Raw genomic sequence first — 144,179 nt, forward strand, 5'->3', positions numbered from 1 at the left:
CAATCAATGAACAATAGTTAAATTTTATGGAATCACATACGCTTCGATTGATGCTAAGTCAGGTCGGACGTATTTAGGATCATTATGCGGATGAAACTGGTGATTATTGTTTAATAATTGTGGTTCACTCTCGTGGTAGTTGGCATGATCATCATGAGGCCCTTGACCCCGACCAACGTTATAGATGGTTCTAGGTTTAGTCCTCACAGTGCAAGCCCAATCTGGGTTTCTTTCATCTTCGACGTAAAAAACTTGTTCCACTTAGGAAATTAGCATATACGGCTCATCACTAATCAGCTCCCCCCTATGGACAAGGTTTTTGAAATTTACAAGCGTTAGTCCATACTTGTCCACCTTGTATCCACTGTTTCTTGTGTTGTCCACCCAATCACATTTGAACATAACGTACTTCGTCCTGTCGTAATACTTCACCTCAAGTATTTGAAGTAGCTTCTCGTAGTATGTTTCACCATCAACAGCCGGCATACACATGCTACTGTTCTGAGACCTCTTTCCCACATCATGTGCAGGGGTCCGAAAGAATTTGTCGTTGACCACATATCTGTTATATTGGACTGCTGAGATCATCGCCCCTCTATAATGTATTACTAGTTTGTTACCTATTTCCTTCATATGTCGATTGTTCGAACAATCGAGTTGCGAGTCATATACAATGATGAAGTGTAGTTAGTGCGGTGATGGAATAGGAATTATAAGAAAATATTTTGGAATTTACTAGGTAAATATGATATTAGTTTTATGTATTCACGGTACCAAACACAAAATTGCTCAAAATATTGGGCTTCCAACTAATCGTCCATCACGGGCCCCCTATTGGATGTTTGCCTAATCGTATCCCTGTGCATCCTACAATTTGAAATTAATTCCATTGATTATAATTCACAACTAATTGTGTAAGATGATGATATGAACATGCATATCTTTATTACACGATACTCACGTCCGCAATTGGAGGAACTCGTTCAAGTTAAACATAATATAACGGTGAATCTGTGTCAATGTGAGTTGGTCGAGAACAACTCATGTTCCCGCTCCTTTAGACCCATTCGGGTTCCTTTGTGGCCTATTGTGAAATGTCGATGCGTTTTCTAAATACATCGAGCAGAACGTCACCAACTCAGTTGCTTTGTAGCTTTATGCAATGCAGCCCCCAGGAGCGGCTTTATTACGCACATTAAATTTGAACCCCCAAGGCTCCTACATATAAAAAACAGTCAAGTTTTGAATTTAGTAATTGTTTTTAAATAAATATAGGGTGAAAAAATTTATATGTTAATTTTTTTACACGAAATTTTACCTCTCCCGGATATATCCACCTATAATATATCGGTCCACTGAGTCGGCATTCACAGACAAGATGTACGACAATATAAACCATGCTAGTGAAAAAACTGGGGGGAGTACCTGTTCTATCTTGCATAGAGTGATATAGACGTCATCCTCAAGTCAGTTCATATCATCATGTGTCAACGCCGTTGAACATATGCCCCTGAAGAATGCAGACATCTCAACCAGAGGTTTAACCACGTTACTTGGCAGTGATCCACGCAATGCAATCGGGAGAAGCTGTTGCATCAATACGTGACTGTCATGACTCTTCAAACCCGATATCGTTCGGTCCTTAAGTTGTACACATCGGGAAATGTTCGAGGCATATCCGTTTGGCACCCTTACATTTCGAAGCACTTTCAGGAAACTAGTTTTATCCTTATTTCACATCATGTGACAAGCTGGGGGCAAATAGATTTTCCCATCCTCGCCAGTGAACGAATGAAGTGTACGTCTCAAACCTATTGCTTGCAAAGCTTTACGTGCTTCAAGATTGTCCTTCGTTTTCCCTTTAATGTCCAGTATTGTGTCAAGTATGTTGTCCATCACATTTTTCTCTATATGCATAACATCAAGGTTGTGCCGCAATAAATTATCTTTCCAGTACCGCAACCTAAAGAAAATACTTTTCTTCTTCCACAATACAGTAGCAGTCGCTGGTTGTCGTTTCTTAGGAGTCATCTTCCGCTTCGTCTGTGATTTATCAGTGGACTTTGAATTACCAGCGCTCTCATCCCCAATGCCATCCCTTCTAATTGTCTTAGGATTTCATCTCTACTTGGCACATTGGGGGCACATTCTACTTCTTGGTTACCATCAAACGTTTTTTTGTTGCGCCTCCACAGATGATCCATGGGCAAGTATATGCCCCATAAAGCAAAATTTGTTCTCATATTTTAACCATCTAGACCTTGTTGCATGTATACAGCAAGGACATGCCTTTCCACCCCTGGTAGGCAACCCAAACAAGTCTATGTATTCTGTGAAGTCATTAATTGTTCACATCAACTACGCTCAGAACATAAAATTCTTTTTGGGAAAACTTCACTAAAGACCCCCGAACTTTCACCCGTTTTGAAATACCCCCCCTAAACTTCAAAATCTCTCAATTTAGTCACCTGAACTTTCAATTGCTCTCAATTTGGATCCTTCCGTCAATTTTAGCCATTAAAAATACAAAAAAGACCAAAATATCCCTGATTTTTGTTTTTTTTTTTAAATAAAAAAACTTTTCGGAAGTTGAAATTTTATACAAAAGTTAGGGGTATAAATGTCTTGTAACATTTAAAACCTGACAGAGGGATCCAAATTGAGAACAATTGAAAGTTCAAGGGACTAAATTGAGAGATTTTGAAGTTCAGAGGGGGTTTATCAAATCGGGTGGAAGTTCAGGAGTCTTTAGTGAAGTTTCCTCATTCTTTTAATGGAGACATCAAATATTTGTACCCCTACATTCCATAGTTGCTGTAATTCCTGAATTAAGGGTTGCAGGTAGACATCTATATCCATTCTAGGTAAACTTGGCCCTGGAATAATCAGGGATAATATGAAAGACGTTTGTTTCATGCACATCCAAGGCGGCAGGTTGTACGGTACAAGCATTACAGGCCAAGTACTGTGGGATGTGCTCATATTTTCAAAAGGATTAGATCCATCCGTGGTTAGGCCAAGTCTTACGTTCTTGCTGTCTGATGAAAAATCCGGATATAAATTATTGAATGACGTTCATGCTTTACTGTCGGCCGGATGCCTCAATACGCCGTCCTTTGTGCGGCCGACTGAATGCCACCTCAAATATGGCACGGTATGGTGCGACATAAACAGCTTCTATAGTCGTGGTATGACTGGAAGCCACCACAATACCTTCATCAGACGTCTCTTACTCGACGATATGGGGTGGTCATTCTCGTCTAAATGAATTTCGTCCTTCCACTTAGATTCTCCACATTTAACATATGAATCTAACACTTTATTGTCCTTTCAGAACAACATACAATCGTTACGACAAACCAAGATCTTCTCATACCCGAGTCCCATGTCCCTTAGAAACCGTTTGGCCCCATATGTATTAACTGGCAAAGCTCCATCATCTGCAGGCAGCAACTGATTGATGAACTTGAGGAAACACGAGAATATCGTGTTACTAACTCCACTCACACACTTAAAATTGTATAGAGTACAGTAGCACTTAGCTTGCTATGTTTGATCTTATCATAAAATGGCTTGTTTGCCTTTTTAAGCAATTCTTTGTACTTTCATACGTCACCTCCTTCGGCTTCGTCATACACAACGTGTTCTTCCTCACCATACACCTCAACCCGAAGCTTACTATTGTCATCCCTGACTTCGTGCATCCCGAATGCATCACACAACATGGCGTGCATATTTTCACACTATTCTGTGCTTGCACCCACATCTGCGGCCAGACGAGTCGAATTAGAGCCTTCAACGGGAGCTTGTACAGGCCTCTTGCCATGGTAAATTCAGTCTTTGTATTGGGGCCACATTCCTTTCCCCTTGTTAAGTGGTCGTATACCAAACCTGGGGGGTGTCTCCTGTTAAGGTTGCACGTCTTACAGAGGCATACAATAAGTCTGTCTGGAGTTTCACAGTTCCTAACTGTGAAGTCCACAAACAATTTATACCCGTCTATGTATTCCTTCGTACCCCTAGACTTCGTCATTCAACTATTATCCATAGCGTTACTATGTACATTAGAAACACAAATATGTTAGAATTACCCTCCACTTAAACATAAATACATTGATATTCTTTTACTTTTTATCTTAAAAAGGAATGCTCAAAACTAGGTTAATTACTTATTTTTTGTTATTCTTTTACTTTTTATATCAGAATATTTAAATAAAGTAAATTTGCAAGTAATTAACCACAACACAAGATTCATACCGAAAATTTAAACGCATTTGGTACGGGGACCCTAAATTAAATAAATTCATGTATGTTGTGGCCGGTTTTTATTTCGGCTTTGTTACGGGGACACTTAATGAAATAACTCTGGGTTAGTTGTTTATACGTTTTTTTTTTTTTTTTTTTGCTTATTAGCCCTAGATATTGTATATAATTTACGAAATAGAATTTACAAAAGTGATGAAAGTTTAATAGGGTTAAGTGAAGTTTCTCCTTAAAAATATTTCAATTACAATTTGGATCATAGGCTTAATTACAAACATAATTTGGATTTGATTTTTTTCTCCCACATATTTGATTCCTAACTTAAAGAACTTATCTAAGTCTTGTCTTGATACTCCATTTAATTAGTTGTGACCAAATTTTTTTATTTTTTATTTTTATTTTTTGATAGGATTTAGTCATGACCGTTGAATAATTTTTGCTTTCCACTTCTATTTTGTGTATGTCAAAATTGAAACCAAATACATAATTAGCAACCATCTCCATATTCTCCCATTGGTTACCAATAGCATAACATGATTAACTTAAATAATTTTGTTCATAATCTTTGATTAATCATGTTAATTATGCTACTGCTAGCCAATGGGAGAATATGGAGATGGTTGCTAAGTGTATAAAACAAATTGAAAAGCATTTGTTACGGGGACCGTAAATATCTAAATCTAAGTTATGTTTTTGTTGCATTTTTATTTTTATTTTTTTTAAAAAACATTTACATAATTTGAACTTTATATGGCATGGGGACCCTAAATAAAATTAATCTAGTTAGCTAGGTTTGTAGTATTTTTGCATACTATATTATTTATTTTGTTTTTGTTAACAAAAATTTATTTGTTGTAAATTCATTTATATACCCTAAACAAATTTGTAAAACCTACACAAAATAAAATATCTAGCTAATTTCAAAGTAATTACCTAATAAATAAATAGATATATTTTGCATGCATGCTCATATTTAACAATCCTACGTACGTACCTATCATACAAACAAAGGACCCTAAAAACCATATATTTCAAACAAATTAATAAGTTAATTAGCTAACAAAAAATGATAATCATATCATATATACACTACAGAAAAGCCCAAAATATACACTATATATATATAACAAAATATATGCAACATGAGAGAGTGTATACCTGAGGAGAGGAGATCGACGGAGATGTGGCTGATTGGAGTGTATGCTGGTCGGAGTTCTGCCAGAGGGAGAGAGAGTGACAGACGACGAACAACGGAGATGATTTTGGCTAAGAGAGAGCGAGTGAGAGACTGCTGGGCGACGGAGAAGAGAGTGAATGAGAGAGAAATCGACAAAGAGTGGGTCTGTAACGGGGTGAACGTTGCTAGCTGGAGAAGGAAAAAAAGAGAGGGAGAGGAAAAGAGACTGGGAGTGGGGAGGGGAAAAAAGAGGGGGAAGGGAAAAAAAGAAGAAGAAGAAAAAGGGGGAATTGCCGCGTGGCACACTTACCAAAGTAGTAACGTGCTTTGGTTGGTACGTTACTAATTTGTAACGTGCCTCAATGGCACGTTACGAATTTGTAATATGCCACAGTGACACGTTACTACTTTAGTGATATTCCTGTTAGTGCGATCGAGGGCAAGCCGAGCCCCTGTTATTGCGATCGAGTGCGAGCCACTTTTGGTAACTTGTAAACTTGAACGTTACAATTTCGACACGTTACGAAAATGGTAATGTGTCAGTTTCACACGTTACAATTTTGACACGTTACGAAAATGGTAATGTGTTAGTTTCACACGTTACAAAATTGTAATGTGTCATGTTACCACGTTACAATTTGGTAACGTGTGAACTTGACACATTACCAAATTGTAATGTGTTAATTTAACATGTTAAAAAATTATAACGTGTCAAAACGACATGTTACCAGTTGGTAACGTGTAAAGATAACACGTTATAATTTGCTAACGTGCGCACCTGACACGTTACCAAAAGATGACGTGTCAGCTTAACACGTCATCTTTTGGTAATGTGGCATGTTTAACATGTTACCAAATCGTGACGTGTTGAAACTAACATGTTACTATAATTCGTAGTAACGTGTTAGAAATTGCCACGTTACCAAATAGTGACGTGGCAATAATTAGTGAACAGTTGATACGTCACTAATACTACATTTTTTTTGTAGTGATATGGTTCACCATGCGGACCAAACTACCCTCAGGGCCCGCTACACCGAATCTCTTCACGCACGTCCTTGTCGATCGTTGGAAGCCGCCTAGCCCAGTCTGGCTCACATTAGCGCGCCACCTCTTGAATACTAGAGACCGTAAAAGAAGGCATTAAGACGAGCCATGCACTTCCCATCAAATCTCTAATTTAGACAGTAGTAATGATCACGTCGTATAGGATATCCAATTAGCACGTCTCATCTTGATGGAAGGTATGGGCGCCATGTCCACGTACACATAGGATGGCCCACCTTCTGTAGGAACTACATCAAACTTGCTCCCAGTGACCCACGTGTCATGGCATAAGCAAAGCGCATTCGACACTGATCCCAAGGAAATTGAACGTTGGCTAATGGAGATTGCTAGGGGTCGTCCGATTGTATGACCTTGCAGGTCTTTGACCATGTTATACGCGTATGTATAAAAGAAAAATCCATTTTAATGAGAACATTAGGCATATTCAGATTATACCCATCTTCTTCCTCTCTTCTCTGTGTTGGTTGATGACTTATATTTCACAAGTCTTATGGTGGGCCCCTTTTATTCTTTTGGTTGCAGCTTTGTGGTTTTTTTTATCCTTGAGCCATGTTTTACCTCTTTTAGTTTACTTCTTAGTGAAATATTTTGTTACTTTACTTCATGGTGAAGTACTTGGACCGACCTTCAATTACTTGGCCAATTTGGTCTTTAAAATGAGAGCAAAAAAGGGCAGCAAGACAAGTGATGAGAGAGCAGCAGCTTCGTGGTGTAGAGAAAAATAAGAGAGGCAATAACTTCATGTGTGAAGAGAGAGGCCAGCAAACTCATAGAGAATTAAGAGATTGATTTCTCTTTTGTATTTAATTCTCTTTAGTGTGAATGTGAGTTTGGGTGTATTGGGGCTTTTGGGTTTGAGTGGTTTATTTGTACTACTCTTTGTACTCCACCTTTTTGCTAATGAATTTCTTCTGAATCGTCTTCACCAGTAGATATAGGCTTTTTAAGCCGAACCCTTTAAATCTTGGTGTTTTGTATGACTAGTTGTTATTTTCTATTCTGCTGTTTTTTCTGCTTCATTGGTGATCCTAGAATTATTTTATCTCAACACTCTGTGTGAACCTTTATTTGTATTCTCATTAATATGTGTTACTTAGTTGTCCTGTGTGTTTTAGCCCAAATCTCTCCATGACCGGAAGCTGTGTTAACAATTTTCAACACAAGTTTTTGAAATTGAAGAAGAAGCCAAAAAAATCAAAAACAGATATAGAGATGTGAGAGAGAGATTACGATGGCTCCATTGTCTACCATTGTGATATGAAGCCAGGGGCATCCAGCTCTTTTGCAATATTTGGCCTCCCATGGCAGAATACGACGATGGCAGAGAGAGATGACGATGGCTCCAATGGAAGATTAAGACAATGGGAGAGAGAGATGATGATGGCTAGCTCCCATGGAAGATGATTATTGGCTTGCAGTGACGATCAAAACCCCTAGTACCAAGGTTTAGTTCTTGCTACCCATTCATGGATGGTGGACCTCAAGGCTTCGGTCTGATGCAGGAGAATAATAATAATAAAGTAGATTTATTATTTATGCTTTAGGTTTCCTTTTTCAATAAGGATTGGGTTTTCCTTTCCTATTAGGATTTGTTTTCCTTTTCCAATTAGGTGTGGTTTTTATTTTCCTTGTTAATTTAGGAGGTGCCTAGCCTATATAAAGGCATTTAGTCCTTGTTATTTTTCAATCCAGTTTATATTATCAATTAAATTTAAGTTTTTTAGAGTTATTTCTCTGTTTGCTTATTTGGGGCAATTATGGACTTTCTCTTCCCTATTTGTTATTTTCTCTCTTCCTGAATTCCCTTTTCAATCTTCAATTCTTAGTTTCTTATGTTATTATACGCTGTCAGAACAATCTTAGTTTTGTCCGGCGTCAGTCGGTATCAAAGCTCAGCGTCTTCTTGGGGTGAATTTTTCATCAGTTTTTATGGCTAGTGGTCATGGTCGTGGTCGGCGTGGGCAGGTTCCAAATGAGGAAGTCCCCTACCATGAACACCATGTACGAGACGTGACGATTGAAGATTTGGAGAGGTAGGTTGCAGAGATAACCTAGCGTCTAGTGCTGCAAAACTTGGAGAGGGATCACGAGATGGATGATCCCGATTGAGAATCCAATTTTGAGAACCCGTATCACAATCCTATTCTGGGTCGAGAACAACGTGTTTGGGATTGGCGGCATGGAGACTTAGGCTTCAAAGTTGAGCTTCTAGAATTTTTAGGCACTTTACAAGCCGAAGGCTTCATTGATTGGCTGCATGAGGTAGAGATGATCTTTGATTATAAGGAGGTTCCAAATTCGATGAAGGTGAAGCTTATCGCCATCAAACTAAAAGGTCGCGCATCTGCTTGGTGGGAGCAGCTAAAGCGATCGCGAGATAGACAAGGCAAGCCAAAGATTTGTGATTGGGAGAAGATGAAGGGACACTTTTTACCCTTCGGATACACACATACATTATTTCAGTGACTTCATATGCTGAGACAAGGTGCGAGATCTGTTGATGATTACACTGAAGAGTTATACCAGTTGGTTGCTCGGAACGACTTGTCAAAGACTGAGGAGCAGTTGGTGGCGTGGTACTTGGGCGGTTTGCTGCAGTCCAGACAAGATGTCCTTGGTCTCCACTTAATTTGGACGGTTTCTAAAGCCTACCAACGTGCCTTGACTATAGAAATGCAGCAGGCTAGGAATAATACCAGATCTACACCGAGAGGAGATCAAAATACACAAGGAACTCGTCCTAGATAGAGAGGGAGGGCAGGGCAGAGGCCTTTGGTATCAAGAGCCTCGTCCTAATCCTCAATCTAGGCAAGGTCAGAGTTCCAATTCCAACATTCGTTGTTTCAGATGTGGGGCGCTCGGTCATTGATCGATAGATTGCCGAAAATCTTCTAGCAGAACAGGTTAGAATCTCTTGATTGAGGATGAGATAGTAGAAGAGCAAGTCGACATCGAAGATCCTATTTTTGATGAAGGTAATGACAGGGATATTTTGTATGGAGATGGGAACGAAACTCTTGTTGTCAAAAAAAGCTTACTTACTCCAAAGATAATTCTGAAGAATACTGGTTAAAAACCAATATCTTTCATACCACATGCACAATTGCAGAGCAGGTTTGCAAGCTTATTATTGACAATGGTAGTTGTGAGAATGTGGTGTCAGAGGAAGCAATTAAGAAGCTTCAGCTGAAGATTGATCACCATCCAAAACCATACAAATTGTCATGGTTAAAAAAAGGGATTGAGGTAATAGTAGATAAGAGGTGTTTGGTCTCTTTTTCAATTGGTAGAAAATATTTTGATAATGCATGGTGCGATGTAGTGTTTATGGATGCATGTCATTTATTATTAGGCAGGCCTTGGCAGTATGATCGAAGTGTTATTTATGATGGGTGACAAAATACCTATACCTTGAGCATCAAGGGAAAGAAGGTGGTATTAGCACCTCAACGAGAAAAAGTCTTTCATGGACCAGTGATTGAACAGGGCACTAATCTCCTATTAATGTCTCGATTCCTGGAGGAAGTAGAAGAAGAGGGAGTTGTATACGCCTTGATGCCATGTGAAGAAGGTGACAATGTAGATGATGAAGTTTCCATAGAGTTACAAGAGGTGCTTACAGAGTTTGCTGATTTGATGCCAGAGAATCCACCCCCTAGTTTACCACCCATGAGAGAAGAGATATACAGCACCACATTGACCTCGTGTCGGGGTCAAGCTTGCCCAATCGACCAGCTTATCGCCTTAGCCCGAAGGAATCTGAAGAATTGCAACCCCAAGTGACAAATTTGCTAGAAAGAGGTTACATCTGAGAGAGCATGAGTCCATGTGCAGTTCCTGCTCCTTTAGTTTCGAAGAAGGATGGGTCGTGGTGTATGTGTGTCGATAGCCGAGCCATCAATCGAATCATGGTGAAGTATAGATTCCCGATTCCTTGTTTAGATGACATGCTAGATCAGTTAGCAGGTTCTAAGGTTTTTTTCAAAATTGACCTTAAAAGCGGGTATCACCAGATCAGAATCAGGCCTAGAGATGAGTGGAAAACAGCGTTCAAAACGCATCATAGGTTGTACGAGTGGATGGTCATGCCTTTTGGGCTATCAAACGCTCCCAATACATTCATGAGGTTCATGCATCAGGTGTTGCGGCCTTACGTGGGGAAGTTCGTTATTGTGTACTTTAACGATATTCTCATCTATAGCTCATTGCAGGAGACACACTTAAAACACCTCAGGGAGGTTCTTGACACGCTACGAAAAGAGTGTATGTGTCAATCGGTGAATCGGAAGAAGTGTTCCTTTCTTACTACTACTGTCACTTTCCTTGGATATGTTGTGTCTATTGATGGTGTTCATACAGATCAGTCTAAGGTGACAACAATTCTAGAATGGCCAACACCCAAGAGTCTGCACGATGTCCGAAGTTTTGACGGATTGGCATCATTCTATTGATGATTCATCCAAAATTTCAGTACATTGATTGCACCAATCACGGAGTGCTTAAAGGGTTAGACTTTCCAGTGGACTGAAGAAGCTGATGCAAGCTTTCAATTGGTGAAGAAGAAAATGACGGAAGCACATGTTCTTACTCTTCCAGACTTTGAGAAGATTTTTGAAGTTAATTGTGATGCATCTGGCGTTGGCATTGGAGGTGTCCTAAGCCAAGAGGGACTTCCGATTGCATTTTTCAGTGAAAAGTTGTTGGGGTCCAAGAAGAACTATTCCACTTATGACTTGGAGTTTTATGCCATTGTACAATCTTTGAAACATTGGCGTCATTACCTGGTGCAAAAGGAGTTCATCCCTATCACTGACCATGAGGCCCTCAAGTATATCAATGGCCAACAGAAGCTTAGTCGCAGACATGCCAAATGGGTTGCTTACCTTCAAGAGTTCACTTTTTCTTTACGACACCAATCAGGGAATTTGAATCGAGTTGCTGATGTCTGAGTAGGAGGGTTGCACTCCTTACTACTATACATACCAAAGTTGTGAGTTTTGACACTTTCTAAGAGTTGTATATGGAAGATCCTTCATTCGGGAAGATATTTGCTGAGGTATCTGTAGGTAAGCATAGTGATTATGTTACTCTTAATGGTTATCTATTTCGAGGTTAACAGTTATGCATTCCGGATAGTTCATTGAGGGAGCAAATAATACGAGAGTTGCATGGAGAAGGTCACTTTGGGTGAGACAAAACCTTGGCATTGGTCTCATCAGACTATTATTGGCCCAAGCTAACTAGTGATGTGACCCGTTACGTGGAACGGTGTTTTATTTGTCAAAGGTCTAAGGAGACCCTCACAAATGCGGGTCTATACACCCCATTACCAGTGCCCGATGGCCCATGGCTTGACGTCAATATGGATTTTGTTTTGGGGTTACCTCGCACTCAAAGGAGCATGGATTCTATTCTTGTGGTGGTTGATCGATTTTCCAAGATGGCCCATTTTGTTGCTTGCCGAAAGACGATGGATGCCGCCCGAATTGCTCACCTATATTTTCGGGAGATTGTTCGCTTGCATGGGGTTCCAAGATCTATTACATCGGATCGAGATACAAAATTTATGAGCCATTTTTCGAATAGCCTATGGGAAAAGATGGGGACCAAGCTTAATTTTAGCAGTGCCTACCACCCCCAAACAGATGGTCAAACTGAGGTACTAAATCGAAGCTTGGGGAATCTTTTAAGAAGTTTAGCTGAAAATAAGCCAAAGTAGTGGGACCTGGCTTTGTCACAAGCAGAGTTTGCTTACAACCGGTCCAAGAATAAAACGACTTAGTTGAGCCCTTTTGAGATCATGTATGGGCAAAACCCATCGGGAGTGCTTGACCTCGCACCTATTCCCCGTATTGGTCGATTGAGTATTAAGGCTGATGAAATGACAGATTATCTCCAAGGAGTTCATAACCAGGTCAAGAAAGCGATAGAAGATAGCAATGTTAAGTACAAAGCACAATCTGACAACCATAGACGCAAGGTAACTTTTGAAGTTGGTGATTTAGTTTGGGCTGTACTCACACGTGATCGTTTTCTTGTTGGTGAGTATAACAAGCTACGAGAGAGGAAGATTGGGCCTTGTGAGATTCTACAGAAGATAAATGACAATGCATATCGACTATGTCTTCCAAGTCATTTAAAGACCTCTGATGTGTTCAATGTGAAGCATTTGGCTCTATGTTTTGTTGATGCAAACAAAGACGACTTGAACTCGAGGGCGAGTTCTTTCCAACCCAGGGAGACCGACGTAGGAGAATAATAATAAAGTAGATTTATTATTTATGCTTTAGGTTTCCTTTTTCAATAAGGGTTGGGTTTTTCCTTTCCTATTAGGATTGTTTTCCTATTAGGATTTGTTTTCCTTTCCAATTAGGTGTGGTTTCTATTTTCCTTCTTAATTTAGGAGGTGCCTAGCCTATATAAAGGCATATAGTCATTGTTATTTTTCAATCTAGTTTATATTACCAATTAAATTTAAGTCTTTCAGAGTTATTTCTCTGTTTGCTTATTTGGGGCAATTAGAAACTTTTTCTTCCCTATTTGTTATTTTCTCTCTTCCTGAATTCCCTTTTCAATCTTCAATTCTTAGTTTTTACTGCTATTATACGCCGTTACTGTCAAATCCATCTCTGATTCTTCGTCAATGATCCAAACTTTATTTGGAAACAAACAATCACTAGCTATGGATCATGAATGCAAACAGAGACATTTGTTAGGGTTATTTTTATCTTCGGTTAGGATTTAACTGAAAGTCCTAACGGATGGGTGACATTCCAAAAAATTGAAAGTTTGATGTACAAAATTGAGAATTTTTGTATTATTATTTTTATATGTACATATTAATAAAATAATTTATTAGTAATTAATTATTTTGTATTATTATTTTTATATGCCAGAGAGTGGAAAATTGTGGCACATTTTCATGTGCGTACCAAGACTTCCTGGCATGCATGTCTGATTGGCTATTGCTAGGACTTCTTGGTGCAGTATTTGCCAGGAATTTTGTATACCAACATATAATTTTATGGACACTCCCCTACCGTTATTTACTAACTACCAGAACGAAATATCAATATATGTATTTTCTAATATTTCATCCGTACTTTCTGTCATTTAATTAATTAAATGACGCCCTCAATCAAAGAACCTTCCTTTCTGTAGTGTAAGTGGCCAAAGGAGAATTTATTGTACCAATAGTTGACAAATCAAGTTTGATCAGTTTGTTGAACAATTTTTATTGAATCTCTTGTGGGTAGTCTTTATTAATGAAGAATAACAATTACAAGCAGCAAATCAAGAAACCCAAAAACAAAAAAATCAAAAAATAGTTCATCCTTAGTTCTTTACCACAGTTCCCATAAATATCAATTTCTTCACATGCCTATATATGTCAACCCTACCTTCAACCAAAATTAACAAACCAACTTGAAAACGATGACTAAATCTCTTTGTTGCCTTTGAAACTACTCCCTCTAGATCTACAGTAACTTAGCTCCAAAGAAACCTCCCTTTCAAAACGAAGCTGGCGACGAAAATTTGCAATGAAAATCTCCGCCCTCTTATCAATGTCATCATCCGAAGCAAAACTGGTGGCTCGTTGAATACTCCGAGTCGCCAAATGATCTCCTCCATCGTCGGATTTATCATCCTCAATGCATCCATGCAATCCCAGACGGTCATCAAAGCTTAAGCGGCGCCTATAGGAAAAGCTACCAATATTCGAACCACCCAAGCACCATCTCCTTGCGTTAAAACTAAGCAAAAGTTTTAATTTCTTCACCGCCTTCGTCAGGCGGACGCCTACCTCTCGCCACCTTTCGCCACCCATTTCTTGGTTTCTCCTGCAGCTGGTTTTGTTGAAGTGAAATTTTTGGATCGGAAAGGCGTGGATGTTAAGGTTGTTTTTATAGACAGAGTGAATTGTTGGGCAAGCTACCGACAGAAGTGTTTTTGAAATGATTAGTGAATTACCCTTGACTTTCATGGAAGGTGGCTTCTGTCACACGATTGTCATGCATCATGGTGCTGCGTCATATATAGTCGAATTCTCATTGCCTAAAGCCTAAAATAAATAAATTAGTTAAGATGTTAAAATGAGACCAAAATTAACTACTACATTCTACTCGGTAAATTGTTGAAACATTTGGCCGTGTTCACCAATTACGTACTTACCAAATGTGAAAAAAAAAAAAAAAAAAATGAATTTAATATTCTCTCCTCTAAAAGAAATAATATAAATTATTGAAAATGAATATTTAAGTTGAATAGTAAAATTGGATAGTTCAAATAAAGAGCCAAACTTCAGTCCTTTAAATTAAAAAAAAATAATAATAATTTTTTTTTTTTTAATGAAATAGTAAATTTACTTAGGCATATGTGAATATTCCTACTGTAATAATATCATAAAAAGTAATTCTATGTTATGTTTAAGTAATGGCTGAGCATTCAATACTTGCTTGCTAAGTTCTGCTTCATAAGGATTTGTAAAATTATGTTGCTTTATGTCATGACATATATAGATGCCCGAACCGCAAACCCCACCTCCCCCAACACACACACATATAGATATAAACTAGGAGGAGATAATAAGCATGTGATTCTTGACCACATTCGGGACCAAACCTATGACACTCAATAAATAGGAGGAGATAATAAGCATTAACACCAAGTGAGAAGAAGACAATACAAACTAGTGATAATGCCAATGGAAGATTATTTAGAGTAATAAATTGATGCAGATCGCATATCTAGCTTGTAGGTACCTTTTTAATCAAGTTACTCAGCTAGGCACAACACTCACTACGTCTAGGTGGATGTACATCTACATGGTTAATTATTAGTTGGTTTTTTGTAGTGTGTGTATATATATATATATATATATATATTGGGAACAAGGGCGGAGGGACGGGGGCTCAACCCCAATTTTTTCTTTTTCCCCATTGAAGTTTCCCTATGCCGCTTGTTGCTCACCCTCAATCACTTCTCAGGGGACAAAAAATTTTCACAGCACTAAGATTCAGTACGTGACATCTCAGAATTTTGTTTTCTGGTTTCATCACTGTTTGTGTAACTATGTCTGTGTTTCACATTTTCAGATGTTTTGGGCTGAAGGACGAAGGTAGAAGACGTACAACTCAAGTCTTCTACCAAAACGCTGCGTCTTTTAATTCATGTCTCAATAAAAGTAAAAAAAAAAAAAAAAAAAAAAAAAACGCTGGTAGTTGGTTAAACTAATTATCATAAAGAGACCAAAAAAATAAAAAGAAAAACATGGGTTTTTTAATACTGTAGAACCACGAGTCCACCAAATGTTCAACTTTTTTTAATTTTTTTTTTTAAATTTAATTTTTTTTTTTTTTTAATCTTTTCAGAAATCAACTAAACCGATCTAAAATGGAATCAAATTTTAATAAGAAATAATATAAATAATTTATTTGTTATTTGGACACTTTCAAAAATAAAAAATAAAAAGAATATTAATTCATTAAGACATAAATAATACCTTAATACTTTTAAAATAGCGAAATGCTAGAAAATACCTTTTTTTTAAAAAAATTTTATTTTAACTGCCACATCAGTATAATGAGATAGTTGTAGGATAAAAATATGATGTACAACATTATTTCTATGAAAATATTTTCTACTATTTTTTTTAAAAATAAAATAAAATCTCCGAAAAGTTTGATATATGTAATCAAATTGTACACTAATTTATTTTTAAATAATAAAAATGAGAGCTCCTACTATCAGGTCCATCCTGATAACACCTCTTTTACAGCCTCCAATTACTATGTGACACAGCATCAATTTAAGAAAAATGCAAAAAATAAAAGTGAGAACAATCACACCAAATCAGAGAAAAAAAATTCGTAGCCGGCAAGACCGTGGGTCTGGCCAGCGGTGAACACCTCAAACCCTGCCAGTCGTGACCCGCCTCAAAACCCATTTCTAATGCACATAAACATGTTTCTAATGCCTCAAAATTCGTTTATAATGCCTCAAAACTCGTTTTTGGATTAAAAAATAAAACCTAGAGATGGAAGGTTAACCCTTTAGAAATTTTATCACCCTAAAATCTAGTGTATTTTGGTCCAACTTATTTTTGCGCACTTTTTATGTTTTTGCTTATGTGTCGATTATTGATTGAGGGCTGTAAAAAGGGTATTATCAAGATGGTCCTAATAAAAGGTTTTCTCAATAAAAAGTCTATGCAACCTCTTATATTTAGATTGCTCAATTAAATTTTTGTTTATAAATATTTATTGTTTTTGTAACGTATTTTAATTATATAAAATATATAATTGTAGTTAGGTTAGATTATGAAGAACAACAATGATTTCAATGTGCTCTAGTCAAATTCTAAATGATGTCGAGATAAATTTAACAAATTTGCATAAGCTTAAGAACAAAAGTTTCTGATTACGATCTTAATAATAGATACCAAAGCCTAAAAGCATATTTACAAAAAGGATCTTATCAATACCATGATGAAAAACACAATTTGTAAAAACATGATTCATTTTGAAGTATGAGGAAATCATGCAAGTGTAGCGATTTTAAAATATAAAGACTCGTCCATGACAACCGAATAAATTAATGTTAGGCGTGACAAAATAAATTGTAAATTATATTTGTTATTTTTTTTTGTTACTCATATTTTTTTAATATTTTTAATCAATATTTGTTTAATTTTTTAATTTTTTTTTTTTTTTTTTTTTTTGACTCTTCTAAGTCAAAATTCTGACTTTGCCACTGATTGGGAATTCTTGATCTATATATTCAATTACGACACAAAGATCAAGATTTAAGGAATTCTTGATCTATATATTCTAGCATCATTTATACTCTCTACATGGGAATTCTTGATCTATATATTCTAGCATCATTTATACTCTCTACATGGGAATTCTTGATCTATATATTCGACTTCTCTTAGTTTCTCTTAGATCAAAACTTCCATGGATTCCAAGCAGAATTATTGCCATCACTACATGAAGGGTTTTTTTTTTAACTATGGGAGGCCTCCAAAGTCACAATAAGGTATGCCACGGTGACTTTCGCATCCCGCCCACAATGCGCAAATTTCTTCAAAGATCACTATTGAGATAATATTTACAATAACTCGAAAGACAAAGATCTCAAGTGACAAGAACTTAAGAGACAAAGAACTCAAGAGTTAAAAATTATAAGAACTCAAAAGACAAGAGTTACAAATGATAAATTAATTTTATTGTTGTTAATGTAAAGTAGAAAGAACTTGTAACGGTCATACTCTTTCTCTATAAATAGAGTATTGTATACAATCAAATATATCAAGGAAAAATGTAGCCATGTAAAGGCTTTGATATGTGACATAGGCGATAGGCCGAACCACCTTAACTTTCTTAGTCTCTTTTCCTTGTTATAATTTCTCTTCTCTACATTATAAGTTCTAACAATCACAATAGTATGGAGCGGCATTCAATGGCATGCCACCCAATTAGGTAACTATTTATTTTTAGTTTTTAAATTGAATTTCTTTATCTGTTTCTCGATGTAGCAATAAGCAAGAAAAATAAAGACTAAAAGAACAACATTTTAATCATTTCTTGTAAAAATTGCCTTTTCATCTTGTCTTCATCTACTTCTATATATATTATCATATTCTAGTTCATCATGTTCATATTATCATATATATATTGAACTATTTCTACCAAAACAGAAGCCACAAAAAGATTTTCCTATCCTTATTCATCTTGTCTTCTTCTACTTGAATGCAAGATAATAAGCTTGCATGCATGCTTTTACATAATTTGTCCAATGAAAGTTTCACTACATTATGCACACACAGGTCACTTTCCCTACCCGGCGGAAAAGGTTTTTTTGGCCCTTCTCTCTCTTGTTTAGAGAGAGAAACTTTGGGAAACCCTTAGGGTTTTTTTCTGCAGCCGCCTCCTAGTGAGGTCTTTCTCTCCGCCTTGTGCGGCCTTCCCGGGGTGGAGGAAAAGGTTTTCTGCCATTTCCTTTCCCCCTCCCCTTCTTTTTTCCCTCTTTGCTGTGTTTTTCGTTTGGGTTTCTTGTGTTTTGTTCTTTTTTTCTTGTGCAGATTCGAAGCCCGTCCAGCCACTGTCGTCGTTCACGCCCGTCGCCCAACCCGACGCCCAGCCTGTCGCCACCCAATCTGTCGCCGCCCAGCCTGTCGCCGTTCAGTCTATCGTCGTCGCCTAGCCCGTCGCCCAGCCTGTCGCCGTTCAGTCCATTGTCGTCATCGTCGTCGTCGTTCACTGCTTTGCCGAAGTTCCTGGTTGTGGATCTGGTTTGTGGGGGTTTAGATTGGGTTTTTTCAAAACCCGATCTACTCTTCCATGCCGACCCATCCACCAATCGAGGCCTTCGGCTAGTTATCACCGTCCCTGCCCTTGTTTTGTTGTAATTTTCTGTTTGTTTTATTGTAATTTTAGTTTTATTTTGCTGTTAGTATTGTTTTTTGTGGTTTTTTATCTCCCTGCCATGACTTGGTTTGATTTTGAGGAGGAGATTGATGTTGGTGGTCGTCCTACACCGGCTTCCTTTTGGTTCTCTGCAGTGCCTACTCTGCAACAACTATTTAACAGTAGTTGTTGTTTTACCAGCAATGATCTCTTCACGGAGTTTATTTGCAATTTACACCGCCTTGTGTGGTCCTGGAATAGGCCCGGCTTGCTTATGATTCTTTTGGGATCATTGGTAATTACCATTGCCTGCTGTTTGGTCCTTTTGGACTGGATCCAGAGTTTGTTCTTGTATTTGCACTGTTTTTTACCATTTGGGCTTTGTTGTTGGGGTGGCCTTCCCTTTAGTTTTTATTTCTGTGTTGTTTTAGTTTATTTTGGGTTTATTGTTGGGGAGCCAACCGCTTTTTCGTTTTCAGGATCTCCTACTTTCTCTTCTGTTTGGATCAAAAGTGGGAAAGATCCTTCCCTATAGCCCTTTCCTTATTCAATTAGGAAAAAAAAAAAAAAACAAAAGTCACTTTCCCTACTACATGCATGAAGGAACTTCGATTTGCAAGGATATTATTAACTACAATGTTACAATGTCAACAATTGATGATGTTCATTGTTTTTTAATTTAGGGATATCTTGTTAAATCACCATTTATTTTAAAGCTGAAGTTAAATTAATAATTTAATTAATATTCTAACATATCTCCAGGTTGTGATATGATTTCTCGGTAACTTAAACAAGAAAAAGGTTAAATTTCATCCCTTAGCTAGCTAGATCATGTAACACTGTATTTAGAAACCAGGAAAAAATAATTGCTCAGTATGCTTTTGGAGTGTAACATGTATATATATATATATATATATATAGACGGGTGAGGCACCGTAAAACCAAGAAGATTCCTGGCTCCAAAAAACCTGCCATTTGAGAAGAAGAAGAACATGTATTTGCGTACATTTAAGTTTTTAGTCGTCCCTTCTGGATTCTTTTAATCAAGTTTGCTTGAGTTGGTGTCCCTTGTTTGGTTCTCTTGTACCCAATATCAAAAACAATTAGGTACATAACAAAATTTTGTGGGAAAAACTAGATCGAGCTACTATTTTAAATGGCAATATTGCTGGTAGAACAGTAAACTTTTATTGATGGTGTTCAATTATGATTTTACCCTTTGTTATTATGATGACCCAGTTTAATTGGTGAGGAAATAATGAATTTTATTTCGGGTTATTTTGTGTTTTTGGTTTTTATTTGATGGTATTCAATTACAATTTTACCCTTTGTTATTATGCTGACTCTCAATTTAATTAGTAAGAAAATAATAAATTTTAATTGGGGCTTATTTCGTCTTTTTGGTCTTTAAATTTAAAAATACCTTACTACCCTTTTGTTTATTAAAGAGCTTTTTTTCGAAGGGGCTTTTCTGTCCTATTGCACGAGGTTTCCAATTTGTCCTCATTAGTCTTCAGATGGATTAAATATTTGATTGTGTTTTTAGGTATTTCACCCCTTTGTCATCCTCAAATCCTGGATTTTGTTTCTCTTTCTCCTTAAATCCTGATCTTTGTTCCGTAGTTTATCTTTGATAGCAGCGCCAAATGAAATACTTGAACAAAGATAGCTATCAACGAGTCTGAGAATCGAGTTTTCGGTTTTGGGTCTACTGTGGATTTTCAACCAAAAAATTTGGTGTCTTCAGTTGAGCGAGACAGAAATAACCTCTTAAGTCTCTCTCCATAAGTCTCTTTGGATCTGATCAACTTATGACCTCTCTGTTTTTGCTTGTTTGTAAGAAAAAAAGGAGTAGCCAAGTGTTATTTAAGGAAAATTAGTCTGTGGATCCACCCTTGTCAAAAACATATATATAAATCACCGAGTTTTCCCCTCAAAAAAAAAAAAAAAAAACAAAAAACAAAAAAAATACAACTATGTTGTTTTTTTTTGTTTTTTTGTTTTTTTTGTTTTTTTTAAGTTAAACTAATAAAGGTGTGGAAACTCTTAATCCATTATTCACCATCTGGAACAAAAAGGATCAATGTATCGTTAGTTGGATCAATCTGACACTCTCTAAGAAAGTTTTGTCCACAGTTTATGGACTTGATACTTCCAGACAAGTCTGGTACACTTTAGCAGCTAAGTTTGCTAATGATTCTAGGTCTTGAATTGCCAATCTCAAAAGACAATTGTTGAGTCTCCACCAAGGCTCCTAGACCTGTTTAGAGTATATTCAATCAACCAAGGTATGGTCTGATCAATTAGCAGCAGTAGGGAAACCTGTCCCCGATGAGGATTTGATTTCTTTTCTCCTTAATGGCCTTAATCCTTCCTTCAACACCTTTGTCACTACTGTCTCTCTGCTAACTAGATAAAAATAGCTCTCATTGGATGATTTTTAAGAGGAGCTTGACAATCATGAAACACTGCTGAATTAGTAGCAAGCATCATCTGCAGACACCTCAATTTTTGCCTTGTTTACTCAAAGACAAGGACAAAAATCCTTCAGAGGCCGTGGGCAATACCCTGCCATGTTTCCAGCAAGAAACTTCAGCCTTAGACCACCTCCTGCTGTTGCCAGGTTTTCCAACAACAATTCTAGTGTAGCACCAAGGTACAATATCTCTCATGTTCCAAGGTACGATACCTGTTCTGGATACAACACCTCTCCTGCCCCAAGGTATAATACCTCTTTTGGATACAATACTTATGATGGTCCACTACCACAACCATAATAGGTCAGACATCCTTCAACTTTGCTCTTCGAGTTCCATGCCAAATATGTGGGGAGGTAAACCACATAGCCTTGGACTGCTACTATAGGATGGACTATTCCTTCCAAGGGAAACATCCTCCTCCTAAACTAGCTGCAATGGTGGCTCTATCCAACATTGCCTATGAAGATCCACAGTGGTATGCAGACAGTGCAGCCAATCCACACATCACTCAAGACTTAGAAAACCTCAACATCCAGCAACCCTTCCAACACAATGAAACTATTGCTGTGGGGAATGGAACAGCTCTTGCTATAGCCAATTTTGGTTCTACAACTATCCACTCCTCTAACTCTACTTTTAAACTCAATAATGTCTTGCATTGTCGACAATGTGCTGCAAACCTTGTTTCCATTCAAAGATGTTTTCATGATAATGCTTGTTTCTTTATTTTGACATCCTCTAATTTTTATATCATTGATTTTCAGACCAGAACAATCCTCTTGGAGGGGAAGAGTGAGAATGGCATGTATCCTCTATGGTTGGGCAAGAAGGATCACAAAGGCAACAAGTCATTTATAGCTTTGTTAGGAATAAGAACATCTTCTTTAGTATGGCACTTTAGGTTAGGCCAACCTGCTAATGATGTAGTTACTCGAGTTGTTAAAGATAACAATCCCCTTGTTTTATTTTCAAATTCTGTTTTAGATTCAAATTTCAATAAAAGTGTCATTTATGAGTCATGTCAATTGGGCAAAAGTAAGAAACAACATTTCTCTGCATCTAACCGTGTATCTTTATCCCCTTTATAAATCATTCACACTGATATCTAGACTTCTCCAGTAATGTCAATCACTAGTCATAAATATTACATTATTTTTGTGGATGATTACTCAAGATTTACATGGATTTATCCCTTACACACCAAGTCTGAAACCTACGAAACATTTTTGAAATTCAAACTGCTTGTGGAAAATCAATTCTCCAGAACAATCAAAGAACTCCAATTTGATGGTGGAGGTGAATATACCTCTCTTCAATTCAAATCCTTTCTCAAAACCAATGTCATTGTTCATAGGAAAAGTTGTCCATACACTTCTCCACAAAATGGCCTTGCAGAAAGAAAACTAAGGCATATCCTTGAAACTGGATTAACATTGTTAGCTCACTCTCATCTTTCTAATAGGTATTGGGTAGATTCTTTCTTCACTGCTGTGTATGTCATAAACAGATTGCCTACACCTGTTCTCCAAAACATGTCTCCATACTCTAAACTTTACACCAAAGCCCCTAACTACCAGAAACTTAGAGTTTTTGGATGCTTGTGCTATCCCCTATTGCGGCCTTACAATGCTCACAAACTAGATTATGGGTCTAAACCTTGTATCTTTTTAGGTTATAACTTTGTACATTACAAATGTCTTGATCCAGTAACCAATAAGGCCTACCTTTCAAGACATGTTGTATTTGATGAGAATTCTTTTCCAGCCAAGGATCTTACTACATCACTCTTTCCATCCTGGTTACAGTCCACAGGTGATTCTTCTTTCCATTTGCCAACTATTTCTTCTTTTACTAATGAATCACCAAATTGTACTCACTCTACAATTTAGCAATCATCCACTGTGGATTGTTTACACAGTGCAGAACAACCAACCTTACCTCTTGTAGACCAAAACCCTACTTTACCTACTGCACCAATGCCATCCCAACCTATGATTACACGATCTAGAACTCAACTGTTAAGCACAACCCGTACTGCATTTACTGCAACACCTTCCTCAAATGCAGATCATCTTTCCCAAACTATCACCAAACCTATTGCTCAACCTATAGCTGAACCACCCTCTCCTCTCCCATCTCACCCCATGACCACTAGGTCCAGAACAGGAAACCAAAAACCCAAAAACTTCTTAAACTTCAAAATGCTTCACTCTAGGTATCCCCTTCTAGGCTACAACACTTTCCTACCTGAATCTGAACCTTCATGCTATAGTAAAGCTGCTACTGACCCACGGTGACAGGCTGCAATATCTCTGAAATTTGAGGCCCTCTTCTCCAACAAAACATGGACACTTTGTCCTAGGACTTCACACCAACATGTGATTCATAACAAGTGGGTGTACAAGATTAAGAGAAAGTCAGATGGTGCAGTGGACAGGTTTAAGGCCAGACTAGTTGCTAAAGGGTTTGAGCAAACATCTGGGGTGGATTATACTGACACATTCAGTCCAGTAATTAAGCCATCTACTATTCAGGTTATTCTAACATTAGCAGTGCACTTCAATTGGATGATTAATCAGTTTGACATCTCTAATGCTTTTCTTCATGGTTCTTTATTTGAGGAAGTTTACATGAAACAACCAAAGGGTTTTGTTGACAAAAACCATACACACTCAGTGTGCAGACAGCAGAAAGCCATTTATGGCCTTAAACAAGCCCTAAGAGCTTGGTTCAATAGACTTTATACCTATCTATTAGATATTGGTTTCACTACATCTCTTGTGGATAACTCTCTATTCATATTTATATCTGGAAGTATTCAAATATTTATGCTAATCTATGTAGATGTCATAATCATTACGGGTACACACCCTGATATGATTAACTTTTTAGTCCAACTCATGCAGCAGGAATTTCCTGTAAAGGACTTAAGGACCACTGGGCCTCTTTCTTGGCATTCAGGTCCTTGTGGTCCTGCAGGTATTCGTTATTGTGCAAATTTATATTAACTCGCAAGTGCACGAATCGATTGTAGTTAATGGATTGCAAGTGCGAGGTCGATCCCACAGAGAATTGTATTTTTGAAAGAGCAATTTAAATCTAAAATAATTTAATCCTAACCTAATTCCAAAAGAGATTTAATTTTGGGGTTTTTGAAAATAAAAACATAAACATAAACAAAATACAATAAAAAAAAAAAAAAAAGATAAATACTAAGATTTGAGAATCCACACTCACCGAATCACAACATACCCCATGTTTACCAATGTTAATCCGAAGTTCTCACAAATAAAATTTTATATATATTTTACTATGCTTCAACAGTTAATCAAAATCATCCCATGCATCCATTCATTGCACAAATCACAAAAGAAATTCAATATCAATTAAATCATCAGATGTATCCATAAATCATAAAAGATATCAAATTTTAATTGAAACACCAAATGTATCCGTAGAACAAATCACAAGGAATATTCAATTTTAGGCAAATAAAGTCAAGCAATCAATTATGTGAAATTATCTCAAATCATCAAGTGTATCTTTGAATCATTCAACACAATTGAAAATAAGTAAAACTATTGAAATATAAAACCCAATAAAATCGGAAAAATAAAGACTTACATAAAAGTGATGTTGTTCTTCATCGGTGAGGCTTCATCCCCAACCTTAGTTGGAAATTTAGCTCTACATAAAAATAAAACCTAAATCTAAACCTAAACTAAACTAAAGAGAAAAACTGTGAAATTTTGTTATCTGGAATTGTATATTTTCTTGAATGTAAAGAGGTCTATTTATAGGCTTAGGAAAGTCCTAGAAGCCCTAGTAAACCTAGATAATTTGGAGGTCTGTCTCCCAATCTAATTAAATAGAAGTTTGAAATCGAAATAGGATTTGTCCAAATTTGTGTCTTTTTATTGCGGGGCAATTTTAGCATAGTAACCATCCGAATTAGGGAAATCCTATTTCACAACTAATTCTAGTATTTTTAGTTAGCTTTTCAATGCCGCTAAAATCATTGCAATACAATATTTGAGCAAAAGGTTATGGTCAAAATAATGAGACATGTACAGAATCTGATTTTGAATCAAATCCGATTTTGACTCCGATTAGAGAAATTTCGATTTAATCATCTCTTTGATTGGGTTAAACTTAACCACATCATCTAGGTCTTCTCAAAGTATGATTTCTTCCAAACTTTGCATTTTTCCCTTTAAAGCTGCAGTTTTTCTTCAACAACTTATAAAACACTAAAAATACGAAACTAACACAAAACATTAAATAACGACACAGCTAAATGATTAACTAATGTAAATAAAAGGGTCCAAATATAAAATATTTGGCACTTATCATTCATCTCTGTCGATCAAAATACATCTCTGAGCTTCTCAACAAAACTCACATGACTGGAGCAAAGCCTGCAAAGTCCCCTTATTCCTCTGGTTCCCAACTTTCCAGATTGGATGGTGAAGCATTACTTGATCCCTCTAAATACAGAAGTGTAGTAGGAGCCCTACAATATTGTACATTGACAAGACTTGATGTAGCTTTCTCAGTGAACTAGCTTTGCCAGCATATGCACCATCCCGTTGCCACCCACTAGGCAACAGTCAAGAGAGTCTTAAGGTTCCTCAAGAACTCATCTGATCATGGCTTGTTTTACTCCAAGACTACTCTCCAGCTAAATGCTTTCTGTGACTTAGATTTGGCAGGATGCCCTGATGATAGAAGATCCACATCTGGTTTTGCTATGTTTCTTGGTGATTGCTTGGTATCTTGGAGTGCCAAGAAACAACCAGTGGTCTCTTGATCAAGCACTGAGGCTGAGTAATGATCTCTGGCTATGGCTACCACTAAATTGTATTGGTTAAGAATGTTGTTTCACGAAATTCATATCTCTCTCCCAATTGCTTCAGTTGTATAGTGTGACAATGTGAGTGCCCTATCTTTGGTTGCCAATCCAGTTTACCATACTAGAACAAAGCACATAGAAGTTGACTACCATTATGTCAGAGAAAAAGTCCTCTACAGAGATATCACAGTCTCCTTTATCTCTATAGCAGATCAAATTGCAGGTGTTTTTACCAAAAGATTATCTTAAGCTCGTTTCCTTTATCTCAAGTCCAAGCTCAAAGTGATTCCATCCCCTTTTTGTTTGAGGGGGCATGTTAAGCACACTACATCTTCTGATAATCCTACTTCTGGTGATCCTACTGTTCCTATAGCAGCTCCTGATGATCCTGCTGTTCCTACAACAGATGTTCCAACAACACAACCTGTATGCGCTCAAGCGCATAGTCCAGAGAGATTGAGCGCACTCGTAAAGGCTACTTACCAACTTGGGTTAGCTCGAGCGCAGTCACTGGTGCGCTCGAGCCCAGTCACGATCCGCCATGAGACATCTAGTTCTACTTAACTTATCTTCTATCATTGAATGCAAATGTCTTCTATTTGCATTCAATCACATCCCTTGTAATTATTTCTTTTAATTAGATCTCTCATGTGTATTAGGACTTCTATTATAATTGTAATTAGTTTATATAGATAGTTTTCTCATCACATCAAACTTACTTTGTTAAGTTTTGGTGTTCCTTTGTAATTGTAACACTTGTCTTATTTAAGCTTCATGAGAAGGCTGATGAAAGTATTCTGCCAAATTCTATTTCTCTAAACCTCCAAAACTCTAAGCAGAAAACAGTAAAGGTAAAAGCGGCCGGTGGTGAGAGGGGAGAGACCAAAAGTTTGTGAAACTGCCGCGTAATGGATGGAAAACGTATGCATATCCAAGGTGTGTAGAAGAAAGCTGTAATCAGATGACGCAAACAAAGTAATTAAAGCTTACGGTGCTTCATTTACGTAATGAGTAAATATTGCATCATAAGACTTTTGCAGCATCAGATTTCCGTACTGCCTCAATTGAGTATATATATAAAAGTAGACTTTTAAACAATTATGCACACTATGCATGCTTCCAAGATCCATAATACTATAGCATTAGCGGGTCCAAACCGACAAAAGTATGAACCAAGGGATAAATTTATTTTTATTGAAATATTTAAGCCTAATTTTTAAGTTTATATATATACAACTTTATTAAAATAAATAAATAAATAAATAAATAAAAAAAAAAAAAACCTTAAAATAAAAATTAATAAATGGAGAGCCATGACCCTCTTTGGTCTATTAATAGTTTCGTCACTAGATGTATTTGTCAATTATTGAAGAACAAATATAACAATTTTTCATTATGATCAAATCAAGTCAACTCTATTAAGGATCCAATGCCTTGATTCAACAAAATCTGCTGCAATGATATATATATATAACCTCATTGAATCAATTCTATCAAACTTCTACAACCATCCAACTCATTCTTAACACGTATTTCCAATCCATATATATTGCTTCATCTCTTTTAATATAATAATGAAAAAAAAAAAAAAAAAAGAAAAGGAAAAATTTCTTGGAGGAAAAAGCTAGGATTTCACCCCCACATGGCGAAAGGAGGTCCCACAGGGCTAATGACGTGAGTCGGGACAGGGATACTCTCGATTTCAAATGAAATAGATTCCATTCATTTATGGCAAGAATTTAAAATTGGTATATCTTACTGTGTACATAATGCTACATCATTTTAACATTTTTAAAAGAGAAGTCAACATTGTCAAAAGTCGCAATATAAAAGCAAAACGTCCCTAATGGATGCCCAACGAAGGATAGCACTACAGGCCTCTCTTCTTCTTCTTTTTTTTTTTTTTTTTGACATATCCGCACAAGAGAGGGGGGGGGGGGGGATTCAAACTAGTGACCTCCACTTCATTAGACGTGGTCCCTAACCGATTGAGCTACCTCTTGGGGACTACAGGCCTCTCTTCTATTTTTTCTTTTTTGGTAAGATCTTCTGTTTGTTTTTTATTCTGTTTGTATTTGTATGGCTTTATTAGCATCCAAAAAAAAAAAAAAAGATTTTATGTGAATGGATAAAATAATTAATTGGATAATTCAAGATTTATTTGAACATATTAAAATATTTTATATGAATTCTCTGTTCAAATTACTAATAATTTATATAAGAAATTGATGGACATAGAGATTCCGTGTGGGGACTTTTAGTAGAACCTTTAGATCAAAGCTAGAATGGAGTGATTGCTTTAATAAGTGGTTGACCAAAGTGATCATTGCCTTGTCCATCAAGACTGAAAAAGAGATTCCTTGTCGGCAATTTTAGAATCAAAGCCAGAAACTTAGAGCAGTCACATTAGTCTCAACAAATTATAATTAGGTTTGTGGCTATTTTAACTAGCAATGTAACAAAAAAATGTTCAACATCCGGCTCAATAAAATAATAAGGATTTGTTGAACTGTTACAGTGCTCAACAAATTTGTATTTCAACAAATTCTTATTTATATTAATAATAAAAGTAATCTTGCTACAAATTTGCTGAGCACTGTAACACTTCAACAAATCCTTATTATTTTATCTACTCTTCCTTGGGAATAAAAAAGGTAGATAAAAAAAATAATAGTAAAAGTGAATAGTTAAAATGTTAAGCCGGATGTGGGTAATTTGAAAAAGTGAATAACTAAAATAGAAAAAAAAAAAAATATATATATATATATATATATATATATATATATGTTTTTAGCTAAATTTTAGGTAAATATTTGTTGAGCTGGATGTGAGTACATAGAAATTAAAACATATATTGTTATGAATTTACGGAGTTGGAAATGTACGTGGAAGTCATCTTTTTCTGATAAGGGATGGACAAATCTACCATTGAATCTCTAAAACTCACATGTCGGTCTTACATATTCAACAATAAATTAAAAAAGAAAAAAAAAATATATATATATATATATATATATGAATAAAAAATGTGTAGGAGAATGACAACACACTCATTTCAATATTTTAATATTTTAAAAAATTTTAAAAGATTATTCTGTTTGGTTCCACTCAAGTACAGAAAATTTAAATACCAAAGACAATGTGAATTTGCTCCCAAGTGCATGTTGAGCGTTTATTTGACAGGAAAATAAAAGGTATTCAAACAAATTGGAGGGACGAAAAGGTAGCTAGGGTGAGTTCATAGGTCTGCAAGTAAAAACACATAAAATCAATTTTTTTTCTAAACATATTGCTCCAATGGCTTAAAAGCGTCAATTTTTTCACATTTTCAAACCGCCAATATTTGAAAAAAAATGAACTTCTAAATGAGATCATTTCTGCAATTTGTTTAGAAATGCACTTTTAATCTGCAAAATCACAAGGCTAAATGAACTCTTAATTTGGTTAGGAAACTTGGGTTTTGATTTTGAGCGCTTGTGAATACTTAGGAACTCAATACAAAATTTAATTAGAATTTTTTGCTATAAATATCTCTCTGTAGGGAAAAGGATCTAAAAATTTAAAAGCACAAACTCAAAAAAATAGTCCAACCTTAATTCCCTTTACACGACTTATTAACCAATAATAATAATAATAATAATAATAAACACCCAACTTCAAGGCGACCAATTCTCTTCTTCTTCTTCTTTGGATTAATCCCTTTCTAAACGAAGCTGATGATAAAAATTTGCAATAAAAATGTCTGCTTTCCTATCAATATCGTCATCTAAAGCATAACTGCTCGGTCGTTGAATCTCTGCCACTAAACAATTTCCATCGAATTTTTCATCTTCCGTGTAACAATGCCAGCCCGGTGGGGCATCAAACCTCAGCCGGCGCCGCTGCCTCAGAAGTTTTAATTTCTTCAGAGTCTCCTTCAGGCGATCGCCTAGAAGTAGCCAATTCTCTCTGCCCATTTGTAGACTTGTAGTTGAAGTGAAACGACTTAGTTTAATATGGTGCAAAACATTGTGGATTTCGTAGAGGATTTTATAGATGATAGAGCTGTAACAGTACTGTAAGGTGAAGAACATCTTTCAAATGATTAGAGAACGAAGGGTGGAGCTACTTACATTGGAGTTTCATGGAAGAAGAGGTCGGTGTGTTTTGTGGAGACCAAGGGTCCCAACGTACGGCAGTAAAACATGGCAACGATTGCTACTTTTTTGGCGGCATCATGAATTCATGAGTCATCATGGCCGATATGTTTTGTTGTTGAAGCTAGCTTGTTCGTAATACTTGATTAATAATAATAATTATGCTCTTTAATTACTAAGCTAAGTTGATAAGATTGATTCAATTTTAAAACGTTTACATTAATGCTGAAGTGTGTGTTGTTTTACAAAGGAGTAACGTTAACGTGGCTTTTTTAATGATAATTTTAAAAACCACGTCAGAGAGTATGAGAATAAAAATATGTAAGTGAAAGTGGAAGTATGTATAACATTCTCTTTACAAAATAGATATGGACTCAAATTTAGTGGTAGAATTATTTTTGTAGGACTGGACGTAATATACGTTCATTCTTTTGATTGTGCATTTACAATATTTTGCAACAAGATAGACATTAATTTTTTTTGCGAATAGTTTTTCTCTAAGTTGGGTTGGAAATTTTTTTTCAAGCCCGTCTATAAACTGCTTTTATTATCATATGAGAAGTACATGATTTTTTTAATTAATTAATATGTGAGAAGCAATTTTCATGTGCTCAAATAATACATGCCAGTTTTATAGCTGGGGTTGGAGGAAATTTCAGTCAAACAAAAAACATAAAAATTGCTTAAAATTTTAACAGAACATTGATAAATAATTTCTATTCTTTAAATATAGTCAGAAGGAAATTTGTAATATTATATATATTTTTTCTTTTCTGAATATTTCTATATAGTTAATGTGTCGGTTAACCATATTCTAAACATGGAAAAAATCATTAGCTTATCAAATTATCTATGAAAACCATTCAACATAGACAAACAAATCCTCTAGTAATTTCTGAAATAGCAGTAAAAGCAAGACGTGTACATGGATCGACATGAATAGTCACTCTTCTGCTTATTCTAGCTAGCTTTTCTTTCCTAGATTAATTGGTATAATCAAATCGAGAAGAAATACTTTTAGATACTCCTTTATTAGTTCCAAAACATTATTAATGAAAAATATCGCTTGAATTTTCTTTTTTATTAGTACAACCCCCGCAAGAGAAAAATTATGTCTTACGCAAATACAATAGAATGGTTACATATTCGTGAGAAGTCATTGGAGCAAAAACATCATTTGTTACCTTTTTACTCTGATCACTTCTGAATCGTTAGGCTTTGAATGAAAAGCTGATTTCCCATCAGATTTCAGGACTCAGCGAAAGACCTGATCTATGACTACTCCCAAAAATAAACATCAACGACAAAAAAAATTTCAAGTAGACATTAACCAACAAATATGAGAACAACACTTCAAGATGCCCAATAGCTAGAAACTTAAGAGTTTGCAACTAACTGCTCATGAAAACCAACATGTGAGCTTCCATCGTCAGTCACCTGGTCTTCCGGTTGTCCTTCCATCTGTCTCCTAGCATCCCGACAAGCCGTCCTCTCAGCTAGTTTCAGTTCTTTAAAACCATCTTCAAACTTGGCTTCATCCTTGCGTGGAAAGAAAACAACTTCCATCTTCCCCTGCTCTTCGTACAGCTTCTCCATCTTTGCTTTCCAGAAGACGCCCATTTCTGTGTCCATCTTGTGGTATGGAGTTTTCAGCAGGTACTCGTCAATCCCACCTGCCTTGTCTATGCAGCGGAGGGCATGAGTGGTGACTTTCACTCGAATATGGCGGTCTAAAACGTAACTGAATAGCCGCTTCTCCTGGACGTTTGGCTTCCAATTCCTCCTTGACCTATCACCAGCATTGCAGAAAAAGTTTTGAATATCATGCTTCTTCTAAATTGACAAAAGACAAAAGAACCTCATAATGCCAAAATGAAGCAACCACAAGACTCAATTTAAGATGCAGAATAAAATAGCCAACTTCATACTGCAATCCTTCTTAGTGAAAAGTTACTCTGCAGACTATGTAGGGGAGTGCACTATGTGCATAAATGAAATCAATACTGGATTAAATATCATCTATGTAGAGTGCATTGACTGATTGACTAAATGCCAAATTCTAAAGTCCCCATCCAAACCCCTCCACAACAAGCAAATCTATGAACCAATAAGCACCTCTAATGCTTGAACGGCAGTTGTCCAGACCATATAGAACTTTCATCAGAAAGTAATAGAAGTAGATGTATTTATGTTTTATCCAAGCACAATAGGACATTTTTCATCGTCAAGTCAACTCTAATAAGGATCCAATGGCTTGAAAGATGAAATCTGCCGCAATGATGGTTAGATACATAATCTCATTGAATCAGTTCTATCACATGGGAACTCCAATGATCAGCAGCCAATGCAAATACTTAATAATCCATTTACTAATTTAAAGTGGATCCTGCTTCACCATATGTTATTCCTACAGATCAAAGGATTTGTAGGACTACAAGGCCAACTTATTCTTAACAGTATCACCATCCCATATTGCTTCATCCCTTTTAATGATGGGGAAAAATAAATAAATAAATCAACACAAAAAGACCATGCACCATGTATGGCTAAGAACATTCTCCCCGCTTATTCGGGTGATGCTGCTTCGGTTGATTAGGCTATGGAGAAACTGTTAAAGAGTCATGTAATAGACTTTATTGCCACTAGGACCAAGGACCTTGGGCTCAATTTCAAACTTTCAATCAGGTGATGCTGAGTTTTTAATTCGAGATTGTCGGAGAAAGGTACTCCTCATGCATCTAAGATGCCGATTGTTTTGTCGACATTATCCAAGATTGCTGAGGATAGGGATGGGTTGTTACAACCCCAATATTGGCCGGTAGGTTTAGGTCCTTCAGTGGAGATTGAGGTTTATTATCCTCGTCTGGGGAGATTGAAGAGTGGGATTTTCCCGAGCCCTCGATTAGGATTATGAAGAAGGGGAGGATCCGGCCTTGGTGATGTTGGACACCATTGAAGAGGATTTTCATAAGGAAGTAAAAGTTGCTCAGGCGAAGTATAAAAGCACTAGGGAGCTGCTCAACCTGAAGAGTTCAGTTAACTATGGCGACAGTATTACTTCCAATTGATGAGGGAAAGGCAAGGTGCAAGGGAGGCATCGCTAAGCCTCTTTTTGGGTCTCGAATGGGGGGGTTTTAGTCTTAGGGTTTATGGTGTCGTGAGGGCTTTGTCTTGGGGTTTTTCTTGGGCTTTCTTTCTTTCGTTAATCTATCGTCTTTGCTCTCTTTTCCTCTCCTTCTTTTCTTCTCCTTTTTTAGGCGTTCTCTTGTATACTTTCTGTGCACTAGGGTTGTGCCTCTCTACGCTTTTGATTTATGAAACCTTTTACCTATATAAAAAAAAAGGTGATGCTGAGCATAAAGTAAAAAATATGAACTCCGGAAGGACATACAGCAGTGGACATGTAGCCCATGGGGCTATAGGGAAGACAAGATGTAACATACTTAATAGGATGGGCTGCGTCTTAAGAAGTCAGGGATGGTAATAAGTCTAATCTCAAAATAAAGTTAGACTCATAAACAGCCTTTGGTCTTCTAATTTCGACCTCCAATCCACTTGCTACTACCACCGAGTATTTTCAAGAAGTTCATGGCAAGTAATTAGAGCATGACAAGTCAAGAATCCTGAGACAATCAATAGTTCTGGATATTTTCAAGCCAAAAAAGGACCTGATTCTCCTCAGGCCACTGTATTAACTGATGAACTACTCCAAGCATAGGGCTTATTTTAACTAGTAGACCTTTCTGCCATTCCATTTTTAGGCAGAAAAGGAACTGGAGGCTTGACAGAACACTACGGACCCTAAAGATGATGGCCTGATTTAAAAGGCATCACTGAAACAAAGATGTATTGACCGGTGCACGCATACACAAACATGCACGCACATCGACAAACATAAAAGATAAGGAGGGAAAGGATCTAAGCTCATGATGCAACCACATAAATTGTTCGTCAAGTCAGTCCAGGCTCTTGGAAAATCACATTTACACAAAGCATGGCATTTCAGCTGCTCAACAAGTGAAAATTCTCCTAATGAAAGAGCATGCTTGCAGCTTCTGCATAAATTGAAGTTCTGAGTTGTGAATAATGGCACCATTCCAAGATTCTATCCTCAAATAAAACTTGTGATGGAAATAATTGATAATGGACTCCACTTGACATAGTTTTATCCAGGGACAACCATCTACCTGTGTCCCAAATTTGTAATCAATCGCATTGAAGGGTTTGAAGTTTAAAGTTTTGGTGGACCAATACAAACCTTTACATCATTGATTCAAGAACAAAAAGAAGGAAGAACAGCATAGATTTACTCTTCAACAGCAGCAACAGTTACAACATTCATGAGTATGGTTTTAACCCTCACTTGGGTAATAACTAACCGAGGAAGAAACCTTTTGTCTCTGCATGTGTTTATTTGGGCTAGGTAAGTGATAAGAGTGGATAATGCTGGTCAGTGTGCCTATAGATTAGAACTCATTCGAGATAGTATTTGATTATACAAAGAAGAGACTAGCAAAATACAGTTCAGTCCTTGGTGAGAAACCAACATTAAAAGAGAAAAACACCACTAAATCCCCGCAAAAGAAAACCCTCTGATCCACATCTTTCTGTACAGGTCTTCCCAAAAACAAGCCATTAAATACAAATCAACAAGTCTAAGAGAGAGAAGCGCAAAGAGAGAGAAAGGCAGCTCAGTTCTTGCTAATGTTTTCACCATTATTAAACTCCACAACTCAATCCCATCGCCCATATCTATATCCATATATATATCACTACAAAATACAATCTTTTCAATTTATTCTTTCGCTCATAAACCTGAAATGAAAAGCCCAAACAGAACACAACAAAATTCCAGCAATAAACAACAGTAGAGAAACGATCACCCACAAAAACAGAACGAATACCCAATCTCTATATTTCTTTTCATTGATAATTCAAATTAAAAATAAAAAGTGGGCCAAATTTGAACAAAACATAAAGCGAGAGAGAGGGGATTAAGAGCACAGACTTGTTGCCGCCGTCTTCGCTAACACGATTGCCGAACTGGATGTGGCGGCCAGCGAAAAGGCCGCGCTTGGCCCGACCCATCACCACCTTGCTGTCCGGTATGCATTTCTTCAGCGATTCCTTCATTCCCGGAGCCAAGTTCTTCTCCCCGCCGACATTCTTCAGCACTTTCTTCATCATCTCCTTCCCTCTAAACGCCATTTCTCTCCCTTTTCTTGGCTAGGGTTTTTGTTTGGGTGGAAAAGAAAGGTTAAGATTCAATTTCAAGTAAAGCCTACCGGATTTGTATGAAACCGGAGCTCGATTTTCTGCATGTCAAACTGCTCAGGGTTTAGTTTCGGAGGAGAACGAAGTTTGGCTGGGGTTTCTGCTCTTCTCTGCGGTAGGGATCTATGCGGTTAGTTCAGTAGCCGCCTTGATTTTGCCATGTCAGCAAATGTCCGACCTTGATATCAACCATTTTATTCGTCCCTTTCTTTTTCTATTTTTAATTTATGGATAATCTTAAGATTTTTTATTTTTTTATTTATTTTTTTATTTTGCAAATACGTTTTCATATGATATAAAAATGAAAGTAATTTTCAATGGTTTGTGAGTTTTTTATATTTTGGGTTGTTTGTATTGTGCCCCGCCTGTGGAGTCGAGGTAGAGACCACATGACATGTTTTGTGGAGCTTCGGTTGTGAAGGATATATGGAGTAGGTGTGGTAGCAAAATTCAGAAAAGAAGCATCAAGAATCCAAAATTTGTCTTTATATTGGAGGAGTTCCTGCTATATTTGAGTAAGGAAGATATAGAACTCACGGCGGTTGTGGCTAAAATGTTATGGCTTCATAGAAATGCCCTTGTTTATGGAAAAAAAGGTTAGTCCATTTTCCATTGTAATCGAGTGTACCTCAGAGTCGCTAAAGTCTTTCCAATTAGCTAACTCTTGGAAAGATAGCTCGTTTGAGAGGGTGAATGCAGAAGACGTTCAATGGGAAGCCCCCAACAACGATTTTGTTAAAATAAATTGGGATGCAGCTGTAGATAATAGTAGAAGGAAGATGAGTATTGGTGTGATTGTTAGAGATGGTAAGGGAGAGGTGTTGGCGACTTTGGTAGCGCCAAAAGACTACATCATTGAGCTCGATATTGCGAAGGCAATAGCGGCTTTAAGGGCCATTAAGCTAAGTCGGGATTTGGGTTTTCACATGGTGGTTTTGGAGGGTGACGCCCTCCAAGTGGTGCAGGCTCTCAATAAAGATGGGAGAAATTTGAGCTGTTACGGTCATTTTATTGAGGAGGCTCGAGAATTACTTAATTGTCTGCAAAACTGGAAGATAAACCATGTTAGATGATATCTCAATGGTGCAACTCATTGCTTGGCGAATGAGGCATTATTCTGTAGTGTGGAACAAGTCCTTATTGACAAAGTTCCTAATTGCATTTTAGACATTATTTTTGTAGAGCGTTGTGCTTAAGTTTTTTTTATCTTTTTATTTTATTTTTTATTTTTTTATATCGCCCAATTCCATTCAAAAAAAAATAAAGGGGGAAAAGTGTTATGAACTAAAACCATTTTCACTGCTCATAAAATTATAGGACAGTTTATTGTACAAAAATATAGAGAAAAAAAATGGAGAAAATATATTTTAGCCCCTCGAACTATCACTCATTTTGCAATTATGCTTCCAAACTTTAAAAAGTGACATTAGGGTATCCCATATTACCTCGAGTGTCAAATTAGACACTTATTAAAATTGTTTAAAAAATTAAACAAAAAAGAAAAAAATAAAAAAAATAAATAACAAAACAAAAAGGAGTGGCCCTTTTCATATCAGTACCCCCAATTTTTTTTTCCAAGTGATTATTTGTATATATTTTTTAATTTTATTTATTAATAACGGTATTTTGGGGAGAAAAATGCAAAAGTGTCTAATTTAACACGCAACGTTAATATGTGGGACCCTAATTTTACTTTTTAAAGTTTTGAGGCGTAAGTGCAAAATTGATGATAATTCAATGGGCTAAAATGTATTTTTCCCAAAAAAAATAATAAAACCATTTTCGCGCATAATATTAAGGGTTAAATAAACTTTTGTCCCATGTGGTTTAATAACTTTATTTTTTGCCCCTAGAGTTAATTTTTATCACAAGAGGTACATTGGGTTTACATAAAAACGGAGATGGTACCTCTGTTTAAATTCCGTCCAACATTTGACGGAAGCCACGTCAACACCATTAAAAAAATTGACATGTATCCATATACCCAATTAAAAATAAAAAAATTTTAATAATTTTTTAAAAATTTTAATTAAATATAATTTTTTTTTAAATAAAATAAAATAAAATTGGGGGTGGCTGCAACAGCCCATGGGGGTGCCCGAGCCACCCATAAGGGTAGGGGTGGACAGATTAACCATTTGCCGCCTACCAATTGTTTATCGACCACCACTAAACCGTCATCGATCGACAACCGACTTCCGGCAGTCAATAGGTGTTGTGCCAAATACTACCTAATTTAATAGATAATAATTTGTACGTTTTAACTCACAAGTGTACAAGATCAAAACAATAGCAGATGGTGCAAGTATGAGATCATTCCCACTGGGATTGTTGATTTTGCTTAGAATTTATTTTCTAAATTAAAACATCAACTTTGTCACAAAATTGATATTATGAAAATAAATAAAGATACATGAACAGGTAGGGTTTTGATATCCACCACTAATCATGCTTAAATAATATAACAATATGCAAATGCTCTAATCATATTATGAATACCTAATGTTTGCCAACCTAAGGGTATAGGTATCTACTTCTTAAGCTATTGATTTTCCTAAGCAACGAATTAGGTATAAGTTTCTACTCTAATTCTTTTATTTCTTAAAGGATTTAGCATGGAGGTCTACTAAGTTGTTCTTTGAAAAAACATAAATTTATGGAAATCGACAAACACATGAGGCTTAGGGCATGAGTGTTTACTCCTGGTTCTCCTTGTTGATTAACCCAAGAACCCGTGAGGAGGTTTTTTTGTCAATCTATTAAGCCCAGGATTTGATCATCCAAATTAACTTAAATAACTAATCCATACCACATGCATATGTTGATCAGGCATATTCACATGAGGAATTCGATAAAATATGAATTAATCAAGTTAAGCATCACAATATGATTATCACAAATGCGCCAATATTGAAATATTAGAGAAACATAATTAGGACTTCAATCTAGCCTTACTAAAGTATTTAGTTACACATAATTAAATTAAAGGGAAAAGAAAAAATCGAAAACCGCTCATAGAAGTAGCCTCCAAATTCTCCTCACTAAAGTTGTCTATTGAATGATGATCTTTCTAAAAGGCTTAAAGGTCTATTTATTGGCTTACGAATACCCTAGAAAACCTAGAAAATTTATAGGGTTTAGTCCTAGTATAATCAGGACTTGAAAAACCCTAATTTGGAAGGAAAATGAAGTCTGGCACCGCATCTGTAATTCTTCTAGTGCACAAGTGCGTTCAATCGTAGCTAGTGTGCGCTCGATCACAGATGCGATCGAGTCTTCTTCTTATGCATGCGAGTGCATGCGTTGCACTTACTCCTCGGCTTTGGGCGCTCAATCATTGGTCTAGTGTGATTGATCGCACTATTTGAAGATCCAAAACTTCTAGCATTTTTCCAAATTTGCTCTTTAAGCCCGATACTTCGAGAAATGCTTTCTTTTATTCCAAAAACCTACAAAAAGACATAAAAAACAAAAAGAAAGTAAAATTGCACAAACTAACAAAACTAAGAGATTAACAAATGTAAATTAAGGGGTTAAAATATGAATAGTTTAGCACATAACAGTAGGCGGAGTAAAAATATTGTTTCGACATCAGTTCAGTAAGCAGTAGAAATTTTTTTCTATCGGTTAACTAAAAATTAACCGACTTAGCCGATTTTTTAAGTGAATTTTGAATTTTATCTTGTAAATTTTCTAATTGTGTTTGTCCAGCTGATTTGTGGTTGTCATTTTGGTACATGTTCCGTGAATTTACTTTTTCTTTTCATATATAAAACATATTTTTTACTGATTCTGTAGTTACAAAAAAATTGATAAATCTTAACATAAAAAATTATAACCGACTACCTATTAACTGACTAACCGATTAATCGAGAAAGTCGAAACTATTCCTTGTCAGTATGAAGTCGGTTAATTAATCGAATTAACCAACTTTTACAAATCGGTAGGTGAAAATGCCTATACCAACACCGACCGAACCGATACCCACCCCCACCCAAAGGGCCAAATGGGAGTGGCCGAAACCACCCCCATATGCCAAGGGGGTGACCATAGCCATCCCCAATTTTTATTTTTATTTTTATTATTATTTTTTTTAATTTAATTTAATTTTTTAAAGTTTTTAATTTAAAAAAAAAAATTTATTTTTTTTTATTTTTAATTAGATATATGGACACATGTCAATTTTTTAATGGTATAGATGTGGCTTTCAATGAAATTTTGGACGGAATTTAGAAGGAGGTACCATCTTCGTTTTTATGTATAAACGATGTACCTCCTGTGATAAAAACTAAACCCTAGAGAATAGAAAATAAAGTTGTTAAACCACATGGGGCAAAAAAGTATTTAACCATAATATTAAACCATAACTCACTTATGACCTAACATTTCTTATTTCACATTAGAGATTGATGTGAGTATAAAAATCAGAGCTCGTTGAGAAATACTATACTTCCCAAAACTTTTCTTCAAAATTTACTTTCCAAATAATGTGTTACAATCGTATGTAATTTATTATTTTGAAAAATGTGTTGCCATCTTATGGAATAGTGACACATCATTTGAGGAGCAAATTAGAAGAAATTTTTTGGAAGTGTTCAATTCCTTTTCTTTTCTTTTTTTTTTTTTTTTTTTTTTTTTTTTTTTCTTTTGCCTATTTCTTGTCCATCTTTTTTGTAAATCTACTATTAAATTTGTGAAATTTACGTATGGTCTCACATATTCAATGGTGGATTTGCCCATATCTTGTACAGAGATGGACAAAAGATAAAAACTAAACATTTTTAAGTTTGCCAACCACGAGATTACGAAGAAGAGAAGCCATCATTAGCAAGGAGGAAGGTTGAGTTTGAGATTCCTCAAAGTGAAAGTAAGTAGTGACGGAACTATGTAAAGACCATGGACCCCCATTGGTTTTTAATTTTTTTTATTAAGTAAAATAATATGTATTTTTAGGCTTAAAAACTTGGATTTGAAAGGAAATCCGGTCCCCTTGGAAGCTGAGAATTGGATGATACAGAGAGAGGAATTGCTTGGGGTTTTGGATTGTACTAATGAAAAGAATGTAAAAATATGTTACTTTCAAGCTGATGGGAGTAACCAAATGATGGTGGAGTTCAAGGAAAGATTTATTGCAGCAGGAATTGGGTAATGTAAATCTAATCACTTAGGCCTCGTTTGGTTTGAGGAATAAACCCTTTAAATGGATTAGCTAATTCTAGATATAACCATTCCTTTGTTTGGTAACACACTAGTCCTAAGAATAGTTTATTTCCATGGGACCATTAATCCCATAACACACATAATTAGCTAAGCCAGTAAAAAATGAGTGGCTTAATTAATCCTTAAGAAATGAAATACATTTATCAATATATATATTTTAATTTTAAACTTAAAACAAAATTAAAAAAAAAAAAATCTGAAAATAAAGTGGGTGGCTTGACTACCAATTGGGGTGGTCGGCCACGCACAGAAGAGGTCGGGACAACTAAAAAACAGGCAGCCATAAAGTGATTCCAATGTCTCAAACCCATATGCTAAATAGTATTAAAAAAACACTCAATTGGTGGGGGATTTAGTTCAGCAAACAAAGTATCCTCTATTTTATTCTAATTTTTTTGCAAAAGTACATGCCTTCACCTCTCTGATTTCTCCGAGGTCATCCTATTTTGCTCCTCCCGTGTACAAGGTCTCCGCCAACGTGCTCAAATTAGGTCCGACCACGCCGCAAGGTCGATTTCCTTCCCAAAATCGACTCAATCCAGCCACGGTACTCCACCAAACTCCAACCCAAACTACAAGTCCACACCAAAACTCAAACTCAAACACTCAAACTGTTGCTGGCAATACTTCCATTCATAAGCCAAATCGCAATCACAATCGAGAATCGACCCACCTAAATGGAAACCCTAGAACAAAAATTTGGGGAAAATATGGTTCTTATGAAGCCTAGGCCGACGACGAAAGGGAAGAATGGGAAAAAGGGGGGAAACGTCAAATTTTTTTTACTTTTTTGTTTAATTATCTAAACGACGTGGATTTACTTTTTTTTTTTATTTAATGGTGGACGTCCGTTAGTTGGGACTGACGGAAGCTAATGGAGATAGAGATTGTGTCTTTTCCTATAGGTTGGGTACTAGATTTGTCCTGTTTTAAAATTCAGAGGGGAAAAATAAAAAAGTGAAAACTCAGGTACCAAAAAAGTTATTAACCAAAACAAAAAATTAAATTGTTTTTCCTAGTGATCTACCAAGGTTGCCCCCGGATCTTGAGATTGAATTCTCCATTGATCTTTGGGTACTAGATTTGTCCCGTTTTAAAATTCAAGGGGGAAAAATAAAAAAGTGAAAACTCAGGTACCAAAAAAGTTATTAACCAAAAAAAAAAAAAATTAAATTGTTTTTCCTAGTGATCTACCAAGGTTGCCCCCGGATCTTGAGATTGAATTCTCCATTGATCTTTGTCTATTTCTAAGGCACCCGATAAAATGGCTTTAGCCAAATTGAAAGAACTAAACGATTACTTGTAAGAATTGTTAAAAAAAAATGAATTTATTCATCTTAGTGTGTCTTAATGGAAGTCATATGTATTATTTGTGAAGAAGAATGATAAGGTTATGAGGTTGTGCATCGACTACAAAGATTTACATTGGGTTACAATAAGAAATAAGTATCATCTTCCTCGTATCAATGATCTGTTTGATCAGTTACAGGGGCAAAAATTTCTCTAAAGTTTATCTTCACTCACGATATTTAGAAGACAATATTTAGAACTTGATATGGGTATTATATGTAACACCTCCAAATTTAATTAATTAGAATAATTAACCTAGAGAGTTATTGATAGTACTTCCCAAATTAATTAGCTTGTAATCAATTGAGAAAACTATTATAAACACCTATAAGAGTGAATAAAATAGCATAATGCAAAAAATAATTATTTGATCTACAATTAATACCTCAAAAAAAGTCTCTTAAATAAATTATAACTCAAAATCCATAGAAGATAACAATAACTAATTATCTGAGAATACATCACTGAAAGTCTATGAATACTGAAAGACAATAAAACTACCTACGGTTCTCGCTCCACATCCCAAGCCTGATGAAATACTCTAAGCTCCAACTCAATCTAGTATCTGTTAAACAAATACATTTTTTACATGTGGAAATGGTAGCAACTATGTATGTCCACAAATTATTAACTAAACATCACATAGAAATAAACCATGAAATAAGCCCTTATCAAAAACTCAAAATTACAGTGGAGGTTAGTATAACATATCATATTCCAATATAGCGTAATCCATAATATATTGATACCTCCGCCACGAGGCACCGTAAGCATATTGACTATGATGTCATACCGGCACCCAATTAAAAGGTACCATAGTTCATGTAGGAGACTCGTAATTATCAAGTAACTGTAATTCATATGGACACACTATTATAAGGTAGCCATGCTTATATCAAAAAACCTGCCACCTAGTAGTCCATAATGCATATAGTAACTCCCCTATTAGGGTAATCTTAATTCATAATGGAACCTTCACTCAGTAACCATAAATCTCATACCGACTCTTTATTTTGGGTAGTCATAGGTCTCATCTACATACCTTTTAACATGTACATAACTATTCATCCTCTTTCATTGTTAAAACATGCATAATAAATAAAACATAGTTCATGTTTAGAAATAACATCGTATAAATTAAAAACAGTTAGGGCTCAGCTCAATATTTATAAGTGGAATGCCCTGACTTTTATTCAAGTCGTAAAGCGGAACTATCACAATTCCATATGGCGCTATTGCAAAACTTTTACACATGCAGCAGAAGATTTGAGTATAACTTCTTTTTTTTTTTTTTTTTTTTTTTTTTTTTTTTTTTTGTGAAACTACAACTCACCCATAAAACATACTAAAGCTTCTATTACATAACAAAATGTCATTACATGAATTAAACTTTATTGCTTATACATTATCACCAAAATATGCCACATGCGGCATTAACAATAGTGACTTACTCAAGCACTACAAAAAAAATGACATTTTCTGACGTGGCTACAGTATAAGTTTTTTTGCCACGTCAGCAATTTTCTGACTGGTGAATTTTAAAACGTCAGAAAATAATTTTTTGACATGTGAACAGTGGCACGTCAGAATTTTCTGACGTGTCTGTTTTGACACGTCAGAAAATTCTGACGTGCTAAAAATTGGAACGTCTGGAAAATTTTAACGATTTTAAATATTTAAAAATTATTTATTTTCTGACATGGCAAAAGTTACCACGTCAGAAAAATTCTGACGTGTCGGACTGCCACGTCAGAAAATTCTGACGTGGTGAATTGCCACGTCAGAAAATATATTTAAATATATTATTATATATATATGTGCAGATAATTTTTTTTTCAAATAATTTTTTTTAGAGTGATTTCCTAACGTGCCAGGTGTAGCACGTCAGAAATTTCTGACGTGCAACACCTGGCACGTCAGGAAATTTTCAGAAATTTCCTCGAGCCATCCTGGCGGGCGTTTGAATTTTTTTGTTTTTTATCTTGTCTTTCCCCAGCGCGCCATGCCTCCTCATTTGTTTTTCCCACTCTCTCAATATATCTCCCTTCTATCCACATATTGAAGAAAGCCGAAGAAGGAGAAGAAAAAGAAAAGGCCGGAGAAGAGAAGAAGAAAAAGAAAAAGAAAAAGAAAGGGAGAAGATCAGAAGAAGAGAAGAAGAAAAAGAAAAAGAAAAAGAAAGGGAGAAGAGAAGAAGAGGAGAAGCTGCAAAAGAAAAAGAAAGGGATAAGAGAAGAAGAGGAGAAGCTGCAAAAGAAAAAGAAAGGGAGAAGAGAAGAAGAGGAGAAGCAGAAGAAAAAAAAACAAAAGGAGAAGATCAGAAGAAGAAGAGGAAGAAGAAGAGAAAATTAGAAGAGAGAGAAAGAAAAATGAGAGCTGGAGAAAATTTTCTCCAGCTCTCACCTTGTTGCAGATCAGATTTTTTAATTTTCTCCAGAATTCCTCGTGCAGATCAGATTGATCTGTGTTTCTCGAGAAACACAGATCTGCACGTACGGCAGCGTGAGGGAGCTGCCGTGCGTGCAGAGGAATTCAAAAAATAATAATTTAATTAATTAATAATTAAAAATTCCAGAAAAAAAAATTTAAAAAAAAATTAATTAATTTTTATTTAATTTTTTAATTTTCTGACGTGTGTCAGAACTACCACGTCAGAAAATTTTCTGACGTGGCAGAAATGACACGTCAGAAAATTTTCTGACGTGGCAAAAATGCAACGTCAGAAAAATTTTCTGACGTGTGAGTGGGTAACACGTCAGAATTTTCTGACGTGTTGCCTAGTCACACGTCAGGAAATTTTTTTTCCTGACACCTACGTTTCTGACACTCGACACGCGTCAGAAACGACCCGTCAGAAAAATTTTCTGACGTGTCGGACACTGGAACACGTCAGGAAACTCATGTCAGGAAAAAATGGTTTTTTTGTAGTGAAGTCAGCCTTTTCAACTAGAGTCCTCTTGAATGCCTTAATAGTAGAAATCTAAGCACACATACGGATCTACCACAACAACTTCTTCAATTAAACCTATAAAATTACCACTACTTTACTGGGGAAATGTGTGAGTCCACCACTCAGTAAGTATAAAATATGCTGCCCATACATTGTTAGGAAATTTATCCTATTTTCGAAGACTTGTGAGATACGAAAAATAACAAGAACACAAAATAACAAAGATTAGGCAATCAGACATGACACTAAGATTTAAGTGGTTTGGCTTAACAAGTCTACATCCACTGGCAGAGATGAACCGAAGAAAATCAACTATCAAAAGATGATGTTCAAAAATAGTACAAAAAGATCACACAAGGCCCAAAGTCTCAATACACCCAAATCTCTCAATCGCACAAGAAAGATAATTCCCAAAATAAAATACAAAAAATAGAATTACAAACTCTTCTTTTGTTGAAACAGATGGCGGCTGGTATCTATTTTCTCTCTCACTCTGCAGCACCCTTTTTTCTTCTTTTCTCTTGTTTTTTGGCTCCTCCAAAAACACCAAGAAGAAAACACCATATGACTCATCCTCAAGCTGTACAACTTGCTACCCTTGCACACACTTTTGATCTCTCTCAAATTCTCTTTCATGTTGTGTCTTTTGTACACATGTTTTTCTCCACTATGGTGCTCTCAATTTAGCACACATCGTAGGGCTATTGCATGTCCTTTTATACAAGTGTAAAGTCGGTCAAGCAAATCCTATTACAACTTGTATTGGAGAATTACTCCAAAGCCATAAAGAATAAGGAGCCGGCTAGCACAAGTCCAATTCAATCTATACTTTGACAAAAGTCTCCCAAACCCATGACGAATAGAGAAGTAGTGGAGCCCACAAGATGGGTGACAAGTCACCTACTGACGTTAATAATCTCCACATCGACTTGAAACATATCAAGTCTAACAATCAAAACATATCTCCTCTAAATGTCTCCGCCTCAGCCCCTAAGGGCAACCACACTCCACAAGTGTCACTTAAATCCAAGCGCCTCTTGAACTTTATGACCTGATTTAGATATAACACCATGCCTCCCTTTTAATCCCGTCGACCAATCAATTTTCTCTAATGACTCTTTCTTCCTATAAACCCATGTGCACCCTTTAGCTTTCTTTTCCTTGAGCATTTCTAATGATTCCCAAGCTTTGCATCGTTGTAATAACTCCACCTCTCTCAGCATACCATCTGAACAAACGATGGATCTCTAGTACAAGCTGTTAGAGCAAAATAAACCATATTCTCAAAGCCATACCTCTTTGGTGATTTTCAATCACATTTAACTCTGCTTCTTGCTAAAGAATAAGGCTTATCTTAGTGTTGTGAGTCTCTTGAAGATTCTTCGTCATAACATACGTCTGTGAGTGAACGTTTTTCAAAAAGCTTATCTAAGTTAATAAACTTAGACTTCTTTAGTTCTTGCTCTGTAACATCAAGTTTTGTACTTGACCCATCCTTGTTCATAGCACACTCATTAAAAATTACATCCCGACTTCTAATGATCTTCCAATTTTGATCATCCCAAAATTAATAACCAAAGGCATCATCTCCATATCCAATGAAGAGACACTTTCTAGATTTAGCATCTAGTTTACTCCGAGCATCAGGCTCAACATAGATATAAAAAGCAAAACTAAAAACTTTCAAATGTGAAAGATTTACCCATTTTCCATTACATACTTATTTCGTAGTCTATGGCTCAGGGGAACAGAAGACCCCTTATTTATCAAGTATGTAGTAGTACTCACTGCATATGCCCAGAAAGTCTTTGATAACCCATAATGCAACCTCATACTCCTAGCACGCTCATTGAGGGTCATGTTCATGTGCTCAGCCACGCCATTCTGCTGTGGTGTCCACATGATAGTTTTCTCCATCCTAATCCCATTCACTGTGCAAAATTGTTTAAGCCCTCCATCTTCGTATTCTCCTCCATTGTCTGATCTCAAAACACTTTAGCTTCAAACCCGTTTCATTCTCAACCATGGCCTTCTATTTCTTAAAAGTTTCAAATACATCATATTTACTTTTCAAGAAATAAACACATATATTTTTGCTTGAGTCATCAATAAACATGATGTAATATCGTGAGCCTCCAAGAGATGCCACTAATGCGGGACCTCACAAATCTGTGTGGACTAGCTCCAGCTTTCTAAGCTTTGGTGCTCTGCGAACTTTTTTGAAACTCATCTTCTGCTTCCCTAAGATGCAGCCTTCACACAAATCAGACTCAACTAACTTCAGCTCTAGTAGTTTCCCTTTTGACAAAAGTACCTTCATCCATTTCTCGCTCATGTGCCCAAGCCTTAGGTGCCATAGTTTTAAGTCAGCACCCGTATATGCAACAACAACAACTATATACCTGTTGTTTGTGGTCGTATAGAGAGTACCACCCGTCTTATAACCATGAGCCAAAATCCTGGCTCCTATGCTAACCTTCCACTTTCCATTGTGGAAATTAATTGAATGCCCTTCCTCATCAAGTTGTCCCACTAAAATCATATTCTCAAGCTCTAGAACATGTCTGAGCTTTTACAACTTCTATACCTAGTCACTGTGAACTCTAATGCAAACATCACCCATGTCCACAATATTCAGTGTTGATTCGTCAGCTAAATACACCTTCCCGAAATCTCCACCAATGTAATTCTCGAGAGTATCACGAATCGCTATAGTATAAAAAGATGCTCCTAAGTCCAAGACCCAAGGACTATCAAGAGAGACAAGTAGGGCATCATGCACTTCTTCTGTCACTACATTTGCAAAGTTGTTCTCAATATCCTTCCTCAGTTATATTCAATTCTTCTTATAATGGCCAATCTAGCCACAATTCCAACATTCGGGTTGTTGTCTGAATTTGGATTTGTTTCTTCCTATCTTGGATTTTGATCTGCCTTGACCAGAGTTTCTGCCTTGTCTTCTACCTCGAGTCTCGAGGTTTAAAGTAGCAGTAGAACAAGAGGCTTCATCCGCATCTCTTATGCGAACCTCTTCACTGAGAATCAAATCTCAAATATCCTTATACTTGAGTTTATTCTTCTCTACAGAATTGCTAACAAGTAACATCCATTCTCTTAGCTTTCCAATTGTTTGGCAAAGATGCCAAAACAATCAACGCATGAATCTCATCATCAAAGTCAATTTCTATTGAGGATAATTGACTTGTGATAGTGTTAAACTCATTGAAATGCCGTGCCACCGGAGTACCTTTTGCAATCTTCAAATTGAACAACTTCTTCATTAGATATACCTTGTTGTTAGTAGACGGTTTCTTATACATACTTGATAAAGCTGCTATTATACCAGCCTTAACAAAATAAAAAATTTCAGTTTTTTAAAACAATTCAAATATATATTATTATTTTTTTAAAAAAAATAAAAAAAATTATATTTTTTTTAAAATAAAAATTTCTGTTTAAAAAAAATATAAAAAAAATCAATTTTTTTTTTTTAAAAAAAATTAAAACTTTCGTTTTTTTAAAAAATAAAAAATTATTATTTTTTCTCAAATTTATAGGAATATTTTTGTCTTATTTAAAAATTTATAGGAGTATTTTTATCTTTTTGTTAGCATTGAGAGGTCATTGACAATATTTTGGTAGTTTGTAAGGGACATGTCACAATTAAAAGTTTGAGAAAAAGAAATATCATCAATTTAGTGGTAGTTTAAGGAAAGTAGATGGACTTTATCCTCTAAAAAATCTATTTCCTCGCTTGATATTCCATAATTTCATGTATAATGGTAACGCCTTTCTTGCTTGCATGTATATTACAGATGTCTTGATACCATAACTTCCACATTTTATTAAGCAATACAATGGAGAAGGAACTGGAGCTTGATTTCGCACCAAAACCTCTTCTACCATGGCGGCTCAGGGTTTAACTTGAAAAGGGTGTACGAGTGAGTTTTACTTCTCAATTAGATTAACAAATGGACAATTTTCTATCATGGGTAAAGATTTAAAATTAGCAATTTAATTTAATTTTGCTTTTTCGTTTTTGTTTTCGTACTTTGTCCACAAGCTCTGTTCATGGAGGAACAGAGAAATTCAGGCAAGGTGCGATGACATGGTGTTCTGCAGTTCAGCTCAAGTTGAGGAAGACAAAGCTTTCTGTAAGACATGAAATTACAATATAATTCAAAGTAAGAATTCACTCGCACCATTTGGGAGGTTGTGGAGACAATACCTGGTGGCGGCAATGGCTGGACAAGGCTTTATCTTGTTTATGAAAAGGTAATGATTACTGAAGTATCTTCTAATAGAATAAATTTCCTTCTTTTAAGGTTTCAACGAAAAGGATTGAGAGAAGATAACCAATTAAAAAAAGAGCATAAAGAAGAATTCAGACAAGATATCCGTTGATAAGTTCTTGAAAATTTGATATTTGAGTACAACTTGACATTCTAGGATGGTTATGATTCAGTACAATTAAAAAACAGAGCATAAAGAACAAGTTGAGATTCTAGGATGGCTGTTCTTTTTATGTTTCACAGCTCTTGAAAGTGTAGAAAATTGAGTAGTATATAATCATGGTGACCCGTCATTGTATTTTAATTTATGTGAACAAATATGAGTTTTTGAATGATTGAATGTTAATGAATTACTCAAATAATACTAGCTGGTTATGATCTGAAACTTCTGTAAAGGATTTTTTTACCCAAATTTCCGGTAAGTGGCCGGGTCAACCAGTCCGGTGAAGTTGTTAAGCGAAATGTTCAAGAACTTAAGGCCGCTGAGTAGAGGGAAATCGGAAGGAAAAGTACCGTTCATGGAGTTGTTGGACAAGTCTAAACGCTTCAATGATGGAAGAAACGAAATCGGTTTGAGAATTGTCGGAAATTTTGAAGCTTGAAATGTCGAGCTACTCCACCACTGACGCCGAAACCACCCCCATTTTGCAACTTGGGGGTGGCTCGCCCACCCCTTCAGGCGAAATGGGGTGGCCTGCGAAAAGGGGTGGCTGTCCCAAAAACAATTTTTTTTTTTTTAAAAAAAAAAAAAAAAATCATTAAGTATATGGACACATGTTGAGTTTCTAAAAGCGCTCGCGTGAATTTTTGTATTTTTTTGACGAAATTTTAACGAAGGTATTATTTCCGTCTATCCATAACTGAGATATAAAACAAAACTCATGAAGCAAAAAATAAAATCGTTAAACCATAGGAAGTAAAAAAGTATTTAACCCTAAATAAAAAATAGTTCAAGATTATAAAGAACATCACGCAAATTAAATACAATTAGGGCTCAATATTTATAAGTTTATTTTGAAACCCACATAGATGTATTTGTTACAAGGTCAAACCACATGGACCAATTTAATAATTTTGTTTTAAGATATGGTATAGGTTTTAAGTTTAATGTTTAGGATGATATTTTCTTTATGCAAAAATTACAGTTTACCCCCCCAAAGTTGACAGCGTTTTTCAATTCGAACATTAAAGTTTCAATTTTTACAATCCATTCCTCCAAAGTTCCAAATTTTTGCAATTTGACCAATTGTATCCAAAACTTCTCATATTGCCCATAATTTTTATTTTTTTTATTTTTTATAAAAAAATTTTAAAAAAATTCGGGGTGGCTCTTCGGCCATCTGGCCATTTTTGCACTCCCAAATTTATTTATTTTTTCATAAAAAATAAAAAAATAAAAATAAAAAATAAAAAATTAGGGGCAGTATTGGAATTTTGGGATAATATTGGTTGAATTGAAAAAAAAAAATGGGAACTTTGTGGGGGTGGATTGCAAAAATTGAAACTTTGATGTTCGAATTGAAAAACGCTGTCAACTTTAAAGGGTAAACTATAATTTTCCCTTTCTTTATTATTATTAAGGAATCTCTTACATTTCATAAGTGTCTGTTTAGGCGTTAATTGGGCCTAAACAATTGTGGAGTTTGAAGAAAAGAGATTTTCGTCTCGGTTACCTTGACCAAAGATAGATTTCTAGTTGGAGAAGATAACAAGCTAGCTACTTGCAATTGGGCCGGTAGAAATTATTGAGAATATAAATTCTCATGCGTTCCAGTTTAAGCTTCCAAGTCACATCAAGCATCCTTTTCCGTTCAGGAGAGATCTTCATTAATAGGGGGGAATGAACGAGTAAATGATCTCGTTCAAATGAATTACGTCAGTCTTTGTTAAATCAACTTATTTTAGTTTTCTATTAGTTTAAAGAGTTTGGTTGCTACAATGTTACGTTTTCGGGACTCCGAGCGCGTAACTGGTTTATGAACTGAAAAATTACCAGGATCGTCTCTCCTTAGCTTCCTTATTATTGAGAAAATAAGCAAAACAATTTTAGCGGTAGGATTTTTGAGGAATCCTTGACCTCCTTCGGTAGAGAAATTAGAGAAGCTTTTAAACTTCTACAAACACAAGGTTTGAATGAATTCTTGACTGACTTCTTATTCCATAGCAATGTAGTATTTAAAGAACAGAATTACAGCTAAAATATAGTCCCACACGTGTGTGACTTAAGACTCCTAAAGCAATAAAGATAAGAACACCTAAAACAATAAAGATAAGACTCTTAAAGCAATAAGGCTAAGATTTCCTCAAGCGATAAGAATAAGAACTCATAAAACAATAAAGATAAGACTCCTAAAGCAATCAAATAACTAAGCAATAACAAACCTAATGGAAATAAATTACTACACTGTCCACGTTGACACACCCACTAGCCCTTAGCCACTTGTACGTAACACTCCCTTCCCCTTGAAATTGTCCTTGTCCTCAAGGACAAAGGATGGAAACCGAAGGTGCATATCGTTGAAATTCTCCCATGTTGCATCAACAGGAGTGAGCCCCTCCCAATGGACTAAAACTTCAGTAATTCCCTTCCTGGTGTGTTACTCCAGTGCCACTTTAGGCCTTGGCAGCACCCTTCCCTCTACATTATCCACATACGGCAACATGTCTTGTACCACAACAGTTGTCCCCACTTGCTTCTTCAACAACGATATATGAAAAACAGGATGTATTTTGGAACCTGAGAGAAGATTGAGCTTGTAAGAAACAGCCCTCATTTTTTCCAGAATCTGATATGGCCCATAAAATCTAGGAGACAACTTCAAGTGTTTCCTCACTGCTACCGACATTTGTCTATAAGGTTGTAGGCGCAAATAGATCCAATCCCCCACATTAAACTCCCTCTCTTGGTGGTGTTGGTCATAGATTTTCTTCATTCTTGCTTGTGCATCTTTCAAATGCTCCTTGGCTTCTTTAATGATGTCATCGCGATCCACCAAGAGTTGTTCCACTGTTGCTACCTTTGAAGTGCCCGGCACATACAACAACAAAGTAGGTGGTTCTCTACCGTAGACGACCTGAAAAGGAGTGCACCCCAATGCTGAATGTAGACTTGTATTATAACAAAATTCCTTGTTATGCCATTTGGCCTCAAAACGCACAGTCAACATTCCAAGCACTCATGAATGACATCTTCTCCAAATTGCTCCGTAAGTTCGTTCTTGTTTTTTTGATGACATATTAATTTATAGTGCGAATTGGAAGGACCACCTTGTACATGTAAATAGAGTGTTAGAAATATTACGAGAAAACACGTGGTTTGTAAGAGGGAGAAATGTCAGTTTGGGTTGGCAGACGTGTAGTATCTCGGCCACCTTATTAGCCAAAAGGGGGTAGCCATGGACCCAGAAAAAATAGAAGCCATGATAAATTGGCCTGTCCCTAAAAACACAAAGGCTTTACGAGGTTTTCTAGGATTGACGGGGTATTACCGAAAATTTATTAGGAAGTATGGGGAAATAGCAAAGCGTCTTACTCAATTATTAAAAAAGGATGCCTTTGGGTGGTCACCATTAGCGGAGCATGCCTTTGAGGAATTGAAAAAAGCCATGAATTGAGCTCCTGTCTTAGCGTTGCCCGATTTCTCTAAGGAGTTTGTAGTGGAATGTGATGCATGTGGGAGTGGTATAGGGAATGTGTTAATGCAAGAAAGGCGCCACTTCAGCCAAGCTTTACAAGGACGGAACCGAGGAATCCTGAACCTCCTATAGGATTTTCGAGGAATCCTAAACCTCCTATGAGCAATTCAAGGTGCTCTCAACTCCTACAAACACAAGGTTTGAATAATTTACTTGATTTATTTTCTTATTCATAAATAATGCAGTATTTAAAGACAATAGAAAATAGAGTCTCATATGAGATAGGACTTTCATTTAAAATAAGGAAATCTAATCCTACCCAAATAACAAATAACAAGATAAAAGAGATAAACATAACATAAGAATCCTACCCACACAACAATATTAAAATAATAAAACAACTAAAAAACATTAATGAACTAAATAACCTAATTAATAATACTTCATAACAGACCAACTACCTAACAATGACTACACGTAACACATTCCATCCCTCTTTGAATCGACCTTGTCCTCAAGGTCGTAAAAATCTTGTGGTGAAAATCTTTTTTCTTCTCCTTGGACAAACCCATTTTTTTTTTTTTTTTTTTTTTTTTTTTTTGGTTTCTTTCTAAACCAAACAAAGAAGGCAATCTTCTTTTTCTTTTTTCTGGTGAACCACAAAACCAGGTTGCATAGATCACCAAATTTCTTGTCTCTATTGTGAAATGAGAACCTGATGGGGTTTGTCCCACTAAAGACCGGTTTGGTATAGTGAAATTGTGTTTGCTGGTGGACTGAATTGTGCAGATGAATTTTTGATGGTGGAACTTCGATGTGATGATGGTGGTGTGGTTGGATTTTTGAACATGATGACTGAGTTTTGGAATTTTTCCACTTTTCTTTGGAGTTCATGCACTAGACCAACACATTGACATAGACAATCCTCCATAACTTGAAGTGGTGGGTTACGGAAAGTTGGCCCTGATACCACTTTGTTACGTGCTTATGTAACGTGATGAGAACTTAGTAGAAAGATTGATATGGTAGGATTTTCGAGGAATCCTAAACCTCCTATGAGCAATTCGAGGTGCTCTCAACTCCTACAAACACAAGGTTTGAATAATTTACTCGATTGATTTCTTATTCATAAATAATGCAGTATTTAAAGACAATAGAAAATAGAGTCCCGCATGAGATTGGACTTCCGTTTAAAATAGGAAAATCTAATCCTACCCAAATAACAAATAACAAGATAAAAGAGATAAACATAACATAAGAGTCCTACCCACACAACAATATTAAAATAATAAAACAACTATAAGACATTAACGAACTAAATAACCTAATTGATAATACTTCATAACAGACCCACCTAAATTGTTAGGTGGGTCTGTTATGAACTAAATAACCTAATTGATAATACTTCATAACAGACCCACCTAAATTGTTAGGTGGGTCTGTTATGAAGTATTATCAATTAGGTTATTTAGTTCGTTAATGTCTTATAGTTGTTTTATTATTTTAATATTGTTGTGTGGGTAGGACTCTTATGTTATGTTTATCTCTTTTATCTTGTTATTTGTTATTTGGGTAGGATTAGATTTTCCTATTTTAAACGGAAGTCCAATCTCATGCGGGACTCTATTTTCTATTGTCTTTAAATATTGCATTATTTATGAATAAGAAATCAATCGAGTAAATTATTCAAACCCTGTGTTTGTAGGAGTTGAGAGCACCTCAAATTGCTCATAGGAGGTTTAGGATTCCTCGAAAATCCTATCATATCAATCTTTCTACTTAGTTCTCATCACGTTATGTAAGCACGTAACACAAAGTGGTATCAGAGCCAACTTTCTGTAATCCTACCATATCAATCTTTCTACTTAGTTTCCATCATGTTACGTAACCATGTAACAAAGTAATATCAGAGCCAACTTCACTGATATCAATGTGTTGGTCTAGTGCATGAACTTTAAAGAAAAGTGGAAAAATTCCAAAGAAAAATGGAAGTGCATGAACTCCAAAGAAAAGCGGAAGAATGCCAAAGAAAAATGGATGAGTCGTTTGGCAGATTCGAGAGCACTTTAGCGGAAATAAAAAATGAATGCCTACATAAGCAGCAACAAACAATGTTGCGGGTGCAAAAGTCACATGCCCCACACCGTCACTACCACCACGACAATGCCAAAACTCAGCCGCCATGTTCAAAAATCCAACCACACCACCATCATCACATTGAAGTTCCACCATCAAAAATTCATCTGCACAATTCAGTCCACCAGCAAACACAATTTCACCATACCAAACTGGTCTTTAGTGGGACAAACCCCATCAAGTTCTCATTTCTCAACAAAGACAAGAAATTTGGTGATCAATGCAACCTAATTTTGTGGTTCACCAGAAAAAAGAAAAAGAAGATTGCCTTCTTTGTTTGGTTTAGAAAGAAACGACAAAAAAAAAAAAAAAAAAAGAAGGTGAATCAAAGGTGAAGGAAAAAGATTTTCACCGCAAGATTTTTACGACCTTGAGGACAAGGTCGATTCAAAGAGGGATGGAAAATGTTACGTGTAGTCATTGTTAGGTAGTGGGTCTGTTATGAAGTATTATCAATTAGGTTATTTAGTTCATTAATGTTTTATAGTTGTTTTATTATTTAATATTGTTGTGTGGGTAGGACTCTTATATTATGTTTACTATTTTTATCTTGTTATTTGCTATTTGGGTAGGATTAGATTTCCTTAACCGATCCATGTGTGTGTCTGACATGACTAACTCTGATACCACTTTGTTACGTTTTTGGGACTCCGAGCGCGTAACTGGTTTATGAACTGAAAAATTATCAAGATCGTCTCTCCTTAGCTTTCCTATTATTGAGAAAATAAACAAAACAATTCTAGCGGTAGGATTTTCCAGCCCTTAGCCACTTATAAGTAACATACAAATACTTGTTTTGAACAACTTAAAACGTAACTTTAGAATATTTTATCAGTTTTCTAATAACGATTATTTAGAGGTTGACTTTTTATTTATTGATTTATTTTTCTATTTTGCCCCAATTTCTTAATTGAATTATTGATTTTGAAAACATTTGTTGTCTTTTGATTCCACTACGTGAGACACTATCGTACTTTGACCAGCTGCTGGCGACGAGTAAAATCTTCCCCATGTATCATTTCTTCTAAACTATATCTTTCTCTTCCCAACCGCCAACAATTCATTCTTCCAGTTCGCACTTGTTTGTAAGCTCCTCGGTAACATATAAAAAATCTATTTCCTCGCTTGATATTCCACTATTGCATGTATAATAATGCCTTCCTTGCTTACATGTATATTACAGATGTCTTGAGATCATAACTTCCACATTTTTTTAAGCAATACAATGGAGAAGGAGCTGGAGCTTGATTTCGCACCAAAACCTCTTCTACCATGGCGGCTCTGGGTTTGACTTGAAAAGGTTGTACGACTCAGTTTTACTTCTCAATTAGATTAACAAATGGACAATTTTCTATCATGGGTTATGTATAAAATTACCAATTCAATTTAATTTTGCTTTTTTTATTTTTTTACTTTGTCCACAAGCTCTGTTCACGGAGAAACAGAGGAAGACAGTTTCTGGACAAGGCTTTATCTTATTTATGAAAAGGTACTGTCGCTGATTACTGTAGTGTCTTCTAATATAATAAATTTCCTTTCTTTTAAACGTTTCTACGAAAAGGATTGAGAGAAGAGAACCAATTTAAAAAAAGAGAGCAGAAAAAAGAATTCAGGCAAAATATCCGTTGATGGTTTCAGCCTATGCAGATCCTTCTGCATTTTAAATATTAGTTCTTGAAATCTGACTTTTGAGTACTTGAACAAGTTAACATTCTAGGAAGGCTGTTCTTTTTATGTTCTCACAGCTCTTGAAAGTGTAGAAAATTGAGTAGTATATAATCATGGTGACCAGTCATTGTATTTTAACTTATGTGAACAAATATGAACAAGAGGTTTTGAATGATTGAATGTTAGTGAATTAAGCCTTTGCATGCGAGAGTTACTCAAATGATACTAGATGGTTATGATCTGAAACTTCTGTAAAGGATTTTTTTACCCAACATTAGTGTTACAAGAATTATAGGTTTGAATCTTGTTGTTCTTTGAGTGATGGGTCAAAGGAGTCTGGTGCTACTGCTGCTTGTATTCATCAAATGTTTTATTATAGCAACTCTGACAGACGAAAATGACGGTAAGTTCGGATTAATTTGCCATGTTTCTTTTTATTTTTGTAGTTTTTTTTTTTTGGTAATTTGCTTTCTTTCCTTGAACCTTATACAAACAACAAAACATTTAATAGCTTCCATCCGGAATAGGAACTCATTACTTTAAGGCCTTGAATGATTGTAATTGATATCCCGAAAAAGGGTTAGTGATCATTGGCCTTTTTACATATCTGTTATTTACTGTTTATTGGATTCTTTTGTTATTTTGGTGCTACCATTTCATGCAGGGGGCTCTGATCATCGGTTTTGCTGACTGAATTACCAACATTTCACTTTAATTTTTGATGCAGCTGTTGCTTTAAAGGCTCTGAAGAGTAACTGGAGGAACACACCATCCAATTGGGCGGGCTTTGATCCTTGTGGCGGTTGGGTAGGAATTGAGTGCACCAATTCACGTGTGACTGCCATGTAAGTTGTTTGTCCCGTTTTCACCTTTTTGATGATTTTGGAAGGTTGCTCATTCTGCCCAATTTTAATTGATCTGATTGCACTCAATTTCAGAATATTGACAAGCATGAATTTGACGGGTCAGCTATTGGGACGTATTGGGTCGTTATCTGAGTTACAGACTCTGTAAGTCTTGTAATTGCACTTAGTCTCTTCTTTTCTGACTGCAGTGCTCATGTATTTCGGGGCTTATCATCATAAAGTAATGACAAAGAAAATGGTTTCTTGTGCTTGTTGAAATGAATGAAATTCAAGACCTTCGTCATGAGATAAAGTATTTTGTAGTAGCTTTTTCGGTTTTTTTTTCTTTACAATTCATTCCTGATTACCAGAGTCTTCATATAGGGATCTATCTTCCAACAAGCTCATGACAGGACCACTACCACAAGAAATTGGGAATTTGAAGAACCTATCATTCTTGTGAGGAAATATTGATTGCCATTAGATTTCATTAATTGATTGGTTTGCTTAAGATAGTTGAAGTTAACCTGTTGGATTTCAATATGCACTCCAGATGCCTGACTGGTTGCAGTTTCACTGGACCTATTCCAAACTCAATCGGATCTCTGCAGCAGCTACTCTATCTGTAAGGCTTTTTGACTTTGTAATTCTTTTATGGGTTAAATACAAATAAGTTACCTGTGGTTTGCACCAAAATCAAAAAGCTATCTGCGTTTTCAAAAATATTACAAATGGTACATGTGGTTTGCAAATAAACATACTTGGTACTTCTGTTAAGATTCCATTAGATTTTTAACAGAACACCACGTCACCCTTATGTGTGCGCACCATGTGGCATGGTACCTGAGTTTTTGGGTGCCACGTCATTTTTTTTTTTTTGGTTTTTTTTTTTTAATTTTAAAAAAAGTATATATATGATGTGGCACACAAAAACTCAAGTACCACGCCACGTGGCACCCATGTGTAAGGGTTATGTGGCGTTCCATTAAAAAATCTAATAGAATCTTAACAGAGGTACCAAGTGTATCAATTTGCAAACCATAGGTACCAGTTGTGATCTTTTTGAAAACTCAGGTAGCTCTTTGATTTTGTTGCAAACCACATGTACCTTATTTGTATTTAACCCTTCTTTTATTGTTTTATTGCAATGACAAATAAATACACATGAAGTTCCTTTTGGCCGAGGCTGTCTAATTTTTTGTTTAGCATCTTTTCTTTGTCAATCTTACTTTTTAACTTTTTAAATGCAGTTTTATCTCTTTTGCACTGACACTGAGTTCTGGAACTATTCATTGCTGTTAATTCAGAGCCCTGAATTCTAATAGATTCTATGGGCAAATTCCAAGTTCAATTGGTAATCTGTCCAATCTAGATTATTTGGACCTTACTGACAACCAACTTAGTGGATCCATCCCAGTCTCTAGTGGGAAGATTCCCGGTCTTGATATGCTACTTCAAACGAGGCACTTGTATGTCGAGTCTCATCGCGATTTCAAGCTGATTAATTCATTTTGTTTTCTGTAATTAATAACCATCTAAGCTTCCTTCATTATCTAAACAGTCATCTTGGAATGAACCAGCTGTCGGGCACAATTCCACCTCAACTTTTCAGCTCAAATATGAATCTCATACATGTGTAAGCTTTATTAAACTGTCTATTGTCAAGAATTTGTTATAGCTTCAGTAGCTGACAAAGATCTATGCTTTATTCATTCACCTATACGGTATGACTAGTAGAGAAAACAGGTGGCCAGATTTCACTAATGACTGCATAGTCATGGGGGAAATGTATATGTCTTATATGGTCTCCCCTTAATGCACTGTCTCATGGGTCTTGACTCTGCAGCATCGTTTGTTCTAATGTAGAAAACCAGAGTAAATGTCTTCAATATGGAAATTGAGGAATATGAAATTTTGTTTCAATATCCAAATAGTTATACGACTACTGTCAGTTATAGACATCAATTTTCTTCCAGCTAATATATATATATATTTCTTTTCGGTGCAGGCTTTTTGATAATAATAATTTATCTGGTATCATCCCATCCACCCTTGGACTTGTGCAGACCTTGAAGGTGGTGTGAGTATCTGTTTCACATACTCTTAGTTAAGACTATTGGTAGTTGTGAACTTCTGTCAAGTTTTTTCTACTAATTGTCATGTTTTGGCTGCAGACGCTTGAATAGAAATTCACTAAGTGGGACTGTGCCTTCAAATATCAGTAATCTTGCAAATCTTCGTGAGCTGTAAGCAAATTAGATAAACATACCAATTAAAGCTTTAAACTTGTAGCTGTGAAGATTTTTCACTAATTAAGAGGCTTATTGTTATCTGTTTCCAGGTCCTTGTCCAACAACAACCTGATTGGCCCTATGCCCAACCTTACTGGCTTGAACCTCCTTATCTATTTGTAAGTAGTCATAGTTATACTTGTTAAATTACCACTTGTCCTAAAATTTTAAGGTAAATTAATCAAATACTTTAACACTCCCTTTTCACTTATTAAGATAGGCTTATTGTTATCTGTTTGCAGGGCCTTGTCAAACAACAGCCTGACTGGCCCCATGCCCAACCTTACGGGCATGAACCTGCTGAACTATGTGTAAGTAGTAATAGTTATACTGACTGAATTTTTTGTACTTCAGAGAAGATACTAGTAATCACAGACACAAATCTGTTGTGATATCTATTTTTGTTATCAATTTCATTCTTTGACTGAAACGTAATCTGCAGGGATATGGGCAATAACAGTTTTGATATTTCTGAGGTTCCTCCTTGGCTTTCGTCCTTACAGTCTTTGAAAACATTGTATGTTTTACTCACCCCTCCTCCATACTCTGTGTTTGTGTGTGTGTGAATTCAATTGGAGGTTTAAAGTGCTTGGTATTCATAAGCATAATGACCTTGTATGGCAGAATGATGGAACGCACAAAACTTGAAGGACCAATTCCTGCTAATCTGTTCAGCCTTCCCAATTTAGAGATAGTGTGAGTGTCAGCTTGATCTCAAGTATCACCACCATTCAATGTCAGTGTTGTTGAGACTTTATAGTATCCAAACAAAATAAACATGTAAAATTTATCTGAACACAGGAAAGTGCATAAATGTCTTCATAGAATAACAATTATGGTTATGAGGTGATTGTCTGATATGTGGAACAGGGGACTGAGCAACAACCATCTCAATGGCACCCTGAATATTGGTACAACATATAGCAACCTATTGCAAAGCATCGATTTGCAGAACAATTCCATCACTAACTTTGATCCAATAAATGGAGGAAACAACATCACCATATTGTAAGCCTAAACTTTAATTATTTTTTGTAACTTCTTATTTGTAATAAGGTTGGAGAACTGTAAGTTGTTTGATTACTTGTTGGAAGTTAATTTTCCAAATGATGCACTCTTATCTACCATCTTTGCTTCTTGTAATTATCTACAAATTTTGCAGACTTAAGGGTAACCCAGTTTGTGAGAAGACAGATCAAGTGACACAGATTTACTGCAATGTTTCCACATCAAGTTTGTCAAATTCGACGCCACAAAATAACTGCTCGCAACTTTCCTGCAATTTGGATCAGGTTGCCAGGCCCAATTGCAAATGTGCCTATCCATACAAGGGCACTCTATCCTTCAGAGCTCTGTTCTCCTTTGACCTGGGAAACTTAAGTTACTATGCTGCTCTAGAGGAGCGGCTCATGCATACCTTTAAGTCCTATGAACTTCCTGTGGATTCAGTTTCTCTCAGTAATCCCACCATAGACTCATCGGGTTACCTTGGATTGAGCCTGAACGTTTTCCCATCAGGTGTTGACCGTTTCAATCAAACGGGAATTACTATGATTGGATATGCGCTTAACAAGATGAGTTTCAACCCACCAGATCTGTTTGGACCCTATTTTCTTATTGCTTATGCATATTATACAGGTAATTCTGAGTTTGACACTGAACTGAAAAATAATAGTTATGATGTTTGCTCATTGCATTGTGATGCTTGTTCAATCTTATCATGATGCATTCTGTCTCTGTCTCTGCCCTCTCTCTCTCTCTCTCTCACACACACACACTCACATCATTGAGTTACCTATAGAATCAAATAAAGGGGGAAGCAGTCGCATTATAATTGGAGCAGCAGTTGGTTGTTCTCTCCTTTTGTTATTACTAGTAGTTGCAGGAGTATATGCTTTCCGCCAAAAGAAAAGAGCAGAAAGAGCTATTGAACAGAATAATCCCTTTGGTAAGATGGACACAATTTTGGAATTAGCAACTTGTAGTTAATCATGTGGAATTTCTACGGACTTATTATTGCTATAATATCACACAAATGCAGCAAATTGGGATCAGAATATGGGAAGTGGTGGCGTTCCCCAATTAAAAGGAGCCAGGCGGTTCTCGTTTGAAGAGCTTAAGAAATACACCAACAATTTTTCAGAAGCGAATAGTATTGGATCTGGGGGTTATGGGAAGGTTGATTTTGATTGTCTCTCATCAGAATTGTTGATCATTTTTAATAATTAAATCATTATTTACATTCTAGAACGAATATTTTTGCTTTTCTTCTACTTGATTCCTTAAAAAGGGAAAAAAGTAAATATTTCTTTTTCAAAGAACTTTTTCTAGTTAAAACAAACTTACAACCTTCTCACAATATTCTCGACTATTTTAATTAGTTGCCAAATGTCTATCTGTGAACATTTGTACAGGTCTATCGGGGGACTCTTTCCACTGGGAAACTGATTGCCATCAAGCGAGCTCAAAGAGATTCTATGCAGGGTGGCCATGAATTCAAAACTGAGATTGAACTTCTATCAAGGGTCCATCACAAGAATCTTGTCACCCTTGAGGGTTTCTGTTTTGAGCAAGCTGAACAAATGCTGGTATATGAGTATATTCCAAATGGTACTGTGATGGATAGTCTTTCAGGTACTTCCATCCAGTTCTTCACATTCTCCTCTCAATATAAATTATGGCAAGGTTAAAACTTACATTGCAAAAATTATTAGCATACCACATTGAATTATTCAGTTTATTAGCTTTTAATGATATTGACCCTTAAGGCACCAGTTGGGAGACATGATAGCGTTTTTTATTGGAAATCAAGCAGTGAAGGAAATTGTAGTAGAGCATGAACAAATATAAGGTTTACATAATAATTTCACTGCCAATCTGAGACATATGAGATAAATTCACTATCAATATGAGCATTCTTACATGCTTCTCAAACCTAGTATCCTGAGAAAGTGAAATGGACTTTTCTACAAAACCCTGAATGCTGCTGGCCAGAAAATATAAACCTGGTAGACTTCTGATATAATTCAGCTGAAAGATTTTAATGCTTACAGTTTGGGGGTTCAGTCTCCAAAACCTCCTTTGTGACATGCCCTGCCTTCCTTCCAGTCCTTGGTCAAGTTTCAAGTTTCAAGTGAATTAATTCATTGTTTGTTAACAAGCCACTTGGAGACATCTTTCTTGAAACTAATAGATGACGTTCCTATTAACTTTTTCGCAAAAGGTTTCCAAGTAAGAACACAATCATTTGTCTTTTATTTGATAACATGCATATCGTCTATGCAGGGAAGTCAGGAATCAGGTTAAATTGGATGAGGAGACTTAGAGTGGCCCTTGGTGCAGCCAGGGGTCTGGTCTATCTTCACGAACATGCGAATCCTCCCATCATACATAGGGACATCAAATCAAATAACATCCTTTTAGATGAAAGTTTAAATGCAAAAGTTGTCGATTTTGGAATCTCCAAGCCTATGTTGGACAGCCAAAGGACTCATGTCTCCACTCAAGTCAAAGGAACATTGGTGAGTGTAAAATCCTGATAAGCGTGCTAATGTCTAGGCACAGCCCATGGGAAAGCTTTATGCATGCATGTGCTTGTATGCCGACACAGGTGCATGCACCACACACACCCACTTCTGTTACTTCCAGAACCACCATGTAATTGGTTGGATAGAGATTTGCAATTTATGATCCTGCAGCCTCCATAGTAGAGCGAGGGGCAGATCCTGTTGAACTTCTAGGTGACTGACAACAATATGTGAAACACATTTTTCAATTCTCTAGCCAAGTGGATTGAGAGCTTATATTTGTTGCAGATTTCAGAACATTGCATGAAATTTTAATGTGGACTATGGATTTTCTTCATTGTTTTAGGGATACATGGATCCTGAATATTACATGACCCAACAACTAAATGAGAAGAGTGATGTCTATAGCTTTGGAGTGTTACTGTTGGAGCTAATAACTGCAAAAAGGCCAATAGAGCGAGGGAAGTATATCGTAACAGTGGTAAGGAATGCAATGGATAAGACAAAAGAATTATACAATCTTCATGAAATTCTTGACCCAGCCATTGGTTTGGGAACAATGCCGAAAGGTTTAGAAAAGTTTGTGGACCTGGCAATGAGGTGTGTTGAAGAATCAGGAGCCAAACGTCCTACAATGGGTGAGGTGGTAAAAGAAATTGAGATCATTATTCAGCTTTCTGGGTTGAACCCCAATGTTGAATCTGCATCCACTTCGGCAACTTATGAGGAAGCCGGTAACAGTCGTTCCCTCCACCCTTACAGCGATGATAACTTTTATTATAGTGGGCCCTTCCCTTCTTCAATAATGCATCCTAAGTGAATATCATTTCACAATTTGGAATGCTCAACTTGGCAGCAAAAAGTAGTTCTCTGTATACACTGATTTAGGGTATAGCATGCAATTTGATGAATGTGTTTATAGTATCTTACATGTCCTTGTCATTTTGGTTTTAATCTTTTTAAAAACTACACTTACCCCCTTGAACTACTACTCTATTTGTAATTTCTCTCAAACTTCAGAAAGTTGCATTATAAGAATCCATTTTACTAGGCTACCAGCCCTTTTCAGCTTGGATTTTTCTGTTAAATCCTAATGAAGGTTGGACCATGCAAGTTTTTTGGTTCCAGAACCAATTCATCTATCTTATACATTTTCATGTAGCCCTTAACATGGACACACTGGTTGGGGACAGTTTTCATTTTGACAAAATTAAGGAAAGTAATATTGTTTCCTAGAGATGAAGTCCTAAAAGCAAGAAAATTTACGGTCGTCTTTCTAGACAAAAAGAAAGAGGTTGCCTCTAAGGCCTCTGATAGAAGAGTTATTAGGGTTAATAAGTCATTAGAGTTTGAGGGTAGTTTAGTCATTTAGATATTTTCCTAATCCTATATATTAGGATGTCTGTATTAGGTTAAGTATAAGCTGAATAATATAGCAGCCTCCTCTTCTCCCTCTAATCTTCTTACTTCAAAACTATTAACAGCCTCAAAACAATAGATAGGTTATTTATAGGAGTAATATTACAAGTCTCTCTTGTGTTCATCTTGAGTCCTTCTAAGAATGATGAGGCTATTAAAATCATCATTGGGCTTGTGATTGATCATTATTAAATTTTGATCAAATGGTGATTATAATAGCCACATTATTCTTGAAGAGACTCAAGATAAACATAAAAAGAACTTCTAGAATTACTCTATTTATAGTCCATGAATGGTCATTTATACAAGCCATGAGAAGATGAAAGATTATTAATTTGATTCAGACATTTTTGGTGAACCAAAGCAAGTTCTGTTACTGGGAAAACCAAGGTTACTTTAGCTAACAATGAGATTGCCATACTGAAGGAAGTAGGATTACTAGATGCTAAGATTGATGGTAAATTAAGAATGGTGGCAGCCACAGGTTTAACCCGTGGTTGTGCCACAGCCTCAAAGAGGTGGCTGGCAACCCTATGACTGCTGCAACCCTTAAGGGTTGAAACCCTAGGGTTTTTCTAAATCCTAAACCCTAAACTTGAAATTAGAAAATTGACATGAAATATAAAATTGTAACCCTTTAAACTAGCTTTCTAACCCCACTAAGCTTGCTTCCATCTGATGTGAGAATAAAAAGATATGGTCATTTTACTTAGACTACGTATTTGGTGGACATCATTCATACAGTTGAATTTTTCATTAATATGGACCGACTTTTACACCGACTTAATCCTTAACTCAAAAACCATGTTTCAACACAATAAATTTTCAAGACTCTAATACCTAACAATTTTCACTATGAAAATTAAAACTTTATTATATGAATTTTATTGATGATTACTCTAGAAGTGTATGAGCATTTCATTTGTAAACTATAGATAAAGTGTAGGATGTGTTCAGAGTTTTTCATATGAAGGTTAAATGAGAAATTGGAAGGAAACAAAAATGTCTCTGAAAAAATAATGGTGGTGAATAAAGATAACCGTTTGAGGATTACTGCGAAATTCATGGCATCAAGCTTGAGAAAACAATTTCTAAGACCCCGCAACATAACAATTTAGCATAGAGATTGAACAAAACCATTTGCAAAAAAAGTCAAGTGATCTCATAGCCTAGATCCTTTTGGAGTGATGCAATGAAGATAACAATTGACTTGATCAATATTTCTTTTTTTTTTTTTTTTCTTTTTTTTAGGAATATTTCTATGTTAGTTCCAAAGGATAATGATATTCCAGAAAGGGCTTGGACAAGGGTTTCTAGAGTAAGGGGCAAATGCTCATTGGCATGAGTACAAACGAGAGTTCATGAAGTAAGGATAAAAGTACATGGCACTGGAAAACCGACATAGCACGTATGTGATCCAAAAGACGGCCCATAAGATTGATAAAAGCTTCCGTTTGAAGAATATAGCAATATGGTAATAGACTACACATGGGAGAAAGATTGTCAAGTTTACACGTTTGAGTATTGTCTTACTAATAAACTACTCAAGGTGTCGATCTCCGTAACAAGATTTGTATATTCTCTTTTGCAAACAATTTGATATATTAAAAAAATTAGGAAAATGAAAGAGGAAAGTGGATGCTAATTAATTAACTGCATGTATAATGCTTTCTTGCTTACATGTGCAGGAGGGGTCATATATTACAAATGTCTTTATATTAGAACTTCCACATTATTTACTATAAAAATTTGTAAGAATCCATCGTACAATGAATAGAGTTTTTGGAAATTGAGGGTTTTTATTGATTTTTTAATTAATTTTGTAAGCAATAAAAGGGAGATTTCGCACCAAAACCTGTTCTACCTTGGCGGCTTAGGGTTTCACTTGAAAAGGTTGTACGACTCAGTTTACTTCTCTCAATCAGATTAACAAATTTACAATTTTCTCTCATGGGTTATATAAGTTATGAAATTACCAATTTAATTTAATTTTTTTCATACGTTGTCCACAACAAGCTCGGTTAATGGAGAAACAGAGGAATTCGGGCAAATTTTTCAATACCGGGGAAGTGAATGGCTGGACAAGGCTTTATCTTATATATATATATATATATGGAAGGTACTGAAGATATTTTCACCAAAATGATGAATAAACTATGAGTTGCCTTCTTCTAAACGTCTCTAAGAAAAGGATTGAGAGAAGAGAACTAATCTAAGCATGCAGTCAAATTTAGCCAAATTATATATTTTAATATATTAACTTTCAACCTACATGTGCCTCATTCTTTTGTTTAGCGGAAGAGTTCAGACGAGAAAACCGTTGATAGTTTCATCCTATGCCGATCCTTCTAAACCCATTACAACATTCACTTTTTAAATATGAATTCTTAAAAATGAGGCTATTGACTTGATCAACTAAACATTCTGGAAGGGCTGTTCTTTTTATGTCTCTCAGCTTTTGAAAGTGTATATATATAATCATGGTGACCAGTCATTGTATTTTAATTTATGTGAACAAATAACATCTTTTGAATGATTGAATGTTTTTTTAACCCAACATTAGTGTTACAAGAATTATAGGTTTGAATCTTGTTGTTCTTTGAGCGATGGATCAAAGGACTAAGGTGCTACTGCTACTTGTGTTCATCAAATTTTTTCTTATAGCAGCAGAGACAGACCAAAATGATGGTAAGTTGGGATAAATTTGCCAAGTTTTTTGTTTAGTTTGGTTATTTAATTTCTGTTGATTACTTGATAGAGTATAATATCTGTTCTTTTGCTTTCTTTCCTTTCCTTATACAAACAACAAAACATTTACAAGTTGTTAATAGCTTCCATCCATAATAGGAACTCATTGCCTTAAGGCATTGAATTATTGTAATCGATATCCAGAAAAAGGGCTAGTGATCATTGCCTTTTACATAACTACTGTTCTTATGCTTTTCTTTTTTTGACTGAATTACCAACATTGCACTTTAATTTTTGATGCAGCTGCTGCTCTAAGGGCTCTCGGGAGTAGTTGGGAAAACACACCATCCAATTGGGTGGGCTTTGATCCTTGTGGCGGTTGGGTAGGAATTGAGTGCATCAATTCACGTGTGACCTCCATGTAAGTTGTGGCATCCCACATCACCTAAGAATGAAGATGTGCTTATATGTATGCTCGCACCCTTCTTGACATTAACGCGTTTTAAAGCCGTGATGGTCATGAACCCATTAGAACTCCGCAGTTAAGCGTGCTGCTGCGGGAGTAATACCAGGATGAACGACCTCCTAGGAAGTCTGGTTTGGGGGAGGGGGTGGGGTGTTACATAAGTTCTTTGCCCCGTTCTCACCTTTTTGATGATTTTGGAAGGTTGCTCATTCTGACCAATTTTTATTAATCTGACTGGTCTCAATTTCAGAACGTTGACAAACATGAATTTGACGGGCCAGCTATCAGGAGATATCGGATCGTTATCTGAGTTACAGACTCTGTAAGAAAATGGTTTCTTTTGCTTGTTTACATGAATCAAATTCAAGGCCTTCATCATTAGATACTGTATTTGGTAGTAGATTTTTCGATTAGTCTTTTGCAATTCATTCCTGATTACCAGAGTCTTCATATAGGGATCTATCATCCAACAAACTCATGACAGGACCACTACCACAAGCAATTGGGAATTTGAAGAACCTATCATCCTTGTGAGGAAATATTGAGTTTATTAACTGATTGGTGTGTTTAAAATCCTTGGAAGTTAACCAGTTGGATTTCTTTATGCACTCCAGATGCCTGACTGGTTGTGGATTCTCTGGTCCTATTCCGAACGGAATCGGATCTCTGCAGCAGCTACTCTATCTGTAAGGCCATTTCATATTGTACTTCTTTTATTGTTTTACTGCAATGGAAAAAAAACACATTCAGTTCCCTACTGATACTAATGCTTTGGATGAGGTTGTATAATGTTTTACTTAGTCTCTTTTCATTTTCATTCTTACTTTCTAACTTGGGAAAATTACAGTTTATCCCCCCAAAGTTGACAGCGTTTTTTAATTCGAACATCAAAGTTTCAATTTTTGCACTCCACCCCCACAAAGTTTCAATTTTTTTTCAATTCGATCAATATTATCCCAAAATTCTCATACTGCCCCTGATTTTTATTTTTTATGAAAAATAAATAAATTTGGAGGTGCAAAAATTGTCAGATGGCCACCCCGCATTTTTTTAAAAATTTTTTATCAAAAATAAAAAAAATAAAAATTAGGGGCAATATGGAAAATTTTGGATATAATTGGTCAAATTGCAAAAATTTGAAACTTTGGGGGAGTGAATTGCAAAAAATGAAATTTTGGTGTTCGAATTGAAAAACGCTGTCCACTTTGAGAGGGTAAACTGTCATTTTTCCTTATAACTTTTTAAGTACAGTTTTATCTCTGTTGCACTCCCACTAAGTTTTGGAACTATGCATCGCTGTAATTGCAGAGCTCTGACTTCTAATAGATTCTCTGGACCAATTCCAAATTCAATTGGTAATCTGTCCAATCTCTATTACTTGGACCTCACAGACAACCAGCTTAGTGGATCCATCCCAGTCTCTAGTGGGACTATACCCGGTCTTGATATGCTACTTCAAACGAGGCACTTGTATGTCAAGTTTCGTCGTGATTTCCAGCTGATTAATTCTTTTTTGCACTACCATTTTGTTTTCCGTAATTAAGAACCATCTAAGCTTCCTTCATTATCTAAACAGTCATCTTGGAAAGAACCAGCTGTCGGGCACAATTCCGCCTCAACTTTTCAGCTCAAATATGAATGCCATACATGTGTAAGCTCTATTAAACTGTCCATTTTCAAGAACTTGTAATTATAGCTTAAGTGGCTGACAAAAACCAGAGTAAATGTCTTCAGTATGGAAACTGAGGAAGAGACTTTTTGTTTCAATATCTAAATAGTTACACTAATACTGTCAATTACAGACATTAATTTTCTACCTGCTAATATTTTTCTTTTCTGGGCAGGCTTTTTGATAATAATAATTTATCTGGTATCATCCCATCCTCTCTTGGACTTGTGCAGACCTTGGAGGTGGTGTGAGTATCTGTTTCACATACTCATAGTTGTGAACTTCTGTCAAGTTTTTTCTACTAATTGTCATGTTTTGGCTGCAGACGCTTGGATAGAAATTCACTAAATGGTTCTGTGCCTTCAAATATCAGTAATCTTGCAAATCTTCATGAGCTGTAAGCAGACAAGATAAACATACCAAATAAAGCTTTAAACTTGTAGCCAATAAGTTTTTTAACTTATTACGATGAGCTTATTGTTATCTGTTTGCAGGGCCTTGTCCAACAACAGCCTAACTGGCCCCATGCCCAACCTTACTGGCATGAACCTGCTGAACTATTTGTAAGTAGTAATAGTTATACTAACTGAATTTCACACTAGGGTAGAGGTAAGTAGGTATAGTCTGGCTGTGATGTCCCACATTGTTTGGGTTTGGAAAAAAGATGATGTGTTTATATAGAATATGCTCTCTCTAAATGGTATGAGGTCTTTTAGAGTAAACTTAATAATAAAACCGTGCGGACTTGGTCAAAAGCGGACAATATCATATCATTTAGGACGAGATATTACACTCTTTATATTAGAGAAAATTGTCAGTTACAAGGTTATTTTCTTTTTGTACTTCAGAGAAGATATTAGTAATCACAGACACAAATCTGTTTTGATAACTACGCTTACTATTTTTGTTATCAATTTCATTCTTTGACTGAAACATAATCTGCAGGGATATGGGCAATAACAGTTTCGATATTTCTGAGGTTCCTCCTTGGCTTTCATCCTTACAGTCTTTGACAACATTGTATGTTTTACTCACCCCTCCTCCATACTCTATGTTTGTGTGAATGTAATTAATAATTTGGTCAAGCAAAAAGGAGTTTGAAAGTGTTAAGTATTCATAAACATGCTGACCTTGTATGGCAGAATGATGGAACACACACAACTTGAAGGACCAATTCCTGCTAACCTGTTCAGCCTTCCCAATCTACAGATAGTGTGAGTATCAGCTTGATCTCAAGTATCACCACCATTCAATTTTATTCTTGTTGAGACTTGATTGTCTGATATGTGGAACAGGGAACTGAGCAACAACCATCTCAATGGCACCCTGAATATTGGTACAACATATAGCAACCTATTGCAAAGCATCGATTTGCAGAACAATTCTATCACAAACTTTGATCCAATAACTGGAGGAAACAACATCACCATATTGTAAGCCCTACAATTATCTTGATCATTTCTTCTTTGTTACAATGTTACAGAATTGTAAGCATTTTGATTACTTGCATTTATCTTAAACATTTTGCAGACTTGAGGGAAATCCAACTTGTGAGAACACAGATCAAAAGACAGAGAGTTACTGCAATTCTTCCCAATCAAGTTCCCCAAATTTGATGTCACGAAACAACTGTTTGCAAGTTTCCTGCAGTTCGGATCAGGTTGCCAGCCCCAAGTGCAAATGTGCCTATCCATACAAGGGCACTCTATTCTTCAGAGCTCTTTCCTCCTTAGACTTGGGAAATTCAAGTTACTATGTAGCTGTAGAGGAGTCACTCATGCAAACTTTTCAATCCTATGATCTTCCTGTGGATTCAGTTTCTCTGAGTAATCCCACCATAGACTCATTTGGTTACCTTGGATTGAGCCTGCAAGTTTTCCCATCAGGAGATGACCGTTTCAATAAAACTGGAATTACTATGATTGGATATGTTCTTAACAACTTGAGTTTCCGCCCACCACGTCTGTTTGGACCCTATTTTCTTATTGCATCTATATATGATTACTATGCAGGTAATTCTGAGTTTGACAGTGAACTGAAAATTAATAGTCATGATGTTTGCTCATTGCATTCTCTCTGTCTCCATTGTGGTACATACAGGATCAAATAAAAAGGTAAGCAGTGGCATTATAATTGGAGCAGCAGTTGGTGGTTCTATCCTCCTGTTATTACTAGTCCTTGCAGGAGTATATGCTTACCACCAAAAGAAAAGAGCAAAAAGAGCTACTGAACAGAATAATCCCTTTGGTAAGATAGGCATAATTTTAGAATTAGCACCGTGTACTTATTAAGTGGATTTTCTACTGACTAATTAGTGCTATCATGTCACACAAATGCAGCAAATTGGGATGTGAATATGGGAAGTGGTGGTGTTCCCCAATTGAAAGGAGCCAGGCGGTTCTCTTATGAAGAGCTTAAGAAATACACCAACAATTTTTCGGAAGCGAATGGCATTGGATCCGGAGGTTATGGGAAGGTTGATTTTCATTGTCTCTCATCAGAATCAAATCATTATTTACATACTAGAAATAATATTTTTGCTTTTGCAACTTAATTCCTTAGAAAAGGAAAAAAAAAAAAAAAATTAAACATTTGTTTTTCAAAGAATTTTTTCTAGTTCAAACAAACTAACAACCTTCTCACAATAGTCTCAACATTTGTACAGGTCTATCGGGGAACTCTTTCCACTGGGAAAATGATTGCCATCAAACGAGCTCAAAGAGATTCTATGCAGGGAGGCCATGAATTCAAAACTGAGATTGAACTTCTATCAAGGGTCCATCACAAGAATCTTGTCATCCTTGAGGGTTTCTGTTTTGAGCAAGCTGAACAAATGCTGGTATATGAGCATGTACCAAATGGTACTGTGATGGATAGTCTTTCAGGTACTTCCATCCATTTCTTCACATTCTCCTCTCAATATAAGTTCTGGAAATGGTTGAAACTTACATTGCAAATTGAATTCTTCAGTTTTATTGTCTATTAACAAGCCTATTTGGAGACATCTTTCTTGAAACTAACAGATGACGTGCCTATTAACTTTTCTGCAAAAGGTTTCTAAGATCACAATCATTTTTCTTTTATTTGATAACATGCATATCTTCTTTGCAGGGAAGTCGAGAATCAGGTTGGATTGGATGGGGAGACTTAATGTAGCCATTGGTACAGCTAGGGGCCTGGTCTATCTGCATGAACATGCGAATCCTCCCATTATACATAGGGACATCAAATCAAGTAACATCCTACTGGATGAAAGTTTAAATGCAAAAGTTGCAGATTTTGGACTCTCCAAGCCTAAGGTTGACAGCGAAAGGAATTATGTCACCACTCAAGTTAAAGGAACACTGGTGAGTATATAACATCCTAAGACGTGTGCTGACATCTAAGCACCACCTGTTAAAGTAATGATTAAGTTATTAAATTTACCACTTTTTATCAGTTTAAGCTTTTGGGATAAGTGATAATTTAATATGGTATCAAAGCCAAAAGTCTTGCGATCGAACCTCGACTCCGTCAATTCACCCCATTTAAATTTAATATTCAACGTGTTGGGCCTCACCTATTAAAAGAGTGTTTCAACCCATTCCTGAGGAAGAGTGTTAAACTAATGATTAAGTGATTAAATTTACCTCTTGCTACCAACTTAAACTTTTGAGATAACTGGTAATTTAACACCACCCACAGAAAAGTTTTATGCATGCTTGCACATGCGCATGCACCACACACACCCACTTATATTACTGCCAGATCCACCATGTAATTAATTCGTGGGAAAGAGGTGTGCAATTTATGATCCTGCATGTTGAACTAAAACACGAAACACATTTTTCAAATCTCTAGCCAAGTGGATTAAAGGCTTATATTTGTTGCAGATTTCACAACATTGCACGAAAATTTAATGTGGACTATGGATTTTCTTCATTGTTTTAGGGCTACATGGATCCCGAATATTACATGACCCAACAGTTGACTGAGAAAAGTGATGTATATAGCTTTGGAGTGCTATTGTTGGAGCTCATAACTGCAAGAAGGCCAATAGAGCGAGGGAAGCATATTGTGAAAGAGGTAAGGGATGCAATGGATAAGACACAAAAGTTATACAATCTTCATGAAATTCTTGACCCACCCATTGGTTCAGGAACAACGTTGAAAGGTTTAGAAAAGTTTGTGGACCTAGCAATGAGGTGTGTTGAAGAATTAGGAGCCAAAAGGCCTACAATGGGTGAGGTGGTAAAAGAAATTGAAAACATTATGCAGCTTTCTGGGTTGAACTCCAATGCTGAATCCGCATCAACTTCAGAAACTTTTGAGGAAGCTAGTAAGGGCCATTCCCACCACCCGTACAGCAATGATGGCTTTGATTATAGTGGCTCATTCCCTGCTCCAAGATAGTGAATATCATTTCACAATTTAGAACGCTTAACTTGGTAGCAAATAGTTGTTTCCTTGTATATGGCACTTATATGGGGAGTAAAATGCAATTTGTTAGTTCATTGAATTTATCTCCATTATTAAACTGTTCTTTCATTATTCTCAAACAGAATCCATAAATTTTATCTTATCAAACTTGTAAATGTTACAATTTACCTCTCTTTTTTTTTCTTTTTTTTTTGGATAAATGCAAAATTGGTCCTTGTGGTTGGTCTAAATTACAAATCATTCCTTGTGGTATAACAAATAATTTATAGATCCATGCAGTTAGCCTAAATTACAAATCACTCCATGTGGTATAAAAAATAATTTATAGGCAATGTATGTCAAAATAACAGTTTACTCTCTAAAATCAATTTCCGTTAAGTAACTTAACAAAATCCGTTACTTTATCATATCATACTGGTACAATAAATTAAACTAATCTCTTCTATCCCCAACATTTTACTCCGTGTGTAACCCTCTCTCATTTTTATCTTCCTCGCCACGATTTGGGAGCATTTTATGAGAATTTAACGGTTGCATTTTGTGAAGCGGTTGAGGAAGATGAAGACGAGGGAAGATTACGCATCGAGTACAATTTTGAGGATATAAGAGATTAAGTTAATTTACTGTAACCGTATGATGTGGAGTGATGGCTAACGTGTAATCTTAGGTAGCGTCGTAAAATGATGTGAAAAATCCTATTGTCATTTTTAAAAGCCAGAAATTAATAATAACACGTGTCACGTTTTTATTGGGTATGACGTGACAAAGTGACAAATTTTGTTAATTTACTTAACGAAAATTGCTTGAGCCAATTGTCACTAAGAATGATGCTTAACCTCTGCTCACAATTCCATCAAATTATATTATGTACGTTCAAAAGTTTGATTTTGACATTGGAGAGTGTGATGATCCAATCACTTTCTTACATGCCATGAATAATATGAATTTCCCAACGGAAAATGCTAAGTGTTCTCTTAGGCCACATTTGGTTTGTGGAATAGGTATTCTAGTAGGAGGAATAGGTATTACTGGGAATAAAAGAGGTCGGAATGGAATAATTATTCCAATTCTTTAGTATAGTAGCAACACATATTTTATAATTGGAATTGAACCAACATTACTAAAAAGCCCATATAATTTCTAATTTTTTTTTTCAAAACTAAAACAAAAGCAAAAACAAAAACACAAAAAAAAAAAAAAAAAAGAAGAAAGAAAAACCATGTGGGTGGCCAGCCACCCAAAGCAGGAACTGGGGGTGGCGTGGCCACCTCTAGAGCGCCTCGCCGTGGCCTTCTGGGGGTGGCACGGCGCCACCCCTGGGAAGAATCAGAGGTGGCCTAGCTACCCTGATTCACACCAGGGGTGGCCGCGGCCACCCTAGACGGCGCTTAGGGGTGGCCGGGACCACCCCCGAAGGGCTCTAGGGTGGTTGCGGGCTCATGGGAGTGAATCAATGCATAAAAACAATGTTTGGAATTTAGTCTAACTATATCCTAGGGCTACAATAGTTAGTTGTAAATGGGTCTGTTAGTTCTTGTGTTGGCTTAATTTAGTTCCAAAATGCAGAGGCTACTGTTCATGAGCTCAAACACTGATATAGAATAGTCAGAATCCAATCTCCACCGTTTATAATGTAGATTCATCTGTCATGAACGTCCCTACAAAATTTCAGCTCAATCGAACCACAAACGCCCATCGATCGGAGTTGTTGATCAAGACTGGACAGCATTTCCAGAATGCGGTTTCACCCATTGCATGCCCTGTCCGGACAGGCCTTCCCTGGGTCCGGACCGCATTTCCAGAAACTTTGTTTTTGCTCCGCAAAGCCCTGTCCGAATAGCCCATTAACCTGTCCGGACACCCCGTAAGTTTTAGGCCCAAAAACGTGATTTTAAGTGCGTTAGGTCTAGGGTTTTGTCGGGGGTATATATACATCATTCTAGAAGAGAGAGGCACGAATTTTCACCCCCAGAGAATTCGTCGGAGGCTGTGCTAAGAGAGATCATATGTGGTGGGCGTTAAATTGAATCTCTTAGAGTTTTAGCTATTCATTTGATAAATTTACGGTTGAGAAGTCTATCGGAGTTCCGGTAAAAGGAAATCATATGGAAGAACTGTGCAGATGTTCTGGAAAGAGCTACTGCAGTAGAAGTCAAGTGGGTCGCTTGTCGTGTGCAAAGAAGTGTCAATTGCAAAGGTTTTGTAATCCTTCTTGTATTCCTTATTCTTCTTATAGTGGATTGATTTCCTAGGTTTGGCTGCCCCGGAGAGGTTTTACATTTAGAGAGTTCTCTAAATGGTTTCCTCTTCGTAACCAAATATCTGTGTTCTTGAATATTCATTACATATCTGTATTTGGTTGAATATTAACTGTTAGATTAGATCTTATTCCGCATAATCTTTGTGAAACACCTAGACATTTGAATAAGTGTCGTTTCGAGTCGTTTTTAGAATTTTCAGGGTCTTTAAGACCTAGAGGGACTCTATGGATAAGGTAAAACGACATAAGGCTAGACTTGTTGGATTGAGATCCCCTATAATTTCCTTTAAATTTGAGATTCTCAAATTCATAAATCACATCTGTTCATCTCATCTAAGAATCTAAAATAAGCCATGTTTCAGCATTTAATGGGGAAACATGGCTTATTAAATTCTTTGAGAGTAGCTTCCTCATTAAATGCTGAAACATGGCTTATTTTCAACACTTAGATGAGATGAACATATAGGAATAACTAATCTCTCTAAAGCCTTAGGGTTTTCTCACTTTCTCTCTAGAGCCCCAGCCTCAGGTAAGCCCCCTCTCCCATGGTGAGGGGAGGAGGGATGCCGTTTGCTGCCTCCCTCCTCCCCCTCACCTGCCCTTGCACCGGGTGCCAGTAGTTTACTTAATGTCTCTGGCCCGGGTTGCCTCCTCCCTACCCTTTCTCTGGCGCCCCTTCCTCTTTGTTCCGCTTTTGTCCATGGTGGGGCTCTCTGGTTGTTTTCTGCTCCTTTCCTTTCTGTTTTTTTACTGTGTTTTTGGTGTGATATTCTTGTAGCCTTGCTTATGTGCCATTCGGTGTGGGTGCTGATTTTGGGGGTTTCTTTCAAACTCCCCCCAGTTTTTGTTTTGTGTTCGCCACTGATCTCCTCCGCCCGCTCTGCCGCCCACCGTCCGCCGCTAGGTCTTTTCTCGTGCCCCTCCAGCGTTGAGCTTCAACGTCCCCTGCTGCGATGGTTTTCCGGCCAGCTGGCGATCGGTTTCGCCACCCTCCGTCCACTGTTTTGGGCTTTTTCCGCGTCGAGCTTCCATCGTTCCCTTCCGGTGTCGGTTTCCGGCTAGTGCACAATCGGCATCCACACTACGTATGCCTGCTCTCGTTTGTTTTATTTTCCTTGTATTGTCTTTGTTCATGTTTTTTCCATGTCTGCATTTCATTCCTGTTATTTGCTTGTAATAAAGCCCTGCCTCTTTGGTTCGCCCACGTTTTATTTTAGTTTTCTTGCTTCTGTTTTGTAATCAGGCTTGGCCACTCGATCTGCCTGCTTGGATGTGAACTGAACTTTGGTCGAGATCTTTTAGGTCGTGGATGTGAATTTTAGTCCAAACCTTTGAGTTATGGACGTGAACTTCATCCTGGCTTTTGGGTCAAGGAGGAATTTGCGCTACCTATGCATTGGATTGCGTCTGTCTTATGCAGATCTGTTATTTCAATTGAAAACTAGTCATAGGTTAGCGGAGGTTTTAGGTGATGTTGTATCCTTATAGCTTCGGCTATAATTTGCATTTTCAGGGCTTTGTGCTCCTGCAATGTAAGAGCTTTATGCTCGTGATTATTATAAATGAAATTGAAATGTATTTCTTTCAAAAAAAAAAAGAAAAAAAAAAGATGAGATGAACATATAAGATTTATGAATTTGAGAATATCAAATTTAAAGGAAATTCTAGGGAATCTCAATTCAGACTTTTACTAAAGAGTTCACTCAAAAAGAAGGCATTAATTACAATTTCTCTCTTGTATCCAAGGACTCTTTGAGGATAATTTTGGTTTTGATGGCTCATTTTAACTCGAAGCTTCACCAAATGAACGTGAGAACAACTTTTCTTAATGGTGATTTAGAGGAGGAAGTGTATATGAAGCAACCCGAACGTTCTAGTTTACGGAATATGATCCTCTCCAGTCCATTATGAACTAGAGAATATCCAGTTCATGGCTGAAATTTTTTCTTAGAAATCCTAGAGCCACAAATAGGAGACCTACTACAAAAAATAATAATAATAAAAAAAATATTTCAAATTAAAATTAAAAATTAAAAATAAATTAAGGGTGGTCCGGCCACCCCCTAAACCCAAACTAAAAAAAAAAGAAAATACGTTTGGCCCTTGGGGGTGGCTGGACCACCCCCAAGGGCCATGAGGTGGCTTCTGCCACCCCAGATTGGCCAATTTAGGGTGGCCGAAGCCACCCCAGGGCCCTTGGGCATGGTCCGGCCACCCCTAAGGGCCAAACAAAATTTTTTTTTTTTAGATCTGGCCCTTGGGGGTGGTCCGACCACCCCCAAGGGCCATGGTCTGGGGTGGCCGAAGCCACCCCCGGCCCCAACTGCGGTGGTCCGGTGACCCCATAATTTTTTATAATTTTTTTTTTATTAATGGGACATATGTCTTATTTATGGCCTCATGATCTCTTTAAAGAGATCCTGACTATTAACTAGATATTCTCCAGTCCATTTTGGACTGGAGATGATCATGTTCCCTAGTTTACAAGCTGAATAAGTTTATATATGGATTTAAGTGATCTCCTGCCAATGGTATCTTAAATTCAACAATGTGATTTCTTCATACGATTTCGTAAAAAATTTGTTGATTGTTGTATATACCTTAAAGCTAGTGGAAAAATTGAAGAAACTTCACTTACATTTCTGAAGTATAAGCAGTTTTACATATATAACCTCAAAAATTTTGTGTATTTTAACAAACAATCGGTGAAATTAAAAGGTACTAAAACATGGAATACCAACATTGTAAATTGTTAAAATTTGAGGTTATAATTGCGAAACCTCTTATATTTCAGGAATGTAAGTGAAGTTTCCCCAATTTTCTATTATTGCAACATAGACAGACAAAATAATAGTAAGTACAGATTAATTTACTAAGGTTTTTTGTAATTTTTTTTATTATTATTATTATTTTTTGTAGTTTGGTTATTTAATTTATGTTGATAGTTGATAGGGTACAATAATATCTGTTCTTTTGCTTTCTTTTCTATTTTTTTTTTTTTTTTTTTTTTTTTGGAAAAGACTTGGCATTTTGTTTTCAAGATACCTAAGATTTCTACTACATCAAAGAAGCACTAAAGCAGAGCAGGAATGAGGAAACACCACAACAAGGGCCAAACCCTCTAATCCCAAATACCAACCTCCATGAACCCATCCTCACTAGCAGAGCCCCTGAACATGCCAGTTGAGTTGAACCCACAAGCCACTTCCCCTTTATTCGACACAGCTATGAGCCCAGCTTTCCCTTCATCGAGCCGCTCCTTTATCACAAAGTCCACCGCCTCCTGAAGGCCCAGGCCCTTGTACTCCATCACTGCCGCCACCTCACGCGCCAGGGTGCCCCGTATGATGGCCTCCCCTTCTCCTGTGCACGAGACCCCACAGATATTACACGCGTAGGTCCCAGCGCCTATCATGGGCGAGTCTCCAATGCGACCGCTCATTTTGTTCATCAGCCACCCGGTCGACGTGGCTGCCGCGCACCGGCCCTGGCTGTCCACCACCACGCACCCAACCGTCTCTGGCGCGTACACGCTGATTGGGAGCCCGTTCATCATAATTGGACTCTCTGCAACGGCGCCGCATGTCTCCAATCCGACGGCTGGAACCCTGTAATCAAACACGATGGCGTTCGCTTCCTTTGCCAATTTCAGCATTCCCACGTTTTCTTCCGTGATGAAATATTCGTTGTCGACAACCTCCACACCCTGTTGCCTGGCGAACTCTTCGGCACCAGAAAAGGCAAGGTAGGAGTGAGGAGATTTGTCCATCACGAGCCTGGCGAGAGAGACCGGGTTCTTGACGGTGGTCAAGCCCGAAACGGCGCCGCATCTTCTCCCATGCCCATCCATGATGCTCGCTTCCATCTCCGCGGTTCCTTTCGCCGTCAGGGCAGATCCACGGCCAGAATTGAACAGAGGATCGGTTTCCAGTTCTCTGACAACGAGTTCGACGACATCAATGGCAGAAAGGTTGGAACGAAGAGCGGAGATCCCGAGATTCAGGCAGCGAGTAAGGAGTTGTTTGGCCTCCTCTTGACGCTGTTGAGGGAGATTTGGGTCCACTCCAGCGCCTCCATGCACAGCAATAGCCCACCCACCCTTTTTTTTTTTCTCTCTCTTCGTCTCACGCTCCTCCCTTTTTTAGCCTTGTGGTGTGTGTGTTCACTCTTTTGCTTTCTTTTCTAGAACCTCATACATCTCCTTATTACAAACAACAAAGCATTTACAAGTTAATAATTTTCATCCATTATAGGAACTCATTGTTCAGACCTTAAGGGGGGCTCTTTGCCATTGGCGTGAAAAAAGAAAGTGGTCTACAAATGTAACAAGATTTGATTGATGCGTGAAAAAGGTAAGAAAGTTTGATATGGAAAAGTAAAAAAAATTTATTTTGTACTGATTTTTTTTATTTAAATAATAATAAAATGTGATTAATGTGATATAAAAAGTAAAAATATTAAATTTAAATTTGAAACGAATAGTTTAGGTTTTTTTTTTTTTAGCTCAATTGGCAAACAACCCCTGACAGGCTCCTTACTCAATTCCTTAGAGTTGCATTTATATATGTTCAGAAGTCAAAAAGCTTTTCCGCCTTAACTGATAATTGGCAATAATTAAACTTGCTGGAGATGACTGACTGGTTGTGGAGTTGGTTTTACTAATTAGGCTTATTATTTTGTTTAATGGTATATTTTACACTAATATTATATAATCATTTTTGTCAAATTAGTTTGCCAATCAATAGCTCTCAACAATAATATTAAGAAAAATGTTATATTTCTTAAAAAATAAATTCAAAAATTTGATTCTCAAATGATATGTCATCATCGCATCACCTTATGCATCTATTTACTAAAATAATAAATCATATTAAATGGTGACACATCATTTAAAAACCAATTTTTTTTAAAAAAAAAAACCTAGGATTTTTGCTTATGGTGAGGACTTGATGATGATAACATGGTGTGGGTGATACATGCAGTTTGCTAGTTATGAGTCAAATAAGGGGTTATTTAATTCTCTTATGGCAATAATTTTCTTTCATGACGTCTGCAAAAAAGTAAAAATAAATCTCAAGGAAAAGGAAAGATAGAATTAAAAATAGAAAAGGAGAAACAAGGCTGGGGGGAATAACTTTCCACCAGTTTTCATGCTTTCTTTTGAGTCTTAATAATCCACAAGTGTTTCCAACCCTTTTTCGCTTTATAAGGGCCGGCAAAAACCCGTTACACGATTAACCTATACACGAACACGACCCGTTTAGCTAAACAGGTTGCGGGTTTGACATGATTATAACACGAAAAATAGCCTGGTAACCTAATACAATCCATTTAAAATAACCGGGTCATATCGGGTAGACATGACCCGTGCTCTTAAAAGGTAACCCGACCCGTTAAAAAAACCCTAAACCCTAAAATGAAAAAATGTAATAATAATACATTAATACCAATGCAATTGTTAATAAAAACATTTACAAAATTAGCAATTTTCAAAAATTAATTTTCAGATTGTTATTATTTTATTTCAATAAGTATTTTGTGCACCATCCAAATTACTTCCAACAACTTAAACTATACTACTTATTCGCATCAAACCACCAGTTTAATTTGAAGGAATTGTACCCAATAATCACAAATATCAACCACATAGAAAATAGCTCTTAAGCCGGCTTTGATAACACTTTAGAGGAGATTAACTCTTTGGGAATTTGGACTCAATTGAGTTATATTAACCAATTACTCTTATATTATGTTTCCACATAAAACTTAATTAATTTTCACTCACATGCTTATACTCTACAATTTCAATCATTAATTTTGTTAGCTATCAAGAAATCATAAGAGGAAAGACAAAAATAATTACAAACCATGAAAAAGACACAAAAATAATTCCCGACTTTTAGGGTTTAGGATTTTTGTTACTTTTTTTTTTAAAACGGGTCTGGCGTGTCAACCTGGCAGACACAAAATTAACCGGGTCTTAATCTGTTAGACCCGATTAAGATCCGAACTCAATATGGCCAAACCTAATACTTGTTTTTTTGTGTCATGTTCGTGTAGGGCTCGCGAGTCGTGTTAAAATTGTCAGCCCTATTTTATATATTCTTTAGGAGATGAATTTGGACACGTAATATATATATAGAGCTCTTGATCCTTGTATCTTTTCTGACTTAGCAATATCCTTGATAAAGATAAATTTCTTGGAGTCATCCAGAGAAAGTCAACTTATAAACCAATTTCTTTTGATGAAAAGTTTTTGGGTGGATTCACACAAAGAACTAAGGACTTTTCAAAAGAAACAACGTTGACATTCTTGAAGATAATTTAACGTTGTTCAATTTTTTATAAGTTAAAAGGTAACCCGACCCTACTCGACCCGTTGAAAAAACCCTAAACCCTAAAATAAAATAAAAAAGTAATAATAATACATTAATACCAATGCAATTGTTAATAAAAACATTCACAAAATTAGCAATTTTTAAAAATTAAATTTCAGATTGTTATTATTTTATTTCAATAAGTATTTTGTGCACCATCCAAATTATTTCCAACAACTTAAACTATATAACTTATTCGCATCAAACCACCAGTTTAATTTGAAGGAATTGTTCCCAATAATCACAAATGTCAACCACATAGAAGATAGCTCTTAAGCCGGCTTTGATAACACTTTAGAAGAGATTAACTCTTTGGGAATTTGGACTCAATTGAGTTATATTAACCAATTACTCTTATAATATGTTTCCACATAAAACTTAATTAATTTTCACTCACATGCTTATACTCTACAATTTGGATCATTAATTTTGTTAGCTATCAAGAAATCATAAGAGGAAAGACAAAAATAATTATAAACCATGAAAGACACACAAAAATAATTCCCGACTTTTAGGGTTTAGGATTTTTGTTACTTTATTTTTTTAAATGGGTCTGGCGCGTCGACCTGCCAAACACGAAATTAACCCGGTCTTAATCTGTTAGACCCGATTAAGATCTGAACCCAATAAGGTCAAACTCAATACCTGTTTTTTCGTGTCATATTCGTGTAGGGTTCGCGAGTCGTGTTACAATTGTCAGCCCTATTTTATATATTCTTTAGGAGATGAATTTGGACACGTAATATATATATATAGAGCTCTTGATCCTTGTATCTTTTCTGACTTCGCAATATCATTGATAAAGATAAATTTCTTGGAGTCATCCAGAGAAAGTCAACTAATAAACCAATTTCTTTTGAAAGGTTTTTGTGTGGATTCACACAAAGAACGAAGGACTTTTCAAAAGAAACAATGTTGACATTCTTGAAGATAATTTAACGTTGTTCAAATTTTTTATAAATTAAAAGGTAACCCGACCCTACCCGACCCGTTAAGAAAACCTTAAACCCTAAAATAAAATAAAAATGTAATAATAATACATTAACACAAAATTAGCAATTTTCAAAAATTAATTTTCAGGTTGTTATTACTTTATTTCAATAAGTATTTTGTGCACCATCCAAATTATTTCCAACAACTTAAACTATACAACTTATTCGCATCAAACCACAAGTTTAATTTGAAGGAATTGTACCCAATAATCACAAATGTCAACCACATAGAAGATAGCTCTTAAGCAGGCTTTGATAACACTTTAGAGGAGATTAACTCTTTGGGAATTTGGACTCAATTGAGTTATATTAACCAATTACTCTTATAATATGTTTCCACATAAAACTTAATTAATTTTCACTCACATGCTTCTACTCTACAATTTGGATCATTAATTTTGTTAGCTATCAAGAAATCATAAGAGGAAAGACAAAAATAATTACAAACCATGAAAGACACACAAAAATAATTCCCGACTTTTAGGGTTTAGGATTTTTGTTACTTTATTTTTTTAAACGAGTCTGGCGTGTCGACCTGCCAAACACGATATTCACCGGGTCTTAATCTGATAGACCCGATTAAGATTTGAACCCAATAAGGCCAAACTCAATACCTGTTTTTTCGTGTCATATTCGTGTAGGGTTCGCGAGTCGTGTTAAAATTGTCAGCCCTATTTTATATATTCTTTAGGAGATGAATTTGGACACGTAATATATATATATATATATATATATAGAGCTCTTGATCCTTGTATCTTTTCTGACTTAGCAATATCATTGATAAAGATAAATTTCTTGGAGTCATCCAGAGAAAGTCAACTAATAAACCAATTTCTTTTGAAAAGTTTTTGTGTGGATTCACACAAAGAACAAAGGACTTTTCAAAAGAAACAATGTTGACATTCTTGAAGATAATTTAACGTTGTTCAAATTTTTATAAGTTAAAAGGTAACCCGATCCTACCTGACCCGTTAAAAAAACCCTAAACCCTAAAATAAAAAAAATGTAATAATAATACATTAATACCAATGCAATTGTTAATAAAAACATTCACAAAATTAGCAATTTTCAAAAATTAATTTTTAGATTGTTATTATTTTACTTCAATAAGTATTTTCTGCACCATCCAAATTATTTCCAACAACTTAAACTATATAACTTATTCGCATCAAACACCAGTTTAATTTGAAGGAATTGTACCCAATAATCACAAATGTCAACCACATAGAAGATAGCTCTTAAGCCAACTTTGATAACACTTCAGAGGAGATTAACTCTTTGGGAATTTGAACTCAATTGAGTTATATTAACCAATTACTCTTATAATATGTTTCCACATAAAACTTAATTAATTTTCACTCACATGCTTATACTCTACTATTTGGATCATTAATTTTGTTAGCTATAAAGAAATCTTAAGAGGAAAGACAAAAATAATTACGAACCACCAAAGACACAAAAATAATTCCCGACTTTTAGGGTTTAGGATTTTTGTTACTTTTTTTTGTAAACGGGTCTGGCAGGTCGATCTGCCAGACACGAAATTAACCGAGTTTTAATTTGGTAGACTCGATTAAGATCCGAACCCAATAAGGCCAAACCCAATACCTGTTTTTTCGTGTCATGTTCGTGTAGTGTTTTTGAGTCGTATTAAAATTGTAAGCCCTATTTTATATATTCTTTAGGAGATGAATTTGGAAATGTGATATATATATATATATATATATCTATATCTTAGAGTCATCCAGAGAAAGTCAACTAATAAACCAATTTCTTTTAAAAAGTTTTTGTGTGGATTCACACAAAGAACCAAGGACTTTTCAAAAGAAACAACGATGACATTCTTGAAGATAATTTAACGTTGTTCAAATTTTTGTAAGTTGTTGGACTAAAAATTTGGAGAATCTAAAGATAGTTCAGCAACTTGCCATAATAGTGGTCAAACTCTTAAAGCTAATAGATTTTTAAATCAAAATGATGAGTAAAACTATGAAAAGGGCTGAGAAAAAAGAGAACCAATTAAAAAAGAGCCTTTCTGACATTTTGCTTTATTATTTGTGAATATTGAAGACAGAGTTGGTCAACTTTAAGACCATAGTAATTAAGGCACTTTCTGCTCACCCAACAATTTGGCTTCCTGATAAATACTGAACATGAATCTCTTCAAAAAAAACTAGAGTTTTATGTTACTTTTTTAACTCTAGGGAGCTTATTGCAAATTGCTACAAATTGTTTCCAGGAAACATTCTGACAGGGAGGGCAGCTCTTTTCATGTCTGAGAGATTTTGAAGGTGTTTAAGATTTTGATGTCTTTTGTTGATATTTACGTTGATAAGAAAAAGTTTTTGAATGAGTGAATGTTATTGAGTCAACCCTTTGCATGTGCTTGAAATTCTCGGAGGATGAAAGATGGTTACCATCTGAAACTTCTGTAAGGATCTTTCGTACTCAAGAATTGTCGGTTTGAATCTTGTTCTTCTTTTGAGTGATGGGTCAAAGGAGTCAGGTGCTACTGCTGCTTGCGTTCATCAAATTTTTAGTCATAGCAGCACAGACAGACCCAAATGATGGTATGTTCTTCGGATTAATTTGTTATTTTTGTGCTATCATTCCATGCAGGTGGCAAAAGCTACTTGAATCCTTCTCTGTGTTTGATTTTTGGTGACTGAATTCCAACATTGCACTTTAATTTTTGATGCAGCTGCTGCTCTAATGGCTCTCGGGAGTAGCTGGGAAAACAAACCATCCAATTGGGTGGGCTCTGATCCTTGTGGCGGTTGGGTAGGAATTGAGTGCATCAATTCACGTGTAACCTCCATGTAAGTTCTTTGCCCCCATTCTCTTGCTGGTGTTTGAAAATTATTTCATGAAAATTATAGTTTCCTTTAAAATATTTCAACTTTCTCTCTATTTTTTGTCTTACTCTTTGTCCTGGATTGGAAAGCTATGAGAATTTTTTGTGCTTTTTAAGGGATTGTCTAGAATGGCTTTTGGAAAGACACATGCTCTACTGGTCACCCAATAGTTAGATTTTAGCAGCTATTTTTTAACAGTAAAAAACTGCCATTTCAATAGTAATAAACTGCTTCCATAACTCTGTAAAAGTAAATTTTCATGAAATTCAAAGATACTTTTTTTATCTGCTGCTGTTAAAAATTTTCTTTTCTCTCTTTTTCTTATCTGCCTTTTTTAGAGTAGTGTTCAAAGTTTGCAATATGTACATTACATTCGAGCAAGTATTGTATCCTGTGGACATAATTGTTGTATTCCCTTTTGCAAAACTTATTATATAAGTGCGAGGCAATATTTCTCTAGAGACAGATTCATATTCGCCTTAATGTTCAAGGATTCAGTCATTCCCATACAGATTCTATTTTGCTTTATTTTATTCCATAGTTCCCAAATTTTTATTAATCTGATTGCACTCAATTTCAGAATATTGACAAGCATGAATTTGATGGGTCAGCTATCGGGAGATATCGGGTCATTATCTGAGTTACAGACTCTGTAAGTCTTGTAATTGCACGTAGCCTCTTTTATTTTCATGGGAATCCATTCAGAGATAATGTGTTGAACCAACATTTGGATGCCATATTTCTTATCTGACTGCAGTGCTCATGTATCTTAAGCTTTAGTGTACATTAGGTGCAGCATATGCCTCATATGCCAGGGCTGCTCTTTATCTCTAAGACTTGTTTCTTAGAAACTAACCAACAAAAATGGATTTCTTTTGCTTGTTTAAATGAAATGAAATTCAAGATCTTCATAGTTGGTGGTAAAACAAATTTCAAAATTAGTTTGCATATATATCTATTTTGTGGTTTGGAAATGTTTTAAATGAACAGTTTTAAAAACTTTAGAAGAAGAGAAAAGAGAAAGTCAAGTTAGTATTTATAAGGCCCAACTCACACAAAACTGTGTATGCACTTGTGTGTATTCTCTAGTACGTGTGTGCGTGGTAGTTCGATGTACAATGCTTCTAAAGTAGTTAATCCAAGCTAGAATATGCCAATTCGTTGGGCAAATAATTTTTTGAGGAAAGTTACTCAGTAACGCACTCTTAAGAGTATTTCATTTTCTGTTTTCCAATATTGTTCTTAGAATTAGATGCAGTATCTAGTAGTAGCTTTTTCAATTCATTCCTGATTACCAACTTCTTGATATAGGGATCTATCTTCCAACAAGTTCATGACAGGACCGCTACCACAAGCAATTGGGAATTTGAAGAAGCTATCAATCTTGTGAGGAAATACTGATTGCCATTATATTTCATAACTGATTGGTGTGTTTAAAATCCTTGAAGTTAACCTGTTGGATTTCCATATGCACTCCAGATGCCTGACTGGTTGTGGATTCTCTGGTCCTATTCCAAATGAAATCGGATCTCTGCAGCAGCTACTCTATCTGTAAGGCTTTTTCAGATTGTACTTCTATTATTGTTTTACTGCAATGGCAAATAAATACACATGAAGTTCCTTTTGGCTGAGGCTGTCTAATGTTCTGGAACCATTCATTGCTGTTACTTGCAGAGCTCTGAATTCTAATAATTTCTCTGGACAAATTCCAAGTTCAATAGGTAATCTGTCCAATCTAGATTATTTGGACCTTACTGAGAACGAGCTTAGTGGATCCATCCCAGTCTCTAGTGGGAATAAATCTGGTCTTGATATGCTACTTCAAACAAAGCACTTGTATGTCAAGTCTCACTCAGATTTCATGCTGATTAATTCTTTTTTGCACTACCATTTTGTTTTCTGTAATTAATAACTATCTAAGCTTCCTTCATCATCTAAACAGTCATCTTGGAAAGAACCAGCTATCGGGCACAATTCCACCTCAACTTTTCAGCTCAAATATGAAACTCATACATGTGTAAGCTTTATTAAACTATCTATTTCCAAGAATTTGTAATTATAGCTTAAGTGGCTGACAAAAATCTATTCATTAGTCGTTCGCCTATATGGTACGACTAGTAGAGAAAACAGGTGGCGAGATTTCAATAATGACTCCATAGTCATCATGGAAATGTATATATATATATATCTAATATGGCATCCCCTTCATGCACTTTGTCTAATGGGTATTGAGTATGCAGCATCTTTTGTTCTAATGTAGAAAACCAGAGTAAATGTCTTTAGTATTGAAATTGAGAATGAGACTTTTTATTTCAATATCTAAATAGTTATACGAACTTATACGAACACTGTCAGCTTTAGACATTAATTTTCTACCTGCTATTTTTTTTGTTCTGGGCAGGCTTTTTGATAATAATAATTTATCTGGTATCATCCCTTCCACCCTTGGACTTGTGCAGACCTTGGAGGTGGTGTGAGTATCTGTTTCACATACTCAATTAAGACTATTGGTAGCTGTGAACTTCTACCATGCTTTTTTCTACTAATTGTGATGTTTTGTTTGCAGACGCCTGGATAGAAATTCACTAAGTGGGTTGGTGCCTCCAAATATCACTAATCTTGCACATGTTCACGAGCTGTAAGCAGAAAAGATAAACATACTAATTAAAGCTTGAAACTTGTTGCCAAAAAATTATTTCACTAATTAAGAGAGGCTTATTGTTATCTGTTTGCAGGGCCCTGTCCAACAACAACCTTACTGGCCCTATGCCCAACCTTACTAGCATGAACCTCCTCAACTATGTGTAAGTAGTAATAGTTATGCTGACTGAATTTCACATAGACATGGTCACAGACCCAAATCTGTTATGATATCATTCTTTTAATAAAATGTAATCTGCAGGGATATGAGCAATAACAGTTTTGATAGTTCTGGTGTTCCTCCTTGGATTTCTTCCTTACAGTCTTTGACAACATTGTATGTTTCACTCACCCCCCATACTCTGTGTTTGTGTGTGTTGAGAAATGCTACACTTACCGAATTTTTTATCCAAAATTTAGTTCCCAAATGATGTGTCACAATCACATGAGATGGTGACACATTTCCCAAAATAATAGATTGCATAGGATTGTAACACATCATTTAGGGACCATATTTTGGAGAAATGTTTTTGGAAGTGTAGCACTTCTCGTGTGTATATGAATGCAATTAAGAATTTGGTAAAGCCAAAGGGAGGTTTAAAGTGCTCAATGCTCATAAACATAATGACCTTGTATGGCAGAATGATGGAACGAACACAACTTGAAGGACCAATTCCTGCTAACCTGTTCAGCCCTCCCAATATAGAGATAGTGTGAGTATCAGCTTGATCTCAAGTATCACCACCATTCAATTTCATTCTTGTGTAGACTTTATAGTATCCAAACAAAAACAAACATGTAAAATTTATTTGAGCACATGGAAGTGCATAAATATCTTCATAGAATGGCAATTATGGTTATGAGGTGATTGTCTGAAATGTGGCACAGGGATCTGAGCAACAACAATCTCAATGGCACCCTGAATATTAGTACCACGTATAGCCACGAATTGCAACGCATCATTTTGCGGAACAATTTTATTGCTAAATTTGAACCAATAACTGGAGGAAACAACATCACGATATCGTAAGCCCTAAACTTCAATTATCTTTGTCATTTCTTCTTCTTTTTGATTACTTTTTGGAAGTTAATTGACCAAACTAGTACTATTAGCTACAACCTTTACTTCTTGTAATTATCTGCAACATTTTGCAGACTTGAGGGTAACCCAGTTTGTGAGGTGACAGGTCAAGTGACAGAGAGTTACTGCAATAATTCCCCATCAAGTTTGCCAAATTCGATGCCACCCAACTGCTTGCAACTTTCCTGCAGTTCGGATCAGGTTGCCAGCCCCAACTGCAAATGTGGCTATCCATACAAGGGCACTCTATTCTTCAGAGCTCTTTCCACCTTAGACTTGCTAAACACAAGTTACTTTGTAGCTCTAGAGGATTTGCTCATGAAAACTTTCGAGTCCTCTAAACAACCTGTGGATTCAGTTTCCCTTAGTAATCCCACCATAGACTCATTTGGCTACCTTTTATTGAGCATGGACGTTTTCCCATCAGGAGAAGGCCGTTTCAATGAAACGGGAATTACTATGATTGGATATGTGCTTAACAACATGAGTTTCAACCCACCACGTCTGTTTGGACCCTATTTTCTTATTGCTTACTATACAGGTAAGTCTGAGTTTGACACTGAACTGAAAAATAATAGTTATGATTTTTGCTCATTGCATTGTGATATTTGTTCAATATTATCATGATGAATTCTTTGTGTCTATCTCACTCTCTCTCACACATCATTGAGGTACCTACAGGATCAAACAAAGGGAAAAGCAGAGGCATTATAATTGGAGCAGCAGTTGGTGGTTCTCTCCTCCTGTTATTACTAGTCCTTGCAGGATTATATGCTTTCCACCAAAAGAAAAGAGCAGAAAGAGCTACTGAACAGAATAATCCCTTTGGTAAGATAGGCATAATTTTGGAACAGATTAGCACCTTGTAGTTAATCATGTGGATTTTCTACGGCTTAATAGTGCTATCATGTCACAAAAAATGCAGCAAATTGGGATGTGAATATGGGAAGTGGTGGTGTTCCCCAATTAAAAGGACCCAGACGGTTCTCTTTTGAAGAGATTAGGAAATACACCAACAATTTTTTGGAAGCGAATGGCATTGGATCTGGAGGTTATGGGAAGGTTGCTTTTGATTGTCTCTCATCATAACTAAATCATTATTTACATAACAGAACGAATAGTTTTGCTTTACTGCAACTTGATTCCTTAAAAAAGGAAAAAAAAAAAAGAAATTAAGTATTTCTTTTTGAAAGAACTTTTTCTAGTTAAACCAAACTTACAAATTTCTCACAATATTCTCTACTATTTTACAGGTCTATCAGGGGACTCTTTCCACTGGGAAACGAATTGCCATTAAACGAGCTCAAAGAGATTCTATGCAAGGTGGGCATGAATTCAAAACTGAGATTGAACTTCTATCAAGAGTCCATCACAAGAATCTTGTCATCCTTGAGGGTTTCTGTTTTGAGCAAGCTGAACAAATGTTGGTATATGAGTATATTCCAAATGGTACTGTGATGGATAGTCTTTCAGGTACTTCCATCCAATTCTTCACATTCTCCTCTGAATATAAATTCTGGCAAGGTTGAAACCTACATTGCAAAACTTATTGCCATATCACATTGAATTCTTCAGTTTATTAGCTTTTAATGTTTGTCACCCACCCTTAAGGCATTAGTTGGGAGACAAGCAATGAAGAAAATCATAGCAGAACATGAACATATATAGGCAATGAAGAAAACCTTTTTTCTGCAGAAGATTTCTAAGAACACAATCATTTGTCTTTTATTTGATAACATATATATCATCTATTATGCAGGGAAGTCAGGAATAAGGTTGGATTGGATGGGAAGGCTTAGAGTAGCCCTTGGTGCAGCCAGGGGTTTGGTCTATCTACATGAACATGCGGATCCTCCCATTATACATAGAGACATCAAATCAAATAACATCCTACTGGATGAAAGTTTAAATGCAAAAGTTGCTGATTTTGGACTCTCCAAGCCTATGTCTGACAGCCAAAGGAGTTATGTCTCCACTCAAGTCAAAGGAACATTGGTGAGTGTAAAACTCTGATATGCATGCCAATGTCATGGGAAAGCTTTATGCATGCACCACACACACCCACTTCTATTACTTCAAGAACGTTAGATTTATATGAACACAAGGTTTTGGGTTTTGACTCCCCCTTAAATTAATGGGAGGAATTGTCTTCCATTTATAATAAACCACATGCAACTCATCAGTTCTTGTTGGGGAGAGAAACACCATGGAGTCAAACAATAGTACATTAATATATATATTTGGACACCACTTTTAGCCCAAAAGCCTAAGCTAATGGGCTTAGGTCCACTTTAGTATATTAACTACTTTTTTAGTTTATACTTGCTCAATATGGGACACAAACATCACAAATGCATACACAACAAATCTCCCCTCACTTGTGAGTCTTCTCTACACTTGACCAAATTTCTCCTCGCACAAGTGTGTCACACATACTTCAAGAGAAACGACACTATTTTTATTGGAGTCAAATCAAATGCATCAAACCAAGACACTCGTATCAGCAGCAACGGAAGCTAACCATGGACTCTAATACCAATTGTTGGGGAGAAAAACACCAATAGAGTCAAACTAGAGTAAGTTAATATACATATTAGGACACCACTTCTAACCCAAAAGCCTAAGCTAATGGATGTGGGTTCACTTATGTGTATTAACTACTCTTTACATTTGCATACACAACAATTCTTACACGTTACAATTTAAGACTCTAGACCTTAACAATTCTCTATTACACGTTACAAACTCTTCTACTTCAAGTGATTTATATCTCAAGTAACTCTTCATTAATACTATAACTCCTATGACTTTTGTGTAGTCTTCTAACTCTTCTTATATTCTAAGAATTCTGTTCTAATAAAAAACCACCATGTAATTAAGTGGTGGGAAAGAGATGTGCAATTTATGACCCTGCAGCCTCCATAGTAGAGCGAGGTGCATTTTTCAAATCTCTAGCAATGCAAATTAAAGGCTTATCTTTGTTGCAGATTTCACAACATTTATTGAAATTTTGAATGTGGACTATGGATTTTCTTCATTGTTTTAGGGCTACATGGATCCTGAATATTACATGACCCAACAGTTGACTGAGAAGAGTGATGTCTATAGTTTTGGAGTGCTACTGTTGGAGCTAATAACTGCAAGAAGGCCAATAGAGCGAGGGAAGCATATCGTGAAAGAGGTAAGGAATGCAATGGATAAGACAAAAGAGTTATACAATCTTCATGAAATTCTTGACCCAGCCATTGGTTTGGGAACAACTCTAAAAGGTTTAGAAAAGTTTGTGGACCTGGCAATGAGGTGTGTTGAAGAATCAGGGGCCAAAAGGCCTACAATGGGTGAGGTGGTAAAAGAAATTGAAAACATTATGCAACCTTTTGGGTTGAACCCCATTGTTGAATCTGCATCAACTTCGGAAACTTATGATGTAGCCGGCAAAGGCCATTACGACCACCCTTACATCGATGATGGCTTTAATTACAGTGGTTCCTTCCCTCCTTCAATGATAGATCCTAAGTGAATATCATTTCACAATTTAGAATGCTCAACTTGGTAGGAATTTTTTTTTTTTTTTTTGGTTTCTTCGTATATGTTAGAGAAACCAGTTCATCTATCTTATACATGAAACATGGATACTCATGTTAAATAACCATTTATTGTTAGAATATTTCAATAATAAATCTGTTCTTTCTCCGTAGCATGTATAAATAAAATGTAAGAATGACATACCTCCATTAATCTGGAGACAAGTTTCCAATATTTGTAGATGCCCTAAAATACTGAAGAAAACAGTATTATGTGTATGAAGAGACTATTACTCTCTAGTCTCAACACTAATTTTCGTATATTGACCGAAATGAAGTCTAATGAGCCAACTTCACTTGTATATAGGTTGAGAGTAAAAGGCTTCTTCATGTGTCCACAAAATTTGACCCATCCCATTAAGGGCTTAAAACTAGACAAGCGACTATGCTAGTCCACAGAAACAGAATAAACAACAAAATTTATTCTAAAAAGCTTAAGTTTATAGGAAGAATAAATTTAATCATTTAACAAACACTTTAACATTTATCATCACGTGTGGGTTCAAACTTCTTTTTTAATAGGTGCTGCTCAATATATGGAATATTTAATTTAAATGGGAGGTTCGAACTTAAGGCTTCTTCTGGCTCTGATACCATATTAAATCACCACTGATATCAAAATTTTCTTTAAGAGATCATTATTAGATCCTAGAAGTCATAGATGGTTGGGGTTCATTTTGACAAAATTAAGGAACCTAAAGTTGTTTCCTGGAGATGACCTAGGCTGTCTACAAGGACCAAAACAGTAGATGGGTTATTTATAGTCAATGGATAGTCGATTATACTAGCCATTTAGCAAAAGATTTGTATTTGCATAGGTTTTATAAAAATGTTTTCGATTTTGTGTTTTCAAAAATGAAAACTAAAAAGTATTTTTAAATAAAATTTACATATTAAAATTAATTGAGAACCAAGTTTGAAAAGTGCTTCTGGAGTAAAATATTTTGATGTAATATTGAAAACATTATTTTCAAAAAATAAATAAACAAAACAAAAAGAAAATTTACCAAATTACTTCCTGAGTTTCATTGCTTTTATAAAATTGCTACCTAAATTTATATTCATACCTTTTATTTCATTGAATTTGACTCCATTATTAGATTATTTCTTTCCTTTTCTGTGTTTTTCACCCCTACATAAGCCTATAAATTTGGATGTAATTATTTTACATTAACCATTTAGATTTGTGATTTCCATCCATTAATATGGGACAAACAATTTTAGAGATAGACTTATGTACTTGATGATATGCCTAAAGATGTTAGCTGGAAAAAGACTTGAATGGCAAAGACTTGCAGTCCTGAAAGTCAAGCATTCCATAGAAAACCTTATTAAAAACCAATAGCAAAGACTTGTAATTTGTTTGGGATTGCATGTGTTAAGAAGTTTAAAAAGTATTTTTAATGTATATAAAGATGTGCTACAAAAAAATGGACCCGTTTAGTAAAAACTTAAAAAGTACGATTTAAAAATTACAATTTTAAAATGTGTTATTTGAAAACGTGATTTTTTAAAGAGTCAATTAAGTGTTCGGCAAAATCGCAGTTTTAACCTTTAAAATTATGTATTTTAAAAAATAAAAAATAAAAAAAAATAAAAAGAAAAAGAAAAAAGAAAGCACCTTCTAAAAAAGGCCAAAAAACTTTAAAATGAAACCTTTTCTTAAAGTTCATTTATTTTTTTTTTAAGTTCTTTTATACTTTTTTTGGAGACAAAAACTTCTACGTCGCAACGAAATTCCAAGCGGGCTCTTATTGGCTCTTACTTGATCATGGAAAAGTGCTTTGGTTTCCTAGTCCTAGCTAGTCAAGGATTCTACAGAAAAATTTGGATAAAAAGGAAAGAAAGCTTAACAGCAATGCCCTGATTACCAAGTCTTAGTCAAGGGTTCTAGATAAAGGTTTGGAAATAAAATAAAAAAATAACGTCAAAGATTGAATATCTTTTATTTTTATTTTTTTTTCTTTCTTTCTTTCTAATTGTCAGCAAAGATTGAGAGCATAATTGAGATTACGTTGGAAAGTAGAGTTTTAAAGTAAAAAAAAAAAAAGTTTCAATTTTAAGTTTTTTTTTTTTTTTTTAAGAAAGGGTTTTGGTTATTTCTATAGTAAAAAAGTCACAGATTCAAAGAAATATTTTTGAAATTTTTTACCATAAATGTCAACCTTTTGTTTTGCACAACTTTCAAGATACCATGACGTTAAAATGAAAAATATTACTTATTTGAGAGATTGACGGAATAGGATCTCTCCAATTCATTTGAATTGGATATTATCCAGTTAGTTATATTGGAGATGTATTTCTGTCTTCTCACTTATTAAGGGGACAAAAATACTCCTCTAATATAATTAATTTGATGTTATCCGGTTCAAATGAACCGGAGAGAATTGATTAAAATTTTTGAATAGCATAATAAAATGACTATATAATTACTAGTTGACCCAGAACTCAGAGCTTTCGTGTAGGTCTAGCTCATATCAATTTGACTGAGTCGTTGCAATTTTTACAAACAAAAATAATAAATCAAATATTGTTGTAACATCAAAGAAAATAACAAGATAAGATAAAAGATTGCAATATGTGAAATTAGTTTTTCTGGAACTATGTATGATTCTTCTTTATTATTGTGTGATTTACATACAACTCAATACTCATTTTTATAGGCATGGAATCATAATGGGAGGTTAAGGAATATGAAAGGGGGAATATGAAACAAAATGGTTAATCAATGTATTACATGGATGTTATAGGAATTCTAAAAGATGACATGAATGTGTAGAATTCCAAGAGATGGAACTAAATGGTCATCCACCAAATGCATGAATGCATTCATAACACTCCCCCTTGAATGACCATACACTAAGAATATGCCTCGTTAAAACCTTGCTAAGAAAAACCCAGTGGAAAAAAAAAAACTGTGGCAAAGAAAAAATAGTACAATATTCTTGTGTATCTTCGTATGCTTTAGGATTGCCTCATTAAAACCTTGCAAAGGAAAACCCAGTGGGAAAAACCTTAGCGAAGGAAAAAAAATACAGTCAGCATAATCATTTTACTCTCCTTCATTAGCATGAAAAGCTTCAATTGTTTATAATGAAAGATCCTCAGTCGGCGCATTCCAATGTTATTCTCCAACTTCTTAAATGTTGCGGTTGGTAATGCTTTGGTAAATAAATCTGCCAAATTGTCACTTGATTATATCTGTTTGATATCAATATCACCACTCTTCTGGAGCTCATGTGTATAAAAGAACTTTGGTGAAATGTGTTTGGTTCTATCACCTTTAATATATCCTCCTCTGATCTGTGTGATACAAGCAGCATTATCTTCATATAATATTGTCGGGCTATCTTTGATTGTGGATAAACCACACTTTTCTCGAATGTGTTGAATTATTGTTCTTAGCCATATGCATTCCCGACTTGCTTCATGAATTGCAATAATCTCTGAGTGATTTGAAGAAGTAGCAACAAGTGTTTGCTTGACAGATCTCCATGAAATAGCAGTACTTCTACATGTAAATAAATATCCTGTTTGAGATCTACCTTTATGCGGATCAGAAAGAAAACCTGCATCTACATATCCAACTAATTGTGAATTTGAACTTTTTGAATAAAATAATCTCATGTCAGTTATTCCACGAAGATAACGTAGAACATATTTGACCCCATTCCAATGCTTTCGAGTTGGTGCAGAGCTGTATCTTGCTAGTAAATTAACTAAAAATGTTATATCAGGTCGTGTGCAATTTGCAAGATACATCAGAGCACCAATTACGCTAAGATATGGTACTTTAGGACCAAGAATTTCTTCGTCATCTTCTCGAAGGTGAAAATGGTCCCTTTTCACTTCAAGTGATCGAACAACCATTGGAGTGCTCAAATGATGAGCTTTCTCCATGTAAAAGTGCTTCAGGACTTTTTCTGTGTATGTTGACTGGTGAACAAGAATTCCATTTGGAAAATGTTCAATCTGTAAGCCAAGACAAAATTTTGTCTTTCTGAGATCTTTCATCTCAAACTCATTTTTTAAATAAGTGGCAGTTTTTATGAGCTCTTTTGGAGTCCCAATAAGATTTAAATCATCTACGTAAACTACAATAATGGCAAATCCAGATTTTGATTTCTTAATGAAAACACATGGACAAATTGGATTATTCTCAAATCCTTCTTTAAATAGATATTCACTAAGACGATTGTACCACATGCGTCCGGATTGTTTTAACCCGTATAAAGATCTTTGTAGCTTGATAGAATAAATACTTCGAGATTTCGAATTATATGCTTCAGGAATTTTGTATCCTTCAGGGATTTTCATGTATATATCATTATCAAGTGATCCATATAAATATGATGTAACCACATCCATTAAATGCATATCCAAACTTTCTGTAACAACAAAGCTAATAAAAAATCTAAATGTAATTGCATCCACTATAGGGGAATATGTTTCTTCATAATCAATACCTGGTTTCTGCAGGAAACCTTGTGCAACAAGTTTTGATTTGTATCTCACAATTTCATTTTTTTCATTACGTTTTCGCACAAATACCCACTTGTATCCAACAGGCGATACACCTTCAGGTGTTTGGACTACAGGTCCAAATACTTCACGTTTTGCTAGTGAGTTCAATTCTGCTTGAATTGCTTCCTTTCACATTGGCCAATCATTTCTACGTCGACGTTCTTCGACGGTTTGTGGTTCGATATCATCATTACTTCTGGTAATGTCAAATGTAATTTTAAATGAAAATATGTTGTCGACAATAATTTTGTTTCTATCCAATATTTCTCCTGTACTTACATAATTTATTGAGATCTCATTATTTTCAGGTACCTATTCCTCTTCAAGGGGTAACTCTTTAGGAGATTCAACTTCGAAAGATTCCTTTCCAGGATAATTTTGTACATAAAGTTTGGATGGATCAATTTTCGTTGCCTGTTTTGTGGGTAAGGCCTCTTCAGGAGCCCCGATTTCATTTCCTTGTGTTTTTCTCTTCTGGGGAATTTGATCCTTTGCACCAATAGGTCTTTCACGCTTTAGGCGTGCCTTAGACTCATTTGCTGCTATATTAATTGATTGTCCTACAGGGACTTCTATTTTCACTAGAGTATTAGCAGCTGGAATGTGAGACTTAATTATTTTCTTTCCGACAATTGATTTGCAATCCTCTGCAAATGAATGATCTTCTGAACTTCTAGTTCACATTGATTTGTACGAGGATCAAAATGAGATAACGTCGAATTATTCCAAGTGATTTCTTGTCGCGCTTCTGGCAACGACTTTTCTCTCCCTAGTGATGGGAATATGTTTTCATCAAAATGACAATCTTCAAAATGTGCTTTAAAAATATCACCAGTTAAAGGCTCAAGGTATCTAATGATAGAAGGAGAATCAAAACCAACATAAATTCCAAGTCTACGTTGAGATCCCATCTTAGTGCATTGAGGTGGCGCAATTGGAACATATACAGTACAACCAAAAATACGAAAATGAAAAATATTTGGTGGTTGACCAAATGCAAGTTACAAAGGGGAATATTTTTGGTAAGCTGTTTGTCTGATTCGAACTAATGATGCAGCATGTAATATTGCATGTCCCCAAGCAGAAACATGTAATTTTGTTTTCATAAGCAAAGGTCGAGCAATTAACTGAAGTCGTTTAATAAACGATTCAGTTAAACCATTTTGAGTATATGTATGAGCAACAGGATGTTCAACATTAATTCCAATTGACATGCAATAATTATAAAATGCTTGAAATGTAAGTTCATCCGCATTATCCATCCGAATAAATTGAATTGGATAATCAGGAAATTGTGCTCGTAATCTAATTATTTGAACAAGAAGTCTAGCAAACGCAACATTACGAGTAGAAAGCAAGCAAACATGTGACCACCTAGATGATGCATCTATTAAAACCATAAAATATCTAAATGGCCCACATGGAGGATGAATCGGCCCACATATATCCATTTGAATTCTTTGTAAAAAAGATGGAGATTCAACAATTACCTTAGAAGTGGATGATTTGATAACAAGTTTACCTTGAGAATATGCAGCACAAGGATAATCACTTGGCAAAAGAATCTTCTGGTTCTTTAAGGGATGCCCATGAGAGTTCTCAATTATTCGACGCATCATAATTGTTCCCGGATGTCCAAGACAATAATGCCAAAGCATAAACATCTTTGGATTAGAGCACTTCTGGTGCATCACCACATGTGATTCAATTGTTCTTATTGTTGTATAATACAACCCGGCAGAGAAAGCAGGCAGTTTTTCCAATATGAGCTTCTGGCCCGAAATTATTAAAGTAATATAAAGATATTCGTCACTGCCTTCTTTAGCAGTTTCAACATGATAACCATTTAAACGAATATCCTTAAACTGATTAAATTTCTTTTAGATTTAAAAGAATATAAAGCATCGTCAATACAAAATTTCGTTCTTTTTGGCAATATGATATTCGCTCTTCTAGAGCCTTTGAATATAATCATTCCATCAATGTGACCATGCCTCCATATATAAACAAAATATATATTAAATCTCATTAATCAAAAAGAAAATAACAAAATACAATTAAATTTGACAATGTAAATATATTGTGATTAAGACATAAAGAAAACAAATTAATTGTTGTAAATATATTCATCACCAATCAAAAGATCAGTATTTGTGTTAGAGTCTACAAAGGAATTAGAAACATCAAGATGAGTGGTACCCTCTCCATTTAGAGTATCAAGAAAAATTGGAGAATCTTCAGGATTATTGTGATTAACAAAATTCATTTCAATCCCCTTTTTCTTTTATGGAGGCTTGATATAGGTCTACCAGATGTTTAGGCGTACGATAGGTACGCGACCAATGCCCTTTCATACCACACCTGTATCATTTATCTTTATAGTTCTTTGTAGGTTTATTTTGTAAACCTCTGTTTTCATTTTGTTTCTCATCAGTGTGGTTCCACTTCTGGTGGTATGGAACATTTCTTTTGTAAAAATTATGAGTACGTTCCCCTTGACCTCTATAATTTTTTCTACCACGTCCACGGTTTCCTTTATTACCATGAAATAAAGTTCCATTTGCTTCAGGAAATGGTGTAGAACCTGTTGGATGAGATTGATAATTTTTCATTAATAGCTCATTGTTTTACTTAGCCACTAGAAGACAAGTTATTAGTTCAGAATATCTTGTGAAATTACTCTCTCGATATTGCTACAACAGGAGCACATTCGAGACATGAAATGTGGTATATGTTTTTCCTAACATACATATTAGTGACTTTTTCTTCACACAATTTTAATTGTGAGCTGATTTTAAAGAGTTCAGAGTTATAGTCACTAACATTCTTGAAATCTTGCAACCTCAGGTGCATCCAATCATAACGAGCTTTTAGGAGGATAACTGTTTTTTGGTGTTCGTATCTCTCCCTTAAATTATTCCACAAGGTCAAGGGATCCTTTACCATAAGTACTCAATTTTTAATTCTTCATGGAGATAATGGCGAAGAAAAATCATTGCTTTAGTGCAATCCTACTAGGATGCTTGATTATCTTCCTTAATAGTATTTCCAACATTTATAGCTTCAAGATGGATCTTAGCATCAAGGATCCAAGATAAGTAATTTTTGCCAGAAACGTCAAGAGCGACAAACTCAAGTTTTGTAAGATTTGACATTATCTATACAAAAATATATCAAGAATTAAATAAATAAACATTATTTAAAATTAAGTGATATTATAAGCAAACCAAAAATTTTCAAATATAAACTATAAGACATCATATTCATAGCATTAGTATGATAATATTCTAGTTCATATAAATCTCACATGGATATGCAAATGTTAGAATGTTAATTAACAAAATAGATAATAAGATTACTAAATGTTAAAGAAACTTACAATGAATTGAGAATACCTCATGGATAGCTTTTGATGTTGAAGATCAAAAGAACACAACAATTGGCTAGAGCTTCGTGCTGATAACGTGTTGTAAAATCAAAGAAAATAACAAGATAAGATAAAAGATTGCAATATGTGAAACTAGTTCTTCAGGAATTATGTATGATTCTTCTCTATTATTGTGTGATTTATATATAACTCAATACTCCCTTTTATAGGCATGGAATCATAATAGGAGGTTAAGGAATATGAAACAAAAGAGTTAATCAATGTATTACATGGATGTTATAGGAATTCTAAAAGATGACATGAATGTGTAGAATTCCAAGAGATGGAACTAAATTGTCATCCACCAAATGCATGAATGCATTCATAACAAATACTACTAATTTTAATCGACGGCTCTGGGTAGTCGGACATTTGCTAAGAGTGACATCATGCTAGGCAAGGACCAGTGATGCCATCAGACAATTTTCCACGTTTGGAGATAAGATTATGCGACAACTCGCAAGTGTCGCCATAGAAGAATCACAAATACGAGGCTGCTACGACAAAAAAAGATCCGGATCCTCTCCGATTGAGGGGGTTATTGGAGATTTTCCAATTGTCCATTTGGATAGTTCATTTTGATCAAACGCACTACAGAATGCCACGTGTCCCACTAAAGTTTAAATAATAAAATATTATTAAATTTTTAAATAAAAATAATAAAAAATTTAAATAAACTAATAAAAAATATGGGATGGCCGGGCACCCAAGTTGAGCAATGGGGGTGGCTGACGCCACGCACTAAGGCCTCAGGGGGTGGCCGATGCCACCCACTAGGGCCTTAGGGGGTGGTTTGGCCACCCCTAGGGCCAAACCCAAAGAATTATTTTTTGGGTTTGGCCTTAGGGTGTGGTCCCTAAGGCCGAACCACACCCTGTGGCCATGGGGGTGGCCGGCCACCCCATTTTTTTTATTAGTTTAATTAAAATTTTTATTATTTTTATTTTTACTTTATTTTTAAAAATTTAAAAATATTTTATTATTTAAACTTTAGTGGGACACGTGACATGCTCTGAGACGTTGGATAATATTGAATGGCCAAGATTGACAATTGGAGAATCTCCAATTTCCCCTCCAATGTGAGGAGATCTGGATCCTAACAAAAATTAGGTAGATGAGTTTAGTGGCTTATATAGTGGGTATTACTGAATATTTGGTGGGTGGTTCTGCTGGTTTAGGGTCTCCGAACCACGTCCAACTTATAAAATAGGGGTGGTCGAAATTACTACAAGGCTGTTGGGGATGGCTGACTGTTTCACTTGAGCCCTTTTCTTATGTATATTTTTTATTATTTTTTAATAATTTTAGTTATAAAGTTTTTATTTTTAATTAGGTATATGGACATGTGTCAATTTTTTAGGGATGCTAATGTAGATTTTCATCAAATTTTGGACGAAAGTTAGACGGAGGTACTATTTTGTTTTTAGTTATTAATCGAGGTGCCACATGTGATACAAAATGAAACCGAAGGGACGAAAAATAAAGTTGTTAAACCATAGAGGGAAAAACAGTATTTAACCTTTATTTTATTTACCATTAATTTCATGTGGTATCAAAATAAATTTAGAGGTCTTTAAGATATATATATATAATTTATTTTTTATAGTCAAATTTTGTTTACTACTAGTGTATGAAATTTGACTAGAGTGATTAAAATTTTACTTTTGGCATACCTTAAAGATCTTTAAGTTCATTTTGATACCACAATGAATTAATTACAAATTAGACCTAATTTTGCATTTTTCCCTCTATTTTTTGTTACTTCCTCCGTACCCGCCTTAATCTTTTTGTTAAGGACTTTATTCTAGTCTTTGGTCTCTTTTGGAAAAATGAATAAAAAGCAAGTAAAAAAGAAAAGTAAAGAAAAAAAAAAAACATACATCTTTCTCGCAACCACTGAATCACCTGCAAAAAAAGTGGAGATGTATGAGAAGCCATCGGCTAACAACAAGGTGCATCTGATGAAGAAATTGTTCAACCTAAAGATGGCAGAAAGGGCTTCGGTGGCACATCATCTCAATGAGTTTCAACACCATCACAAATCAATTGTCCATGGTGGAAATTAATTTTGGTGATGACGTTCGCGCGTTTGTGGTGTTAGCATCTTTGCCAAATAGCTGGGAAGCAATGAGGATGGCTGTAAGTAACTCTGTAGGAATGAGTAAGCTAAGCTATGAAGATGTCAGATATTTGGTTCTTAGTGAGGAGGTCTGCAGGAAGGATGCTGGTGAAACCTCCAGTTCTGGTGCAGCCCTAAACCTTGAAGCAAGGGGCAGAGGTCAAGAGAAAAACTCTGTGAGGGGCAGATGTAAGTCCAGGAAAGGTAGGAGCAAATTCAAGTTTGAACGACAACCTGAGTGTTGGAACTGTGGCAAGACAGGCCACTTCAAGAAGAACTGCAGAGAGCTGAAGAAAAAGACCGTAAATGACGCCGCAAATGTCGTGTAACAGAAGAAGTGCACGATGCCTTACTTCTATCTGTTGACAATCCTCTTGATTCTTGGGTCTTGGACTCAGGGGCTTCTTTTCACAGCACACCAATCTGTGAAGTTCTCGAAAATTATGTGGTTGGAGATTTCAGGAAGGTGTACTTGGTTGACGGAACGAGAAGGTGTACTTGGTCTTGGACTCAGGGGCTTCTTTTTCAAAACTTTTTTTTTTTTTGGGTGTATTACTTCCTCAGTACCCGCCTTAACCTTTTTGTTAAAGACTTTATTCTAGTCTTTGGTCTCTTTTGGAAAAATGAATAAAAAGCAAGTAAAAAAGAAAAGAAAAGAAAAGAAAAAAAAAAACATACATCTTTCTTGCAAGCACTGAACCACATGTAATAAAAGTGAAGATGTCACATTAGTTGACATGGCGTGCTTTAAAAATTTTTTTTTATGTCAATTATTTAAAATAACAAAAATATAAACTATTTAAAACAAATCATATTAGTCGATATAACATGAATTAAGGTCAGAAATGGACATCCAGAATAACATTATTTGACTACTAAAGACAAATGACTCTATCCGGCAATTTTCCATGTTTGGAGGCCGCCAAGGAGAGGTGGGGTCATCTAGAATTACGCTCATCCCCCTCCCCCCCTTTTTCCCCTTGTTAATGTACCTGAAAATGATTGATGTAGTATCAAGTTTTGAATTTTTTGTATTGAAAAATGAAAATGTTTTATTTTTTAGTAATTTTTTTATTTAAATAGTAATAAAAAGTGAATAATGTGATATAAAACGTGAAAAAATAACATGTTTTGATATTGAGTTTTTTTGAGAAAAATCTGCATGAACATTTGTAACAAGGGAATGAAGGGGTTTGCCGAACACTCAATGTTTATCGCCTCCGAGTTGAGGCATGTACTATTCCTATTCTAGTGTTTGTCTATAAATTGGAGCCAAAATCTACATTCTTTGCATATCAGAAAGTGAAAGCTTTATCATATCATTACATAATTTTCCACAGAAAAGAAGAAGAAAATGGGCGTGCTAGTTAATTATTCGTGCTTTGATAATGGTGACCATGGCTGTATTTCTCACGTCTGTTGCAAATGCAGCGCAGGGGACAGCTACTTTCTATACGCCTCCTTATGTTCGTATCTTTAATACATCATATTGCTTTTTTAAATATCACAAATTAAACTAATTAAAATAGTTTTAACAAATTAGGGGAAATACACTTTACTACCCTGAACTATCCACCCATTTGCACTTTTAATTAGGGCTGACAATTTTGACACGACCAGACAACCTGACACGAAATTAGCAGGTTTAGGTCATAAACGGGTCGACCCGTTTATGACCCATTTATGAGTGTCTGGCGGGTCGTGTGGTGACCCGCCAGACCTGTTTACTTTTTTTTTTTTTTTTAACCTAATTACCTAAAGGAAAAACGCAGTCTCCAGACGGACCAGACCTCTTCTAGTCCTCATGCTCACGTTGCCGCCGCCGCTCTTTCTTTCTCCAACCTTTTCCATTTTTCCTTTGTTTCTCCAACCTTTCAGATGATGTAGTTTTTTTTTTTTTTTTTTTGTTATTTGATTAGACAATTAAGCCTAATAACTTATAACTATTAAGTGATTTGGTGTGGCTAGCCTGCTAGGTATTTACTTTCAAGAGATAATTGCTAAAACTATTATTATTTTATTTAAAAACAAAAAAAACAAAAATCACTTTTTAGTTAAACAGGTAAACGGGTCGTGTCAGCCTGCTAGGTGTTTAATTTCAAGAGATAATTGCTAAAACTATTATTATTTTATTTATAAAAAAAAATCACTTTTTTAGTTAAACGGGTAAACGAGTCTCACGGGTCGTGTTGGGGGACCTGTGAAAATTCCCATGTCGTGTCATGTCTGGTAGGCCCAACCCGTTTACTAAACGGGTCGTGTTTGAGTATACGTTAAAAGGGTTGCAGGTACCCGCGGGTCATAAATGGGTCGACCCGCGGACCCATTTTGCCAGCCTTACTTTTAATCTCAATGTTTAAAAAGAGACATTTTATCCACAAAAAATATCTAACATTGACACTTGACCTCATGAAGTACACTTTATCCCTAAAGTATTTTGAATTGACATTTTACCCCCAAAGTAACTAAGTTTTGGGGGGAATAAATTAAGTATTTCTCATACTAGTTGTTTATCAGTTTTCAGTATAGTTTTTCGAAATTAAAGTTGACAATACGTGTTACATGTGTAATAAATGAATTAACTAATAAGTTCGTTATCAACTGAAGTCTTCAAGTTACAAATAAAGTATATATAACAATATAATTGTTTGTACGTGAAAAACACAATTGCAAAAATCCCAAATAATCATAGGAGAAAGATTTTTTTTTTTTTTTTGGGATTTCAAGTCTTGTATATTCCATGAAAATAATTTTAATTAAGCATGAAGAGTATGAAATATATGAATTGCACTCAATTTCAATTTCATGTATAATTGATCAAAATTATAAAATTTCATTATATATTCATTGACAGCCTCTTCATGCTATGGATACCAAAACGATGGAGTCATGATCGCCGCAGCAAGTGATGCGATATGGGGCAATCGGGCAGCATTTGGGAGAAGTTATAAAGTCACGTGCGCCGGAGCTACAAACCAGGGCATGCCACATCCATGCAAGGGTACCAGCGTGGTGGTTAAAATCGTTGATTACTGTCCGGCAGGATCATGTCGGGGAACCATTGATCTCTCTGAAGAGGCTTTTTCCGCAATAGCTAATCCCGACGCTGGAAAAATCAAAATTAAATATACTCAGTAAGGCTAATACTGCAAAGTTAATCAAATATGCAAAGAATTATATATTAATTTTTTTCGGTATTAGCATCTACTAATAACGTCAAGCAAAATGTGGCTGCTAATGATGTCGACGCTAATGAAATAATACAAATTTAATTAAATATGTAAAGAATCATATTATTCATGGTGTCTCTTACGTTAATTTTTCATTTGCAATTGCAGGGTTTGAAGTTCTCCTAGAGTATGCATCATGCATGGTCTGGTAAGATCGAGCCAGTTATGATAATATATATAGGAATAAGAGGCTCGTGATGGGAACTTGTTTGTATCAAGTATGCATGGAAAGTTTATGTTAAAAATATATAACTACATCTACATGCAATTTGGTGCAAACTCAACTCTATTTTCGCTTGTGTTCACCTTGATTATGCAAATTCTGAAGGAAATCCATGGCTTGGAAGCAAAATCGGAGCTCATGGCTTTGGGCGTTGAGAATTTGGGTTCCAGAAGTTCAAAGATTGTCGGGTTTCTGAAGCTCAAAGAATTGGGTTTCTTGTGTTGGACTAAGCTAGGAGACGACTGTTTTGCAAAGAAAAAAAATAAGAAAAGAGTCTGTCTGTGTAGACGGAAGAAAATAGACGGCAGAGTTTTGTTTAACTTGCTGTTACCAAACGTCGTTGCTTTTTCGGATTAAAAAGCCCTAGGTAGAATCTTGACCATCCACGCAAAGTACTTTAATTAGTGCAAAGAAGCCAGGTCCTATATATATATATATATATATATATATATATATATATAATATGATTCTCTTATTTTTTGTCTATATCCTTTCCCAATTCCCCTAATATTAGGGTATTTGGTTAAGACATATTGCGCTTATTCTTTGCTATATACATACGATAAGTCTATATGTGTTTTTAATTCATTTTAAGGTTAAAGTGAAGCGTTTTAGTATACTTTTTTGATTTCAATATGAAATACTCGGGACTCGGGAGCAGTCTCTCCTTTTGACCATCGATTTTGCTAGTTCTCTCTTTCTCTTTTGGTATTGTTTCTTCTCCTTCGTAAATGTTCCTTCTTCTTCATTATGTTAAATTTGTTTACACCACGAGATTAAAATTCGTACATATCTTAATAGATGTTTAGTGCACAAAAAGTCTTGTTCTTTATATTCAATAAAGAACAAAGTCTTTAACATTCAAATTTATTTTGTGTTTTGACAGAAGTTAGTTGTTTCCTTTAATGTGTAATGTTATAATATAAGTATATTATCACCATAATGAAACTTTTATATTTACTTTAACTATTATTTTTTTATCCTGAATAATAGGAATCGTATCAGGAAAACCCGCTAGAAATTGCTTTGATCTTCATCGTTGTACGCTAAATAGATGCGTCCCGGAGGATATTGTTCATTAGGACCAAACACCTGTCACCCAATGTTGTTGTTCGGGAATGCCGGCCACCCTAACGAGCACAAAAGTCTACCGGAGTTTTGCTCTTGCTCATGAAATAAATTTATTTTCAATTGTACATTTGGCTTGAATTTTATGGATTTCAAGTAAATGAAAGAAAAAAAATTAAATAAAGTGAAAAGGAAAAGGAGGATTAGAGAGTGTTGTATCGAATAAATAGAAATGAATAAAATAATTCTTTGATAGTATCGGCAACCTTTTACAATCATAGAAACCTTTATTTACTCTCAGTCTTTAGTCTCTCATGTTTCGTCATTTTTGTAACTGGGCTCTCAATCTTTAAAACTTTGTACTTGCTTTTTGGGTGACATTGGAAGACCTGGATATTTGCTCGCATCTTTGGTGGTGGATACGGATCATACGATACTTTCTTCTCTTGGTTTTTAGATCTATGGAGGAGGCTCGTTTCAAATGCAGTTTGGCAGTAATTCACCTTGTTTTTCCCAATGAATTTAAAGCATATCTGAGCACGTTTGGTTGCCTCACAACCTTTATGGTCCGAACTGTGTATGCGAACACCAGGGATAGCGCTGCCGGAAACCATGTGATTAGAAGAATGAGAGATACGGGCTCGTTTCCACTTAGCCCAACGAAACCCTTCAACAGCCACAACATAACGCCTCTGTTTTTAGGGAAGTTTACATGTTACTAGTATAGTCATTTCTCTTAAACTAAGATCATAAAAATCAATTTACATAGGACACCTGGACTTAATTCTATAACATCAATTTACAAATATTATGATAAATAAACTGCCCATGTGTGACTCTCCGTGTGCGATTAGCTTATCTCATGCTATATAAATAAAGTTTTTTAAGGCATGTATATAATCAATATTATGCAATTGGAATATTGTCATGCCAAGATTAACACCATGCAGTTGGCAGACAAGTTTAACAGATTGAACCACCCGAGGATCCGGATTCCCTCGAATTTTTAAAGAATTTGAGTTTCTCAAATTCCTAAATCTGGCTGCCAATTATATTTAAGAGTTAAAACAAATGCCACCTTTTATGGTCTTATTAAGGAAACGAAATAACTCATTATATTCCCCAAATAAAAAGGCAACGCATAAATGGTTTTATTTATTTTTGAAGTGATTTATTTATTTTGTTTATCTTTCAAAAAAAAAAAATAATGTACAACTTGTTTCTCTCCCAAAACAAAAACAACTTAAACTGCTACTAAAAAACAAAGGAAAATATCGGCCCTCTCTAGGTTTTTCTCTGGGATTCTCTCTAGGGTTTTTTGGGGCGAAATACATAGGTGAGGGGAGGAGTCTCTCTCTGCATGACAGGAGGGGAGGTTACGAGGGGTGAACTTTGTCTGGTGGGCAGAATCTGGTCGGAGAAGTCTACCAATAAAGAGGCTTTCAAAACAGTCCTTTCCAGGGTTTGGAGAACCATTGGGAACGTAGTTTTCAAAGAAATACAAGACAACCTATGGTTGTTCGAATTCTTTGATGTTGCTGAGAAGAGAAGGGTCCTAGCGGGGAGGCTGTGGTCTTTTGATTGGCAAATTTTGGTCCTCAATGAGTTCGACGGGAAGACTCCTCCATCCCAAATGGCATTCATACATTCACCTCTATGGATACAGGTGCAAGGTATGCCGCTTCTATGCATGACAAAAGCAGTGGGGACTAAGATTCGTGAATCTCTGGGGGGAAATGGAGGATGTGTGAAAAATGCTAAACCGACTCCAAAAATTGTTTATCACAATTTATGCAGAATTAATACTTATGAAACAATAAACAATTCAATCACCAAAATATATAAGGCAATAAAGAGGCAGACACAGATATTTTGGTTACAAAGAGGAAACCTTTTAGAGACCGATCTAAAAGTAAAACCTCTCCGAGGTAGCCAAACTCAGGAAATCACTATCAAAAAATTATCTAGAGATTACAGACACTAGGAACACTTACAACCCTTTGCAAGACCTTGGTTCTGTAAGATCGACAAGCGTACAACTCGTTTCCTTGCTCACAATCTTCTTCAACGTGATTCTCCTTTACCGACCCTTTCCGATAGACTTCTCAACCATAGATTTATCAAAGGAAATAACTCAAACTCTAAGAGATTCAATTTAACGCTCACCACATATGATCTCTCTTAGCACAGCCTTTGACGAACTCTCTGGGGTGAAAATTCGTACCTCTCTTTGAAATCATTTAAAACTGTTACAGGTACGGGGTGTCCGGACAGGGTAAGTGCATGTCGAGACAGGGCCGTGCGAGCAAGAAAAACATGCTTGCTGGAATTGGTGTCCGGACAGCTGTCCGGACTCCCCCTACAGAGGAGTGTAATTGGACATTCCGTCGGTTCTTGATCAACAGCTTCGATTGATGAGTGTTTGTGGTCCGATTTAGCTGAAACTTTGCAGGGACGTTCACGACATATGAGTCCACATTATGAACGGTGGAGATTGGATTTTGAGCATTCTATATCAGTGTTTGAGCCCGAACAGTAGCCTTTGCATTTTGGAGCCGAATTAAGCCAACAAAAATACTAACAAACTCCCCCTTTGGCAATTCGGTGACAAAACCAATATACCGAGCCATCCCATCATCTCCCTATATTTACTCCCCCTTTTTGTCATAAAATAACATAAAGTCTTCATGTTTCCTGAAACATTTCACAAAATACATCAAGGCACATGTGGAACAGGAATAACATAAACTAAACTCATGATCATAGAAAAAACATGACGTAAAATGCAAGATCATGAACGCATATTACCAAAAACTCCCCCTCAACAAGTGACTCAATAATCAACAAGAAATTGAAAAAGCAAAACATTTTTCTCCCCCTCAAAAGTCAAATGAACGCACGTGATACACGCATCAAAGACTCATGTATTTCAACAATGAATATTCCAAATATGCTCAAAATAAGCAAAATATACATGAGACTATAAATTGCAAGAAACTCATATTGCTTAACCCAAGCAAAAGACAAAATGTTCCATTTGACCCATGCTTGTGTTGTGTGTGTAAGCCATCAAATGAGAAAAATTACCAACTTACAACATGAGGAGAAAGTTTCACCAGTATAAGGTTTTGACAAGTATATCAAATCAAAAGTCAAACCTTATCATACTAGGGTCTAGCCACTCTCATCCAATATATTCATTTTTTTTTAAAAAAAAAATTGCACAAGTTTGACACAGTGAAATAAATTCCATATGGAACATGATATTTTTATTTTATTTTATTTTTTTGTTTCACTATATTTTGTTTCTTTTTCTCTTTGAGAAAGTGTCCTTAAACTTTTGGTGCTTATCACAAAAGGAAGAAAACAATAATTTTTAAGCTATAGGTTCAACTAGCGTATGGTCAATTTGAAAAAAATACGATTAGTCAAAACCTCATCTAGTTACCTAACATACCTCACATTTAAAGTTAAGAAATAACCTCAAATTTAACTTAAATATGCACAAAAGAGTAAGCAAAGGCAAAATGTACCACATAAGTTTAGGCTTTAGGTAACCACAAGAACAAGTCTATTGAGCAAATTTTCATCTCATGCATATTAAGAACATTCCAAGACACAAGGAATTAAATCCATGAAAGAAACATAATAAATTAATGGAATATCTAGGTGCATAAGACAAAAGAAGGAAAAAAAAAAAAAAACAATCGAAGTAACATATTTTTGTCTTTTTGAAATTTTTCACAAAAAAAAAAAAAAAAAAATGCGCACAAATGAAAACAAACAAAAATGCAATGCAAAAAGAAAAAAGAACATGCTTGAATTGAGATTACAATAGGCAATACATGAATGTTCTTTAGCATTAAACTTTCATCACATCTTATAAGTCCCACTACAAAATAATGATTTGGTTTAATAACTACTTCTAGGTCTTTACAAGACATTACACATTCATGAACATTTGATTAGCAAGTAGACAAAAATCTTGGTGGTCCGCACACAACATCTCATCTATAAGCCTTTCAAAGATCATGATATATGAATTTATTGAAAAGTCCTTTATGAATATGTCTTAAAACAAGAATCTCAAAACAACCATGTATACACTCTTCATACAAAAAGTTTAACAACAAAAACAATGCAATACATAAACAAGAAAGCAAAAAAAAAAAAAAAAAAAAAAAAAAATGCAAAGCAAAGAAAAATAACATGCTCTAGGATATTCAAACATAAGCAAAATAATTAATCATAGGCATGTTATTGACTCACCCAACTTTAGGTGAGATCACTACCACTCCCCCTCAATGGGTGAATGGTATAATCCTTCCTAACCCAAACCTTCTTGAATGAAGGTGTAGAGACGTGAACATTTTCAAACTTGTCTAATCTAGACAAACCCCCATCATCATTACCAAACCCTCACAATCTTTCCTAGAAACATAATTTCTATTTTTATGCACATGAGGTTTCAATTTAAAACTGTTGGGTCGAATGTGACCAACTTTTCCTCAATGATGAAAAGTAGGGATAAGATGGACAACTCTATGCATGGGGTAAGTTACACAAGGCTCAATATGAATTTTCTTAACTTTCTTACCTTGTGAGGTCGGGGTAACTGTTGTTTTTCTTTTAATCAAAGAGTCTTCTATTTTTTCTGATTTAACAAATATTATCTCGGAAGTAGAATCATTATTAGAAGACAAAGCAGCATGACAATCAAAACTTAACTCAAATTTATTACAATAAGAATTCTGAGTATGCAACATATTCTCAAGGGAATTGGTAGAGAATTTTTCCAATTGAGTTTCTGACTCCTTTAATTTATTCTCTAAAAAATCAACTTTAGAACGTAAAACAAGATTTTTCAGAATTTAAAGAATCAATTAAAGCATGTGATTCATACAATTTAGTAACAATAGATTCTTTCACATGTTCAAGATCTTGAAAATCCTCCAAACAATTTGTGTATTGATGTCTCAAAATAGTGAATTTTTTCAACAAATTGTTGAAGGAGTTTATAAGATCATATTCCTCTTGAGAAGTATTCATAGCAAACAGAAGTCAACAGATCTCACTCAGGAATTTAATCCAAACAAAGTAAACCTGCTCTGATACCAATTGAAAAACGTTAAACCGACTACAAAAACTTATTTATCACAATTTATACGGAATTAATACAATGAATCAATAAACAATTCAATCCCAAAATATATAAAGCAATAAAGAGGCAGACACTGATATTTTGGTTATAAAGAGGAAACCTTTTAAAAATCTATCTAAAAGTAAAACCTCTCCGGAGAAGCCAAACTCAAGAAATCACTATCAAAATATTATCCAGAGATTACAGACACTAGGAACACTTACAATCCTTTGCAAGACCTTGGCTCTGTAAGATCGACAAGCCTACAACTAGTCTCCTTGCTCACAATCTTCTTCAACATGATTCTCCTTTATCGGACCCTTCCGATAGACTTCTCAACCGTAGATTTATCAAAGGAATAGCTCAAACTCTAAGAGATTCAATTTAATGCTCATCACATATGATCTCTCTTAGCACAGCCTCTAACAAACTCTCTGGGGTGAAAATTCGTACATCTCTCTTTCTATAGAGGTGTATTTATAATAGACCCATAATCCCTAGACCTAGGACACAGTTTCAAATCATTTAAACCTGTTATAGATATGGGGTGTCCGGACAGGGCCTTGCGAGCAAGCAAAAACATGCTTGCTGGAATTGGTGTCTGGACAGCCTAGCAGCATGTTTGAACACCCCCTACAGAGGAGTGTAACTCGACATTCCGTCGTTCCTTGATCAATAGCTTCGATCGATGAGTGTTTGTGGTTCGATTTAGCTAAAACTTTGTAGGGATGTTCATAACACATGAATCCACATTATGATCGGTGGCGATTGGATTTTGAGCATTCTATATCAGTGTTTGAGCTCGAGGACAGTAGCCTCTGCATTTTGGAACTGAATTAAGCCAACAAAATACTAACAATGTGGATATGGCAGGGGATGGTGCAAGATGGGGACGTTGTTTACGAATATGGGTGCGTATCGATCTGTCAAAACCCCTTGAACATTGGAGAGGACTGAACTTAGGGGACCAGTCCCACTGGGTAAGCTTCAAGTATGAGAAGCTCCTTATGTTTTGTTTCTTCTGCAGAAGAACTGTCCATGGCAGACTTGGCTTCCCTGAATGGGAGGACCTGCGAGTGCATGCAGTGGAGGAAAAGAAATAGTGGGGCACATGGATGAGGGTGGTGACACTGAAACGGAGTAACCTAGGCGATGGAGGAGGGAGGTCTAGACGTACCAGTACTGCGGAGGGGCAAGACTCTAATGATGACGGTGTTGATGAGTGGCAGTTTAATTATGGGAAACCCTAGGGAAACTTACCAAAACACATGTCGGTGAGGACAATGTTGAATTGATAAATTCCGGATCTTGGGGAGGCAATAATGGACCCGTTACGCTATTAAAGGACGAAGGGGGAATGCTAAGAATGGAAAACAAGGATGTACGAAAGAGCAAAGAATGAGAGAATCTTAACTATGCGCCCACGAGAGTCCACATCTCAGCTATTACAAGGATTGGGTCCACGTGTGAAGTCACCCACGACCCACCTGTAGTCCAGGAAACAACTCATCACATTGTGGTATCCACCTCCCCTCATGCAGAACAGGAGACCCCCGCAACAGAGGTAGTTGGAATGGACTTTGTGCCTAACCCAAATACACGCATGGAACCCATGCATGTTGAGAATCAAAAAGCATGCGTAGACGTGATGGACTCTAACTGTAGGGAAAAAGATAAAGCATCACGGAAAGGGGTGACCAGTGCGTGAACTTGGAAAAAGCAGGCAAGGTCTAATAAGGTTTCGGGGGAAGCAAGTGTGATGGGTCCTTTAACTGTGCATCAACGGAAGGCAGAAAGTGGCAAGGCATAATATATGGGGGCTACCAAAGGGAAGAGAAGCAGGAAGGCAATGGTGAAATTTCACCAAATTGATTCAATACAGGCGGAGGCTATTGAACAGCCCCACCTAGAGCAATGATAATGTTAAGTTGGAACTGCCGGGGACTTTGGAACCCCAGGATAGTTCATTACCTTTGCCTCTTTGTAAAGGAGAATAATCTCAATATTTTGTTTCTTATGAAAACAAAGTGTAAGAAGATCAAGTCGGAAAATTTGCGGGTAAAGTTAGGATATGTGGGTCTCTTTGTGGTGGACTCGGTGGGATTTAGTGGTGGGCTTGCGCTTCTTTGGCGGGACGATGCTATGTTGGAGATTCAAAATTTTTCCAGAAGACATATTAATGCAATAGTCAAACAGGCAGGCTGTGATAGCTCTTGGAAACTCACGAGCTTCTATGGGCACTTGGATCAGACGGAAGAGGTATGAACCTAGGCTCTACTGTGCTACCTCAAGAATTATAATCCTAAACCATGGTTGGTAATAAGAGACTTTAATGAGTTGTGTCACAAGCATTAAAATCTGGGCGGCTTTGAGAAGAGAGGGGCAGATGGATTTATTTCGAGAGGCACTTGAGGACTGCTCATTGAGCGATTTAGGCTATAAGCGGTGATGTGGTATTTTTGTGAACAAAAATATCAATTATAAAAATAACCACTCGCAATAGGATGAATCTTTGTAGGATACGGCTATAGAGAAGGTGTCGAACCTCAAGGACTACAGGGGTTTTATTATTAAAATTCGAAAGATTAAAATTAACTTAATTAAAAAGAAAATTGATTTGATTTTCTTTAAAACTAAAGTGCATGAAAATAAAAGAGATTTAAAATAAGAGAGAGAGTGTAGGGTACTGACTTCACCTCTATTCGCACAAAAATAGCTAATCATAATTAATTCCAAAAATTCATTCTATGCATGTTATAAATAAACAAGAAACTACCTTATTAAAGAATAACCATAATCTATCTTCGGTTGGCACGGATCGTCCACCTAACAATTAAGATGTGGTACAACCCGTCTTCCCTAGGTGTAAATTATCAAATTCTTTAACATGATACATACAATCAATGAATAAGTGTAACCCATCTTCGGTTGGCACAGACTATCTACCTAAATTACACTAAACTAGGGTGTAGTACAATCCGTCTTCCCTAGGCATGGCCTATCAAATCCTATTGATCATATGTCAATTAAACCCATTGTATCACCATCATTCTCATAATCACAGAAAACAAGAATGATTTGAGATCAACAAAAGTAAAATACTTTATAAGACAAGAGAAGAATTTCACAAATATTGATTTTGGAATTTAAGAACAATTGCATTTAATAATTAAGAAAAGAATCAAAGGGTAGTAATTCTCATAGTTATACAATCAACATGCATAAATTGAAAATCTAGAAATTAAATACAATCAAACAATTATGCTTGGATAGGGTTACATTAATACCCCACGAAGGGGTTTAGCTGCTCATGATCTTCTAAGCTTCAAAAACAAATTTATGATTTCTAGCTCTAGGAAGTGTTTAGAGCGCTATTTATAGGGATTAGGAAAACCCTAAAAACCCTAGAAACCCTCAGAAAATCGGAGGTCAGTCTCCCAGTCCAATTGGGAGACAGAAAACCAAATCCACACTGGAAAAGGATTGCTGCCGTTCAATACACGCCCGAGTGCGCTCGATCAGAAGTTTTGTGCGCTCTAGCTGTTATGCGCATGAGTGCAGGCATGCGCTTGATCCCTGGCGACAAACGCTCGAGCGCAGGTGCGCTCGAGTTTAAGAATAGCTGCGCTCGATCCTAGATCCAGAATGCCAAGCTTTTTGCCCTTTTAAGCCCAATTTTCAATGGTTTGTCAAATAAGACCTGAAACACAAAAACAAAACAAAATCAAACAAATAACAATGCTAAGGAATTAACATATGTAAATTAAGGGGCTTGAATGTGCAACATTCGGCGCTTATCACACCCCCCCCCCCCCAACTTACATATTGCTAGTCCCTTAGCAATACAAAACAGAAAATAAAGTGAAAAATAAAAAGATAAATCCACATTTCGTGGGAACACGGTTGCATTTAGCGTATGCCACAAGTCTTTTAAACCCCTAGGAATTTCCTAGTAGACGAGTGAAGTCTCGTGAGGGTTTTCCAGAAATGTTACCCACAAACATCATGCAAGAGTTCATGTTATCCAAAACTTAAGGTATCACTCAAAATCATGATTTTTCATTCATTAGCAAGCTTAAAAAGATAAACTCCATCTTCACAATGAATTGGAATTTTAAAATTTAATTCGAAACATTGTAAGGTGAACTAGCACATAAATATGAAGCTTCCAAGTATTTCCAATGTGCAATGTCTCCATATCTCAAAGTTCACTGGAATCCCTATTAGAAAGAACAACAATGGCATATTTTTATTTTTCTTTTTCTTTTTCGTCAGGTTGTGCAATGTTTGGTTCCCTTAAGCTTTTTAATTGACTCATGTAACGAGAGTTAAGTCAATGACTCTCAAACCAGATGGTTTTAGGGCATTAGGTGTAGAGACACCCCTAGGACTTACTAACTCGAGTCAAAAAGGCTACGAAACCAAACTAACCATAACATCAATCAAATCAAAATTTTTTACCTTTTGACGTGAACACTCAATACTTTGAGGCAAGAGGCCCAGTTACTTAGTGAAAAGCTTATCAATGATTTTTTTTTTTTTTTTTTTTTTTTTTTATCACATATGTATATGCCAAAGTATCCATCTAATAAATTATCTAGTTTCACCCAAGACATAGAAACACACACATCAGACTTCATGTCATATCATACAAATTATGTGCTAATGTGCTTGTGTAAGATTAGATCAAACATGTGAATTCTCAACTGTCCTAAACAAGTAACCAATCTGAAAAACGCAATTATCAAATCATGTGTTCAAAATTTTAAGCTCACCAATGAAATCAAATCACAATTTTTAAGATCAACCAAAATTTGAAGACAAACATGAACATGCATATATTTTTTTCTTTTTGATTTTTCACAAATAAAAATAAAATAAAACTAGGAAAAAGTGTGTGTAAAGTGTCCCCCATACCCCCAAACTTAAATTATACATTGTCCCCAATGTATGTATAATATGGAAAGAATTTACCCGGGAGATGGACGAACTGTTTGAAATAGCATGGCTCATTGCAAACCCCCAAACTTGAATGCAAAAACACATGTCCTGAAAAAAATAGTGATACTCCAACCAAATACCAATCAAGTGCACACATTGTTGTAAAAATATAATCAAGGAAGGAAACAACAATGGATAAAGTAAACCTGGATAGAGATTATGTACCCTGGTGGAATGAGGAGTCGAGCGCACAGGGCTTGCGCTTGATCCTATGAGGTATTTCTCAATGTAATTCCGAGTCCTGAAGGATCTTACCTCGATCCTTCAAAAGTCCAATCAAGCTCTTCCATCCCTTCTTCTTTATGATCATGTAGCACTCCACAAGGAAGAAGACTCCTCTTAACATCCCGAAACTGCTTCCCTCAGCTAATAGGTCTTGATGCTCCCTATGACGATGTTCAGGGTGTTTGTCCTGAACTGGTTTCATGATCAACCTTTTGTCTCTATGGAAGTTCTCAAAAACTGGGGTAGCCAGGGAACTTTCCAAAAAATTTTCCACCCCAATGAAATCCACTTCAGCAACCTCTGAATGAAATATGTCCCTTGTGGGGTTGTCATCAGATGGTGGAGTACTTGAAGTGAGAAGTATAGCCTCCGGTGGGTCGCTCCATGATGGGACTTCAGATAGAGGGTCAGGAGGCGGGTCTTCAATAGTTTCTCCAATGTCATCCAAGAAGAAACATGCATTCTGATCAGGCACATTTTGGAAGGCATTGAAGATGTTCAATCTGATCTTCATATTTCCAAAAGAGATCTTCATTACTCTAGTCCGGCAATTGATGCATGCATTGGCTGTGGCGAGAAAAGGACGCCCAAGGATGACAGGAATCTGCTTCTTTGGATTTAAGACCGGTTCTGTGTCCAGAACTATAAAGTCAACTAGATTGTAGAACTTATCCACCTTGATAATGACATCTTCCACAATCCCACGGGGTTTCTTGATCGAGCGGTCAGCCAATTGCAAGATAGTACTTGTCGGTTTCAATTCCCCTAAGCCCAGTTTCTGATATACCGAGCATGGAAGCAAATTAACACTAGCTCCTAAATCAAGGAGAGCTCTCTCAATCTCAGTGTTTCCGATGACGCACGAAATTGTAGGCGCTCCAGGGTCTTTGAACTTTGGAGGAGTGTTATGCTGAATCAGAATGCTTACTTGCTCGATGAGAATGACCTTCTTGGGAATGTGCTTCCGATTCTTCCTCTTTTGAGTGCACAATTACTTGAGAAATTTCGCATAGGCTGGAATTTGCTTGATGGCATCAAGGAGTGGGATGTTGATTTGAACCTGCTTGAAGGTTTCCATCATGTCTTGTATCTTCTCTCCTTGTTTCCTGAAGTGGGAGGGTGCCTTAAGCCGCTTTGGGAATGGGACCTCAGGAGTGGGGGCAGATGATGAAGATGCCTCGATGCTTACTTGTTTACCCTAGTCCTAATACAGATTCTGTGGGCCCTCAATTTGCTCATCCTTCTTTTCTTCCACATGATTGTCAACCAGTCTTCCGCTTTGCAATGTGGTGACGGCTTGAACTTGCTCCAGATGAGATGTGCTTCCTTCTACCATGTATAGTCCCCTAGGCTTGGTCACTGGTTGACTTGGAAGCTTTCCTTCTTCCCTCCTATTGAGGGCATTGGCAAGTTGTTCGACTTGAGCTTCTAGCTTGGCAATGGATTGGGAGTGTGAGTTCACTGTCTCCTGTTGAGATTTCACTGTCTGCTTTATCTCGCCCGCCAGCTCACTCATCATTTTTAGCATCCGATCCTCAAAACTAGAATTTGAGGGAGGTGGTGCGGCCTAGTATTGCTACTGTGGAGGCCGGTAAGTGGAATGAGGTTGGTAGGGCTGCCTGTTGGATTGAGCTTGATTGTGTGGCCCTAGGGCTGGACTGCCAGAATTTGAGTTCTTCCAGGAGAAATTTGGATGATTTCTCCATCCGGGGTTGTAAGCATTGGAATATGGATCATTACCCGGTCTGGAGAAAGCTGCATTAACCTGCTCATTAGTAACATCAATATAATTTCCAGTAAGAGGGCAGTTATTTACATGATGCATAGGACTTGAACAAAATGAGCAAGATTCATGTGGTGTGTGCATGTGAGTAGTATTAGGAGCAAAACCAGCAGTCATCAAAACTTGATCTAGCTTCTTGGTGATAGCCTCAACCACCTAGTTGGCCATGTTTAGGGAATGGCCTGCTTCATACAAACTCTCTATCTTGAGTGCTTTAGGTGCTGGTGCCTTTCGTCTGGTGGAAACCTGCTGAAGAGAATTGTTACTCAAATTTTCAAACATAGACAATGCTTCATCTTCACTTTTTAACATGAATGTTCCCCCACAAGATGCATCCACCATTTTTCTATTGGACTCGGTCAGGCCATCATAGAAACACTGCACTAGCTGCCATTTTGGGACAGCGTGGTGTGGGCATGATCTAAGTAAGCCTTGCAGCCTATCCCAAGTCTCATGGAAATCTTCTTCCTCATATTGGGAGAAACTAGTGATAGCTCTCCTAGTGTCATTGGTCATTCCTATGGGAAAATACTTCTTAAGAAATTCTTGCTGCAATTGAGCCCAAACAGCCAAGCATAAACAAAACAGAAAGAAAAGAAAAACTAAGCTAAAACAGAAAAGTAAAGCTCACAAACGGCCCTTAGATGCACTTAGGGTTTTGGATGCAGGCTGCTACTAGTGCGCTCGATCACACGGCAGAGTGTGCTTGAGTGTACTACTCGAGCGTTGCTGGCTTCATTCCTGCTGGAGTGCGTTCGTGCGCTCGATTGCAATCACCGAGAGGCCAGTTTCAGACCTATTCTCAAATTCTAAAAAAATAAAAACAAAACATAAAACAGAATAAAAGTTAGCAACAGAAAAATAAATTATTAGGCTAAAATCGATCCTTAAATTTAGATAATGAAACCGTTAAGCAGTCCACGGAAACGACGCCAAAAATTGATGCGGTATTTTTGTGAACAAAAATATCAATTATAAAAATAACCACTCGCAATAGGATGAATCTTTGTAGGATATAGCTATAGAGAGGGTGTCGAACCTCAAGGACTACAGGGGTTTTATTATTAAAATTCGAAAGATTAAAATTAACTTAATTAAAAATAAAATTGATTTGATTTTCTTTAAAATTAAAGTGCATGAAAATAAAAGAGATTTAAAATAAGAGAGAGAGTGTAGGGTATTGACTTCACCTCTATCCACACAACAATGGCTAATCATAATTAATCCCCAAAATTCATTCTATGCATGTTATAAATAAACAAAAAACTACCTTATTAAAGAATAACCATAATCTATCTTCGGTTGGCACGAATCGTCCACCTAACCACTAAGATGCGGTACGACCCGCCTTCCTAGGTGTAAATTATCAAATTCTTTAACAGGATACATACAATCAATGAATAAGTGTAACCCATCTTCGGTTGGCACGGACTGTCTACCGAAATTACACTAAACTATGGTGTAGTACAATCTGTCTTCCCTAGGCATGGCCTATCAAATCCTATTGATCATATGTCAATTAAACCCATTGTATAACCATCATTCTCATAATCACAGAAAACAAGAATGATTTGGGATCAACAAAAGTAAAATACTTTCTAAGACAAGAGAAGAATTTCACAAATATTGATTTTGAAATTTAAGAACAATTGCATTTAATAATTAAGAACATAATCAAAGGGTAGCAATTCTCTTAGTTATACAATCAACATGCATAAATTGAAAATCTAGAAATTAAATACAATCAAACCATTGTGCTTGGATAAGGTTACATCAATACTTCACGAGGGGTTTAGCCGCTCATGATCTTCTAAGCTCCAAAGACAAATTTCTGATTTCTAGCTCTAGGAAGCGGTGTGTCTATTTACAATGTTTAGAGCCCTATTTATAGGGATTAGGAAAACCCTAAAAACCCTAGAAACCCTCAGAAAATCGGAGGTCAGTCTCCCAGTCCAATTGGGAGACTGAAAACCAAATCCACCTTAGAAAAGGATTGCTGTCGTGCAATACATGCCTGAGTGCGCTCGATTCGAAGTTTTGTGCACTCGAGCCTAGCTGTTATACGCACGAGCCCAGGCATGCGCTCGATCCCTGGCCGAGCGCTTAGGAATAGCTGCGCTCGATCCTAGATCCAGGATGCCCAGCTTTTTGCCCTTTTAAGCCCAATTTTCAATGGTTTGTCAAATAAGACCTGAAACACAAAATCAAACAAATAATAATGCTAAGAAATTAACATATGTAAATTAAGGGGCTTGAATGTGCAACATTCAGCGCTTATCAAGGGGTCAAGGTTTACTTGGACCAATTGTAGAGAAGGGGACAATTTCACTAAAGAACGCCTTGATCGAGCTGTGGCTAATCGAGGATAGTGCACACTACATTAGTTGGCCAAGGTTTAGGTTCTTCCTGTTAGGTCTTCAAACCATTAGCCACTCATCCTGCTCATGGGAGAGGGGGAGGAGGGCCGAATAGTGTACTCCAAAAAGTTCAAGATTGAAGCTTCCTAGATGGTGGATGAAGAATACAAACAGATTGTGGAAGAAGCTTGGGTGCACAAAGGGTTAGTAGGAACCAAAATGCAGATGGTTCGACAGAAGTTGGCCAACTGCCAAGCCGACCTATCCTCTTGGAGCTCACAAAAATTTGAAAATGCAACCAAGAAGCTAAAACAAAAAGACGAAAAAAAAAAGAGTTGGAATTACTGCTGAGGGACGAGGGGCCTGACACCTGGGAGGCAATTAAAGTGTTGAAGTCGGAGATTGATTTAATAGTGGCTCAGGAAGACATCAAATGGAAGCAAAGAGCGATATAGAACTAGTATCAATATGGCGACTATAACACCCCCTTCTTTCATGCATGGACCAATCACTGAAGGAAAATCAACCATATCAAGCAGGTTGTGGTTGTGACTGGGGCAACGCGGAAAAATCCGAAGGAGATTGGGACTACGTTTGTACAGTACTACACATCCTTATTTATGGCTAGGGAGGCCCAAGGAGTGTATGAGTGCCTGGGAGATATGGATGCTCGAGTGTCGGATGAGATGGATGCAGATTTATTGAGGACATTTACGATGGCGGAAGTGGAGGTTACACTTAATCAAATGCATCCGTTGAAGTTTCTAGGGCCGAATGGTTTCTCAGCTTGTTTTTACCAAAACTCATGGCCAATGGTGCAATAAGAAGTATGTCATGCAGTGATTGATTTTCTTAATTATGATGTATTTGATGTGGATATTAATTCCACCAATATAGCTCTCATACCAAAAGTTCACAGAATTTAGACCAATTAGTCTTTATAATGTCATTTAAAAACTTATTGCCAAAGTGTTAGCTAACAGAATGAAGAAGGTGTTACCATATATCATCTCCTCTACACGGAGTGCTTTTATTCTAGGTAGGCTTATCATGGACAAAATTCTGGTGGCCTTTGAAGCGCTTCATACTATGGATGGAAGGATGAAGGGGAGGGAGGGGTACATGGCACTAAAGTTGGACATGAGCAAAGCCTATAACAGAGTGGAGTGAGATTTTTTTGGAGAAGATGATGTGGAAAATTGGGTTTAGTGACCGGTGAGTTAAACTGACCACGACTTGTGTTCGAACTGTCTCTTATTCAATGCTTGTACATGGTCAATCCTATGGCAAAATCATTCCATCTAGGGGTCTTTGGCAATCGTCTTTCGCCCTATTTCTTTATATTATGTGTGGAAGGGTTGAGTTCATTACTACAAAGAGCGGAATGGGAGAGGAGAATCATAGGTCTCCCTATTACTAGGGGGACACATTTAATCCATTTATTCTTTACTAACGACAATCTCTTATTTTGCAAAGCAAGTAGTATTGAGTGGGTGCATATTTAGGAGATTTTGGAGGTCTATGAGAGAGCATTGGGGTAGAAGTTGAACAAGGAGAAGACTTTTCTATTTTTCACTAAGAATAGACTAGAGCACTTATTCTATCATTTGCAGGGGTATCTTCTACTCAAAAATATGAGAAGTACCTAGGGCTTCCTGCCCTAATCGGGAGATCCATGGCAAGTGTGTTCTCTTACATCAAAGGGAGAATCGAGGACAAAATTAGTGGTTGGAAAGAGAAATTTATGTCTCAAGATGAGAAAGAAATAATGTTGAAAGCAGTCATTCAGGCTATTCCCACCTACACTATGAGTGTATTTCTCCTGTCCAAAACCCTTTGCCACGACATTAACTCTAATTCTAGTGGGGTCACAAGGAGAACGACACCAAAATGGTATGGATGAGCTGGGAGAAACTAAGAAGGGCAAAAGAGCAGGGTGGTATGGGGTCCAAAGATTTGGAGTGTTTCAACCTAGCTCTTCTTGCCAAGCAGGGATGGCAACTCATCCACAACAATGACTCCTTGGTTGCCAGAATTTTCAAGAATAAATATTACCTTAAGGCTTCCTCCCTAACCTCTAATTTAGGGAGAAGACCTTCTTGTGCATGGAAGAATATTTGGTCCTCCAAAAAATTGCTACAATTGGGAATGATGTGGAGAGTAGGCGATGTAAGATTTATCAAAATTTGGCAATACTGTTGGATCCCCTCACTATCTACTTATGCGATATAGTCCCCTGTTAATACTCTCGATCATGACTCTAGGGTGTGCTCTTTGATTGATGGAGACACCAAGTGGTGGAATAAGGCGATGGTTTATAGTATTTTTAGGAAGGAATTATATGTAGCTTGGCCATTTGTCCCCGACAACAGAGCGATCGGATGGTGTGGGCATTGTCTCGGAATGGAGATTTCACTGTAAGAAGCGCTTACCACTTTGTTAAAGATATGGTAGAGAGTACCAAAGGATGTAGCTCCAATATGGATTTCATCACACAACTTTGGAATAAGATTTGGCATGTGAAGGGACCCAGAGTACTCAAGTCTTTTTTATGGATGGCTTGCATCAATATCCTTCATACAAAAGGCAACCTGTACAAATGAAATGTTATAGAAGATCCATTGTGCCCCATCTGTAATTTGGAACCCAAAACGTTGAGCCATGCCCTTTGGAATTGCCCGGCTACCACGTATGTATGGTTAGAAAGCCCCTCGCGCATTCAGAAATATGTCACCGTAGAGGAATCCTTCTTGAATATCTTCAGTATGCTGCTTGACAAGTTTGGGGAGGAAGATATACAACTGATTACGATCATTGCTAGGCTTATTTGGTTACGACACAATTCGGTCGTATTTGGCGCGGAGTTTTCACCACCAGCGACACTAGCCAGACGAGCAAGAGAGCAATAGGAGGACTTCAATTCAGCTGATTAGGCTCACTGTGACCAGTTGTTCAAACCATCTCTCCCTCGACTAGGTGGAAGCTATCGAATAGGGGCTTAGTCAAGGTGAATTGGGATGCTGTGCTTGACCGAGCCGGGGGGAAAGGTAGGCATAGGCATTGTTGCTCGTGATCATGAAGGTAAAGTGATTGCTGCACTGAGCTGCTCATTATCTGCTACACTCGATCCCACCTTTGCGGAAGCCTACGTGCTTGGAAGCTAGCTGAGTTTTGCTCCACGAGGGGTTTCCGCAAGATAGTCGTGGAAGGAGATGCACTAGAGATCATGCAAGCTTACGGCGGGACTTAATATGCAGGGGGAGTTATAGTCGCTTAGTGGAAGGGGAAAAAATCATGTTGAACACGGCAAGCCACTAGGAAATACAACATGTAAGAAAAACTGGCAATGAGGCTGCTCACTGTCTAGCAAGGTTTGCGCTTAGGTGCCCTACTTGTATTCATTGGATTCACATTTGAAAAAAAAAAAAAAAAACTTATGCTTCTTCTTCCTCATGTCAAATTGAAAGAAAATCTTAGCTTTTTTAACTTCTTTCGATAATTCTAAAAAAAATACAAAAAATTCAAAATTTGCAGCTTCAAGAAAAAAAAAAAAAAAAAAATCTCACACCCAAGCCCCCAAATAAGTCAGAATTTGTTCCCACGTTTCTGAGCTAGATCAAAACATTACACTTCTAGAACATAAACGACAAACACATTGATGTCAACAAACAAAATCATTCGTAGGGCTAGGTGAACATGAAATTACTAGATCTGAAGTTGGACGATACTTTACCACACGTACATATATTTAGCTTTTCAAGAATATGATTGATATATATATATATATATATATATATATATATATATATATATAGAATTTCTTCTGCATACAAGGTTGGGCGTTCTTGAGAATGCTCTCCAAACGTATGTATGTAATACTTTTTCCAATAACAGGATTGCGTGATCAAAAGATATGAGATCAAAACCTGCAAAACATATGAGATCAAAAGCTGCAATTTTTTTTTTTTTTAACAGAATTTCTTCTGAAAAATATATGAGATCAAAAGCTGAAATTTTTATTTTTATTTTTATCTTTTCTGAATTTCTTGAAGAAGTTTAAAAAACTAAGATTTTCCTTCACTTTAACATGAGGAAGAAGAAGTGTCAAGTTGTTTTTGTTTTGGGAGGAAAACGAGTTGTACGTTGTTTTTTGTTTTGAGAGAAAAATAAAATAAATAGATCACTTCTAAAGAAAATAGGACTATTTATGCGTTGCTTTTTTTATTTTGAGAATATAATGAGTTATTTTGTTTCCTTAATAAGACTATAACATGTTACATTTGTTTTAACCCTTAGATATAATTGACGGCCAGATTTAGGAATTTGAGAAACTCGAATTCTCTAAGAATTCAAGGGGAACCGATCCACACGGCCCAAACCCCTCTACTCCCTAGTAGATGCCATTTTGGCTGAGACAAATTAGTGTAATCCGCTTAATTCCCTTTTTCCTTTACCCCTTAAGCAATGGTATTTCTCTAGGTTTAGGGTATATATATATTCACAAGATGTATCTGTAATAGTAGTTCACAAAATCACAGCATCATGGGCATGAAAATAAGGGCAATGATTTATAACCTTAACATGCCCCCGCAAGATAAATAATTTGTTAGTGATTGTTGATCTTGAACATTGAGTGGCTGGAGTTGATGGCGTGATTGAAATATTGACTGCTCCTGAATTTGAACTTTGGCTTCTGTGGCCGGGAGCGACTACTATAATTGGGATTTGAACATCGACAACTTTTGTCCGGCATTGATTACTTTGATCGGGACTAGAATTTCGGCAACTTTTGGCCGAAATTTGGACATCAGCAGCTTTTAACCGAAGTTGGGCCAACTATGGCCTTAAATGGGCCACATGCGCCAAATATATGCTTCTTTGGACTTTATTTAATTATTTATTTATTATTCAACTGAATATCTCCTTTTTCTTTTTCTTTTTTTTTTTTTCTCTCGATTTTAACTTTTCTCTACTAAACAATCAACACATAAATCAAATAACATACGAAGAAGATCAAGATATATTTGCAAATGATAATTTTGGGCCATGAGAGGAAGACAAAGTCTAAAACCAACGCATGCAAATTGAGGACAATTTGGTTATATCTGTTACAATATAGGTTTCTTTATTGTTTTATCCAGTTGATTTGTGGTTGTCCTTTTGGTCCGTATTCCTTAGATTTACTTTTTCTTTTCATTTATAAATCATATTCCTTACTAATTCAATATTTACAAGGAAATTGATAAATCTTAACATAAAAACTTGTAATCGAAAATTAATTAACTTATCCGACTACGTACTATTAACCGACTAACCAATTCACTGAAAAAGTCAAAACTATTTATTGTCGGTATATATGAGTCAATTAATTAACCAATTTTCACGAATCGGTAAACAAAAATGCCCCTACTAACACCAACTGAACTTATACCCACCCCTACTTCCCCTAATATTATGGTATTTGCGTAAGACATATCATACTTATTCTTTGCTATATATATGTGATAAGTCTATATGTATTTTTCATTCATTTTAAGGTTAAAGTGAAGCGTTTTAGTGCACTTTTTCATTTGAATATGAAATACTCGGCAGGAGTCTCTCTCCTTTTGGTGACTTTTCTAGTTCTTTCTTATTCTTTTGGTATTGTTTCCTACCCTTCATATAAATGTTCATTCTTTTTAATTATGTTAAATTTGTTTACATTGAAATATTAATATTCGTACATATCTTAATATCTTAATAGTTGTTTAGTACACCAAAAGACTTGTTCTTTCTATTCAATAAAGAACAAAGTTGAATCAAAATAAATAAATAAATAAAGAAAAAAGTTTTAACATTCAAGATTCCTTTTATTTAATTTTTTCATATCGGTGTATAAATTTTCTAACTAGTTCTGTTTTTTTTTTTTTTTTTTTTTTTTTTTTTTTTTCTATTAAAAAAAAAAAGCCGAAAAAATTCCTTACTAGTTGCTAATTCTTGTTTGGTGCTAAAAACTAGAATATTCACTCAAGTATAGTTGACATTGAAAATTCAGAAAATTGGCCGCATGCACTTTTTTTGTAGTGTGGTACAAATATCCTGCTTAAATTTAAATATATTTAAATAATATTGTAAGAAAGCTAATATTTATTAAATTTAAATATATTAATTATATTGTAAAAATTAATACTAGTGATTGATTGAATTTTCGGTAACTAACTTTTTTTATTTGTTATTTTTTATTTTTTATTTTTATCCCTAATCAGCTATGAAATGATTTTAATGACTTGAAAATTGAGTTGTTGGAAAATAATGAAAGTGGAGAAAAAGATAATAATTCAAATTTGAATAAGGCTGAATAGAGAAATAGAGAGAGAAAAAAAATCGAAACTTATAAAGATAGGAGTTTGTCATTGTATAAAATATTTTGGAATTTGTTTTGACATAATTAGTTTCTTTTATTGGGATATATTCACCAACTCATGCCAATTAAATATTGTCTTCCTTATTTGTAACTTATTTGACGTTTCTTGATATATATTTCACATTAAATTTATTTCAAATTATCTTTTATTGTCAGATTTCCTTCCCTTAATATTAAGGTATTTCGTTAAGACATGTCGTGCTTATCCTTTGTTATATACATGCGATAGAAAACAATTGGAATCTACAAACAATTGATTGAACATCGTAATTGATTTTGTATTTTTTGACTATAGCTGTAGTTGTTTCCTTTAACTTGTAATGTTACAATATAGGTGTGTTAGCACCATAATGAAACTATTATATTTGTCTTATTAGTTAATTGCCTTTTTTTTTTTTCTATGAATAACAGGAATCGTCAGTGGTAATTGCTTTGATTTTCCTAATTGTGGATATCATAGCTGCATGGGCATGTGCGGCAGCCCGTCTATTTCTTATTGTGAGACTCCACACAAATGTTGTTGCGAGATCTTCATCCCCAATTGATCATCAAAGTCTACTGGAGTTTCAGTACTCTTGCTCGATCATGAAATTATTAATTAAAGTGTTGTAACGAATAAATTGAAATGAATAAAACAATGCTTTGGTATTATCAGTAACTTTAGTTTTTTATAATATTTTTGATGGAAAATACACTATTTCCTAGCAATGAGCCAAAGCAATTCGGTAATACACTATAATACAAGAGTTGCTCCCAATTAATCTAGAGCAAGATGTTACTACTTGGCGGATAATAAGACTAAAAATGTTGTCAAGAGAAAGCCTTGGATTATATTATTATTATAATAATAATAATACGATTTTTTTATGCCTTTTTCTTTTAAATCCTATAGATTGGTATTTTGTTTCCATATATGGGATTATGGTTTTTTTTTTTTTTTTTTTTTGAATAAAAGGAGAAATCCATTCTCATTGATTTAAATCAGAAACGGATGGAGCAGATTGCTCCATCGTTATTACATCAGAAATACATTTCGGTGGCTCATTAAACCAACATTGATCCATAAAATCTCTTATTGCTAATCTAGATAAAATATGCTCCATGTCATTACCCTCCCTCCGAACAAAGGACATCTGCCAGTGTTGGAAAGATTGTAATTCTTGCTTGATATCTTCAATTGTCACAACCATACAGCTCCAATCTGCTTCCTGCGAATGAACAGCTTTAACCACTAGTTGCGCATCCCCTTCGAAGTGGACCTGATCAAAGCCCAAGCCCTTGCAAAACTAAACCGCCAGAAGTGCTGCCCTTGCTTCAGCCATCGTTGAATCGAGGAAACCCATAACTATCTTGTTACATGCAGCTATAACCCTCCCCATATCATCTCTCACTAGCACCCCAAAGTCCATCCAACCATTATCCTTAGCTAACGATGCATCCCAATTAGCTTTTGTCCATCCAGTGGTAGGCAATTGCCAGCTCACGTTCTACTCCAGAATATCTAATGAACATGTTGTGCTATCTCCTACCCCGTTTGCTGCTTCATACTCCTTCATAGTTGTATTGGTGCGAAGAACTAACGTGTTGGGATGGGTCAAGCTGCCGCCATGCACCACATCATTTCGACGCAACCATAGTCTTCTAGCAATTCCTACAAACTGCTTTATTTCCTTTTGGTCGCCTTGCATGAAAATTTTATTAACAATCTGATAAAAAAAAAAATTCACTTGAATTGGAGCTCCTCTTCTGTAGTTTGGTGCAGCTCGAATTGAGCAATGCATTTAAGCTAGAGCTTGGTTCACTTGGTTGTAATTTGAATTGAAAATCATATACTAGTAATGAAGAAGCTCGCCTAGTCGGCTGAGAAAAGCAGGGCCGGTTAAAAAGGGCTTGTTTGGCCCGTAACCCTTGGACTGTCTCGCCTGGTCGGCTCAGCTAAAGTCTGACCAAAAAATTCTAACTAGTAGACCGTCTTGCCTGGTCGGTTTAGATATGCAGGGCCGGTTGAAGAGGCTAATCATGCCTGACACCCTTGGATCGTTGAAAGGTCTGACCAAAAAAATTCTCACCAGTAATGGATCAATGGCCTAGGAGAAGCTGCAGTGACCGGTGATGGTGACATTTGAAAAGGCATAAGTGGGCCAGTTGAAAGGGGCTTCTTTGGCCCGAAAAACCATGGACCTAAGGAAAGACTGGTTTCACCTGAGAGTGCCTACCGCAAGAAGAATAAACTGGATTGAGTTGCGCCAAAGAAAAAGGCTATGGAATCGAATTGAACAATGCATGAACCGACTTGAACCGCATAAAACAAACGCCTAAATTTGGAGAAGAATCTTCTTTTCTGCCATATAGAGATGCCAAAAGCAAAAATAGACCACAAATTTGAAATCAGGACGAAAAATTGAGTGGAAAACACCTGGTCAACTTTTCGAGTGGTCAAAGTCAATGGTCAACACTGAGGAAGTCAAAGTCAACCATGGAAAAGTCAAATCTGACATGGGCTGACATGGAAAAGCACTGATGTGGCCAGTGTGCTAATGTGGCAAAAAGGTTCACGTGGCCGATGTGATGACGTGGCATTAGGATGATGTGGCACTAGGGATGATGTGGCCTTGGGGCTAACATGGCGTGTTGAGAGGTTGACACGTGGCTGGCAGCAATAGGGGAAATCTTTGGCGCGTGTGGTGCACACACGGTAGAGGCCGGCGGCTCATGGGCCTGTGAAAGCCACGTGTAGTCACTTTGACCGGCGTGTGGCGGCGCGTCAAACCTCCATTGGTGACGTGCTTGGCGGAGATCTGACTGGCTGCGCAGGATCTGTAAGGCGAATCGGCAACCTTCCTGATTGGGCCGACGTGGCGGCGCGTGGAGGAACGTTAGAAGCTTCAAGCGGCGCGTGGGAGTGCGTGACAGTTCCGTTATCTAAGGCTGTACTTGATGGCTCTAGACTCTTTTGGCCCTCATCTGTCGATTGATGCTATTACCGAGGCGATCGTCGCTGTGTGGCGGCTCGTTTGGACACCATTGGCGGTGAGTGGATTGACCGACTCTTGGTCTATAGTCTTGGAACGACTTTTGAGGCTATGGGCAGCAGAAAATTTGGCGACCCTTGACGTTGGTCTACGACACTAAAATTCGTCAAAAGGAAAACCCCAGAAAAGACATTTATTGAAGGCCATAGAAAAATGGCTCTGATATCATGTTAGAATAGCTCTGATACCATGTTAAATATGCTTTGATACTATGATAGAATAATGGAGAGATATAGAAGCAAGAGAATAATAGGGAGAGCGGAAGCACACAATGGACTACATTGTATTGATATTTTGTTGATAATGAATGACTACAGAGACCTTTATTTATAGGGAGGTTATGAGTAATAAGCAAGTAACCTAATAGACTAAGGAAATGTAAGCATAGTAGACCAAAAACACATAAGAGGTAAACCTAGTAGAACTAGAACACATAAGGAAATAAATAACCCTAAACATAATATTCTTAACATAAACAAATTGCTCCTTGTAGGCAGAATCTCATGACAAATCCTCCACATAAATTTTTTTTCAGCATTGGGAATTTTCAAAGCCCACAAAATATTCCACACCCTACTCATTCCCACTGAGTTGGAACTTGCAGCACCTTGGGCGTCAAATTCCACCTGGATGTAATAGGCACTTCTGACCGAAAAACCCCTGTTTTGGTACCTCTCCAAACCCACAAGTCTTCACTGTTTGCATGGCTAACTGGAATAGATTGAATCAGTTGAGCATCCTCCCTTGTAAAAATTCGTTCCAACAGTTCAATGTCCCACCACTTCGTGTCTTCATTTATTAACTCACTAACCGTGGCATTAGGGTCTGTTGGTGGAGACTGCATCATGTATGTTGAAGCTTTGGGAATCCATCTTTCTTTCCATATACGGAATGTTTTACCACTTCCCACCCTCCATAGTAGTCCCTCTATTAGCAATCGACAAGAACCATGTATGCTCCTCCATACAAAAGACAGTCTTGATCCAAGAGATGCCTCCAAAATGGAACCCCCCCCCCCCCCCCCCCCCCCCCAATAGTACTTACCTTCCATAATCTTGGCAATAAGATTGTCAGGCGTCTTCTATAGCCTCCAACTCTGTTTCGCCAACAATGCTTTATTGAAAACTCGAAGATCCCTAAAGCCCATGTCTCCCAGTTTTTTTGCTACACTCATACGACTCCAACTCATCCAGTGTACTTTAGAATCATTGTTGAAATGGCTCCACCAAAAATTCTGCATAAGTTTATTTATCTCCAAACATAAAGCTTTTGGGAGAAGAAATACACTCATACAGTAGGTCGGGATTACCTGGATTACCCCCTTAATGAGAATTTCATTCCCAGCTAGAGAAGGAAATTTGAGTTTCCAATACTGTAATCTCTTCCAAATGCGATCCACAATGCCTCTAAAAGCCGCAATTCGAGATTTCCCCACCAAAGCCGGCAATCCCAAATACTTGTCATAGCATTACGTGATAGGAATCCCCAACACCTCACCTAGCCTTTCCTTGTCCGCCATAGAGGTATTTTTGCTGAAGAATATAGCTGTCTTGTTGCTATTAAGTCGTTGACCAGACACTTCTGCATATTGTCGTAGAATGCTAGTTAAATAAGTCCATTGCTGAATATTGGCCCTGCAAAAAAATAGACTGTCATCTGCAAAAAATAAATGGCTTATCTGGGGTCCCTTTTTTGCCTTTCGCCTCTGCGATTCGTGATCTTGGTTGGCGATGATAACCGTTCGGCCCAACACTCATGTTCCACTTGTGCCATGTTGTTGTGAAATTTTAATGTACTCGCTAGTGCACGAATCATTTGCAATATAGGGTTACAAGTGCAAATTCGAACTCACAGGAAATTGTGTTTTTGAAAACAAAATTTATATCTAAATTAATTTAATCCTAACCTAGTTCCAAAAGAAATTTGATTTTTGAAAATAAACAAACATAAACTAAATAAGATAAAAATAATCAACTAAAAAAGTACTAAGGTTTTGGAATCCACACTCACCAAATCAGAGCAACATATTCCATGTTTATCAATATTATCCGAAGTTCTCACAATAAAATCTTTTGTATGTCCTACTATGCTTCACAAATTAATTAAGGTAAATATATCAGAAGTCCTTGGGTCAAAACGCCAAAATTTTTATCTCCCAAAGTTTTTTTTTTTTTTTTTTTTCCAAAAATTTACTCCGTAGGTCAATCGAAATGCCAATAAAATATCTACCATCAAAATTTTTTAACAACCATTAGTCTCAATCAAAACGCACCGTTTTACCTCATTAAAATATTAATTTAATTTTTAAAAAATTAAATCTATAAAATAAAATAAAAAAATAAAAAAATAAAAAAATTATAGGAAGCATGGCAAGGAAGCAACCATATTTGACAATCACTACAAAAAACAGGGACATTATTGACGTGGCAAATAGTAACTCATGTTTTCCACGTCAATAATGTCCCTGTTTTTTGTAGTGATTGTCATATATGCTACGTCAATAATTTTTGACGTATCTAAATAAACACGTAAAAAAAAAAAAAAAAATTATTGACGTGTCGAATTTTAACACATCAAATTTTTTTTTTTTTTTTTTTAACATTATCACATGCATATGAATCAATTAATAACATAATCATACTAGTGTACAATTAATATTATCACATGCATATGAATCAAACATTTCATTAATATAAATTTGAAATTAAATGATAGCCATATTAATAAGATATGATATTATCATGCATAAATCATTCTAGAATTATTAATATGATAGCCATATTAATTTTTAAAAAATATATAGGACATAGATAATACATTTATTTTATAAGACCCAAAAATCCCACATGAACTCGGCCAACACGAAATATGTGTTCGGTGAAAGGATTATTGAGCCCTCATGAAAAAATAAATTTTATTATCTATACATCTAGAAAGAATATTAATTTATTTATTCTCTAATTAGTTTTAAGTATATTGTATGTATAATGTGTTATATAAGAGAAAAAAATGATATAAGAGAAAAAAAAATGATATAAATGAAAATTTTAAAATTTATCTTGCAATTCTTGACATGTCACATGTGGACACGTCATAAAATGGTGACATATCATTTGAGAACTAACTTTTGGAAAGAAAAAAATTCAGGATATATAACACTCCTCATATATATAGCTCTTATGCAATTAAAATATATGTTAATAATAAAATAATTTAAATACTTAACCTTATAAAATGAGAGTTAATGTAGCATTTTTTTTTTAATTATATTACTTCAATATAGTTTAAAAGGAGAAAGGAAGAAAGAACATATTAAAAGTGAATAAAGAAAGAAAACATTGGAGGAGGAGAAAATATAAAATATAATAAAATACAGAAAATATAAAATATAATTATGTAACCTTATAATTCTTGACGTGCCACAAGAGCTTCTTGACGTGTCCTGTGTTGACACGTCAAGAAGCTCCTCGAGAAGGCGCAAATCCAGATGGAAGCTGGATTCGCGCCTCCCTCTCTTTTTCTTTTTCTTTTTTCTTTCTTTTTCCCTCCCTCTCTTTCTTTCTCACCCGCGTTCTCTCTTTCACTAGCTAGCTAGCTCACTACCGGCCATTCTCTCTCTCACCCTCTCTCTCTCTCTCAGTGGTTCTCTCTATCACCGGCCTTCATCGCTGCTCCTTCCTCCGGGAAGCATGAGCTCTCCCTCCGACGCCGACCTCTCACGCGCACGTTCTCCAGCCTCTCCAAATCAGGTATATATATATATATATATATATATATATATATATATTAATTGATTGATTTATTTATATATTATATAGATAAATAAATTATATAAATATATAATTTACAGTGTACATTATTATATATTATTGATGTACTTATATTAGCAAATTAATTTTACATGTTAGCTAATTAATTTATTTGTTTGAGATATATGTTTTGTATGGTGGGAATATTGTTTAATGTATTTGCATACATGCATGCAAAATTACGTACCTAAATTTTTTGAAATTTGGTTTTTTTGTGCAGATTTTTGCGTTTAGATTTAGACCTATATTTTGTCTAGGTTTTGCAAATGCACGTTATTAGAACCAAAAAACCAAAAAACTTGCTTAAAAAAAAAAAAAAAAACAACAACAACAACAAATAACAAATGCATATCCATTTTCGTCGTTAATTTTTGTTTAGATTTTGAAAATTTAGAATAAGTATAAAAATGTTAAGAAAGAAAAAAAAAAAACGAAAAAAAAAATGAAAACAAATAACATAACTAGCTGAATTTATTTTATCTACGGTCCCCGTATATAACAAATGCATAAATGTTATAATACACGAAAAAATAAAATAAAAAATAAAAAATCTATTTTATCTAGGGTCCCCATATATAAAAAATTTATTTAGGTCTTACAAATTTAGATTATGTAAATGCCATAAAAAAATGAAAAAAAAAAAATTATAACAAATAAGATAGCTAGAGCTATTTTATCTAGGGTTCCCATGTATAACAAATGCATTTAAATTTGGACCTTAATTTTGTTTAGGTTTTGCAAATTTAGATTTTATAGATGTTATAATTAAAACTAAATGTATGTGTTTATTTGTTAAAAATAAACAAAAAATTGAAACGATGTAATTAAAAAAAATACACTAAAAAAAATAACAATTAACTAACTAACCCATATTTATTTTATTCAATTAGGGTGGAAGTAACTAAAGCTATGGACAAGAGTTGAATGACAAAGTCTAGAGGTACGAGGGAATACAGAGACGGGAATAAATTATTCATGGACTTCGCAGCTATGAACTGTACAATCCCGGATGGAAAAATTCACTGCCCGTGTAAGGCGTGTCATAATAAACAGCGCCACCCGCCGAGTTTCGTATTTGACCACTTGACAGGGGTAAATGAATAATGACTGCATACAGAGACTGGTATTATCACAGTGAGAAGCATGTCTGGTCTCCTGTTGTAGTCTCTAATTCGACTACCACAATCACAGATGCGGGTATAAGCACAGCACAAGGTGAAAACATGCACGCAATGTTGCGTGATCTATTCGGCATGCACGGTGTCATGGAAGACAGTTGTGAGCCTGAAGTGGTGGTGCAAGGGAATGAAGAAACCGTGAATGAAGAAGCCGATGAAGGTGACGTACTAAAGTACTACAACTTGCTTAAGAAGGCAAAGAAGCCACTTCATGATGAGACCAAACATAACAAGCTTAGTGCTACTGTATATCTATACAACTTGAAGTGCATTGCCGGACTTAGTAACGCGAAATTCTCATCTTTCCTTGAGTTCATCAATCAGTTGCTGCCTCCGAGTGATGAAGCTTTGCCGGTTAATACATATGAGGCAAAAACGTTTCTAAAGGACATGGGGCTCGGGTATGAGAAGATCTCAGCATGTCGTAATAATTGTATGTTATTCTGAAAGAACAATAAGAATTTAGATTCATGTACCATTTGTGGAGTATCTAAGTGGAAGGATGAAATTTATTTGGATGAGGATGGTCAACCCATATTATCAACTAAGAAACGCCCGGTCAAGGTGTTGCGGTTGTTTCTACTCATACCACGACTACATATACTATTTATGTCAAAGCATACTGCCTCCTATATGAGGTGGCATGCAAAAGCCCGAACTAAGGACGGTGTATTGAGGCATCCGACCGATAGTGAAGCATGGAGGGCATTCGACAATTTACATCCAGACTTTTTAGCGGATAGCAGGAACGCCAGGCTCGGACTAACCTCGGATGGATTTAATCCATTTGGGAACATGAGCACATCCCACAGCACTTGGCTTGTAATGCTTTACCGTACAACTTACCTCCTTGGACGTACATGAAACAAACGTCATTTATATTATCCTTGATAATCTTGGGCCCAAAATCACCTGAAATGGATATAGATGTCTACCTTTGACCCTTAATTGAGGAGTTACAGGAACTATGGACTGTAGGTGTACGCACATTTTACGTCTCCAAGAAAAAGAACTTTGTGTTGCGAGCACAATTGATGTGGACAATTAATGACTTTTCGGCATACGTAAATTTGTCCAAGTGGCCTAAGAGGGGTGAGAATGCATGTCCCTACTGTATGCATGCGCCAAGGTCCAAAAGACTAAAACACGGCAAGAAATCTTATTATATGGGGCATAGGTGATACTTGCCCATGGATCATCTGTTGAAGAGGAACAGAAGAACATTTGACTGCAAGCAAGAACTAGAATGTGCTCCCGATGTGCCAAGTGGAGATGAAATCCTTAGACAATTAGAAGATATGGCATTTGGAGATGAGAATGCCGGTAAGGCAAAGATGGATAATAAGAAAAAAGACAAGAAACAGAAGAAGAGTGGGCCTATAGAAAGAGGAGCAGAGATTGCTAATGTATTGTGGAAGAAGAAAAGTGTTTTCTTTAAGTTGCCATATTGGAAAGATAATTTACTGCGGCACAACCTTTAGGGCCGGCAATTTTGACACGACCCGCGAACCCGACACAAACACGACACGAAAAAACAGGTATTGGGTTTGGGCTAATCGGGTTCGGGTCGTAATCGGGTCTACCCGATTAAGACCCGAAAATTTCGTGTTTGGTGGGTCGACCCGGCGGGTCTGGCGGGTTGACCCGCCAGACACGATTACTGTGCAGGTCTGACGGGTCGACCCGTTAGACCTGCACAGTAGCCGGGTCTGGCGGGTCGACCCGCCAGACCCGCACAGTATCCGGGTCTGGCGGGTCCAGACCCAATTTTTTCTTTCTTTTTCAGTATCCGGGTCTGGCGGGTCGACCCGCCAGACCCGGTTTTTTTTTCTTTCTTTTTTTCTGCCTCGCGTCAGGCCTGACTCACCTCACGTTTTCATTTTTTTTTTATTTTTAGTAGCACACTTTATTGACAATTTATACAATAATGGTAATTAAATCCATGTAGCAAGATTTACAAAACATGCCTACGGGCTATGGCTACATTATGGTACATGTATGTATGCAAGTTTTCTCTTTTCTCTTTTTTCAATCACACATGTGGAAGTAGAAGTTTCCGATTTAATTGGTAAAGCAGATTCTATTTGATTCAATTTCTCTTCTACCAAAATTATCACTCTTTTTTTCTTTTTCTTTAATTGTTTTCTCTACCTTTTGTCTGAAGAAATTTTTGGAAATATTATTATTGGCACTCAATCCACAAGCAGATCTAATAACCAGTTAAGTACTACTGTGAGAAGATTTTCCGTACTCTTAAGGCCATTTGTGCCCAAACAGATGCATATATATCAAACTTAAAAGGAGTTAAGTACGTAATTACCAACAAAAGAGAAAGCCAACAAGAAAACTCCAAAGGAGTAATTCCATTCATCAAGCTGACAAGAAACTGTGATTTTCATTGTTTAAATTAATTTTTTAACACTTTTGTTACATGTGGGACTAAAGGGTGATGATTGAGAGCACACGGCGTGCATAGCACGCCTGTGCATTTTTTTTTTTAATTAAAAGAAAAAATTTTACACGCCGCGTGTTGTCTTCATTTACCTGGGACTAAATTATAAGTGGACTATTTTAATAAATGAACTTGTTTTAACTTTTAACTTTATATGAAATTATGAGTTTAGTAATTTCTTTTGGAGTACAATTTGTCAATTACGGTCACTTTCCAATTTTTTTTTTTTTTCTTATCCTTTATTAAAGCCTTTAATCTCTTATAACTCAATTGTTTGCATTGACTATATTGATGTATCAGTATTATTATTACAATTTTGAATTTTAATTTTTTTAAAAAAAATTTTATAGTTTAGGGTAATCGGGTCGTGTCGGGTCATGTCTACACAATTAGACCCGGTTATTTTAAACGGGTAAAACGGGTCGTGTCGGGTTACCCGGTTATTTTCGTGTCATAATCGTGTCAAACCCGATTACCCGTTTAGCTAAACGGGTCGTGTTTGGATATAGGCTAATCGTGTAACGGGTACTCGCGGGTCGTAATCGGGTCGTGTATGGGTACCCATTTTGCCACCCCTATGATATCATGCACATTGAGAAAAATGTGATGGACAACATATTTGACACAATACTGGACATTCCAGTGAAAACAAAGGACAACCTCCAAGCTCGCACAGACTTGCAAGAAATGGGGTTGAGACATACACTTCATCTGTACACAAGCGAGGATGGTCAAACATATATGCCCCTAGCTTGCCACACAATGTCTAAGGACGAGAAAACACATTTTTTGAAAGTGCTTCAAAATGTAAGGTTGCTAGACGGATATGCCTCAAACATTTTCCGATGTGTACGGCTTAGTGATTGTACGATATCCGGTTTGAAGAGCCATGACAGTCACATCATTATGCAACAACTTCTCCCTATTGCATTGCGTGGATCATTACTAGGTAACGTGGTTAGACCACTTGGCAGGATGTCTGCATTCTTCAAGGGCCTAAGTTCAATGTCATTAACATAAGAGAATATGGACTGACTACAAGGTGACATTTGTATCACTTTGTTCAAGATGGAACAGGTCTTCCCCCAAGTTTTTTTATCATAATGGTTCACTTGGTCGTGCATCTTGTCCTTGAATGCCGACTCGGTGGACCGGTACAATATAGGTGGATGTATCTAGCAGAGAAGTAAAATAACTTTACGATTATGAATCAATTTATTCTCCCTCCACTATAAAACCGTCACTAACTGTAATGAATGAATTATGTTCATATGTAGGAGCCTTAGGGGGTTCAAATCTAATGTGCGCAATAAAACTGCTCCTGAGGGCTGCATTGTGGAGGGCTACATAGAAACTGAGTTGGTGGCGTTCTGCTCGATATATTTAGACAACGCACCAACATTTCACAATAGGGCTCAAAGAAACCCGGATGGTTCAAAGGGGGCGGGAACATGAGTCATCCTCGACCTTGTCACATTGACACAAATTCACCGATACATTATGTTTAACTCAGACGAGTTCCTTCAACTACGGACGTAAGTCGTATTAGTAGTCTATGCAAATTTAATATCGCCTTGCACCCTTAGTTGTGAATTATAATATAGCTAATTTCGTATTGTAGGGTGCACATGGATACACTTAAGCGATCATGTGATAGGAGGCAAACGACGGAGGATCAGTTGGAAACCCAACATCATGAGCTGTTCTGCGTTGGTACCGTGACTACGTAAGACTACCGTGATGTTTAACTACTACAATATGATTATATTTACTTATGGTTCATAAAAACTAACAAAACTAACTTCTTTATGGTCCATTGTACATAATATACTCGCAGGTCGATCGATTGGACGATTGATGCAGGAAGAAAATAGGTGATAAACTGGTAATGCATTGTAGAGGGCCAAAGGAGACAGCTACCAGATATAACAGATATGTGGTTAACGGGAAACTGTTTCGCACTCTTGCATTTGATGCCAGAAAGAGGACACAGAACAGCGGCGTGTGCGTGCCGACTGTTGATGGCGAAACGTACTATGCGAAGTTAACAGAAGTAATTGAGGTGAAGTACTTCGACAGAACCAAGTATGTTCTGTTCAAGTGCGATTGGGCGGACAACACGAGGGATAGGGGGTACAAGGTAGACGAGTATGGCATGATATTTATCAGCTTCAAAAGCCTTGTCCACTGGGGCGAGCAAATTACTAATGAACCGTATGTGCTAACGTCACAAGTTGACCAAGTCTTTTACATAGAAGATGAAAGGGACCCTGATTGGGTTTGTGTTGTAACGACAAAACCTAGAAACGTATACGACGTTGGTCAGGGTGAAGTTCCTGATGATGAATATGCCAACTACCACGAGTTTAAGCTACTCCTATTGACCAGCAATAATGAAGTGGATTCGCAGGATGACATTGACAATGTCCGACAAGACTTAGATCCAATTTTTTTTTTTTTTTATTTTATTTTATTTTTTTATTTTTATGACATTTACATAATCTAAATTTGTAAGACCTAAATAAATTTTTGTATATGGGGACCCTAGATAAAATAGATTTTTTATTTTATTTTTTCGTGTATTATAACATTTATGCATTTGTTATATATGGGGACCGTAGATAAAATAAATCCAGCTAGCTATGTTATTTATTTTCATTTTTTTTTTGTTTTTTTTTTTTTCGTTCTTAACATTTTTATACTTATTCTAAATTTTCAAAATCTAATCAAAAATTTATGGGTGCAAAGGCGGGCGGTTAAAAACCGCCCGCTAACCGCTAACCGCTATAACCGCCAACCGCCTAACCGCATTAACCGCTAACCGCCTAACCGCTATAACCGTCTAGCGGTTAGCGGTTAGCGGTTATTGGGTCTACTAACCGTAACCGCTAACCGCTAACCGCCTTTTTATATAATATATTTTTATAATTATAATTATAAAAATATTTATACATATAACATAATCACTTTATAATTAAATCACAATTTTTTTTTAAAAAAATAATTAAATCACAATTTGAGTATTAATATATTATCACTATAATTTATATGATTATATGATATAATCACTTGATCATTAAATCACAATTTTTTTTTAAAAATAATTAAATCACAATTTGAGTATTAATATATTATCACTATAATTTATATGATTATATCACATGAGATTAATCATTAAATCATTTGATTATATAATAACAAATTATACATATATAATATGACATAACTCATAAGTATACCAATTCATACTAATACAACAATTAAATATCTAGAGATTTATTTCCAATGTATGTTATAAACTTATAAGTCTATATATGTTATAAGTCTATATAAGTCTACATATGTATATGAATAATATAAATGTATAATATCAATACTTAATCATATGATTCGATGACAATTCAAATACTTTATTCAAGACTTCAAGTGAATCATATTATTAATGTACAATGATGATGTGATTCGTATAGTATCAAATTAAGTAATTAACATTGGATTAAACAATGACCAATGTGTTACTTATAAACACATTTTAAGTATTAATGTATTATCATTATAATTTTAGTAATTTATATATTATCACTATAATTGATATGATTATATCACATGATGACTTGATCATTAAATCATATGATTATATAATAATAAATAATACATATATAATATGACATAACTCATAAGTCATAAGTCAACAAGTTAATCATATGATTCATGTATAATGATAATCACAATTGATTCAATTGAATTAAACAATATATTACTTATAACTACAAGTCTACAATTTAATTAAAGCATTATTAGATACTTTGCGAATTTAGGATTTAGGAGTTTGAACATTACCATTTACCATTAGATATTAAGTTCAATTCAAAAAAATAAAGATTATAAATAAATATGATAAGAATTTAAATAATTAATCATATGAATCATATGATGTAATTTAATGAGACTATATAATTATATAATATCAAATTAAGTAATTGACATTAGATTCAACAATGTGTTACTTATAATCACAATTGAAGTATTAATGTATTTTTTGAACATTTTTTAGAAAAAGAAATTTAACCATTTTTTGAACTTATTTTATATGCTTTGTGTTGAACTTTTTTTATATTTTTTTTTATATGTTGTGACAGTTGTCTGAAATCTGAACTTTTTTTTGTATCTTGTGTTGATTTTTT

At 36.0% G+C, this 144,179-nt stretch overlaps 7 protein-coding genes and 1 pseudogene across 7 annotated transcripts; 5 read left to right on the forward strand and 3 right to left on the reverse strand.

Annotated features, from left to right (window-relative positions):
* Nucleotides 1-13,946: 13,946 nt before the first annotated feature.
* Nucleotides 13,947-14,336, reverse strand: LOC132190812 (uncharacterized). The gene has a single exon (XM_059605850.2). The coding sequence runs from the start codon at nt 14,334-14,336 to the stop codon at nt 13,947-13,949; it is 390 nt and encodes a 129-aa protein (XP_059461833.2).
* Nucleotides 14,337-31,545: 17,209 nt separating this feature from the next.
* LOC132189746 (Ribosomal L28 family) lies at nt 31,546-35,812 on the reverse strand. The gene is made up of 2 exons (XM_059604528.2): nt 35,395-35,812; nt 31,546-32,175 (listed from the first exon to the last, which is right to left on the reverse strand). The coding sequence occupies exons 1-2, from the start codon at nt 35,592-35,594 to the stop codon at nt 31,764-31,766; spliced, it is 612 nt and encodes a 203-aa protein (XP_059460511.2). The 5' UTR covers nt 35,595-35,812; the 3' UTR covers nt 31,546-31,763.
* Nucleotides 35,813-36,232: 420 nt separating this feature from the next.
* LOC148583632 (uncharacterized) lies at nt 36,233-36,733 on the forward strand. Its single transcript, XM_088510718.1, has one exon. It carries the CDS (start codon nt 36,233-36,235, stop codon nt 36,731-36,733), a length of 501 nt encoding a protein of 166 aa, XP_088366844.1.
* Nucleotides 36,734-57,308: 20,575 nt separating this feature from the next.
* On the forward strand, nt 57,309-64,632 carry LOC132189804 (leucine-rich repeat receptor protein kinase HPCA1-like). Its single transcript, XM_088510719.1, has 20 exons — nt 57,309-57,314; nt 57,617-57,756; nt 57,850-57,921; nt 58,141-58,215; nt 58,310-58,381; nt 59,064-59,225; nt 59,318-59,392; nt 59,765-59,836; nt 59,931-60,002; nt 60,098-60,166; nt 60,290-60,358; nt 60,490-60,564; nt 60,672-60,743; nt 60,918-61,055; nt 61,210-61,685; nt 61,849-61,995; nt 62,089-62,225; nt 62,462-62,681; nt 63,333-63,568; nt 63,921-64,632. The coding sequence occupies exons 1-20, from the start codon at nt 57,309-57,311 to the stop codon at nt 64,392-64,394; spliced, it is 2,859 nt and encodes a 952-aa protein (XP_088366845.1). The 3' UTR covers nt 64,395-64,632.
* Nucleotides 64,633-67,599: 2,967 nt separating this feature from the next.
* Nucleotides 67,600-74,208, forward strand: LOC132190816 (leucine-rich repeat receptor protein kinase HPCA1-like). The gene is made up of 19 exons (XM_088510720.1): nt 67,600-67,681; nt 67,985-68,102; nt 68,398-68,469; nt 68,603-68,677; nt 68,762-68,833; nt 69,456-69,617; nt 69,724-69,798; nt 69,992-70,063; nt 70,142-70,213; nt 70,311-70,379; nt 70,762-70,836; nt 70,959-71,030; nt 71,112-71,249; nt 71,347-71,828; nt 71,917-72,063; nt 72,156-72,292; nt 72,482-72,701; nt 72,928-73,163; nt 73,747-74,208. The coding sequence occupies exons 1-19, from the start codon at nt 67,600-67,602 to the stop codon at nt 74,206-74,208; spliced, it is 2,838 nt and encodes a 945-aa protein (XP_088366846.1).
* A 5,322-nt stretch (nt 74,209-79,530) lies between these two features.
* LOC132190817 (putative isoaspartyl peptidase/L-asparaginase 2 pseudogene) lies at nt 79,531-80,441 on the reverse strand (annotated as a pseudogene).
* Nucleotides 80,442-86,008: 5,567 nt separating this feature from the next.
* Nucleotides 86,009-94,131, forward strand: LOC132189803 (leucine-rich repeat receptor protein kinase HPCA1). The gene is made up of 19 exons (XM_059604597.2): nt 86,009-86,434; nt 86,566-86,683; nt 87,300-87,371; nt 88,031-88,105; nt 88,199-88,270; nt 88,394-88,555; nt 88,662-88,736; nt 89,121-89,192; nt 89,286-89,357; nt 89,455-89,523; nt 89,622-89,696; nt 90,001-90,072; nt 90,248-90,385; nt 90,515-90,981; nt 91,122-91,268; nt 91,366-91,502; nt 91,694-91,913; nt 92,200-92,435; nt 93,487-94,131. The coding sequence occupies exons 1-19, from the start codon at nt 86,353-86,355 to the stop codon at nt 93,958-93,960; spliced, it is 2,835 nt and encodes a 944-aa protein (XP_059460580.1). The 5' UTR covers nt 86,009-86,352; the 3' UTR covers nt 93,961-94,131.
* Nucleotides 94,132-105,467: 11,336 nt separating this feature from the next.
* On the forward strand, nt 105,468-107,232 carry LOC148583633 (EG45-like domain containing protein). Its single transcript, XM_088510593.1, has 2 exons — nt 105,468-105,564; nt 106,949-107,232. Exons 1-2 carry the CDS (start codon nt 105,483-105,485, stop codon nt 107,230-107,232), a joined length of 366 nt encoding a protein of 121 aa, XP_088366719.1. The 5' UTR covers nt 105,468-105,482.
* The last annotated feature ends 36,947 nt before the right edge of the window (nt 107,233-144,179 follow it).

This window comes from Corylus avellana, chromosome 9 (genome assembly GCF_965113065.1).
Source record: "Corylus avellana chromosome 9, dhCorAvel1.hap1.2, whole genome shotgun sequence".
NCBI classification, from domain to species: Eukaryota; Viridiplantae; Streptophyta; class Magnoliopsida; order Fagales; family Betulaceae; genus Corylus; species Corylus avellana.

Excerpts from the sequence above, each read along its gene's own strand:
- LOC132189746 (XM_059604528.2), bottom strand. The coding sequence starts at position 35,594 with ATGGCGTTTAGAGGGAAGGAGATGATGAAGAAAGTGCTGAAGAATGTC. Across the intron at positions 32,176-35,394 it reads AGCGAAGACGGCGGCAACAA|GTCAAGGAGGAATTGGAAGC; the intron begins GTCTGTGCTCTT and ends TGCTGGTGATAG.
- LOC132189804 (XM_088510719.1), top strand. Across the intron at positions 60,003-60,097 it reads CTTGCAAATCTTCGTGAGCT|GTCCTTGTCCAACAACAACC; the intron begins GTAAGCAAATTA and ends ATCTGTTTCCAG. Across the intron at positions 60,565-60,671 it reads TTACAGTCTTTGAAAACATT|AATGATGGAACGCACAAAAC; the intron begins GTATGTTTTACT and ends CTTGTATGGCAG.
- LOC132189803 (XM_059604597.2), top strand. The coding sequence starts at position 86,353 with ATGGGTCAAAGGAGTCAGGTGCTACTGCTGCTTGCGTTCATCAAATTT. Across the intron at positions 89,193-89,285 it reads GTGCAGACCTTGGAGGTGGT|ACGCCTGGATAGAAATTCAC; the intron begins GTGAGTATCTGT and ends TTTTGTTTGCAG. Across the intron at positions 89,524-89,621 it reads ATGAACCTCCTCAACTATGT|GGATATGAGCAATAACAGTT; the intron begins GTAAGTAGTAAT and ends TGTAATCTGCAG.
- LOC148583633 (XM_088510593.1), top strand. The coding sequence starts at position 105,483 with ATGGTGACCATGGCTGTATTTCTCACGTCTGTTGCAAATGCAGCGCAG. Across the intron at positions 105,565-106,948 it reads CTATACGCCTCCTTATGTTC|CCTCTTCATGCTATGGATAC; the intron begins GTATCTTTAATA and ends ATTCATTGACAG.
- LOC132190816 (XM_088510720.1), top strand. The coding sequence starts at position 67,600 with ATGGATCAAAGGACTAAGGTGCTACTGCTACTTGTGTTCATCAAATTT. Across the intron at positions 68,834-69,455 it reads CTGCAGCAGCTACTCTATCT|AGCTCTGACTTCTAATAGAT; the intron begins GTAAGGCCATTT and ends CTGTAATTGCAG. Across the intron at positions 72,293-72,481 it reads GATCCGGAGGTTATGGGAAG|GTCTATCGGGGAACTCTTTC; the intron begins GTTGATTTTCAT and ends ACATTTGTACAG.
- LOC132190812 (XM_059605850.2), bottom strand. The coding sequence starts at position 14,336 with ATGGGTGGCGAAAGGTGGCGAGAGGTAGGCGTCCGCCTGACGAAGGCG.
- LOC148583632 (XM_088510718.1), top strand. The coding sequence starts at position 36,233 with ATGCCCTTGTTTATGGAAAAAAAGGTTAGTCCATTTTCCATTGTAATC.